The sequence below is a fragment of the Armigeres subalbatus genome, chromosome 1, assembly GCF_024139115.2.
Source record: "Armigeres subalbatus isolate Guangzhou_Male chromosome 1, GZ_Asu_2, whole genome shotgun sequence".
Taxonomy (NCBI): Eukaryota; Metazoa; Arthropoda; class Insecta; order Diptera; family Culicidae; genus Armigeres; species Armigeres subalbatus.
In genome coordinates this window covers 241,753,599-241,897,777 of record NC_085139.1, presented here as the reverse complement: position 1 = coordinate 241,897,777, position 144,179 = coordinate 241,753,599, and the positions used below count along the sequence as shown (strand labels likewise).

At 42.3% G+C, this 144,179-nt stretch overlaps 2 protein-coding genes and 1 long non-coding RNA gene across 5 annotated transcripts; all 3 read right to left on the bottom strand.

Annotated features, from left to right (window-relative positions):
• Window positions 1-26,263: 26,263 nt before the first annotated feature.
• On the bottom strand, window positions 26,264-62,857 carry LOC134212131 (cytochrome P450 4c3-like). The gene is made up of 3 exons (XM_062689720.1): window positions 62,438-62,857; window positions 28,204-28,669; window positions 26,264-28,127 (listed from the first exon to the last, which is right to left on the bottom strand). The coding sequence occupies exons 1-3, from the start codon at window positions 62,715-62,717 to the stop codon at window positions 27,236-27,238; spliced, it is 1,638 nt and encodes a 545-aa protein (XP_062545704.1). The 5' UTR covers window positions 62,718-62,857; the 3' UTR covers window positions 26,264-27,235.
• Window positions 44,176-44,964, bottom strand: LOC134212128 (uncharacterized). Its single transcript, XR_009979196.1, has 3 exons — window positions 44,716-44,964; window positions 44,378-44,657; window positions 44,176-44,271 (listed from the first exon to the last, which is right to left on the bottom strand). It is a non-coding gene; the product is annotated as an uncharacterized LOC134212128 (long non-coding RNA).
• A 2,372-nt stretch (window positions 62,858-65,229) lies between the features above and the next one.
• LOC134212120 (cytochrome P450 4c3-like) lies at window positions 65,230-141,414 on the bottom strand. Of its 3 annotated transcripts, none has more exons than XM_062689689.1 (5): window positions 141,295-141,414; window positions 75,703-75,818; window positions 66,505-66,784; window positions 66,377-66,446; window positions 65,230-66,308 (listed from the first exon to the last, which is right to left on the bottom strand). In XM_062689689.1, the coding sequence occupies exons 2-5, from the start codon at window positions 75,784-75,786 to the stop codon at window positions 65,366-65,368; spliced, it is 1,377 nt and encodes a 458-aa protein (XP_062545673.1). In that variant the 5' UTR covers window positions 75,787-75,818; window positions 141,295-141,414; the 3' UTR covers window positions 65,230-65,365. The 3 variants fall into 3 exon arrangements, with proteins under 3 accessions (XP_062545673.1, XP_062545682.1, XP_062545661.1); XM_062689698.1 differs by lacking the exon at window positions 141,295-141,414 and adding an exon at window positions 131,227-131,245; XM_062689677.1 differs by lacking the exon at window positions 141,295-141,414 and adding an exon at window positions 89,078-89,696.
• Window positions 141,415-144,179: the final 2,765 nt, after the last annotated feature.

Here is a 144,179-nt window from a genome sequence, read left to right as displayed (position 1 = left end):
TGTCAGCCTACTGAGATTGAATTTCAAATTTCTTCTCATTAGCTTTTTAGTATGCTGGCATTTCAAATGCCTACTACTACTTTATCCCCCACACAGAGAACGTTTAATAAAGTTTCTTCCATGTTCGACTTCAACTTGACGCGGAATGCTTTGCTCTTCGTCGTAGATTTTCTGAATTTTTTCATCGATTGATTTTTTATTCGACTCATCTACAGTCTGTTCGTAGATAACATCGGACACACGTCGGTATCGCCAGTTCGTCTCTTATTGTTGACGAAATACTAAACCTATCAAGTATTAGTCGTTGGTTTCGGGGCCAGAATTTCTCTATGCCAGCAGAATAAACTGTGCAATGAGCCAAAAAGAAGATACAGACAGAAGTTATGAGGAGCTGCGGGAGGCGTACATATCTGTACAGCCAACTAGTCGAACGAAACGACGAAACCGTAGTTAACGAGCTACGGCAGACATTTCACGTACCGCGACTGCGAGTAGAGGTTCGTTTAATCCGGGAACGCTGCATGTGGTGTCGCGTATACAAGGCCGCACCAATTACACCGAAAATAGGACCTCTTCTAGCGATAAGAATGGAACCATGTGTTCACCCGTTTACCAACGTGGGCATAGACCTGTTCAGTCTATATTTGGTGAAAGTGGGAAGACAAGTTTGACCCCAAATCAATTTTTCTTGATGATCTCGGACAGTGTTCGAAAGCCGTAGAAGTTTCCAATAGTTGCGGGTATGGCGTTATAAAACAGTTGGAATATGGTGAAACACACGCTAGACAATTTCTGGCGCCTGTGGGTCGTAGAAGACCTGCCAACTATCTTCAGACGGACCAAGTGGTTCAGAGAAATATCATCGATTAATGTAGGAGTGTTCGTGGCCGACGAAAACGTGAGGAATCGGTGGTTAAGAGGGCGAATGGTCTAAACGTTTCTCGGAAAAGATGGAGTAACACGCCGTGTGGAAGTGCAGACATTAACTAGCGTTTTGAAGAGACCTGCTACGGACGGACGTGCTAGGACCTGTTGACGTTCAAGCAGAGTTTGATACGACTCAGGGAAGAGGATGATCACCGCAACAGCCCTGCGTATCAGCTATCCCCACTCCAATCCAACCTTGCCAATCTAACGAAGAATAGATCTGAATTATTTTGAGTGAGTGAATTGGGAACTATATTTGGAAGGTAAAGTGAACTAAAACTAAGTATAAATAATTATAAAGATCTATTTATCTAGATGACAGTATAAAAAAATAAGTCTACTCTCTGTTGCATTCGGATAAAGCATGAATTGACTAGTTAAATCACCTTCACTTGTAATGAAAATAAAACTTATGTTTATAGCTTTAAGCTGATAACTACATCATCAAGCGAGTTTTCGGCTAGAAGACCTCCGGAATACTTCCACGCAACACTTATACAGAATTGTTCTGATTCGTCCAGAAGTCCTTCCTACAATGACAAGAAGGATGTTGTCGGTGTAGACACACAGATAGACGTTTAGGGTGAGACGGTATAATGCGCCCCACCTGGCCAAAACGCCCCCCTTCGATTTCTAGAAAACTATAACTAATTTAGGGTCAAAATCAGTTGGAACCTATATGGAAGCCCATATACAGATGTGCTCGACTTGCGGTTAGCGGCAGTATAGGTATTTGTAAACCCATTATACTATGTGAATGTGGAAGTATTTTTATATTACACAATAAAAATAATAGCAAAATACAAAATTTACAGTTTTGATGTAACTTTTCATGCTTGTTTGCTCAACATTCTGGAGCGACTCTATCATACTGTCCACAAAACTTGCACAAAAACACTCAGTTGGGCAACAAAATAACTTTTCTCAGTGGTTAATATGATATAAAATTGCTTCCATCTTCAAAAATGTAACGATTTTCGAAAACATGTTTCACTGGCCAAAACGCCCCAGTCAGTGTAGGCAGGACGATATGCCCTTACCAACTGGACACAAGCGCAGCGAGCCTGCAGCAGTTGCTTCCAAATTGTATGGAAAATATTGAAATGTAATTCACACCTGCTTAAATGGACCTATGTTTGGTATTTAATATCAAGCGCATAAGGATTTGTAACCTTTTTATTATGGGATTGATAAGATACTAATGAAGGGATATGAAACGTCTTTGGCTAAGGTGGGGCGTATTGCCCAGGTACTTGATGAAATCCATTTTTTGTTGAAGCGACTTTTCAAAAAAGCTTTATTACGTGTTATCTGTAATATTTTTATATGACTACTCAGGGACAATGCATTTGCGACTTCCTGGACTACCAAATAACACAAAGTTTGCATAAATTGCGTTGAACAGTAAAAAGTTATCAAGGAGTTGTCTTAGAGGGGGCATATTATGCCGTCTTACCCTACCTCTAAACAGCCAAAAACCTCGTTCTTTGGAATAAGAAATAGGGTTACTGCTAAAACCGACCCAAGGGGGACTCCTGTTTCTTCAGCGAATTCGCCGGATGTGGTGCCTCCGATTAGCACTCGGAAGGTTTATCCGGTGAGTAGGTTTTTACTGAAGGTAGGTATGTTACCCGTGAAGCCTTATTCCTAAAACTTACTGAGGACCATGGGTGTCCAGGTCCCATTAAACGCTCTAGCGATGTCTAATGAGACCAAGCTAACATGCATGCCATCGTTGTAAGCTCTTTGGAAGCACGTTGCTCAGGTTAGCAAAGTACGTGCTGGTGCCACACCCTGGACGGAAAGCGTGCTATTGAAAACTAAACCTTCCATCGGCTTTCAGCTTCTAACGAAGCCGACGGTTGACCATTCACTCCACGGTCTTAAAGGCGCAGAAGGTGAAGGAAATCAGTCTGTATTTGGTGGGATCCCGACCCGCCACACTGTTTTTCCGAATGGGGACCACGAAAATTTTCGTTTACTCGTCAGGGAACGTGCGGTTTTCCCCGATATCGTTGACGAGCTTGAGACGATGGTCCTTAGTGAACCGTTTAAGCATGGGTCAGGATGAGTTCACGTTGTAGTTGAGTGGGGTTTGAGATAGTGCGGTTACCTAGATCAAGGTGGATAGGAACAACCTTTGATCTGTCACTTATTGCGTTTACCCGCCTCCACAGTTCGGCGGAGGTCTACGATGGGTTAATGCTATCGACGAATTCTTACCACTGAACTTCGCCTTCCTGATGATAATTTTGCGTTTTTTCAATTTCTTCCTCCACTGGATGCCGAGGTCGCCCGGTCGTTCCGGTTTTTGTCTTGACGTCTGGTGCCTTTATGTACCTTCTGCTTCTTCTTTACCCTCTGTTCTCTGTTCGCTTTCTGGTAATTAAGATATTGCTGTTTTTTCTGTTCCTTTGGTTCCTTGTGTTCCTTCTGTTGCTTTTGTTTTTTTGGTCCCTCTGTTCTATTTGTTTATTTTTTTGCTTTCTGTTGGTTTTGTTCTTTAAGTTTCTTATAACTTGTTTTTTTTGTTCTTCTGTCTGTTCCTTTTGCTCCTTCTATTCCCACCATTTCTTCTGTTCCTGAATCAATATCAGTACTTTCTGCTCCTTTTGTTCCTTCTGATTCTTCTGTTCCCTCTTTACCTTGTGTTCCTCCTCTTTTTTCTGTTCCTTCGTTACTTTTGTCTCACTTTTCCTCCTGTTCATTTTGTCCCATCTGTGCCTTCTCTAACTTTTGTTCCTTTTCCATCTGCTCTATCTGTTCCTTCGCTTTCTTCTGATTCACCTGTCATAAGACGAGTTTATACAATCCCATTGAATTCCACCACTTAACCATTAAGTGGTGGAATTCAATGGGATTGTATAAACTCGTCTTATGACAGGTGAAAACATTCCACTAAAAAGCTCAAAATAATTTTCTTATTTCTTCTGATTGTTTTGTTTTTTTTTGTTTCTTTTGTTTCGAGGATGGGTCGTTTGGCCGAAACTCATTTGGCCGAATGCCACTAAGCCGAACAAACCATTAGGCGGAAACCCATCTGGCCAAAAGTTATTTGGCCGAACAGGTCATTTGACGTATCACTTCTTACTTTTCACAGTAAGAAGTGAGATATGAGGAGTGAGAAGTGAGAAGTGAGACGTCTCACTTTTGACAGTGAGTAGTGAGAAATTAGGAGTGAAAAGTGAGACGTCTCTTGTCCCTTCTGATCCTCCTAATACTTATATTTTCTTGTTCTGTCTGCTTTTTGTTTCACAATTTCGACCCGATTTTGTCAGCCCAAAAAAAAATGGAAATTTCAGTCGCCCATTCTATTTTTGTAAATAATACCGCAAACAACAATGATTTTCATGGAATAACTTTAACCGCTTGTGGTTTATTATGAAGCATTTCTTAGTATCTGTCAAGAAATTTGTAAGCCATTTTGACAAGGTATTATAGGTTCCGTGAACATATTTTACCTTCTCGAAGCACAAACTGATTCATATTTGTGACTAGCTTTATGTACCCGGCCTTGCTCGGAATTGCCAGTTTGGTTTTCAGTTTTTTTTTTCACAATCAGAAAAAGATAAAACCAATTGGTCAACAGGGTAATTGTGTTAACTTATTGATACTTCAAGATTTGATGAAAGATTGATGAAAATAAGGCTTTTGGAAACATTGACTGATCTTGAAGAAGGGATCGTTGTTTTGAATAGCCTTATTCCGGGCAAACGTCAATTGCTAAAGAAGGAAAAACATCCACCGATGCTTTATTCATTCATTATTTATATTTTTAAAGAAGGGATCACACCCACCATTGCCAGATTACGGCAGTGCCCTCCATAACCAGCACAGTGTATGGAGGGCTGCGGGACAAAAGATCAACAGGATAAAACGTCGAATGAACAAATTTTAAAATTCTTCTACTTGATCGAAACAAAATAATGAATGATATGTTAAGAATATGCTTCTGACCGAAAATATAGAGTCTAAAGGTTCTGAAACCACCATTTGAGAGGCATGGAGGCTTTTTTCGAAAAAGTCAGGTTGCTTTATTGCACAAGGATTGTTAGCCTCCTTCTACGCTTCTCAGATGCCTTCTTACAAGCTGCTTGGAAGCCTCTTTTTAAGAATTTTCTTTTCAAAAGGCTCGGAACCTACCCTTTCAGAGGCTTGGGAGCCTCTTTTCAAGTGTCTCGGAACTCTCCTTTCGAGAGGCTCGGAGGACTTTTTTCAAGAGGTTCGAAAACAACCGTCAAAGAGGCACGGAAACCTCGTTTCAAGAGGCCCGGAAGCATCGTTTGAAGAAACCCTGAAGCATCCTTTGAAGAGACCTTGAACCACACATGTTGTAGAGAAGTTATTTACTAACTCATAAACAACCAAATTTGGTCACATTTAAGTTGTTGCAACTAAATCAGTGTGAGTTGTTTCAAGAAGCCCAGAAGCCACCTTTCAAGAGGCCCAGAAGCCTCCTTTCAAGAGGCACAGAAGCTTCCTTTCAAGAGGCCCGGAAGCCTCTTTTAAAGAGGCCTGGAAGCCTCCGTACAATGCATCGTACAATGTCAAAAAACCTCGAATGAACTAAATAAGAGGGATTTTAATTTAAGTCGTTTTCTAAACAAAGTCCAAAGTCCCTCCCAGCCTCTCTATAATAGCACAGACAAACAGACGTAACAGCTTGAACATTTTTCTGAAAAATCCATCGCTTAACTCCTCTACCACCACCTTGCGAGCATGTTACACAAAACAATGTTTCGTATGACATCGTCACCAGAATGCGCTGGAGTGAAATGTCACACTCGAAGGATTACGACGCTAGTGGCTCTAGTTGTGAAACGCGCAATCAAGCAAATTCAAATTGATCGTTGAAGTCATGGTCGATAGTAATTTTTTTTGTGTTACGTCTGTTTGTCTGTGATAATAGTTTCCTTTGGGTAGAGAATACCTGTTTACAAATTTGGTTTGAATTGACCCATGCGATAAAAAGGAATACTAAGGCTGTGAACCATTCCACCGATTCGTTTAAGTTTTAGTTAAAATTTGACAGTTCGATGGTTATTTCGCCGTGGTTAAAAATAACCCTGCTCCAGAGCATGGTTAGATTTGACGATTCTATAGTTAAACTTTGTTCGCGAGAAAATTGGCGCCAAATTCATTTCGTTCCGAATAACTATCAATCTGTCAAAACTCAAATGGGTCGGCTTCGGAGTAAAATTTTAACCACGATGGGAAAATAACCATCGAAGTGTCAAATTTTAACTAAAAGTTAAACGAATCGGTGGAATGGTTCACAGCCTAAACTGTTCGTTTAATAAATATCCTCTCTCATTCAGCTATGACACTCCTACCCAGTCTGATATAGTTCTTCTTAAATAGAGAATACGGGTTCAAAATTTGGTGGACATCGGTAAATGGGTTCAAAAGTTATGCTGAATTGATCGATAACTAAACAATACCCCTCTCTCACACCTACCCCCTTTTTAAATGACCTACCCACATTCACTAAAATTGTTTCCTTAGGACAGACAATATTTGATACGGTTCAAATCAATCATTGGATTCAAGTCTTACATTGAGTTGATCGATTGCTGAATAATACTGCTCCCCCCATACCCTCCCTTTTTCAAAGAGCATCCCTAACCTAACTATCGTCGTCTCCTTAATATCAAGAATGTGTGTTCCAAACTTGGTTGAAAACGGCCAAGGGGTTCAAAAGCTACACTGAATTGATCAATAACTTTGCAATACCCCTACCCCACCACCCTCCCCCTTGTCCAAAGAGTATGCTTAACTACTCTATAATCGTCTCCTAAAGATAAAGAATGTGTGTTCCAAATTTGATTGAAATCGATCAAGGGGTTTAAAATGTACACTGAGTTGATCAATAACTAAGCAATACCCTCCCAACACCACCCTCCCCCTTTTGCCAAAATAAATCTCTAACCCCCTATCATCGTCTTCTTAAGATTAAGAATGTGTGTTCCAAATTTGGTTGAAATCGGCCAAGGGGTTCAAAAGGTACACTGCGTTGATCAATAACTAAGCAATACCCCTCCCCCCATACCCTCCCCCTTTCCAAAAGAGCATCCCTAAGCCTCCTATCGTCATCTCCTAAAGATTAAGAATGTGTGTTCCAAATTTGGTTGAAATCGGTCAATGGGTTCAGAAGTTATGCTGGAACATACATACAAACATACAAACATTGAGTTTTATATATATGGATATGAATTTATGAATTAAAGAAACATTTTTTCATTTCATTTGTCACATTTAATATTTTATTTCCCCTAAAGTCACCAGGGGGTGATAAAATCGGGATATTACTGTATATGAGATACGGACCTAAAAACTAATGAGATTTAAAGCCACCAAAAAAGTTGTCTGGAATTTTCGTTATACCGAGACTCTAAAAAAATAGGTTTCCCAGCTTTTTGAAAGGAGGCTTCCCAGCCTCTTGGAAAAAGGCTTCCGAATCTCTTGAACGGAGGCTTTCAACCATCTTGAGAGGAGGATTCCTAACCTCTTGAAATGAGTCTTCAAGCATTGCGAAAGAAAGCTCTCAAGTCTCTTGAAAAGAGGCTTCCGGGCCTCTTGAAAGGAGGCTTCCGGGCCTCTTGAAAGGAGGCTTCTAAGCCTTTTGAAAGGGGACTTCCGGGCCTCTTGAAAGGAGGCTCCCGGGCCTCATGAAAGCAGGCTTCCGGGTCTCTTGAAAAGAGGTTTCTGGGCCTCTTGAAAAGTGACTTCAAGGCCTCTTGAAAGGAGGCTTCCGGTCTTCATGCAAGCAGACTTCCGAGCCTCTTGAAAGGAAGCATCCGGGCCTTATGATAGGAGGCTTCCGGGCCTCTTGAAAGGAGGCTTCCGGGCCTCTTGAAAGGGGGCTTCCGGGCCTCTTGAAAGGAGACTTCCGGGCTTCTTGAAAGGAGGCTTTCGGGCCTTTTGAAAGGAGGCTTCCGAGCCTCTTGAAAGGAGCCTCGATTTTTCGTCATCGGCCTTTACCAGGCGCCTGTGTTAGTCCAAAGGTTCCGGTTAGGGTATAACTTCCGATCCAATGGTGTGTCGGCTTGGTGGTATTGGTGGTGTTCGTGGTGTTTAAGTTTTGTGACACGTGTTGGAGGCTATTGGTTGAGGTAGAACCGCCACTCTTGGAACTAAGCGGCTGGGATTTTGAAATGTTTTTGGGATTAACGGCGAGATCTGGAGTTAAAAACATCAAATCAAGATTATTTTAAAAATAGATCCAGAGCTGCAGATTTCCCACAGGAATCGAGCTCTGTACTTGGTTTTGATGAACACTTTTATTTTATAATAACGGTCTTCCGGCGCACCGTGATTTGACTTGTCCGATATGCATATGCATGTTTTCTCAGTCCTGGAAGTGATTAGGGTCGCCAGCTGTCCATTCGACGCTCATGTCATGAACATGAAAGACCCATTAACGCTTTTGGCGTTAAAATAGAATTTTCCTCTTCCACAGATTTTTTTAGGTCGTGAAGGCAGTCAATGGCCAATTTTTAATTTAAAGCCCACTTTCTTGAGGATAGAATCTTGATGGCTGAAAACTGAAAATCGCTTTTCTACAGGATCCCCTGAGGCAGCCTGAACTTTCCGGAACCAATGACGCCAATGGCACTACCGTCAATGATACTTTTGCTGCTCATAATTTGATTCCTGATGGAAAATCTCAAAGGTCATAGATTCACGTTATGATACAAAACCATGGACAAGAGTCGGAGTATTAAAAAATGGCAGTGAGTATTGAGTTGTGAGATGTGTACAGTAACATGTGAGTGGACAGTGATAAATGAGAAGTGAGTTATGAAAAGTGTGAAGTGATATTTGAGAAGTGAGAAGTAGGATGTGACTAGTGCGATAAATAGAAACAAGAAGTGAGAGATGATAATTGGAAGGTAAGAAGCGCGATTTTGAGAAGTGAGTGGAGAGATATAAGACAGAAAGAAGAAGGAAGATAGAAATAAGTAAAAAATAAAAAAAGAAGCAAAAAGAAAGAATCTCGTTTCTTACTTCTCGTTCCTCGGTCCTCACGTCTCACTTCTTACTACTCTCTTATTACTAGTAACTTTTCACATCTCAATTCTCACTTCTTATTTCTCACTTCTCACTACTTACTTCACATTTCGCACATCTCACATCCCACTACTCACTTCTCACTTCCGAACTTCTTACTTCTGATTATTCATTTATCACTTCTCATTTTGCACATCTCCTTTCTCACTTCTCATTTTTCATTTTTCACCTCCCAACTAACATTTTTGGTGCTAAAAGCTTCAACTTCTAGCCTTTGGCTGTATAATATTTGAATAAAAGCAGCCAATGCTGAATAAAAGAAAAGCCTCCACAAATAATCCCTTAAACTTCAACTCGACTATTACCCAAATACCTATCAGCTAGTCAGTGTGCCGAATATATTCAATCTTTTATCGTTTATGCAGCTTTCATATAGTCATAAAACAGCTCTGTCTGAATTAGCAACAAAGCTTATCGGTTAAGAGCTCATGTATGTAACTGAGTTGCTTGTTAGCAACTTCCCATATTACGGTGAGTAGCATTCACAATGAAAACGTTTTTGCTGTTGTTATAGCACTAACAATATAGCGTAATGGCGCTATAAATGAACTAACGAAGCTTTTAGGCAACTTCTGTACCTTTGAAAATTACACAACGTTTAAGTAAACCTATTACTGCTTCTTTTAATAGCATATCAGTATGGAACGTCAAAACCGCTATGTTTACATTTGATTTTGTTGCCGGAGCTGTGTATGAGCTATTGATTTCTGTAATGCAGCTACAAAGATATTCACCTGCTCTTATAGCAACTGACAAAGCGCTGTCATTAATGCTAGCAGATAGCGTAAGAAAACAAGCCATTTAGAAGCGATATTTCTGTTGACGGCTACTGTTAAACGATTAGCAGCAAAGTAGCATCTATACAGGTCGAGAAAATGTTGCCTAAAAACAATTTCAGGGATTGATGATAGATAAAAGTTAGCCAACAGAACATGCTGATAGATGTTTGAATAATGGTTGAAATAATGCTGAAAGCATAATTTTTAAGCTTATGTGCTGAAAGCAGCATGTAGGCCTCTTTCTAACGTTTATACAGCATGAATCTGAAAATAGCGTTAGTAAAACAACCTATAGGGTATGCGAAGAAGCACATCCATAATTTTCTTTGTTATTTACATATGTCAAAGTGACGGTGATGACAGAGCAGCGGCCATTGAATCAGGAGATCAGGAGTTCGAATCTAGGTAGCAACAAAATTGATATTTGAGTTTTCACAAAAAAAAAACATTGAATAAACATTGAATTTACTCTCCTCTCAAATAATATTTAATCAAATTGAATTCAGTGGCTGTATAAAACTTATTTAACAGATTCAAAAAATCTGAATAAGCGCCATTGAAGCGAATTATATTACTAAATGGTTTAGTAAAGATTGAGAAAAAACTGTGTAACATGCTGTAAAGTAGTTGTGCAGACACGTCAAAAACAGCTGAATAGATTCGCCAGATTTGCTGGTAAAAGCATTGAATAGAAGTTCTTGATCATATGTATAGCACACATATTCAGCTTGAAGCCGTATAGACGAGTTGAAATAACATTTACATTGACATTAAATGTTAGTTGGGCTGTAACTTCTCATTTATAACTAATAACACCTCTGACTTCTTATTTCTCATTTATCACTTTTCATTTCTAACTTTTCTTTTCCCACTACTCTCACTACTACTACTTAGGATTTTTCTTATAACTTCTCACTTCTCAATAATTATTTCTCACTACACACTTCTCACTTCTTATTTTGCACTTCTCACTTCTCAATACTCACTTCAAATTTCTCACTTTTTATTTTTAACGTTACACTTCTCGCTTCCCACTATTCATTTCTCTCTTTGCACACTTCACTTCTCACTTCTCATCTTCCACTTCTCACTTATATATTCTTATTTCTCACTTCTGATTTCTTATTTCTCACTTATCCTTTTACACTTCTAACTTCTAATCTTTCAGTCCTCGATACTACTTCGCACTTCAAATTTCTCACTTATTACTTCTCATTTTTCATTTCTCACTTCTTACTTCTCACTTTTTACTTCGAATGTCACACTTCTCACTTTTAACTTTTCACTTCTCACTATGCACATCTCACTTATCACTTCGCAATTCTTATTTTTCACTTCGCACTTCACATATTTCACTTTTCACTCCTTACTTATAACTTCTTATATCTCATTTCTGACGTTTCATTTTTCACTTTCAACTTTTCTAACTTTTCACTTCTTACTTTCCTCTTCTCACTTTTCACTCTTTACTTCTTACTTTTCACTTCTCACTACTCACACCGCACTTTGGATTTCTCACTTCTATTTTCTCGCAACTACCCACATTCTCACTTCTTACTTCGCACTTCTCACTACTCATTTCTCACTTCTTTCTTCGAACTTTTCACTTCTCACTTCTTATTTCTCACTTCTAAGGGGTCGTACACTAATTACGTAAGCACTTATGGTGGGAGGGGGGCCTTATGGGAACAATCTTACATGGGGGGAGGGGGGTTCGAAAAACCCGGAAAATTAGTGTACGACCCCTAACTTCTTATTTCTCTTTTCTCACTTCTAATTTCTCACTTTGGTTACCACTTTTCACATCCAGCTTCTTACTATATCGTGCATCCTAACTGTTTCTGACAACATCGAAATATCGTGAAAATGCGTTGGAAAATAACTTCGACATAGAGTACATCAAGTAAGGTAGTTATCGACTTACGGAGGGAACGCAGTATGCTAGATTCAAGGGACTTTGAATTTCATCGAGTAAGGGAAAATATCGAGTTACAGAACATCGAGCTAGGGGGAGTTTACTGTATTTACATCATACATCATTATATTAGTCAACTCAAGAAAAGCATTAGTGAAAAAATAAAAAAGAGCCAATATTCAACCTATCCGAAAAATATAAGCGCCATGCTTTCAGCTAATCCGTATTATCTCCGTTATACGGCCTAAACATGCATTTGTAACAGTTGTAAAACTGGACCAATTTTTTCATCGAATGCTGACAGGACGGAACTGGTTGATACTTCACGGAATTTTGGCAATTTGATTTTTTTTTTCAATTTTGCCTCTTTTTATCATTTTATCCATCTCTAATCTAACAATCTTGAGTATAACCATGACGATTTCATCAGCATTGCAGTCGGATTTTTTTTTAATATGGAGTTTGGTATTGGTTGAAATTTCTTTCGAAATTCCAAGGTATAGACCTTTAGGACATACGACGTTTGTTAGATATGACCTCCCAAACTACATCAAATATAGATCCTTCCAAGTCAAAAGATGAAGGTATTGCCTTTGAAACAGATATATGAATTTCATTGAGAAACGTTGTACATAAAAGAGTAATGGAAATCATCATTTCAACCATTGCTTAGTTCTTTTTCACTCAAAATTTGCACAAGTATCGAGAAAATCATTTTGGCCTTTTAGTGGAATGTCTTCACCTGACATTGTCCATTTAATTCCACCATATTGTAGTTTTTACATACACTGGATTTTGTTTTTACGCGATTTACATTTTCTCAATTTTCCACTCATCCTAAATGTTTAACGTATCTTAATTATCATGTGATTTTTCTTTGATTTATTCTGGATTTTTTGAAACATGTTGCGAAGAGTTTGGTGGCAAATTGAAGTCACACGATCAAAAATACGAGCGAAAAAAAATCGTGTAAAGACAAAATCCTGTGTATACGTATTTCGATCTCAACTGTAAGGCTGTCTTCAATGTCTCGCACATGACTCGACTCAAGTACGAGACACTGAAGATGGCCTTACAGTTGAGTTCAAAAAACGTATCTGTAATGATTATGACGTGGTGGAATTAAATGAAATAGTATTAAACTCGTCTTGTGACAGCAATTAGTATCGAGTCGATTCATAATCCGAACTTCATTTCAACCATATTTATCCTACCACTAAACAAAGTACAGGTTCACGAAGTTACTGTAAAAGATATATTTTATGGGATAGTCTGTTATACCTTCATGCCATGTATGTTAAATGCTTCATAGATAAGCCGGACACAAATATTACCTCCCCGCAGATCAACCAATAAGGAACTCATCAACCCTTTTGTTGATTAATTACTTTGGATGCAGAATCCCTTGATTACCATCGTTCCATCCCACGATGCACTCCCCTTCATTACCGCCCTGAGTGTCTTTATTAGCCTCGAGAAGCGTCAATCGCTTAAAATGTCTCATTTTTTATAAACCGCACCCGTCGTCGCGACGTGATGGGAAAAACGACTACACGCCAAGATAATGTTACAAGGCGTTTCCAGCTAGCACCTTTCATGTGGTGTCAAAAGCCAACAACCACCATCGCCCAAGCGGATGGACTGATGACGTCCGGTGACCTAAGCCGTACCGTCATATCAGTCATTCGAGTGGAGCACTGAGGGAAGTCAAGATCAAGTGCAACGCGCGCGTACCATTACTTCGGTGCAGTGAAAGCCATCTCGCCACCAGCTTGATGTGTTGTGACTTGTGGCTTACCCACGATTCCCATCAATGCGAATCAGCGCGCGCGCATAAAGTACCAGCGCAGAATGCCCGCCGGACTCTGTTCTCGCCGGTAATGTCGATTTATAATTACATACCCCATCGAGCCTGTTTCGCCCCACCAGAGCAATCAACAGACCCAGAATTTAGCAGGACAGAACCTACCGGTTATGTCTTCCTCTTCTGAAGGAATTCGAGACTGGTATGCACTTAATTCTGTTGTGGTTCGTCACACAAAATTCGAAAGGGAGGGCCCATATCAAGGCCGGTGAACCTTCTCCGACCGGCGGGAAGCTGGGTGATGATTGAGCAAATGTGAAGAGTAAGAGGTTCGGATATCGCAAATGAAGAAAAACAAACACGCTACTGGAAGTGACTCGATGGGATGGAGTTGCAATGGAAATAAGATCGAAGGCTGAACTGGAACGGATGTACAGAATGGAAGACGGCGATGGCATTTGATAACGTTTTATGGAAATTGGTGTTGCAGTTAGCCGTTTAAAATTCATTAATTAGTTATCGGGAGATTCTTCAACATTAAGACACACTTCAACAAAAAATTGTGTTTAATTTATTTCGAACCTGTTTACTTACGTGATGGGGGACATCTTGTTTGTAAATGCTTTAGTTGGATGTAATAACTTGGGCAATCGTTTTTCTTGCTATAGTTTATTCTATTCAGAAAAGGCCTATTTTCTGCCGGATCCGATTCCTCGACAAGTTTCAAGGTTTAGAGCGTCTATGAGTACAACTATATGTACAAGATCTTCTTGGAGCTCTGGTCCATATATTTTATTTATATGCATTCAACTCATTTATCCATTGACGTCACGAGCGTATCGACTGATTTTCAATATTAATTTCACAAATTTGGTAGATGTTTGTAGTAGCAGGGCAGCAGGGACTATGTCCAAGGGCTTGACGATCCCTCCCCAGGCCATCTGCGAGTTGTGGGGCTTGCCTAGGATGTGGTGGGGTTTGACAGTGGGCCCTGTTAAATTCTCATAAAAAGCTGCATGTATCCGCAAGTAGGCCCCACCAAAGCGACCGTGTGCCGCTCAAAGCGCACAAGCCCAAGTCCTGGCGTTAGGTGGGACGCTAAACAGCCATGACACGACGGCCCTCCGACGAGACAGGAGGTTTGCGCAGGCACATTAAGACGCCTGGAAAACCAATAATTACAAACAATATAAGAGATAATGGTCATCGGACCGGACCGGATTTTCGGATAGTCTGCACACCGTATCGAATGACAACGGCCAACGATGCATAAACTTCGCAGCCTCCCGCGGAATGGTAGTCCGAAGCACCTTCTTTCCCCGCAAAAATATCCACAAGGAAACATGGAGATCACCTAACCAAGAAACGGAAAAACAAATCGACCACGTTCTAATCGACGGTAAATTCTTCTCCGACATCACGAACGTCCGCACTTACCGCAGTGCGAATATTGAGTCCGACCACTACCCTGCCGTAATCTGGAAAAGTGACGTAACAGCCATTTTACAACATGCATGTTTTCCATTTTTCTGTTAAAAAGCTCGATGAGTAGTACTCGTTAACACCATTTTTGGAAAATGGCGTATACGTCACTTTTTCAGATTACGGCAGTACCTCCTTGCAGTATGCCTGCGCTCAAAACTATCGACGGTGTACATCACGCGTCGAAGTCGGACGCCGGCTTAACATTGAGCGACTACAAGACGGTATACTAACCCAAGATAACGTGCAGCAGCGGGATGTGGCACCTCCAACGGAAGAAAAGCTAGGCGCAGCGTCTCTTGAAGATGGCTGGAGAGATATTCGATCCGCCATTGGTAGCACCACAACCGCTGCACTTGGCACGGTGCCCCCGGATTAGAGAAACGACTGGTATGACGGCGAATGTGAGAAGTTAGTAGAAGAGAAGAATGCAGCATGGGCGAGATTGCTGCAACACCGCAGAGCGAACGAGGCACGATATAAACGGTCGCGAAATAGACAAAACTCGATTTTCCGGAGGAATAAGCGCCAGCAGGGAGATCCAGACCGTGAAAAGATGGAGCAACTGTACCGCGCTAATAACACACGAAAGTTCTATGAGAAGTTAAACCGTTCACGTAAGGGCCACGTGCCACAACCTGATATGTGTGAGGACATAAACGGGAACCTTCTTACGAACGAGCGTGAGGTGATCCTAAGGTGGCGGCAGCACACCGAAGAACACCTGAATGGCGATGTGGCAGACGAAGATGGCGGTATGGTATGGACCTGGGGAACGCGCGCGGGACATAATTTTACCGAATTCAGATCTCCAGGAAATTCAGGAGGAGATTGGCCGGCTGAAGAACAACAAAGCTCATGGGGTTGACCAACTACCAGGAGAGCTATTTAAACACGGTAGCGAGGCACTGGCTAGAACGCTGCACTGGGTCATTACCAAGATTTGGAAGGAGGAAGTTTTGCCGCAGGAGTGGATGGAAGGTGTCGTGTGTCCCATCTACAAAACGGGCGATAAGCTGGATTGTAGCAACTATCGCACAATCACATTGCTGATCGCCGCCAACAAGGTACTCTGCCAAATTTTATTCCGTCGACTAGCACCAATTGCAATGGAGTTCGCGGGGCAGTACCAGGCGGGTTTTATGGGCGAACGCTCCACCATCGGACTAGGTTTACGCCATTAGCCAAGTACTGCAGAAATGCCGCGAATACAACGTGCCCACACATCATCTTTATATCGACTTCAAAGCCGCATATGATACAATCGATCGGGACCAGCTATGGCAGCTAATGCACGAATACGAATTTCCGGATAAACTGACACGGTTGATCAAAGCGTCGATGAATTGGGTGATGTGCGTAGTTCGTGTTTCAGGGGTATTCTCGAGTCCCTTTAAAATGCGCAGAGGGTTACGGCAAGGTGATGGTCTTTTGTCTCTGCTATTCAACATCGCTTTGGAAGGGGTAATACGAAGGGCAGGGATTAACGCGAGTGGTACGATTTGATACGCCGATGACATTGATATCATGGCACGTAACTTTTAGAGGATGGAGGAAGCCTACATCAGACTGAAAAGCAAAGATAAACGGATTGGACCAGTCATCAGCACGTCGAAGACGAAGTTCATGATAGGAAGAGGCTCAATAGAGGACAATGTAAGCGAGTTTCTATCGGTGGTGACGAAATCGAGATAGTTGAAGAATTCGTGTACTTGGGCTCACTGGTAACCGCCGATAACGATACCAGCAGAGAAATTCGGAGACGCATAGTGGCTGGAAATCGAACGTACTTTGGACTCCGCAAGACGCTCCGATCGAATAGAGTTCGCCGCCGTATCAAACTGACAATCTACAAAACGCTCATTAGACCGATAGTCCTCTACGGACACGAGACCTGGACGATGCTCGTGGAGGACCAACGTGCACTTGGAGTTTTCGAAAGGAAAGTGCTGCGTACCATCTACATATGGTGGGGTGCAGATGGCGGACGGTACGTGGAGGAGGCGAATGAACCACGAGTTGCAACAGCTGTTGGAAAAACCATCCATCGCTCACACCGCGAAAATTGGACGACTGAGGTGGGTCGGGCACGTAGCCAGAATGTCGGACAAAGTCGGAGAAAGTAACCCGGTGAAAATGGTTCTCGACAAAGATCCGATGGGCACAAGAAGGCGAGGTGCGCAGCGGGCAAGGTGGATCGAGGATTCATTTATTTCATTTATTTAGTTTACATCTAATCAGATAACACTGAATCAACAATTTGATGCCACAATACACGGTTTGGGGCCGCATCTTTCCATCCTCGATTGCGCACCACGCACGCCAAGTCGTTTTGCACCTGGTCTGTCCACCTCGCTTGATGCGTTCCACGCCGTCCCGTACCTGCCGGATAGGAAGCGAACACCATCTTTGCAGGGTTGCTGTCCGGCATTCTTGCAACATGCCCTGCCCATCGTTCCCTTCCGGCTTAAGCTACCTTCTGGATACTGGGTTCGCCGTAGAGCTGTGCAGGCTCGGAAGCTTCCTTTCAAGAGGCTCGGAAGCCTCCTTTCAAGAGGCTCGGAAGCCTCCTTTCAAGAGGCTCGGAAGCCTCCTTTCAAGAGGCTCGGAAGCCTCCTTTCAAGAGGCTCGGAAGCCTCCTTTCAAGAGGCTCAGGCCTCCTTTCAAGAGAGCTCAGAGCCTCTCCTTTCAAGAGGCTCTCAAGCCTCCTTTCAAGAGCTCGGAAGCCTCCTTTCAAGAGGCTCAGAAGCCTCCTTTCAAGAGGCTCCAGAAGCCTCCTTTCAACAGGCTCAGGAAGCCTCCTTTCAAGAGGCTCAGAAGCCTCCTTTCAAGAGGCCTCAGAGCCTCCTTTCAAGAGGCCTCAAGCCTCCTTTCAAGAGGCTCAGAGCCTCCTTTCAAGAGGCTCAAGCCTCCTTTCAAGAGGCTCAGAAGCCTCCTTTCAAGAGCTCCCTCAAGCCTCCTTTCAAGAGGCTCCAGCCTCCTTTCAAGAGGCCTCAGAGCCTCCTTTCAAGAGGCTCAAGCCTCCTTTCAAGAGGCTCAGAGCCTCCTTTCAAGAGGCTCAGAGCCTCCTTTCAAGAGGCTCAGAAGCCTCCTTTCAAGAGGCTCAGGCCTCCTTTCAAGAGCTCAGAAGCCTCCTTTCAAGAGGCTCAGGCCTCCTTTCAAGAGGCTCAGAGCCTCCTTTCAAGAGGCTCAGAAGCCTCCTTTCAAGAGGCTCAGAGCCTCCTTTCAAGAGGCTCAGAAGCCTCCTTTCAAGAGGCCTGGAAGCCTCCTTTCAAGAGGCCTCAGAAGCCTCCTTTCAAGAGGCTCAGAAGCCTCCTTTCAAGAGGCTCAGAAGCCTCCTTTCAAGAGGCCTGGAAGCCTCCTTTCAAGAGGCTCAGAGCCTCCTTTCAAGAGCTCAGAAGCCTCCTTTCAAGAGGCTCAGAAGCCTCCTTTCAAGAGGCTCAAGCCTCCTTTCAAGAGCTCAGAAGCCTCCTTTCCAAGAGGCTCAGAGCCTCCTTTCAAGAGGCTCAGGAAGCCTCCTTTCAAGAGAGCTCCAGGAAGCCTCCTTTCAAGAGGCTCAGGCCTCCTTTCAAGAGGCTCAGAAGCCTCCTTTCAAGAGGCTCAGAAGCCTCCTTTCAAGAGGCTCAGGCCTCCTTTCAAGAGGCTCAGAGCCTCCTTTCAAGAGGCTCAAGCCTCCTTTCAAGAGGCTCAGAGCCTCCTTTCAAGAGGCTCAGGCCTCCTTTCAAGAAGGCTCAGAGCCTCCTTTCAAGAGAGCTCAGAGCCTCCTTTCAAGAGGCTCAGGAAGCCTCCTTTCAAGAGGCTCAGGCCTCCTTTCAAGAGGCTCAGAAGCCTCCTTTCAAGAGGCTCTGGAAGCCTCCTTTCAAGAGGCTCAGAAGCCTCCTTTCAAGAGGCTCAGAGCCTCCTTTCAAGAGGCTCAGAAGCCTCCTTTCAAGAGCTCCAGAGCCTCCTTTCAAGAGGCTCAGAGCCTCCTTTCAAGAGGCTCAGGCCTCCTTTCAAGAGGCTCAGGAAGCCTCCTTTCAAGAGGCTCAGAAGCCTCCTTTCAAGAGGCTCCAGAGCCTCCTTTCAAGAGGCTCAGAGCCTCCTTTCAAGAGGCTCAGGAAGCCTCCTTTCAAGAGGCTCAGAAGCCTCCTTTCAAGAGGCTCAGGAAGCCTCCTTTCAAGAGGCTCTCAGAGCCTCCTTTCAAGAGGCTCAGAAGCCTCCTTTCAAGAGGCTCAGAGCCTCCTTTCAAGAGGCTCAGAAGCCTCCTTTCAAGAGGCTCAGGCCTCCTTTCAAGAGGCTCAGGAAGCCTCCTTTCAAGAGGCTCAGAAGCCTCCTTTCAAGAGGCTCAGGCCTCCTTTCAAGAGGCTCAGGAAGCCTCCTTTCAAGAGGCTCAGAAGCCTCCTTTCAAGAGGCTCAGAAGCCTCCCTTTCAAGAGGCTCAGAGCCTCCTTTCAAGAGGCCTGGAAGCCTCCTTTCAAGAGGCTCAGAGCCTCCTTTCAAGAGCTCAGAAGCCTCCTTTCAAGAGGCTCAGGCCTCCTTTCCAAGAGGCCTCAGAAGCCTCCTTTCAAGAGGCTCAGAGCCTCCTTTCAAGAGGCTCAGGCCCTCCTTTCAAGAGGCTCAGAAGCCTCCTTTCAAGAGGCTCAGAAGCCTCCTTTCAAGAGGCTCAGAAGCCTCCTTTCAAGAGGCTCAGAGCCTCCTTTCAAGAGGCTCCAGAAGCCTCCTTTCCAAGAAGGCTCAGAAGCCTCCTTTCAAGAGGCCTCAGAGCCTCCTTTCAAGAGGCTCAGGCCTCCTTTCAAGAGGCCTGGAAGCCTCCTTTCAAGAGGCTCAAGCCTCCTTTCAAGAGGCTCAGAAGCCTCCTTTCAAGAGGCTCAGAGCCTCCTTTCAAGAGGCTCAGAGCCTCCTTTCAAGAGGCTCAGAGCCTCCTTTCAAGAGGCTCAAGCCTCCTTTCAAGAGGCTCAGAGCCTCCTTTCAAGAGGCTCAGAAGCCTCCTTTCAAGAGGCTCCAGAAGCCTCCTTTCAAGAGGCTCAGAAGCCTCCTTTCAAGAGGCTCAGGCCTCCTTTCAAGAGGCTCAGGAAGCCTCCTTTCAAGAGGCTCAGGCCTCCTTTCAAGAGGCTCAGGCCTCCTTTCAAGAGGCCTCAGAGCCTCCTTTCAAGAGGCCTCAAGCCTCCTTTCAAGAGGCTCAGAAGCCTCCTTTCAAGAGGCTCAGAAGCCTCCTTTCAAGAGGCTCAGAAGCCTCCTTTCAAGAGGCTCAGGCCTCCTTTCAAGAGGCTCAGAAGCCTCCTTTCAAGAGGCTCAGAGCCTCCTTTCAAGAGGCTCAGAAGCCTCCTTTCAAGAGGCTCAGAAGCCTCCTTTCAAGAGGCTCAGGCCTCCTTTCAAGAGGCTCAGAGCCTCCTTTCAAGAGGCTCAGGCCTCCTTTCAAGAGGCTCAGAGCCTCCTTTCAAGAGGCTCAGGCCTCCTTTCAAGAGGCTCAGAAGCCTCCTTTCAAGAGGCTCAGAGCCTCCTTCAAGAGGCTCAAGCCTCCTTTCAAGAGGCTCAGAAGCCTCCTTTCAAGAGGCTCAGAAGCCTCCTTTCAAGAGGCTCAGGCCTCCTTTCAAAGAGGCTCAGAGCCTCCTTTCAAGAGGCTCAAGCCTCCTTTCAAGAGGCTCAGAAGCCTCCTTTCAAGAGGCTCAGAAGCCTCCTTTCAAGAGGCTCAGGAAGCCTCCTTTCAAGAGGCTCAGAAGCCTCCTTTCAAGAGGCTCAGGCCTCCTTTCAAGAGGCTCAGAGCCTCCTTTCAAGAGGCTCAGGCCTCCTTTCAAGAGGCTCAGAAGCCTCCTTTCAAGAGGCTCAGAAGCCTCCTTTCAAGAGGCTCAGAAGCCTCCTTTCAAGAGCTCAGAGCCTCCTTTCAAGAGGCTCAGGCCTCCTTTCAAGAGGCTCAGAAGCCTCCTTTCAAGAGCTCAGAGCCTCCTTTCAAGAGGCTCGAGCCTCCTTTCAAGAGGCCTCAGAGCCTCCTTTCAAGAGGCTCAGAGCCTCCTTTCAAGAGGCCTGGAAGCCTCCTTTCAAGAGGCTCAGGAAGCCTCCTTTCAAGAGGCCTGGAAGCCTCCTTTCAAGAGGCTCAGAAGCCTCCTTTCAAGAGGCTCAGAAGCCTCCTTTCAAGAGGCCTCAAAGCCTCCTTTCAAGAGGCCTCAGCCTCCTTTCAAGAGGCTCAGAAGCCTCCTTTCAAGAGGCTCAGAAGCCTCCTTTCAAGAGGCTCAGAAGCCTCCTTTCAAGAGGCTCAGGAAGCCTCCTTTCAAGAGGCTCAGAGCCTCCTTTCAAGAGGCTCAGAAGCCTCCTTTCAAGAGGCTCAGAGCCTCCTTTCAAGAGGCCTGGAAGCCTCCTTTCAAGAGGCTCAGAAGCCTCCTTTCAAGAGGCCTCAAGCCTCCTTTCAAGAGGCTCAGGAAGCCTCCTTTCAAGAGGCTCAGAGCCTCCTTTCAAGAGGCTCAAGCCTCCTTTCAAGAGGCTCAGAAGCCTCCTTTCAAGAGGCTCAGAGCCTCCCTTTCAAGAGGCTCAAGCCTCCTTTCAAGAGGCCTCAGAAGCCTCCTTTCAAGAGGCTCAGAGCCTCCTTTCAAGAGGCTCAGAGCCTCCTTTCAAGAGGCTCAGAAGCCTCCTTTCAAGAGGCTCAGAAGCCTCCTTTCAAGAGGCTCAGAAGCCTCCTTTCAAGAGGCTCAGGCCTCCTTTCAAGAGGCTCAGAGCCTCCTTTCAAGAGGCTCAGGAAGCCTCCTTTCAAGAGGCTCAGGCCTCCTTTCAAGAGGCTCAGGCCTCCTTTCAAGAGGCCTGGAAGCCTCCTTTCAAGAGGCTCAGGCCTCCTTTCAAGAGGCTCAGGAAGCCTCCTTTCAAGAGGCTCAGAAGCCTCCTTTCAAGAGGCTCAGAGCCTCCTTTCAAGAGGCTCAGAGCCTCCTTTCAAGAGGCCTGGAAGCCTCCTTTCAAGAGGCTCTCAGGCCTCCTTTCAAGAGGCTCAGAAGCCTCCTTTCAAGAGGCCTCAGAGCCTCCTTTCAAGAGGCTCAGGCCTCCTTTCAAGAGGCTCAGGAAGCCTCCTTTCAAGAGGCTCAGAGCCTCCTTTCAAGAGGCCTGGAAGCCTCCTTTCAAGAGGCTCAGAAGCCTCCTTTCAAGAGGCTCAAGCCTCCTTTCAAGAGGCCTCAAGCCTCCTTTCAAGAGGCCTCAAGCCTCCTTTCAAGAGGCTCAGAAGCCTCCTTTCAAGAGGCTCAGAAGCCTCCTTTCAAGAGGCTCAGGCCTCCTTTCAAGAGGCCTCAGAAGCCTCCTTTCAAGAGGCTCAGGCCTCCTTTCAAGAGGCTCAGAGCCTCCTTTCAAGAGGCTCAGAAGCCTCCTTTCAAGAGGCCTGGAAGCCTCCTTTCAAGAGGCTCAGGAAGCCTCCTTTCAAGAGGCTCAGGAAGCCTCCTTTCAAGAGGCTCAGGCCTCCTTTCAAGAGGCTCAGGAAGCCTCCTTTCAAGAGGCCTCAAGCCTCCTTTCAAGAGGCTCAGAAGCCTCCTTTCAAGAGGCTCAGAAGCCTCCTTTCAAGAGGCCTGGAAGCCTCCTTTCAAGAGGCTCAGGAAGCCTCCTTTCAAGAGGCTCAGAGCCTCCTTTCAAGAGGCTCAGAGCCTCCTTTCAAGAGGCTCAGAAGCCTCCTTTCAAGAGGCTCAGGCCTCCTTTCAAGAGGCTCTGGAAGCCTCCTTTCAAGAGGCTCAGAGAAGCCTCCTTTCAAGAGCTCAGAGCCTCCTTTCAAGAGGCTCAGAAGCCTCCTTTCAAGAGCTCAGAAGCCTCCTTTCAAGAGGCTCAGAGCCTCCTTTCAAGAGGCTCAGGAAGCCTCCTTTCAAGAGGCTCAGGCCTCCTTTCAAGAGCTCAGAGCCTCCTTTCAAGAGGCTCAAGCCTCCCTTTCAAGAGGCTCAGAGCCTCCTTTCAAGAGGCTCAGAAGCCTCCTTTCAAGAGCTCAGGCCTCCTTTCAAGGAGCTCAGAGCCTCCTTTCAAAAGAGGCTCAGAGCCTCCTTTCAAGAGAGCTCAAGCCTCCTTTCAAGAGGCTCAGAAGCCTCCTTTCAAGAGAGCTCAGAGCCTCCTTTCCAAGAGGCTCAGAAGCCTCCTTTCAAGAGGCTCAGAAGCCTCCTTTCAAGAGGCTCAGAAGCCTCCTTTCAAGAGGCTCAGAAGCCTCCTTTCAAGAGGCCTCAAGCCTCCTTTCAAGAGGCCTCAAGCCTCCTTTCAAGAGGCCTCAAGCCTCCTTTCAAGAGAGCTCAGAAGCCTCCTTTCAAGAGGCTCAAGCCTCCTTTCAAGAGGCTCAGAAGCCTCCTTTCAAGAAAACTCAAGCCTCCTTTCAAGCTCAGAAGCCTCCTTTCAAGAGGCTCAAGCCTCCTTTCAAGAGGCTCGGAAGCCTCCTTTCAAGAGGCTCGGAAGCCTCCTTTCAAGAGGCTCGGAAGCCTCCTTTCAAGAGGCTCGGAAGTCTCCTTTCAAGAGGCTCGGAAGCCTCCTTTCAAGAGGCTCGGAAGTCGTTTTGCACCTGGTCTGTCCACCTCGCTCGATGCGTTCCACGCCGTCCCGTACCTGCCGGATAGGAAGCGAACACCATCTTTTCAGGGTTGCTGTCCGGCTTTCTTGCATCATGCCCTGTCCATCATTCCCTTCCGGCTTAAGCTACCTTCTGGATACTGGGTTCGCCGTAGAGCTTGCAGGCTCGGAAGCCTCCTTTCAAGAGGCTTGGAAGCCTCCTTTCAAGAGGCTTGGAAGCCTCCTTTCAAGAGGCTTGGAAGCCTCCTTTCAAGAGGCTCGGAAGCCTCCTTTCAAGAGGCTCGGAAGCCTCCTTTCAAGAGGCTCGGAAGCCTCCTTTCAAGAGGCTCAAGCCTCCTTTCAAGAGGCCTCAGGCCTCCTTTCAAGAGGCTCAGAAGCCTCCTTTCAAGAGGCCTGGAAGCCTCCTTTCAAGAGGCTCAGAGCCTCCTTTCAAGAGGCTCAAGCCTCCTTTCAAGAGGCTCAGGCCTCCTTTCAAGAGGCTCAGAAGCCTCCTTTCAAGAGGCTCAGAAGCCTCCTTTCAAGAGGCTCAGGAAGCCTCCTTTCAAGAGGCTCAAGCCTCCTTTCAAGAGGCTCAAGCCTCCTTTCAAGAGGCCTGGAAGCCTCCTTTCAAGAGGCCTGGAAGCCTCCTTTCAAGAGGCTCAGCCTCCTTTCAAGAGGCCTCAGAGCCTCCTTTCAAGAGGCTCAGAAGCCTCCTTTCAAGAGCTCAGGAAGCCTCCTTTCAAGAGGCTCAAGCCTCCTTTCAAGAGGCTCAGAGCCTCCTTTCAAGAGGCTCAAGCCTCCTTTCAAGAGGCTCGGAAGCCTCCTTTCAAGAGGCTCGGAAGCCTCCTTTCAAGAGGCTCGGAAGTCTCCTTTCAAGAGGCTCGGAAGCCTCCTTTCAAGAGGCTCGGAAGTCGTTTTGCACCTGGTCTGTCCACCTCGCTCGATGCGTTCCACGCCGTCCCGTACCTGCCGGATAGGAAGCGAACACCATCTTTGCAGGGTTGCTGTCCGGCATTCTTGCAACATGCCCTGCCCATCGTTCCCTTCCGGCTTAAGCTACCTTCTGGATACTGGGTTCGCCGTAGAGCTGTGCAGGCTCGGAAGCTTCCTTTCAAGAGGCTCGGAAGCCTCCTTTCAAGAGGCTCGGAAGCCTCCTTTCAAGAGGCTCGGAAGCCTCCTTTTAAGAGGCTCGGAAGCCTCCTTTCAAGAGGCTCAGAGCCTCCTTTCAAGAGGCTCAGGAAGCCTCCTTTCAGAGGCTCAGGCCTCCTTTCAAAGAGCTCAGGCCTCCTTTCAGAGGCTCAAGCCTCCTTTCAAGAGGCTCAAGCCTCCTCCAAGAGGCTCAGAGCCTCCTTCCAAGAGGCTCAGAAGCCTCCTTTCAAGAGGCTCAGAAGCCTCCTTTCAAGAGAGCTCAGAGCCTCCTTTCAAGAGGCCTGGAAGCCTCCTTTCAAGAGCTCAGAGCCTCCTTTCAAGAGAGCTCAGAAGCCTCCTTTCAAGAGCTCAGAAGCCTCCTTTCAAGAGGCTCAGAGCCTCCTTTCAAGAGGCCTCAAGCCTCCTTTCAAGAGGCTCAGGCCTCCTTTCAAGAGGCCTCAGAAGCCTCCTTTCAAGAGGCTCAGAAGCCTCCTTTCAAGAGGCTCAGAAGCCTCCTTTCAAGAGGCTCAGAAGCCTCCTTTCAAGAGCTCCAGAAGCCTCCTTTCAAGAGGCTCAGGCCTCCTTTCAAGAGGCTCAGAGCCTCCTTTCAAGAGGCTCAAGCCTCCTTTCAAGAGGCCTCAAGCCTCCTTTCAAGAGGCTCAGAAGCCTCCTTTCAAGAGGCCTGGAAGCCTCCTTTCAAGAGGCTCTGGAAGCCTCCTTTCAAGAGGCTCAAGCCTCCTTTCAAGAGGCTCAGAAGCCTCCTTTGAAGAGGCTCAGAGCCTCCTTTCAAGAGGCTCAAGCCTCCTTTCAAGAGGCTCAGAAGCCTCCTTTCAAGAGGCCTCAGCCTCCTTTCAAGAGGCTCAGAAGCCTCCTTTCAAGAGGCTCAGAACCCTCCTTTCAAGAGGCTCCAGAACCCTCCTTTCAAGAGGCTCAGAAGCCTCCTTTCAAGAGGCTCAGAGCCTCCTTTCAAGAGGCTCAGAAGCCTCCTTTCAAGAGGCTCAGAGCCTCCTTTCAAGAGGCCTCAAGCCTCCTTTCAAGAGGCTCAGAAGCCTCCTTTCAAGAGGCTCAGAAGCCTCCTTTCAAGAGGCTCAAGCCTCCTTTCAAGAGGCTCGGAAGCCTCCTTTCAAGAGGCTCGGAAGCCTCAACAATTCTAGCTTCGGATCTTGTGTCCAGAATTGATGGATGGCATAATCCATCTCGGCGGTCGGTTGCATAAAGCTCATATTCCTATTGATAAGAAGCACCTGGTCGTACTTCTAGCCGAACATTGCCTCATCTTACTCTTTGCGAATCTTGCAAAAATAGATCGGAGTTTTATCTAAGTTACTATTACCGTCATTTCCAATATGCGTAGCCAGTTGTTATAGTAAGCTTGCCGATGTTCAAAGTCGATGATGTTGGGTCGAATGATAACGTTTGTTTTTCATTTCGTATCAAACTACTTTTCGGTACGAACAATGAAGATTTTCCGAAAGAAATTTCTCAGAATTTCATAGAGAAATTAGATAGAATTTCCCTATAGACTGCATAACAATTTCTGAAAGAGATTCAGTTGAATTTCTGTGTTTCAAACCAGCAAAATAGACAAATTGGATACTGGAATCTGGATGAAGTGAAGTACACAAAAGAAGACATCTGGTCGAAATTTCGGATTGGCACATTGAATATATACAAGTTTGCTATTAAGTTATTATAATATTTTTTCCGTTTATTGAGTTTAGTACAGCTACAATACTTTTTGATTATCCATTAGAAACATGAAACCCCTCAGCAAAATTGTTACGCAAATATTTGCGCTTACATTTTTTTTTTTAAATATTTTAATATATTTGATCGATTGATTGTCTTTATCAACGAGTCTGGGACTGGTTCATCTCGTACGTTTAATATACTCAATTAATTAGTTGGCCTTCAGATTTCATTTTATTATTTCATCCATATTATTAAGAAATCATTTAATGCCACCCACTTTTAAGGCTCCCCAAGACCTAAGCGATTTCATCGCCGCGACGGCGACAACTAGTCGCCGCGATTCTATCGTCGGGTCGCTGCAGGCAATGTTCTATTTACGCTACCATACCAACCGATACCAAGCGATAGAATCGCGTCGCGACTGTCGCATCGCGTGTGTTTGGGGGAACCTTTACGGTGGTTGGCATTGCATTTCTGAGGCCTGGAAACACAACGAGGAAGCTTAGTCTTGGTTCGCCCTCTCCTTTACCTAATTAATTTGATCCGTCATTCAAAACTGGACTTCCGAGTTCAACTTACCCGGTAACGTGGTTTAGTTTCGATCGTCCATTCGCGTCCGGGAACGGTCCACCTGCTGAAACCTATTCAAGCGAAACAAATGCAACTTCACAGCTTCGCGTGAATCTTCCTATCAGTTGTTATCATCAACCAGTTTAGCGCGTTGTCGATAAGATTTATTTCCTTCCTGCATGTATCGGCGAGGTGAGACTTCAGTGTGCGGTTTGATGCCGGTAGTAGTACGATGGAATTTACAGACGCTAAATGTCAATCCAAACATCGAAAAAATACGGCACAATCTTGAACTTGACTTGGCACCTCGGTCACCAGAAAACACAACAGTCCCATCGGAGTTATTGGACGGAAATTAGCGCGGAACGATTCACACGGATGAGCTTAGTTTTAATCGAGCCGATAGTCACTGTCTTTGAGAAATGCTAATTCTTAGGCCGTCTTTCGTCTTCAGCACCAGTTCACCGTACAAGGTTAGATTCTCCCGTCGATCAAGCGATTCGATGCGATACTTCCGCAGTAATGCCACCGCCACAGCCTTCACCTCAAGCAGACCAAACTTCTGCCCGATGCAGTTCCGCGGACCGGCACTGAACGGAATGTAGGCGTACTGGTGACGTTGCTGGGAATTTTCCGGCAGGAAGCGATCCGGATCGAACTTGTCTGGATTTGGGAAAAATCTACCGTCTCGGTGCAGCTGGTAGACTACGATAACGGCGTTGGTTCCGGCGGGGATTGTGTAGTTTCCAACGGAAACAGATTCAGTCAGTTTACGTGCTATGATCGGAATGCTGGGAAACAGTCGGAGAGCTTCTTTGATGCAGCATTCGAGATATTTCATCTCGTTCAGTTCGATCATCGTTGGCGATCGCTCGCAGTCGTGTTCCATGATGGAGTCAATTTCCTCGAAGGCTCGATCCTGTATGAGAGGATTCGATCCGAGGAGGTGGAGAAACCAGCCGATTGCGGTTGCCGTAGTATCGTGACCTCCCAGAATGAACGTATCCACTTCGTCGCGGATGTCACGATCGCTGAGCGGTTGCCCATCTTGTGTTGCTTCGAGTAATAAATCAAGGAATGCTAACTGTCGTTTTTGCCCAACTTCTGATGTATTGTCAACTTGTTTGTTGGCCATAGAGGCTGCTCTCTGCAACCTCCTCTTTTTTATAACACTGTCGGAGAACTCATGCAGTATTTTCAAACATTCAACCTGGCGTTTGAAGTATTCTGTACGCTTGTAGATGAAGTCTGGATGCAGCCAGATTTTCTGCAAGCGCTCCAACATGATATGTCCGATTCTAAAATAGTAAATATTAGTAGAGGTAAATATTCAAGAATTTGAAACATGTAGAGACAACCTTTCACAAAACTTACTCTTCGTGCGCCTTGACGTATTCCGACCCGAACTGCTCTTGAGCATAAATGGGGCATCCCATTGCAGTTTCGCATAAAATATCCAGTGAGCACAGCGTGGCATATCTGGTACAATCGAATCCGTTCTCGTTTCTCAGCTCTTTCCCCATCACGCGCACCATTGTTTGCGCTTGCCGGTTAAACACCTCCAAGAAGTCCGATAGCATCTTATAGTTGAACGTTGGATTGAGAGCCTTTCGACGTTTGTGCCACCGAGAGCCAGGACAGGTGAGCAATCCGTCGCCAAGCCACGGCCGTAGAAACTCGTAGTCTCGTCCCTTTTCGACGTTGATGCTGCCAGCAAGGATGCGTTCAACAGCCTCGGCTTTCGAGATCAGTACGTACGGCATCCGGCCGTTCCATATGCGGCACATGCCCTGCTTGCGACCGTAGATTTTGCGTGCTGTGAGCATTCGGTTGAACATGTCTGTGTTTTTTGTGGAACAGAATGAAAATTTGTTAATAGAGTTAGGTTTTCTAAGATTTTCACAAAACTGCAAGATTAATATAATAAATTTCTAGCCTAAAACACGTGTGATGCTCAACTGATACCCGGGAAAAAGTCATGCACAGAAGAGCAAAACATGATATGGACTTATGGGGCTGATTTATTGATACTGGACTTGATTGATATAAGAGATAAAAGAACAAGCAACAATATCGCAAATTTGCACCGAAATATCATTTGAATAAAAAATTTCTGATTTTGTTCTTTTATTTTTCATTCTCTTCTAATTACTCATGAATGAGCTTTGTTCATAGGAGGTTGTTTCATATGACAGTGTGTAGATAGTAGGGAATAGAGATCCGTATTGCTGTTGTCATAAAAATTGACTTTAACTGAATCTGTGTATTTGCTTACCTACACACACAATATACGGGGAAGGGCCGTATAACTGCATACCGTTCGGCCGAAAGTCATTCGGCCGAAGGCCACCAAGTCGAAAGTTGTTTTGTCGAATATGCCTTTTGCCCGAACAGTCATTTGGCCGAAATTGAACATTTGGCTGAATAGGTCATTTGAAAAGTGAGAAATGAGGTGTGAAAAATAAGACGTATCACTTCTCTCTACTCATTTCTCACTTCTCACTGTGAAAAGTGAATAGTACGAAGTGAAAAGTGAGACGTCTCTCTACTCATTTCTCACTTATCATTTTTCACAGTGACAAGTGAGAAATGAACAGTGAGAAGTGTGACGTTGCTCAATGCTCACTGTAAAAAGTTAGAAGTGAGAAGTAAGCAGTGAGCCTTCTCACTTTTTTTCACAGTGAGAGTCCCTCCTTAGCCGTGCGGTAAGACGCGCTGCTGCCAGATTGGCTTTATATTTCACCCGCAGTGAATTCCGCGCACCCAAGCGCGCGCTTCATTCCCTACGGACGAAAGATTCCTGGCAGTCGCCAACCGGCCAGACGCGGATGATCCGTCACCATATCGGTCCGAGGAGACCGGGGACCGCTAAGTGGACGGAGTCTACCAGCCGGTCCGTCAAGCTACCGGCAATCTAGTGACCCCGTCGGCAAACCGACATCGCGATTCACCGACACGCTTCATTGAGAAGCAATCGCCAAGCGTTGCCCTTGCAGGGGAGCATCGACCCCGCCCAACGGTCATCGACTGTAAGCCCCATCGATACGGTGAGTTTCCCATCTTTTTTTGTACGGAGTGCGGCGTCCAAGGAGGGCGCCGCGGAGGCATCTTTTTTTTTTGTGCCAGTCTTAGACTGAAGAGCCATCTAATGTGCTAATAGATGCCGAAGCAATTTTCACGAGTCGCAATCCGCTGACGACCGCTTAGGTCCGCCATCACGACCCGTGAAACATGCGTGCGTGAGCCATTTTCGCCCCCACATAAATTCCCACCAAATACCCGGAGCGCAGAATGACGAGAAACTGAACTTACGATAATCCGTGAAGTCACGTTAAAATATAAAGCACAGAGCACATGAGAGTGAGAATAGAGTAGAAATAGACAGGAAAGAGAAAACCGCACACAAGCTAGGGAGTAAGAAGTTATAAACGAACACAAACACTAAAACGAACAGAACACAAACTCCGAGCAAACATGTGTCCCTGTTAGTATTAAGGCAATAAGTATGTTTCAGTTGTTAGTAAATAAAATGTTTCAATGTGTCTCCCTAGCCAATTAGTTAATTGATTGTGTTTAACGTTACAACGTGATATTGTTTGTTAGTTTCGAGTCCCGTCCTCTTTGCGAGTTTGACTGTGGTCTATTATGTTGCTCCCAACTCATTGATGGTTGTTGGTGAGAGGAGAGAGTCCGCTGATCATGAGAGCGGCACTAAAGCTTAGAGTACATTAGGTTCTGGTGGGCTCTCACCGATTATTTGAGTGTATGATGCGGCTGTAAACTATGGATGTGAAGATAGGGTGGACCCAATTTGGCACTTATCGTTGTTGCTGGCTAGACCGATACATAAATCCTTATCGGAAAAATTTAAATGGACTTGGGAGAGTGTCATCCGGGCAAATTAAATTGGGCCGTGGTCTCCCTTGTGAAGTGGCGCTTAAGCCACGTGGTTTTGATACGGATCGCTCAGTGCCGGCTACAGCGTGAAGTGAGTACACACTCAGTTTTTATTTCTGCAGTTCGGAAAAAATCCGCACAGCCGTGTGCCCAGCAAAATAAAAACTGATATTACGGCAAAAAAGACGTTTTTTAGCTGTTTTCGGCAAATTATTTGCTCTTGCCTCTTGCGCTTTTTGTGTCACAAAGGAGTTCCAAGTACGACGCGTTGTGCATAAGTCAGACCTTTAGTAAGTCACATCACAGTTGTTGTTACTCACTGAGAAACAAGAGGTGTTGCTTGGGTAGGTCGAAAGTCATTTGGCCTAAAAAAGCTCTTTTGGCCGAAAGCGTCGTTTGGCCAAAAGGGTCATTTGGTTGAAATTGTCATTAGGCTGGAAGGGTCGTTTGACCAAATGGGTCGTTTGGCCGAATAGGCCATTTAGCCGAATGGGTCATCTTGGCGAAAGGGTCATTTGGTCGAAAGGTTCATTAGGCAGAAAGTGCCATTTAGCTGAAAGGGTCGTTTGTCCGAAAGGGTCATTAGGCCGAAATGGTCATATGGTTCCTTATTTCTCACTTCTCACTGTGAAAAGTGAGTAGTGCGAAGTGGTTAGTGAGACGTCTTACTACTTATTTCGCGCTTCTCACTTTTTACAGTGAGAAGAAAGACGTCTCTTCTCACTCCTAATTTCTCACATTTAGTCAAATGACCTATTCGGCCAAATGTCTTATTCGGCCAAATGACCTATTCGGCCAAATGACCTATTCGGCCAAATGGCCCTTTCGGTCAAACGACCCTTTCGGCCTAATGACCCTTTCGGCCAAATGACCCTTTCGGCCAAATGATCCTTTCGGCCTAATGACCCTTTCGACCAAATGACACGTTCGGCCTAATGACACTTTCGGTCAAATGACCCTTTCGGCCAGATGACCCATTCGGCCAAACGACCCTTTCGGCCGAACGACCCCTTCGGCCAAAAAAACCCTTTCGGCCAAATAACCCTTTCGGTTAAATGATCCTTTCGGCCAAATGACCTATTTGGCCAAACGACGCTTTCGGCCAAACGATCCTTTCGGCCAAATGACCCATTTGGCCAAATGACCTGTCCGGCCTATTGACCCTTTCGGCTAAATGACCCTTTCGGTCAAATGACCCATTCGGCCAAACAACCCTTTCGGCCAGATAGGTTTCGGCCTAGTGCATTCGGCCAAATGGCTTTCAGCCGAATGGGTTTCGGCCAAGTGACCATTCCCCTCTCGATATTGCCACTCCATATCTAGATAAGGAGAGGGCGAGGAATGGAAATTGGTACTCGACCGAAAAAAATTAGTTGCTATAAAAAACGACAATAAAACAAATGTTATTTCTAATTGTTGATGTTTTTGTTATTGCGCGAAGGTCACTATTTGCGTTGCATAAGATTAGCGGGAGAGTGAAATAGACAACTAGTGGCACGCAGCGCTGATCTGCGCCACCTTAGTAAAGTCTAGCTCATTGGTCTAGTAGCCTTAAAATTTAAATATATTGACATAAAGAGAATGAATCCTGAACAAAATATTATTATAGAACACATCGAGATAGGAAGATATCGAGATAAGAAGCTTATCGAGATGTCGAGATGTAGAAAGCAAAAGTGTATGTAGTTTGAAGGACCGAGAAAACCAGGTTAGGGACAAAAGGTCGAAATGATAAAAGGTCGAAGGACAATACGTCGAAAGACAAAAGGGCGAATGGATAAATGGTCGGAAAGGACAAAACGCCGAACGGGACAAAAGGTCGAAAGGACAAAACGTCGAACGATACAAAAGGTCGAAAGAAACAACATCAAATACACGGTATTTGGTATTTCCAATGAACGCGTCTGCGTGGCTGCGGCGAAGTGTCATTTAGAAAATCTAGATATCCATCTATTATTTGCACTCATTGAATGATTTTATTTAATTGTTAAAAACAGTGAAAAATAAAAGAGCTATTTGTTTGCCAACTGTGTAGGACATTTCTGTCTCGCGCAATACAAGTTTTATTCATTTCTTGAATCAACAATCTTTTTTTATCTCTAAAAAAACCATCCAGATATTCATGATATTGTTTCTTCTTTGAAAATTGCTCATTCTTCAACTTTGATTAATAGATGCATGTGTTATGTCTGCTTGTAGTTAAATGCATTTCACAAATTCCTTTGGAATTCACTCAACTTGTAATCAACTTATTCTTGATCGACCTTTTGTCCTCTTCGACCTTTTGTCCTCTTCGACCTTTTGTCCCTTTCGACCTTTTGTCCTTTTCGACCTTCTGTGTCTTTCGACCTTTTGTCCTTTCGACCTTCTGACCCTTTCGACGTTTTGTCCTTCCGACCTTTTGTCCCTTCGACCTTTTGTATTTCGACCTTTTGTCCTTTGGACCTTTTGTCTTTCGACCTTTTGTCATAGAAACGAGAAAACCGTCGACATGATCGACAAATCGAGATGACTGTAATATTATATTAGAAACTGGCTTAGGACCAGTACTGGAAAATGTCGTGATCGTCATAAGACAGAGAGCTAAGCGCCTTCTTCCATTTCAGGCGACCAAATGAAAGAATCGAGTGTTCTTTGATAAATTTCGCATGAAAGGAAGTCGTGCTTTATTTTAAAATTAACATTTTAATTAACAAATCAATTTTATAGATATATGCGAAGTGACTAGTCGATAAATTATTCATATTCTCTTAATTCACCAAGTTGAAAATGGTAATAAAACAAAGGTAAAGCAGATATTGCCGACTCTCATGCCCTGTCATGGATCAATATTTTTTGAGATTTTTGTAGCATGCCATTCATCCTTCACGTTTCTAAAGATATTGAAAGGAGCAGATATGTAAAAATCGCGTGACATCTTTTATTGAAAATGAGAAATTGCAGTACTGCTTAGGGGTAGTTCACTAATTACGTAAGCACTTATGGGGGTCTGGGTCTGTTATTTTCTTACGCTCCATATAAATAAAAATTGATTTATATGGGAAAAATCTTACATGGGGGGAGGGGGGGCTGAAAAGCCCATAAAAATTGCTTACGTAATTAGTGTAGTTATGTAGTTATAATTAGACAAAAATTTAGTTTGTGGCTTTGGCATATAATTTTGGCAAATAGGCAAGCATTTAAACGGATTAACACGAGTGGTACAATTTTCAATAAGTCCGTCCAGCTATTTTTCTTCGCCGACGACATAGATATTATGGCACGTAACTTTGAGAAGATGGAGGAAGCCTACATCAGACTGAAGAGGGAAGCTAACCGGATCAACAGGCTCACTGGTGACTGCCGAAAATGATACCAGCAGAGAAATTCGGAGACGCATGGTGGCTGGAGATCGTACGTACTTTGGACTCCGCAAGACGCTCCAATCGAATAGATTAGAAATAGCTGCCGTAGCAAATCGACAATCTACAAAACGCTCATTAGACCGGTAGTCCTCTACGGACACGAGATCTGGACGATGTTCGTGGAGAACCAACGCGCACTTGGAGTTTTCGAAAGGAAAGTGCTGCGTACCATCTATGGTGGGGTGCAGATGGCGGACGGTACGTGGAGGAGGCGAATGAACCACGAGTTGCATGAGCTTCTGGGAGAACTATTCATCGTTCAAACCGCGAAAATCGGACGACTGCGGTAGGCCGGGCTCGTAGCCAGAATGTCGGACAGTAACCCGGGTAAAATAGTTCTCGACAACGATCCGACGAGCACAAGAAGGCGAGGTGCGCAGCGGGCATTGATCAGATTGAAGATGATTTGCAGACCATCCGTAGACTGTGTAGTTGGCGACGTGTAGCCATGGACCGACGTGTAGCCGAATGGAGAAGACTCTTATATACCGCACAGGCTACTTCGGCTTTAGTCTGAATGAATAATAATAATAATAATTAAAGGCTTTAAACACAAACAACATCGATAGGTGTGGCTATCACTTTTGATCAAATCTATGATAAGTTTGTGCTAAAATAAAATAGCAAATCATTCCGCGTGGTATCTATTTCAGCGTGTGCTTAATATGTTCACAAATACACGCTTTTTAGAAGTAGGTAATATTATTTTCCGAATTCATTTTCTTCAATTTATATAAATATTTAATATATTCGCTCTTCTTGGTGATGATGACGTGTATGAAGCGGTTATCAGAAAATCAATTATTTTACCTTTCATTCGAAAACCTATTCCCGAGCCCGTCCCCTGCATCATGCGAATAGCTTCAACATGCTTGCCAGCAAGTATTCAGAGGGTAAAATTATTGTAACAGATTGCAACAAACGTTTTGTCGCTTTTTGACCGTTGACTACCATCCCCTATGGATTTTACTTTGTTGAATTGGAAACGAGCCTAGTTTGTTGCGTGCAAGCTTGTGCGTTACATCTTTCTTTCCTAATAGGGTAAGAAGGGTATTTGAGGCCACTCACATTAATTATTTGAAACACTTTACGCATTATTGCATTTGATCATAATTTGTAGAGCTAACTTGTATTTAAAATTACTTAATTTTATTAATTAATTTGCCATAACTGACGTCTTTTGCACTTTTTTTTTGTGGTTATTTGGAAGTCAATTGATTAACCATAGTTAAGATGTGTCACATTTGGTACATTTGTTTCTTCTTCTTCTCCTTCAATGGCTCCTAGGATAGGATGTGACAACTCAATTGCCTTGTTGTTTTTAGTCGGTTGCTTTGACGAGGTTGTCGCCAGTGCAGCCAAAGTAATTTGGTACAAAATCATAAAAATATCATGAATCAAAACTTGATGTTTCTCTTTCTGTTCCAACCATTATTTTTGTAAGAGAAGCAAAAGACTAACAGAGAGATGTTTTCGCTAATGTAAATATGACTTTGAGTTTGAAAATGACATAAAGATAAATCGTAATGCTTAAAATCAACAGTTTTAAAGCTTTAAGCCTAGTATGCAGATCTCAAGGAAAACGCTCAAGGAAAATTTGATCTAATTACCAAAGTAATTTTCACATATGCAACCGAAAAAGTAGGCGAAAAACATGTTTTGTGATCATTCGTAATTCATTTGGCAAAACGTCATAGTGCAGGTGAGTTTTATTGACCTGGAGATTTTTTTAAATCATCTGTTGTTGCTTTTACTTCTAGATGGATTTTACCGGCAATGTTGCTGATGGTTTCTGGAAATTCGAACGTGAATGTTCGTTCGGGATGCGCTATACTTGCATTGATTCCGCATTAGTACCACCAGGATCCACAATAGCCGCAAATGACCATCCTGGGGGCCTAGTACTACCGGTACTATTCATGTAGTTTGGAATCTTTTTAGGAGCAGAGTGTATCGGATGTAATCTAAAAGCTATAAATCTTTATAAATAAATGGTTTCTCATGGCTTCCATCGGTATCTAGAAAGAAACTTATACAAACTTTGCTGTATACACAAATCGAGATTAGAGCTGAGCTATGCTCCGATTGAAATATAATTGGCGACGGTGTGATAGACAATTTTCAATTGGCGGCGGCGTCACACCATTAAAAATCGGCAGCGGAGGTGCAGCGTCGAGGATCGGTGAAAGCTAGTAGAGCGAATTTTGAATATTGTCGATTGCTTCTCGCGAAGGGGCAGTTTTCAAATCAATGATTTGTCAACTAAAGTCTCCAACCGTTTTGAGTATGAAATGGTACCAATAGTGAAGTTATTGATATTACCATAAAAGGCAATGATTTGAAAAAAATGATAAAATATCAAAATGCACACTTCTCAGTTAGTTTATCGGAAATCACCATATACTCTTTTGCAAACTTCACCATGAATTATCCAATACTTTACTCATGGAATTTCAACTAGGAAACTCCGAACAGATTTCTTCAGCAATTCACCGAATATTTTGCCAGGGATTCCTAAGAAATTATATTAGAATTTTCCTCGAAGTTTGAAAATTGCTGCAGAAATTCCTCCAGAAAAACAATTGAAAATCTCAACCGTCTAAGACGAGTTAAGTACTCTCCATTTAATTCCACCAATTATTTTCGATATCTTTGCAGATACGTATTTCGACCACAACTGTGTGGTCGTCTTCAGTGTCTCGTACTTGACTGGACTTACGAAACACGCATCTGCAAAGATATCGAAAATAATTGGTGGAATTAAATGGAGAGTACTTAACTCGTCTTAGACGGTTGAATACATTCCACTAAAAGAGCTTTATATATTTTTCTGAATTGAAAATCTTTTGGTCATCAAGATAATTTCAAAATATTTAATCCCTCTTCTAGGATTTTTTTCGGAATTTTATCCAAGAATTCCTCCGAAATAGTTTTATAAAATTCCAGGAAACAATTCGTAGGTTCCCCCATGATCGCTCCGAAAGTTCCTTAGAGAGTTCCCCCATGAGCTCTATTGAAAATTCACCCAGAAAATTCCCTGATAAATTTCTTAGCAACTTCAGTAGTTCCTCAGGAAAATTCTACAAAAGTTCTTTCGAGAATTCCACCAAGAAACTCCAAAACCAGAATTCCTCAGAAGATACTAGGGATTGTCCCAGAAATGTCATGTAGAATACCGTCGGATGTCTCCCGGGTAGTTTTTATGAAGTAGTCCTGTGCGTTGATAGTCTGCGTAAGCATATTACGCATTAAAAATTCTCCGGGAGCTCTCCCAAAAAATCATCCAGGAATTACTTCATAAGATCCTACATGAAATTTTCTGAAATTTATTATTAAATATCAATAATTATAATAAGTTCAATATATAATCAAAGGATAATATAAGTAATCACTCCGGAAGTTTTATCAGGAATTGCTTCAGAAGTTTCTTTCGGCATTCCTCCGGAAGTTCTATCAGGAATTCGTCCAGAAGTTCAATCAGTAATTCATCCGGAAGCAAATTATGGAAATCCTCCGAAAGTTCTTTCAAGAATGTCTACGAAAATTCCTTCGAAAATTCCTCCAGAAGTTCCTTTAGGAATTCCTCCAGAAGATCTATCAGAGCTACCTCCGGAAGTTCTTTGAGAGATTTCTCCGAAAGCTCCCGAAGATATTCCTCCGAAAGTTCATTCAGGAATTCCACCAATAATTCTCCCATAAATTCTACCATGAGTTCCATCAGGTATTTCTCTGAAAGTTCCTTCAACAATACCTACGGAAGTACAGGAATACTTCTGGAAGTTCCACCGGAAATTCTATGGAAGTTCCTTAAGATATTCCTCCTGAATTCTATGAATTTTCTATCACGAATTCCCCCGGAAGTTGCCTAAGAAATTCCTACAGAAGCTGCTTCAAGAATTCCTGTAGAAGTTCCTTCGGGAATTCCAACGAAAGTTGCTTCAGGAATTCCCCGGCAGTTGCTTCATGAATTCCTCAAGAAGTTCCTTCAGGAATTTATCTGAAAATTCCAGCAACAATACCTATGGAAGTACTTACAGGAATTCCTTCGGAAATTATTTCAGAAACTCGTTGGCAGTTCCTGCAAAAAACCTCCAGAAGTTCTTCCAGGAATTCCTCTACCACGAATTCCTCCGGAAATTGCCTAAAAAAATCCGGAAGTTCTTTAGGGATTCCATCAATAGTTCCGCCTTGAAATTCTCCACAAATTTCTTCAGCTTTGCCTCTGGAAGTTCCTTCAACAATACCTACGCCAGTTCTTACAGGAATTTATCCGGAAATTCATTCATAAATTTCTAAGGAAGCTCCTTCGGAAGTTCTTCCAGGAACTCCTCCGGAAATAGCTTCAAGGATTCCTCCAGAAGTTGCCTAAGAAATTCTTCCGGAGGTTCTTCCAGGAATTCCATCAATAGTTCCTCCATGAATTTCTCCATAAGTTCCTTCAGCAATTTCTCTGGAAGTTCCTTCAACAATACCTACGGAAGTTCTAACAGGAATTTCTCCGCAAGCTCCACCAGAAATTCTTTCAGAAATTCCTAGGGAAGCTCCTTCAGAATTTCCTCCTGTAGTTCTTCTAGGAATTTCTCTGGAAGTTCCTTCAGAAATTCCTGCAGAAACTCCTTCAGGAATTCCTACGGAAGTTGCTTCTGAAATTTCCCCGGCAGTTCCTTCAGAAATTCCTTGGAAAATTCCCCCAGTAATTTTTCTTGAAGCTCCTCCAGAAGTTCATCCAAGGTTTTCTCCAGGAAATCCTCAGCAAGTTTCTCCAGGAATGTCTTGTGAAGTCCCTGCAGGAATTCCTTCAGATTTTTTTTTAATAACTTCAGAAATTTCTTCGGTTTGGCTTCCTTCAGGAATGCTTCCGGCAGCTCCCTGGGGAATTCCCTAGAAGTGTCTGCAGGAGTTTCTCCCGTAGATAGACTAGGAATTCTTTTCGAAGTTCTTGCAGGATTCTACAGCTGCCTTGAAAGCAAAGGCGTAGGATTACCAATCCAAAGTTGAAAAGCAGGCCAAGTTCCAGTTTGAATGTAGTGCCATTGAAGAAGAAGACAGGAATTCTACCTTAAACTCCTTCAGGAATTCCTCTGAAATTTGCTCAAGGAATTGCTCGGGAAGTTTCTTCAAGTGATCTATGGGAAGTTTTTTCTGGAATTTGTATGGAAATTCCTTCCGGAATTCTCCCAGAAGTTCCTTTAGGAATTCCTCCGAAGTTCCATGAGGAACTTATTCGATGGGTGTATGGGAATTCTTTCGGAAAATCTCTCTTGAATACCTCGGGAAATACCTCCGTGATAATCAGCAGGAATTCTACCAGAAATTTTTCCAGGAATTCCAGAAGTTTCACTAAGAGCCCAACAAACAATTTTGGCTGAATAAGCTGGTTTACTAGCTGAAGAAAGATATTTTTGGTTGAATAAGTGCTCTATTAGCTTCCGATGTTTGCTGGGAGTTCCTCGAGAAGTTCATCCAGGAATTCTTCCGGATGTTACTCTAAGAGTTCCTAAGGAAGAACCTGCAGCAATTCATTCAGGAATTTCTTATGAAGTTCCTGCAATAAATCCTTCAAGAACTTCCCAAGCAATTCGTGGAGCCGATTTTCAAGTAGTTCCTGGAGGAGCAATTCTTGGAGAAACATCTGGGGAAATTCCTGGAAGAATTTAAGTAGACTCTTCCGGGGGTTCGTGGAGCAGCTTACGGAAGACCTTCTGGAGGAACTTTCCGAGGCATTTTTGGAGGAATTTCCCAGGAAGAACTCCAGGTAGAGTTTAAAGAAAAAATCATACAGGTACTTACGGATGAATTTCTCGAGGAATTCCAGAGAGATACTTTTTGAAGAAATTCTCCATGGAACTTTGGAGGAATTCCTAAAACGATTTCTGGAAGAATTCCTGAAAGAACTTCTCAAAGAACATTTGAAGGAACTTCCTGAGCAAATTCTGGAGCAACTTTCCGAGGATTTCTTCGAGGATCTCCCAGAAGAATTCCTGTAAGAGCTTCCCAATTAACTTCTGGTCTATCTCCGGGAGGAACTCCTGCAGAAACTTCTGCTCGAACTTCTAGGGAATGCCTGAGTGAACTTACGGTAGCATTAATAAAGGACCTACTGAAGGAATTCAGAAATTTAGGGAGGAACTTCCGGAAGAGCTTCCAGAGGAGAGACTTCCGGAGGAACTCCTGTAGGAACTTACAGAGGAATTCCTGGAAAAACTTTGGGAGGAACTTCCGGAGGAATTCGTGGAGGAACTTCCGGAAGAATTCCTGGAGGAACTTCCGGAGGAATTCCTGGAGGAACTTCCAGAGGAATTCCTGGAGGAACTTCCGGAGGAATTCCTGGAGGAACTTCCGGAGGAATTCCTGGAGGAACTTCCGGAGGAATTCCTGGAGGAACTTCCGGAGGAATTCCTGGAGGAACTTCCGGAGGAATTCCTGGAGGAACTTCCGGAGGAATTCCTGGAGGAACTTCTGAAGGAATTGCTGGAGGAACTTCCGGAGGAATTCCTGGAGGAACTTCCGGAGGAATTCCTGGAGGAACTTCCGGAGGAATTCCTGGAGGAACTTCCGGAGGAATTCCTGGAGGAACTTCCGGAGGAATTCCTGGAGGAACTTCCGGAGGAATTCCTGGAGGAACTTCCGGAGGAATTCCTGGAGGAACTTCCGGAGGAATTCCTGGAGGAACTTCCGGAGGAATTCCTGGAGGAACTTCCGGAGGAATTCCTGGAGGAACTTCCGGAGGAATTCCTGGAGGAACCTCCGGAGGAATTCCTGGAGGAACTTCCGGAGGAATTCCTGGAGGAACTTCCGGTGGAATTCATAATGGAATTTACGAGAAAAATCCTGCATGTTCTAACGGATGAGTATCTCGAGGACTTCTTGAGAGATCTTCTGAAAATAATTACTGATCAACTTACTAGAAAAGTTCTCCTAGTACTTCAGGAAAAATTTCTCAAGGAACTTCCCAAAGAACACTTGAAGGAACTTCCAGTGCAAATCCTAAAATTACTTTCCAAGGATTTCTTGAAGATCTTCCAGAAGAGTTCCTGTAATAACTTTCGAAAAAAACTGGTCTATCTGCGGGAAAAACCCCTTAAGTAATTTCTGGGGCATTTCTGATGGAACTTCCGGGAGCATTAATGAAGGAACTCCAGAAGGAATTTCTGACGAAACTTATGGAAGATTTCTTGAAGAAACTTCCGGAAGATTTCTTGAAGCAACTTAAGGAATTTATGGAGGAACTATTGAAGGAACTTCCTGAGGAATTCCGGGTGATTTTCTAAAAACAAGTAAAATGCTTCCCAATGACAACTTGAAGGAACTTCCCGAGCAACTGCTGGAGAAACTTTCAGAGGAATTTCAGAAGGATGCTCAGGAAGAATCCCTTAGAAATGATGGAGGAATTCAATCGGAGGTATTCTTGAGGGAACTTTACAAGACATTGTTGGAACAATTCCTAGAAAAACTTTACAGAGAATTACTGGAGAAACCCTTGCGAAAACTTTTGGAGGAATCCTAGAGGGAGCTTCCCGAAAAATTGCAGGAGGAACTTACATACGAATTCCTAAAGAAATTTCTGGAAGGCACTTCCGGAGGCATTCCAGCAAAAATCTCCGGAGGAATTTCTTGAAGGAACTTCTTGAAGAATTCTTGAAGGAACGGTGGAACTCTTGTAGGAACTTCCAGAGGAATTCTTGAAGAAATTTCCGAAAGGAAAATTCGGTGGAATTCGTGAAGGAACTTCTGATAGAACTTCCGGAGGAATTCCTGAAGTATTCCTGATAGAAACTTCCGGAGGAATTCCTGAAGGAACTTCCGCGAAAAATACTGAAGGAACTTCCGGAGGAATTACTGGCAAACCTTCTGGAGGAATTCCTGATGGAACTTCCGGAGGGATGCCTGAAGGAACTTCCGGAGGAATTCGTGTACGAACTACCGGAGGAATTCCTGATATAATTGCCTTCCGGAAGAATTCTTCTAAGAACTACCGGAAAAATTAGTGAAGAACTTCCGAAGGAATTCCTGAAAGAACTTCCGGGGGAAATCTTGAAAGAACTTATGGAGAAAATCTTGAAGGAACTTCCAGAGCAATTCCTTAAGGAACTTCCAGAGAAATTCTTTAAGAAATTTCCGGAAGAATTCCTGAAGGAACTTTTGGTGGAATTCCTGGAGGAACTCCTGATAAAAATTTCGGAAGAAATTCTGAAGGAACCTCTGGAGGTATTTCTGATAGAAACTTCCTCAAAACATTACTGAAAGAACTTTCAAAGGTATTCCTACAGGAACTACCGGAAAAATTCTTGAAAAAACTTCTGAAGGAATGGCTGAAGGAACTTCCGGAGCAATTCCTGAGGGAAATTTTGAAGGAATTAATTAAAGTTTCATAAAATTCCTGAAGGAACTTCTGCATTCCGGAGAAATTTCTGAAAAAACTTCCGAAGGAATTTCTGAAGGAACTGAGGAATTAGTGAAGACCTTCGTGAAGAACTTCCGGAGGAATTCGTGAAGGAACTTCCGGAGAAATTTGCGAAGGAACTTCCGGAGCAATTCATGTAAAAACTTCCAGAGGAATTCAGAAGGATTCTCCCAAAAAATTGCTTGAGGATCTTTCATAGGAATTCGTGAAGGAACTTCTGGAAAGGACTTCCTTAGGCATTCCATCAGAAATTTCCGGAGGAATCCCTGAAGGAACTTCTTGAGAAATTTTTGAAAGAACTTATGGAGGAATTCTTGAAGGAATATTCCGAGGAATTCCTGAAGGAACTTTCGGTGGAACTCCTGGAGGAGAACCTGATAGAAATTCCGGAGGAAATCCTGAAGGAAATTCTGGAGGTGTTCCTGATGGAAACTTTTGGACTAATTCCTGAAGGAACTTCCGCAAACAATACTGAAGGAACTTTCGGAGGAATTCCTGTAGGAACTTCCGGAAGAATTCCTAGAAAAACTTCTGGAGAAATTCATTATGGATTTTCCGGATGAATGCCTGAGGGACCTTCCGGAGGAATTCGTGTAAGAACTACCCGAAGAATTCCTAAAGAAATTTCCGGAGGAATACCTGAAGGATCTTCCGAATGACCTCCTATTCCTGAAGAAACTTTCAGAAAAATTCCTGAAGGATCTTCCGGAAGAATTTTTGTAAGAACTTCCGGAAGAATTAGTGAAGAACTTCCAGAGGAATTTCAGAAGAATTTCTGAAAGAATTTCTGGAGAATTTCCTGACGGAACTTTCGAGGAATTCCTGAAGAAACTTCCAGAAGAATTCCTGAAGGAATTTCCGGAGAAAATCCTGACTGCAGGAGGAATTCCTGTCAGAACTTTCGAAGAAATTCTTGTAAGAACTTGAGGAGGAATTTCTGGAGGAATGCCTGTAGGAACTTCCGGAGAAATTTCTGAATGAACTTCCGGAGGAATTTCTGAATGAACTTCCTTATGAATTTCTGAAAAAGCTTCTGAAAGGAGCTTCCGGAGAAAATACTCCAAAAACCTCCAGAAATTTCCACTAAATTAACTTCGAGAATTCTTTCACAAATTTCCTCGGAAATTTCTTCAAAAATTCTTTCGGATATTCGTTTTGATTTTCCTCATACATTTTCTCAAGGTTATCTCTAGAAACTGATACGGCAAATTTTTTTTCAGGACGAATTCACGATGGTGTGTATGTTGGAATATCAAAAGAAGTTATAGAAACAAGAACGGATGGCTAAGAGTTTGATAAAATAAACTGATAATATCTGTTGAAAAACAGCTGAGATCATTCGAAAATTTAGTAGTTACGGTTTTCTAAACCAATGAACCATAGTGTTAATAACAAAAATTATAGTTCATTTATTTAATATCAAGAATCATGAAAGATGTGTGACAAATCAATTTGACGAAGTACTAAAAAACCTACTGTATGTATACCCCTTTGTTTAATAACCTTAATCCCATGAACATATATTGACTTATAAACAAACTTACATACACTTGAGCCACTAGCAAGAACTTAAAAAGCATGTAGAAATGAGGCATTATTAATTTATTCAAAAAAATATTCTATTTTTTATGTGCCTACATTCGATGAAAATGCTCCGATCTATTCTCTACTCAAGCATAGCAAGTTACTTTACGTTGGGCCAATAGCACGAATATGGATTTCTAACGAATACAATGCCTAAAAGGAAAACTCCATTAATATTCCAAACGGTATTTGATGAGTGTTTCGTTTTTATTTGTATTAATATTTATTATTTCTACTTGTTATACTTGAAACAAAATACCTAGATCACATTGAATGGTTCTTAGCTTCCTGCCAAGTAGTCAATCCTGACGGGAACTAGTCGATTCCTAGCAGGGAGGGACTGGAACAATCGCATTAGAAGCTCCGGTACGTGCAATTGCAAATCCCTCATCTTCATCGAATCGAAAGCACATTTGCCGATGTACTGAAGGAATGCGGATTCAACAAGGTATCGCTGCCGGATGTGTGTTGGAGGCAAACATTGGGACGAGCGCGTAAAGGTAATCGTACCATTTATTAGAACTGCGACAACACACGAGCTGGAAACAATTTTCATTAGTTATAACCTATATGCAGAGATACTATGGAAGCACTGACAATGATAACTTATTATATACGCAGCTCAAAACGCGAGTAAGGCAGCTGCTCGAGCTATGCCATCAAAAGCATCATGATCAGAACGTTTAACTAGGCCAGCGGAGTTCAAGCCGACTGTTGGAAAGCTCAACTCTCTTTGATAGACAAATGAGAACGCCCTAATTCACTTTGTCGCTTCAAGAACATGGCCATTTGCAGCAGCTACTTCCATCATGGCCTTCCGTTTCGCTACACTTGAAGCTCACCACAGTCGGACCTGAAACAAATTGCAAACAAAAAACAAACAGAATGTAGAAAACCTAACTAAACGTCATTTTACTTGCGGAATAATGCATCAGTGCATTATTCCGCAAGGAAAGACGTCAGTCTGTGTTTTCTTTACTTCAATACGCCTACTATTAGCTAATCATTCGTTTTCCTTGGCAGCTCCGTACTGCTCAAGAAATGTCAGCAGCAGATTCATTCCTTGACCGCTACTTGCCCTATCTTTTTGTACAGTACTTTAGAAGTCCATACCACCCTTTACAACCCTTGAGAATAAGTAATATGGCGTTTGCAAATCAATATTTTTTTATTTTTTACCAAAAAACTGAAGTTCAAACATTTACGTATTTTGCATGATATCAACTTTATAAACCTGCAACACGGCCAAACTAACAACATGCTGCCCTACGAAAAACGCGCCGTCACCAATCGAAGTAATCGATTGTAATTTTCAACCAATCAGCAACCGGTATGATTGTGACAGCAAATCGGTACATTTTTTACTGACTACTTGGCACATCCTTAGCTCAGCCATCAAACTACGTGTATTAACATTGCAGCGGAGTTATGTCTTAGCTCATTTGACAGGAGCGATCGCCCGCAAAAGCGAATAACCGTTAAAAAGTGTGAGACAATCAGAGAGCGCCAATGACACGTCGGTTCGTCGGTGCTAGTATACTATTAGCATTTCCTCAGTTGTTAATTGAAAGCTTTTCGTTGCCCGTCAGATTTGTGACATAAAAAGAAGTGAACAAAAGGGAGGGAATGTGCATGGGAGAACAAATGGGAAAGTTCGGAAAAGGTCTCTTGAAGAGGGCATACAGCGCATAAGCGTACAAGACCTTATAGCTCCTTACCACAACGGGTTATGAACAACAAGATACCCTGAAGGTTCAGGGTAGGTGGAGTCAATTTCACTAAGTGTTTACTATAGATAGTGGAATATATAGATGAGCGAAGATAAATCCTCTGTCTCCAAACGAACTGTCAAACGTGTCTCCAAACGAGCATGACGTCCCGATTTCAATGGAAATATTCAGGGCTGTGACGTCATATGCGCGTGTGCACGGTCAAAAAAATCGACTCAGCCATGCTTTTGCTCATCTATAGATTCTACTATCTATAGTGTTTACCAAATATTTAAGAACACAATCGCGCATAGACTAGGCAGTTACTTATCAGATGATAAGAAGTTCCATGATCGGATTGACAACTATTACAAACAGATAATTCAACGCGTAATCTGCAATGTGATAGTTCAGTGACCTGTCAAGGCCTTGAATAGGACACTGCAACTCTGTTTAGACATATTAGCTAAATAGCTTGCTACTACCAGAGATGGCTCCCGGATGTACAATTTTGTTTGATGACATGAATCCAGACTACTCCAATGCCATTTGTGCTAAGTGACATCCCAAGAGTTGATCAAAAGCTTCACCCAACACTTGGATATTGGAATAGCTGGCTCAGGACCAATAAAGTCATGTGATGCTCCATTACGAGCTAACTCATCAGCCAATTCGTTTCCAGCTATGGAAGTTCCTCAATTTGAGTTCGACATGCGATTACTAACTTCGACCTTGAGTTGGCCGAGGCGAGAGCTTTAACAGCTGCTTGGCTATCCGAACAGAAGTATAAGTTTACGATGACGACGTGGGAGGCTATTTACCTACGAATGCGTCCTCCGAACAAGAGCTCACCGAGAATCTCATCTCTTCTGGTCAATGGTAGATCTGGCATTTGTAAGTAACGTCAATGAAACTGAAGTAGTTGAAGCGCCATCCACGATGTTGAGACCAGACCTCCATCATAAACCGTTTGTTATACGTTTAGACATACAGCGTACTTTGAATCGTTCTCGAAGTATCACCTCCAATCAAGAATTAGATTTCATTGACGCTGTAAAGTCGGAGTTTGCCTCACTCGATTTGCAAAATCGTTGGTGGAACCGATGTGAATATGGCTATCTCAGCGTTCTACAGTACTGTTTATGATACGGTCAGAAGGCATACTACTATCCGTAGATGTTCCACGCGTCGGACATTCAAGCAACCTTGGTGGAACGCAGACTTACAACACATGCGTAACGTTCTCCGCAAGGCACGACGACGGTATTTCAAAAACCGGAATTTTGAGAATAGAACGTTTCTTCAACGCATCGAAGCAGAGTATGGCGAATTTGTTAACACTACTTTCCGTAACTACATTTTTCGTGTCCAAGAGGAAGTTAAGTCGAACCCATCATCGTTTTGGCGGTTCATTAACAGCAGGAAGAACTCACAGCAGGTTCCTTCGGAAATGTCATTTGGCGACGTTACTTCCAGCGGCACCTCTGAAGCAGCTGAACTTTTTGCCAGTTTCTTCAAATCTGTGCCACATCTCCTCCAACCTCAGCCCGCGCTATAGAATCTCTGCAATCGTACAACGTCAATCTCCAACGCACGATATTCTCTACTGCAGAAATAGCAAGCGCCTTGAGCTCTATTGATCCATCAAAGTTCCCTGGTCCAGATAAACTGTCGCCAAGCTTTATTCATAACTGCTCCCTTCGATGTGCTGGGAATTCCAGTTTGTCTTCTGTTCAACTTGCTATAACGCAGGGCATCTTCCCAGATGCATGGAAGCTATCCGCAGGTACTCCAATACACAAAACGGCTAGGATTCATAAAGTTGAAAATTACCGTCCCTTATCAATATTATGCTGTCTGGCGAAGACGTTCGAGCTCCTTATCCATGAAAGGCTGTATCCGGCTGCCGTCCCTATCATTTCTGAATATCAGCATGGATTCGTAAAAAACGTTCAACAGTGACGAATCTCATGACATACACCAGCATGTTGAACTCAAGCCTAGAAAAACGATGTCAAGTGGACAGAATCTACATAGATTTTTCGAAAGCATTCGATATAGTACCGCACACTTTGTTGCTTAGGAAGCTTGACCGCCTTGGATTTCCTGATTGGATTATCGACTGGCTCTGTTCATACTTGACTGGAAGATCCGCCTTTGTCAAACTAGGTGTTGAAAAGTCAGACACATTCATGACGCCATCTAGAGTACCGCAAGGGTGCGACCACCTTGGTGCGACCGACTTCGTTCCCACCGCCTGATGTACGCTGACGATCTAAAATTTTTTTGGATAGTATCTTTGCTTGTCGACTGCTCTGCTCTACAGCATGATCTCGATACCATAGCCCATTGATGTGTGCTGAATGGCATGGATTTGAATTCAAAAAGTGCAAAATCATCAGTTTCAACAAATCAAGGACGCAAATCGATTTCAACTACTCATCAGATGGAATTTTACTGGATCGCGTCTCTTCCATCAATGATCTTGGCGTAACAATGGACACACAACTCAATTTCAGCGAGCATATATCTTTGACCACCGTCAAAGCTTTTGCAGTGCTCACTTTCATTCGTCGCAACGGCGCGTATGCTTTAAAAAGTTTGTACAACTGTCTTGTTCGCAGCGTACTTGAATATGCCGTACCAGTTTGGGCATCGTTCCATGAAGTGCAGTCAGCCCGTATCGAACGAGTTCAACGTAGTTTTGTCCGGTTCGCCCTCAGGAGGTTGCCCTGGACCAATCATTTGCGATTACCGCAGTACGAGGATCGTTGTCAACTAATACACTTGGAACTGCCAATGACGTGTATATTTGCAGAGGATGTTCGCCTTTGACCTGCTAAGCCGCCGGCTGGACTGTGAGGAGCTACTACAAAATTTGTGTCCCAATTAACCATACATAAGTGGTCCCAATTAACCATAAGTGGTGTAGAACTACGGTTTACAGGATTCTCTTCCATAAAACCGAGTTCCCATAATCGGTAAGTACTAGAAAATGCTCCTTGATTGAGATGTATGTGTAGTGGGGCCACGTCGAAGAGAACTTCGAAAACAGCCGTGGCAGTTGAAGAGAGTGTATCAGTCATTACCATTAGGCACGTCCTTTGAAGATGGTCTAATTTAGACTGAATTGTTCTCACTTCCCCTTTTGCCACCACACAAGACACTCATAAGCCAAAATTGGTCGCACAACTGTTGTGTAAATCCATTTGATATATTTGGGTTTAAGACCCCAAGTTTTACCGAAGGTTCGTCAGCATTGGCCGAAAGCCATACACGCCTGATTCTGAACTCAATGTTAGCAGGAAAGCTTTGAATCTAAAATTAGACCAAACCCACTATCAATAGTCAGATAGTCGTCGGCAAATCCATAGGTAGGAAAACCGTCATTATTGAGTAATCTCAGTAGCGTATCTGCAACGAGATTCCCCCTTAGAGGCATCCGCATACACTTAATTTCCTAATCGCAGCTTGACGTCATGTCTAATAGAGATATCGGTTTTTAAGCATCTGGTGAAATGCACTCTCAACATCCAAACGCCATCACGAATGTGATGATCGATAATACGTTCTAAGCATTTCATAAGAAATGAGGTTAGACTGATTGGTCTAAAACTCTTTGCTTATTCATACGAAGCACGTCCTCCTTTTGGGATAAACTTTACAGTGACATCCGCCAGTATATGGGAATATATCCAGTAGCAAAACTGCATACTAAAAGCTTTTTCAAAACATGTTTGATATGCTCAAAACCTCTCTGAAGTAGAACAGGATACGTCCCAGCCTCTCCTTGAGATTTGTATCGATTCAGTACTTATGATTCTACGTGCTTGAGCCCAAGACCCATAGTTACATGAAAAGACATCAGGAACATCTGAAGATGTTATAAAGACACATCCAGGGAAGTACGTATCAAATAAGTGCTCAAACGTTAATAAGTTCAGAAGAAGTGTAGTCGCTATTTGCCTTGGGAATTTTGGCAACTTGGAAATCCTTGGATATCACAATAATTTTATTTAATCGATCGGCGTTACTCAAATTGGAAACATTTGCACAAAGCTTATTCCAGCCGGATCGCTCAGCAGACTGTAGAGTTTTCTTGTAAGCTTTTCGAGTTTCTTGGTTCTGCAATGCAGGCCTCAGCACGAACGAATCGTTCTTATTTTGAGAACCTTTCAAATTGCACAAAGGCCGTTACAAATATTTAAATTAAATTATGTTCTACTGGTAAAGGTCAATAATGAAAAATAAATATTAAAATGGAAAAAAGCAATACAACTCCTAGGATTTGTTAAATAATATTCTGAAACTCCTCAAAATTGTTCGATTTTTTTTTGTTGCCAAGCTTGGAACCACCGACTGTCGGAGGTGATATTCGGCTATTTACCCCATTTAGTGGCTTCGTTGGCAACATCCGAACGGGATGGCAACCCGAGCAAAGGCAGATAACTGAAATGATATCAAACTGATAACACGATTAGTTATCCTTATTATCATTTTGATATTTAGTTATCAATCATGTGATTAACTGATAACTGAATAATAACAAATTTTATTATCAATACAAATTTTCTTCTAAATTTCGCGTCGTTCAGAAATGGGGCTAAGCATTCTACCCTTGCCAACATACTACTTCTGTTAAATGTAGCCGGCCTATGCTATGAATATTGTGACAAGAACTGTTTCCAAACACTGAACTGAAATTTTCGTCTAAGCAGAGAGTGATTTTCCCCGTTACCCTCGATATCTATTGTTTTGTTTATTACTCTGTCAACAAAGGAATTTACACAAGAGTTGAAATTTTCTTATTTGTTTTATGCTATGCTTATTAACTTTACTTTCATTTCAGGTGTCGTTGAATAATGAAATATGTATCTGAGAACCAATCAAGCGTTGTAGTTTATTAAGTACTTAAAATGGCCTTGCAGCTCCCGGAATATATGATCCAAGGGCATGTGCTCATTCAGGAACGGTGAATAATCTTGACTAACCGCCAAGCTAACCGCAACATAATTCATCTTGGGATCCACAGTGCTTATATATATTGAGAAGCGGAAATTTTAACTGGAAATGTCGGATAATCAAGAAATTGCAACGATCTGGTCTGTTGTGGAGAAAACAATCATGCTCGCACTTTAGTCGATCTAGCAATGGGCTCAACTATTGACAGTTTAAACCTAGGTTTGGACGCAAAAGACAAACCAAAGCTAGATCATCTGAAGCCAAACCTTCAAAAGTCGATGTTGAAAGGACGGTCGACGCATGGGAATATTGAGATGTGAAATAGAAAATCCTTTGGAAGGTGTTTTGTCACAGTAACCCAAAAAATATGTTTTAACTAGTCGACCCGGCAAACGTGGCAGACATTGTAGGTTAAAATGCACGTTGTGGACTCTGTACCCATACGAATCCTAATTTTAGTTTTCCACAATTTATTCAACCTTGCTCGTGATTTTCGCATGAGCAAATATCATATAAACCCGCCGGAAACGATAAAAACATATCTGCAGAAGGAATTAAGTCATAGAACATTGACTGAACTGATAGATTTGAATTTATATAAATAAAAACTACTTGAGGTTGATTTGACTAGCGAGAGGATTCACTCATGGCCGGATTGAGGAAGAGGTGAGAGGGGGGCTTTGAGTCATGGCCCCGGGCCCTCACATAACCGTATGTACCAAAATCAACCTTTTTCGTACATTTAGGGGCTCCCGAAAACTGTCGACCCGTACGATAAACCGTATTTATTCTAATTGATTGCTGGTTCGCTATTTTGAATTTAATTCGGTTATCATTTTTGTTATATTGACTGGTAATTCAACCAAAATGATAACAATTCTAGTTATCAATATAACTGGATAATAAAGTTTATTATTAATAAGTTATTCTGTTCCCAACTCTGTACAGCTGACTGTTATTTACGTAAAATGGTCATATGGCATCATGATTTGATTATAAATAGTTTTCAGTAAATGCAAGATTGTAGAAAGCGTATCGCTCTTCTCTTCTGCTCCTCAAGAAAGCGTAATTGGGTGAGTACCTAGAGACGACGCCGTGCAATCACTCGATTCGAGTTCGAATCCCAGTGCATGGCAACATTTTTCTCAATGCGTAACGAAGTCGGCAAAGAAGATTCAACTATTTTGGTCGATAAAACAGTGATGGCTGATAATTAAATAATAACTAAATCAGTTATTTGAGTAAATATCATGTATAACAAAATGTGTTATCAATTTGGTATCAGTGATAACTTAATTTGTTTTCATGTAGTTATTTCACGAATAAAATTCTGGTATCATTTTTGTTATGTTGGCTGTTAAGTCAGCCAAAATGATAACAAGTTCAGTTATCAATATGTCCGATAACCGGATAACAGAATTTGTTATCAATTAGTTATTTATTTGTGCTCGGGAACCAACGCCACTCATCAACTTGTGTTAGCTCGTGGATTGCCGCCAGCATGAAGTCAACGAATTGACGGTATTGTAGGCGTAGCACCAAGTTAGAATTCGGAAGTCTGGACTTCCGAACCGAACTTTCTTCCGAAGTTTTATTTGTCAAACTAATTGATGCGTTGTTTAGCGCATCTTTAGGCGAATCCAGCGCACTACTTCCGAAGTTGGGAAAGTTGCCTGTATCTGGAGAAAAATCCAACTTCGGTATAAAAAGCGGTATAAATTTATTCCGGATACACAATACTTGCTAGGGTCCGATCGCAACGACAAAAGTTACGTGCAAGAATCACTTCAAAATACTTTGCAATTGATTAGATGTGTGTGATCCTCCATTACGGATTTCGACAACTTTGCACCAGGAACAGCTGATGACAATTTTTACCTAGGAATGGACAAGAGTTTCAAACGAGCTATCTTCGTTTTCGTCGACACCAGAAAGCAACAAACTCTCGTTTTTGCACGATTCTGAAATACGCGACCGCCACAAAGGCTTCTTCAGAAGCGTCGACGAAAATGTGTAGTTCCACTGAGCGGTAATCGTGGTATGTCAAAGAGTTCTATCTTCTCCAATGATTTGATCCATCGGACGCACTATTCGACAAGTTCATCTGGAATACGAACGTCCCAGCCTACTCCTGAACGCCAAATGTGCTGCGCGAGCAATTTACCGTAAACAACCAAAATATCCAAATGGGGTCGAAGATACTTCTTGGGTGTGTTACAACCAGAGCTTCAAATATTCATCTTCATGAAGCAACTTCGGTCCGAATTTTGACAAACCCTCCCATAAATATTCAGAACATAGAATGACATACCTAGTCAGACGACCACTCCACCACCCTACTTTCATCGCCTATCTCTCCAATGGGAAAAAATTGTGGCTAACATCTCTGGGGTTAGCATTCCACGTCTAGAGATGTCGTAAAATCCCGATTAATCGATTAGTAACTAATCGATTACTCTCGATTCCTGTCGATTATTGAATCGATTGATCGTTGGATAATAATCGATTCAAAATTAATCGATTATTACAACGATGAATCGATTAATCGAAGTAATCAATTAATTTGCGACATCCTTATGATGTCGTAAAATCCTGATTAATCGATTAGTAACAAGTCGATTACTCTCGATCTCTCTCGATTATTGAATCGATTAATCGTTAGGTAATGATCGATTCAAAATTAATCGATTATTACAACGATTAATCGATTAATCGAAGTAATCGATTAATTTACGACATCTCTATCCACGTCGAGCATCCGTGCGAGACAGACGATAGTCCGCGTACGGTCCGTTCCTTTTTCAGGTTTTCCTTACGATTTAAGGTTTTTACCGAAAATCAGAGGAAAGGTTCCTTATTAGCGTGAATTTGAAAGTTATTCCGTTAGTGCGAAAATCAGCGTGATTTATTAGTGAATATTTTCGGCGTCCATCGTCACGCGCGAAAAAACATAATCGTCCCATGCCGATAGTCCCTTGTGGTGGTGAGCTCCGTTCGTCATCTAACACCATCATCAACCATCGAACACAACAATCGCCGCCGTACCATCGCCCCCCGCGGCTTGTACCATCCAGCTGCTGTGCGAGATCGAAGAGTGGCACAACACACACGCGACGGACGGTCCGGTGTGCGCTGCAGAAACAGAGTCTGGTGAAGCAGCATCCAGAGAGTTAAGTACACTCATCCTTCCATTCTCGTTGTTTCCCCCATCCTCCCAGTTTTATTTGATTAGTTTTTTTTTAATTCTTTTTCACTCGCCTCCCCCCGTGTCTCCAAACATTACCTTCGTGTGTGTGTTTTTTTTCTGTCCCTGTGATTAGGGATCCTATAATGAGAGATATGCAAATACTTTTCCAGACGATTTAGCAACGCTGTTACTTTTGTTAGCAAACGCTTCCAGCACTTGCCGCAGCGCAAAATGTTGAAGCTTGTATATGACTCTGTATTTGATAACAATTTGGAATATGTTTGTCTGTCCACTAACAGTGTTTAAGTAAGCATTATCTCTAAAATAAAAGTGCAATACAAATAGGCGAAACAAGATACATAAAATAGTATACTTCTACTCGCGAAAGTAAAACAAATTGTTTATTCGATGAAATTTTTCTTAAAATCTATCTCAATACCTCTCAACCTCGTCTCAATCTGCAACAATAACAACGTTCATTTGGCTCACGTTTTGACAGTTCTCAATGCTCGATTGGCTTACAATGGCCGCTTTCGCATATCTCTCATTATAGGATCCCTACCTGTGATAAGTGTCTAGTTTAGAATTGTGCGTGCCTCGCTGCAGCGGCACACCCCGTGTCCGCAATGCACGAAGGCGATGATGGCGGGGGTACTTCGTATTCCCTGTCTGATGCTTCATTGCATTCTGGTGCACCGATAAAAAACTTAATGGACACTAGCAACTCAGATGTTTCCCCCACGAACCCCCGCCACAAGACCTACCCTCCCGACGCTAGTGGGCCTTACGCTGTTTTCTTCCGACCCAAAGGCAAACGGTTAAATATCAGTCAGATTAGCAAAGATCTGGAAAAGCGTTTTTCGTCTGTCACAACCATTGACATGGTTGGGTCTAGTAAGTTGCGCGTCACTTGTACTGATCGCAAACAGGCCAACGAGATTGCTTCCTTTGAGCTTTTCACTCTTGAATACAAGGTCTATCTCCCGTCAGCAGTGTGTCAAATCGCGGGAGTGATCACGGAGGGACCATGACATGCGAGAGTTTGAAACAAGGCTCTGGCCGTTTCAAAAATGCTTCGCTGCCTTCTGTTGAGATTCTGGACTGCAAGCAAATGCATTCAGTATCGCAGGAGGGGGAGAAGCGAGTTTATTCGCCTTCAGACTCCTTCTGTGTGACATTCTCCGGGTCCGCACTGCCTGACTATGTGGTGATTGGCAAACTTCGTTTACCTGTTCGGCTGTATGTACCGAAGGTGATGAATTGTGTTAATTGCAAGCAGCTGGGCCACACCGCTCAGTACTGCTGCAATAAACATCGCTGTGCATCGTGCGGAGAGAAGCATGTGGATGGCGCGTGCAAGACGGCGCCGAAATGTGTTTATTGCAACGAAGGCCCACCACATGCTCTCGAAGCCTGCCCGACGTACATACAGATGCGAATTCACCAGAAACGGTCTCTTCAGCAGCGTTCTCGTCGAAGCTACGCCGAGATGCTGAGAAAGGCCGCTTCATCGGTTGTTTCTGACACCATCTATTCGTCTCTTCCTCTGGACGATCAAGGCAGCTCTGACTCTGAAGTTGGAAATGGGATTCCCTTTGTTTTCAAAGGCTCAACGAGGAAACGAGTAAAACAAAGCCAGCGACCCTCGAAAAGCCTAGAAAACAGCCCCAAAGTGAGCCCCATTCCAACATGGTCAATTCCAAAGCAGGTGGAACTCAAAAACGTTCAACTTTTGTGATTCCACATCGGGATGAACGAGAGTTTCCACCGCTTCCGGGGACATCTAAAATCCCAGATGCCCCATTTGTTTCGATTTCTCAGCCAGAAGGAGAGCATAGAGAGCGAACGGAAGAACATCTGAGCGCTCCAATGTTCACGCTTTCTGGCATCGTGGAGCTCATTCTCAACTTCTTTGATGCTTCCGACCCCGTGAAGAAGATGGTGAAAGCAGTTCTTCCTATTTTGACTCCTCTCCTGAAGCAGCTGGCTTCAAAAATGCCCCTCCTCGAGTCATTCGTATCCTTCGATGACTAACTTAGTCAATGAGGGTAAGATGATTTCGATTTTACAGTGGAACTGTCGAAGTATTCTTCCGAAATTAGATATTTTTAAATTTTTAGTTAATAAATTACAATGCGTTTTGCTTTATGTGAAACGTGGCTAACACCAGATGCAAACCTTCACTTTCCTGATTTTAACATCATCCGCCGTGATCGGGCAAATGGACATGGAGGGGTGTTGTTAGGGATCAAAAACTACACTCCTTCTATAGAGTCGATCTTGCCCCGATGTCAGGCACCGAATCTGTCGCATGTCAGGTGACTATCCGAGGAATAGACCTCAGTATCGCCTCGATATATCTTCCTCCAAACACCGCGATATCTCGTAGAGATCTCTCGCACATCTGCTCGGTTATGCCCGAGCCACGGTTGCTCTTGGGAGATTTTAACTCCCACGGAACAGGCTGGGGGGAACTGTACGACGACAACCGTTCAACAATGATATACGACCTCTGCGACGACTTCAATATGTCAATTTTGAATACAGGAGAAGTTACACGAGTGGCACCTCCAGCAAGAGATAGCCGTCTAGATCTTTCCATTTGTTCGAGCTCATTATCGTTGGACTGTACTTGGAAGGTGGTCCAAGATCCCCATGGTAGTGATCATTTGCCGATCGAAGTTTTAATTTCCAATGGACATTATCAATCTGCCCTCTCATATGACCTCACAAGGCACATCGATTGGGGAAAATATGCAGAAGCCATCATCGATGGCATACAGTCGATAAAGGCTCTTCCCCCACGAGAAGAGTACCAGTTTCTAACTCAGTTGGTTCTTGACAGCGCTCTCCATGCACAACGCCGGCCGGTGCCAGGAGCTTCGGTTCGTAGGAAACCACATAGTCCGTGGTGGGATAGCGAGTGCACACGACTCTATCGTGAGAAATCCTCTGCGTTTAAAGATTTCCGGAAAAACGGGTCGATTCTTCTTCACAAACGGTACGTCGCGCTTGAAGTCCAGTTCAAGAAGCTGGTGAAAGTGAAGAAACGCGGATATTGGCGCACTTTCGTTGAAGGCTTGTCGCGGGAGACTTCAATTAAAACTCTTTGGACCGTCGGAAGGAGAATGCGCAACGCGTCGTCCTTTAACGAAGATCGTGAAACCTCGCCGCGGTGGATACTCGACTTCGCAAAGAAAGTTTGTCCGGACTCGGTACCAGTGGAGCAAGTGTCACGTGATACTTTTGCTAACAGGGATGATATGGATCGCCCGGTTTCGATGATCGAATTCTCGCTTGCTTCCTTTCATGTAACAATTCAGCTCCAGGGATAGATAGAATCAGGTTCAATTTGCTCAAAAACCTCCCAGACGTCGCGAAGAGGCGCTTATTGAATTTGTTCAATCAATTCATGGAGTCTAACATTGTTCCGGATGATTGGAGGCAAGTGAGGGTGATTGCCATCCAAAAGCCCGGAAAACCTACGTCGGATTGTCATTCATATCGTCCTATCGCGATGCTGTCGTGTATTCGGAAGCTTATGGAAGATGATTCTCTTCCGGCTAGACAAATGGGTTGAATCGAATGGTTTGTTGTCAGATACGCAATTTGGTTTTCGTAGGGAAAGGGAACGAACGACTGTCTTGCGTTGCTTTCTTCAGAAATTCAGTTAACTTTCGCTAAAAAGAGCAAATGGGCTCAGTGTTTTTGGACATTAAGGGGCTTTTGATTCAGTTTGCGTCGATATCTTATCTGACAAACTCCACTCGTGTGGTTTTCACCAATTTTGAACAACTATTTGTACAATTTGTTGTCAGAGAAGCGTATGAGTTTTTCTCATGGTGACCTGGCAACTTCAAGAATTAGCTACATGGGTCTCCCCAGGGCTCATGTTTGAGTCCCTTCTTTACAATTTTACGTAAGAGATATTGATGAATGTCTCATGCCAAATTGCTCGTTAAGGCAGCTTGCAGATGATTGTGTTGTATCCGTTTCCGGGTCCAACAGCGGTTGATCTGCAAGGACCACTGCAAGATACTTTCGACAATTTGTCTACTTGGGCTTTAAAGCTGGGTATCGAATTCTCTCCGGAGAAAACTGAGATGGTTGTCTTTTCAAAAAAACATAATCCGGCACAGTTCCCTCTGATGGGTAAGAAAATCACTCACAGCATGTCTTCTAAATACCTCGGGGTCTGGTTCGACTCGAAAAGCACCTTCGGGAAGCACATTATGTATCTGACACAAAAATGCCAGAAACGGATCAACTTCATGCGATCAATAACCGGAACATGGTGGGGAGCGCATCCCGAAGATCTTACGACGTTGTATGGAACAACCATTTTGTCGGTCCTCGAATACGGTAGTTTCTGCTTCCAGTCCGCGGTTAAAACCCACTTGCTGAAGCTTCAAGGGTTTCAGCCCCGCTGTCTCCGTATCGCGTTAGATTGTATGATTTCGACACATACTATGAGTTTAGAAGTACTTGCGGGAGTACTTCCTTTGACAGATCGTTTCGCGGAATTATCGTTACGGTTCCTCCTCCGTTGTGAGGTTCTCAATCCATTGGTCATTAACAACTTCGAGAAGCTGCTTGAACAAAATTCTCAATCTCGATTCATGAGTATTTACCACTGGTATATGACGCTAGAGGTAAGCCCATCTTCGGTTGACACCAATCGTGCTAACTTCTTAGACTCCTACAGTTCCTCTGTATCATTTGATCTGTCCATGAAACAGGAGGTTCATGGAATACCAGACTTCCTTCGTGCGGAGGTAATACCTCCATTATTTGCAAGCAAATACGGGCACGCCAGCCAGGAGAGAAGCTTTTTCACAGATGGGTCCAAATCGAATGACTCCACTGGTTTCGGTGTTTTTAACGTTTTCCATAGCGCCTATTTTAAGCTCAAAGAGCCTTGTTCCGTGTATACTGCTGAGCTAGCAGCTATACACTATTCACTCCAACAAATCGCATCCTCACCTCCTCACCACTTTTTCATCTTCACCGACAGTCTAAGTTCCTTGGATGCTGTTCGGTCAATGAAACTCAGTTAGGCACTCAGCGTATCTCCTGAATGGGATACGGAAAGCTTTGAGTGCTTTATCAAAACGGTCTTACACAATCACCATGGCCTGGGTCCCTTCTCATTGCTCGATTCCGGGCAATGAGAAAGCGGACACTTTGGCTAAGGTGGGCGCTATGGAAGGTGATATTTATGATCGACAAATCACCTTTGATGAATTTTTCTCATTAGTTCGTCAGGAAACCTTGATCAGCTGGCAACAAAAATGGACAAATGGGGAGATGGGTAGATGGTTGTTTTCAATTCGTCAACAGGTATCGAGGCGACCATGGTTCAAAAAATTGAATTTGGGACGAGATTTCATTCGAACCATGTGTCGTCTAATGTCCAATCACTACTCTTTAAATGCACATCTTTTTCGAGTGGGGCTCTCAGAAGGCAATCTCTGTGTTTGCGGCGCGGATTACCAAGACATTGACCATGTCGTGTGGGCGTGCGAGGAGCATCGTGGCCCCAGATCTGCGCTAACTGAATATCTGCGGGTCCGAGGAAAGCAGCCGAGGTCTATTAGGGAAGTGTTGGCGGATCTTGATCTCGAATACATGTCCCTTGTCCACCATTTTCTGAAAGTGGCTGATGTTAGACTGTAATCGTCGACCACCCATCCCTTTCGTTGTCGTAGTCCTTTAAGAATGTCTTCCTCTTGTTGTCTACCGTTAAATCCCACTCGTATGTCTTCCTCTCGCTGCTGTCTTCCAAAAAATGTTTATCTCGTTACAGATGTGAAACATCGCCAATGATATCAACTGAATATCAACATCATATGTAATTAATTTAAGCACCCTAAATTCCCTTCCTTTCCTTCAATATTATTGTAATCCCTAACCTCGACCAAACCGCGAGTCTTACGGTTCCCCAAAGTTAACATTAGTGTATAAGAATCATAATAAACTGTATTTAAAAACATGATTCCGGCTCCGTAACGCTTCACGGCAAATGAGCCTTCCAAATAAATGATAGATAAAAAAAAAATCTCTGGGGTTAGCGCGCGGTGGGCCCCACTGACAATTCAAAATTAGTAAACAAAAACATCATTTCAGGACCAATTTTCTGTGATGGAGTAATTGTTGTTAAGTGATTGGAATCATTGGAATGAACTTATTACTATTGTCGTTATGTACCACGTATTCCGTGCCGTGAAAAATTTGTTCGGTTTTCAATTTAATTGTTATAAGACCATCATTCAACACAACACGGTTAGTACGGTGCAAAACAAATTTGAATATTTGGTAACAATATTTTATCCGAAAATAACGCCCACAGCAAAATGATAACGTGAATTTTATGCCGGAGCCAGAAGCATAGCTGTGTGTCATCCGGCTGCACTCCACCACCTCATTCATTCGACTGTCACTGAGTGTGCTTATCATGTGCAGAAAAACCCAACTTAATTCACCGAGTAGTGATACTGCCTTTCTCTTATTTAGTCAAGACAACAACCTCATATAGCGCTTGTATGGCTCAGTTCGATGTATTATTTTCTTTATAACTTTTAAACGCAAAGGTCGATATTTATCAAATTCAATAGTGATCAACTAGGTTTTGCCCTCTGTCGAATAAAACTTGTTGAGAGAAAATCGGTTAAGTATTACAGTATGAAAAGTTGCCTAATGTTTTTCTTTGCTTTTGTGCACACATACGCACACATACATACATACATACACACGGACAGACAGACATTTTCTCAGTTCGTTGAGCTGAGTCGATTGGTATATAACGCTATGGGTCTCCCATCTATAAAAAGTTCGTTTTTGTAGTGAAATTATAGCCTTTCGGTACAACTTTGTTGTACGAGAAAGGCAAAAACATAATTAGCATTGTTTATGTTGATGTTTACCGCTGAAAGTGCCTCGCGGATGAAAATCGGATTCAGTCCTGTGTGATAAATCACTTTACTCATTTGAAACGTGTTCAGATTTCAGATGATTTATCAATTTGTAAAATGTGCATAAATATTCAACGACTAATATTCACCCGAATAATGACAGTCTAGAGCAAGATGAATACACCACTAGGTGTTCCAATCTGCCAAATTAACGATTCAGCTATCTTCAATTTTAATATGGGAGAGCCAGCCGGTTTGTTTTCGTTTGCATTGAAAAAGAATTTTTCTACCCCGCCTCTTCTCTTCCACAAACTAAGCACATTGCAACACCTAGCTGTGTATTCATCTTGGTCCAGAGCCGACTATGAATGTGTCTGGTAGACTTCACCAAAAATTTTCGGTTATTTTACACTCTGGTTTCAACGTTTAACGACAGGTACATATTCTTGCAGCTCAGATTTCGATGCTAATCGACGTTCAAGGCAGCGAAATCACTTTCCAACCATTATTGGTCGGCTGGGAATCGAACCCATGACCATCCGCTAATAAGGCGGACGTGTGACCAACTACGCCACGAAACCTCCCCCCCCCAGGCGAAGCCCGCTTAATATTCATAATTCCCAATAAATGCAGCATGCACGATTACAACTAGGATAAACCGGTAGAGTGTCATACAAGCCTGCTACTAATAATAAAACACATTGCTAAGCTTGTTGCCAAATTTATATCAAACCACTTTAGTGAATAACTGGTTGACCCGGCAGACGTAGCCCTGCATAGTAGGCGAGAATACGCGTTGTGAACAGTCGTGCATAATTCCCATACGAATCTTTATTTTAGTTGTATTTTATAATTTTGTGCAAGATTTTGTCTATTTTATTTTTAAATGAGAAAACATCCTTAAGCCCGGCGGAGGTTACAACGAACAGATTTATCTTAGGAATGAAAAAAATCCATCAAGTCGTGAGCCGTTATCCAGGTGGGTGGCACGCCGCCATGTTTTTGCAGCCAACATCTCAGTGTAAAATTCATGATAGTATGTGTTTTGTTTACAAGCATTCACTCATTAGGATGCAGAACTGTCAGTGGGATACGGTCGCGTAATGTTGGCTGCAAAACAAACCTATTGTGTGAGATAGGCATGCCACCGGGCAGCCGTTATCAAGTTATGTGGATACAAACACAGACCAATTCATTTTTATAGATACAGAAGATTGCATTCAAACAGTCATATTATTATTTCGTCTAATGTTCTTGAGCACTTCTTGTATTATAAATTTCGACAGAATAAATGTTTTGTTACCGCTCAATCTAATTTAAAAACAAACAAAGCACATCAATTCACACAAGCTCCTGCTTGAGTCACTTCCATACAGTCGGTCACACCCATTCGCTAATATCCGAAATCCACAAAGAATCAATCTTGCTTCAATTTGGAAATTTTTGTCACGTCCACTACTTGTGCCGCAACATAGGCACAATATTCCCGGGAGGTCCATTCCGAAATCCTATCACGATCACACACGCGCCCCCGCACCGCGCACACTAACCTTCTCGATCGGTTGCCATCAGCAGCGAATTGCCCAGCAGGGGAACGCACTGCGGCCCCGGCAACTGGTTCAGGTAATGTTTGACACTTTTCTTCCGCGAACCATCACTGGTCCGCGACCAAGTCTTCAAAAATAGTTGACCACTACCGTTGCTATTATGGAAGAAAAACCACGCAAGGGTCACCACGCAAAGCAGCACCGTCACCGACAGCGGGAATTCCCTGACCGCGTGCATCAGCTGAGACGCGATCGTTATGATCAGTAGCAACGGCTCTTTCATTGCGCAAGACGACCCAAAGCGCGCGCTCGACAACGACAACGACGATAATCGACTCTGTTTCCGATGGAGTGATTGGCGAGGATCTTGGTCCCAGCACTTGTGTTCCCGACCGATCTATTCCGCAAACTGAAGGAAGCCTTCTGCAAGGAATGGATATTAAAAGAATTTGCGTTTTAGCTTCTGTAGAAGGGAGTGAGGTACGACGCATAGGAGGAGATCGGAAGAGTGTGCGGTTATGGGCTGGGCACCTTACTTACCAGAAAGCGAGCACTGAGAGCTGTTTGTTTAATGTTTTTAAAGATGCAGATCTCTGGTTGTAGTTCAGATAATAGTCCATGTTGGGGTTAATCTCCTTGTTGTGTGTGAGCACATGTGACGCACATTGAGATAAATTTAAATCCAGCTGTCCAAAAGTATGTCTCTATCAATTATTTTGATCAAACCAGTTGTAAATTAAAGACCAAAAATTAATTAAAGGAAAATCTATCTATCAATAGACTCGATTCGGTGTTTCTTGAAACAATGGGCATTGCTACTAGCACGATAAATTCTTGTAATTCAAAAAAGTAATTAATTCCAATATTTCTCAAATCCAATCCAAATCCAATCCAAATCCAATCCAAATCCAATCAAAATCCAATCCAAATCCAATCCAAATCCAATCCAAATCAATCAAATCAATCAAATCAATCCAAATCAATCCAAATCCAATCCAAATCAATCCAAATCAATCCAAATCAATCCAAATCAATCCAAATCCAATCCAAATCAATCCAAATCAATCCAAATCAATCCAAATCAATCCAAATCAATCCAAATCAATCCAAATCAATCAAATCAATCCAAATCAATCCAAATCAATCCAAATCAATCAATCCAAATCAATCCAAATCAATCCAAATCAATCCAAATCAATCCAAATCAATCCAAATCAATGCAAATCAATCCAAATCAATCCAAATCAATCCAAATCAATCTAAATCAATCCAAATCAATCCAAATCAATCCAAATCAATCCAAACCCACTCCAAATCAATCCAAATCCAATCCAAATCCAATCCAAATCCAATCCAAATCCAATCCAATCAAATGTTTCTGGTTTTGGCCAATGAACAACCACCATGCCTCAATGTGCGCAGCTTCAAGTGTGGACCAGACAATTTTGTGCAAAGAGAAGATCATGTTGCCGAGTACTGAGCAATGAGTAAATTGTGTGTGGTGATGACGGTGTAGGGTGCGAAATGTTTGATTGCCGATTCGATTTGCAGTGTGCTAATTGAGCCGTTGTAAATCTCTGTCCTTTGGTTGACTTCCTCTGTTTAGTCGGTAACTGTAAGTCTGTTTTATGATTCAGTAGAGTATTCCCTTTGTTGTCTAAGCAAAGCTGGGTTATTGTGTCGGTCCATCAAACCCTTGATTTGTTATTTTTACAATTCCGATTAGAAATATGCCCGGAAGAGGTGCTTTTGATTGAGAATCTCGTTTTTCGGTGGATGAGCAAAACTTTCTTTTATAGTTTCATGAACGGATTCAAAACCTTTTTTCTAACTCTCACACTTTAGAAGTTTAGCTCAAAAATATGAAGTCAGCATTGGTTTATTGGTTCAAGGAATAACAACCAATTTTTTTTTTCAATTTGGTTTGTTGGAAAATTCCATTTTCCCAGGATAGTACTCCATCGCAGTCGGTTGTCGGATATTTCAGATCTACTTACTGACCCATATTTTCTTTTACTATTTACCATTCAAGATGCATTCACCAAGGCTGTGAAATCAGCGATCTTTCGTTCAAAAATTGAGGACTGAAGTTTTCGGAGCAGCCCTGAGAACAGATTATGCCGGTAAGCGCGGATGTTCAGACAGTTCCATGTGCTCTGAGAATTAATGTTCGTCGTGATGTCTAGGGCTGCAGCACCAAGGGCAATCCCATCTCTTTACCACCAAGTGCATGGATTGGCTAGGAAGAGAATGTTTTAACGAAAGAGCAATGCCAAGTTCGGCATGTTGGGGGATTTCGGGTCGTTATTTAACATTCTTATTGCAGTAAGAGTTGCTGATCTAGTTTTGAGCATGTCGCACTCAGCTCGGTGAAGTTAGATGAGGAATCTGTCAAGACGGTCAAGAACCAGGGACAGACAAACATTTGTTGAACTACACTCAAAAGGTGACATCAAATTCAACATCATTGTGGACAATTCATCACGAGTTTGGAGACGTCAATAAACAAGACCATACGTAAATGGAAAGCAGCCAACAAAGGCTCTCAATATTAGCATTTTAGCAACATTGAACAATTCGGCCAATATTACGATTTAAAGCTGATAACCATCCTTATAACCAGGAATAATGCACATTGATGATGGAACGTGTTTGCGATTATCTTTCAATTCATTAGAATCAAAACTGTGCGGGTCATTCCAGCTTAATTATTTCTTGAGTGCGTTACACCTGCTGTTCGTACTGTAATTGACCACAATAAAGGAAATAACTCTTTGTACACTTTTATTGGTGAATATAAAACGCATTTTTATTATTATTTAAGTCGACATTGATTGATTTGTGCATTGCCAAGGATGAACCGGACAATCGTTTCTGTTGTACGACGGGGAACCCCTTCGGACGTCATTAAAGCTATTAGGTCTTAACATTTTATTTTATGTTGCCCTTAGTCTCCCCTCTTCTGCTTACTTTAATCTTGAGCCCGTCGCGGGGTCGCAGCACGAGATCACCTAACAGTTTGACATCTTCCCGGCGCTCCACGGCTTCGATGCGATAATTACGAAGCACCGTCGACAGAACCATCTTCTCTTCCAGAATTGCAAACTTCTGGCCAATGCAGTTTCTCGGACCGGCACTGAACGGAATATAAGCGTACGGATGCCGGCCAATGCAGTTTTCCGGTCGAAAGTTTTCCGGATTGTACTTGTCCGGATTGGGAAACACTGTTGGGTCTCGATGCAGTTGGTACACCACGATCAATGTCGTCGTTCCCGACGGGATGATGTAATCCTCCACCTGGACGTCCTCGGTCAGTCGACGAGCGATCAACGGAATACTTGGGTACAGCCGAAGCCCTTCCTTGATGCAGCACTCGAGATACTTCATTTCGTTAAGTTCCTGCATGGTGGGTTTGCGTTCGCGGTCACCGTCCATGATGTGGTCGATTTCATCGATGACTCGATCCTGGATGCTGTGGTCCGATCCCAGCAGAAGAAGAATCCAAGCCATGGCGGCAGCCGTCGTGTCGTGACCTCCTATGACGAACGTGTCGACCTCCTCCCGGACGTCTAAATCTGTCAGCCCGTTTCCATCCAGGGAACCCTCAATCAGGAGATCCAGGAAAGCCAATTGTTTTTTGCGGCAGCAACCAGCTGGTTCCTCCGCAACGTTGTTGTTGTTAAGGTCGATCGTTTCTTCCACGTGACGTCGCTTAGCCAGAATCTCAGCCTTTCGCTCTCGAACCACTCGATCGGAGAAGTTGTGTAACACCTGAAGGCAGTCCTGGTGCCTTTGGTAGTCTTCGGTTTGCTTGAAGATGAAGTCCGGCCGTAGCCAAACTTTCTGCACTCGATTGCGGATGATTTTACCAATTCTGAAAGCAAAAACAAAACGGTCAAACAGATTTCAACATAACAACACGATAACCTGATCAAGGATTACTGTTTGTGAGCTCGGACGTATTCTGAGTCGGAGTTCATCTGCGCGTTCACTGGACATCCCATAGCGGTTTCTGTAATTAATCAAAAAAAAATTAACTCCTATCATCCGCACAAACTGAATCAACAAACCGCAAAAAATGTCCAATGCACACAATGTGGTCAAGGGTACGATGTCGAACCCATCGCCATTCTCCAGCTGCTCCGCGAGCTTTTCGTTCATGATTAGCGCTTGCTTGTGGAAAATGTTGACAAACTCGGAAAGGATTTTGAAATGGAATGCCGGCGTCAAGGTCTTCCGCCGCGGGTGCCAAATGCTGGCGCGGGATGTGAGCAAACCGTTGCCCAACCAAGGCTTCATGAAATCGTAATCGACGCTTTTCTCCACCAGCTTCGGGTTGCTGAGTATGGGCTGTGAAGTGGAAAAGGAAGAGAGAATATGAGTTCCGAACGTTGCAAAATGCATTGAAAGGTCATCTCAAAGAATAGGTCATTTGACCGAATAGACCATTTGACCGAATAGGCCATTTGACTGGATACGAATAGGCCATTTAACCGAACAAACCATTTTACCGAATAGGCCGTTTGACCAAATAGGCGATTTGACCGAACAGTCCATTTGACCGAATGAACCATTTGACCGAAAACGAATAGGCCATTTGACGTAATAGGGCGTTTGACCAAATAGACCATTTGACCGAATAGGTAATTTGACCGAATAGACCATTTGACTGAATGGGCCATTTGGCCGAATAGGACGATTGATCGAATAGGTAATTTTACCGAATAGTCCAGTTTACTGAATAGGCCATTTAACCGAATGGGCCCATTTGACCGAATAGATCATTTAACCGGTTTGGCCATTTGTAGACTTGTGCGCCACCGCGCCACGCCGCCGTCAAAAATGAATCGGCGTACCACTGCATGACAATTTTACACGCCGCCGAATATTTTTTGGCACGCCGATGGCTATTGGAGGACTATTAAGCCAATTACGTACATTTTTTGAGCATTTTTATATTTTTAGTCAAGTTCATATTACATTTATCTTCTTTCAAGTATGCAGAAATTATTAGATTGCGACCTTCTCACAACTGTTACTAGTACAAGCTGATTTTGCTGTACAAGTATGGGGCAAATATAAAAATATTTTTTCTAAGGCTGCGTCCTGATCGCCCGAATTTAATTCGAATTGAATTTAAAAGTGACACTTGAACAGTTCCCGAAATACGTTGCACACATAACAAAATTACTTATCTGGGAATTGACGACTGAAGTTTTGCTATGAAGATTGAATTTCTTTCGGGAGTCATTAAGACTGCTATCGCCGAAAGAAATTCAATCTTCATAACAAAATTACTTTTGACCAAAATACAATTGTTTGTGACAGATCGGTCTTATTGAAAAGCACTTGCGATTCTTATGATCGGGTGATTTTTGATTTTCGAACTATCATTTTCAAGTTTAATTTGATTTGAAATCAGGAAATGAGACGCAGCCCAAGAAATCCATATGTTTTGAAACTCCTATAAGAATTTCTTTGTTCATTATTTCAGAATTCCATTGAATATTTACATTTAATTTAATTTGGAAACTTGAAAAGTTTTTTTATTTCCTATAAACATTCTTTGAAATTACTTCAACTTGAATTTCTCTTGGAATTTCTTTAGGAATTCTTTTAGTAACTTTTCAAGAATATCTTCTGGAAGCCAATCGAGATTTTTTTTGTGATCTATAGAGAGATTTAAAAATGGGTTCTTGGAGCAATATCCGCGGAAACTCTTGAAGGAACTCGAGGAAGAGCAGGCAGGAGGGAATTCCCGGGGGTAGGGTGGAGTTGGGTTAGAAATGTTAAGTGTGATTCGGGAGAAGTTCATTGGATACTTCTAAAGAGTTCTCCAAGTAATTTATGGAGAGTTCTTGGAATAATTTTCAGAAGAGCTTCAGAAAAAAAATCTTTGAAGAAAAACTGGATGACATTCTAGGGGACCATCCATAAAAATCTAAATAATACGCAGATAGGTTTCTGGAGGAATTCACGGGAAGAATTCTTGGAGCACCTTTCCGAGGAATTTCTGGAGAAGCTTTTCGAAGAACTCCTGGAGGAACGTCGTAACTAATTTCTGGTGGAACCTTCGAAAAAATGTATGGAAGAACTTTCGGCGGAATTCCTAGACGAAGTTCTAAAGTTCTATTCCTGGAAGAACTTCAGGAGAGATGCTTGCAAGAAATTGAGGAGAATTTATTGGAGGAACTTCCGCAGAAATACCTGGAGAACCTTCAAGAGCAGCTTTTGAAGGAATTGCTGGAAAACCGTTCAGAGGAATTCCTGGAGGAACTTTTGGAGGATTGCCTGCAAGAATTTGCAGAGTGATTTTTGGAGAAACCCAAGTAACCAAAAGTTCCTTTAGGAGCACGTTTTCCGGTTAATCAGCTTCACTGAGCTGCTTATGCAAAAAACGTACTCTTAAAGGAAATTTTGGTTACTTGGGAGCTTCCGAAGAAATTGCTTTAGAAACTTCCTTTTGAATTCCTGAAGGAATTTCGATAGAACTCCTCACCTAATTCCTTTTGGAAATTCAGAGAAACTCCTGAAGGAACTTCCGGGGCGATTTCTGGAGGAATTTCCGAAGGAATTCTTGGAGAAACTCAGAAGGAATTCCTGGAGAAGCTTCCGAAGGAATTCCTGGAGGACCGTCTGAAGAAATTCCCAGAGGAACTTCCGAGGGAATTCCTCGAGGAGCTTTCAAGGGAATTCCTGGAGGAACTTCTAAAAGAATTGCTGGAGGAACTTCCGAAAGAATTCCTGAAGGAACTTCCGAAAGAATTCCTGGAGGAACATCCGAAGGAATTCCTGGAGGAACTTCCAAAAGAATTCCTGGATGAACTTCCGGAGGAATTCCTGGAGGAACTTCCGAAGCGATTCCTGGAGGAACTTCCAGAGTGATTCCTGGAGGAACTCCCGAAGGAATTTCTGAAGGGACTTCCAACGGAATTTCTGGAGGAACTTCCAAAGGAACTCCTGGAGGAACTTCCGAAGGAATTTCTGGAAGAACTTCCGAAGGATATCCTGGAGGAACTTTCTAAGGAATTCCTGGAGGAACTTCCGAAGGAATTCCTGGAGAAACTTCAAAAAGAATTGCTGGAGGAACTTCCGAAGGAATTCCTGGAGGAGCTTCCGAAGGAAATCCTGGAGGAACTTCTTAAAGAATTGCTGGAGAATCTTCCGAAGGAAATCCTGGAGAAATTTCCGAAGGAACTTTCGAAAGAATTCCTAGAGGAACATCCGAAGGAATTCCTGAAGGAATTTTCGATGGAAATTCCTGAAGAAATTTCCGGAGGAATTCCTGGAGGAACTTCTGAAGGAAATCCTGGAGGAACTTCCGATGGATTTCCTGGAGGAACTTCCGATGGAATTCCTGAGGGATTTTCCGAAGGAATTCCTGGAGGAACTTCCAAAAAGAATTCCTGAAGGAACTTCGAAAGGAATTCCTGGAGGAGCTTATGAAGGAATTCCTGGAAGAGCATCCAGAGGAATTCCTGGAGAAGCTTCAAGACGAAATCTTGGAGGAGCTACCAGAGGAATTCCTGGAGGAGTTTCTGGAGGAATTCCTGGAGGAACTTTCGAAGAATTTCCTGGAGGAACTTCTAAAAGAATTGCTGTAGGAACTTCCAAAAGAACTCCTGGAGGAACTTCCGAAAGAATTCCTGGAGGAGCATCCGAAGGAATTCCTGAAGGAACTTCCAAAGGAATTTCTGGATGAACTTCCGAAGGAATTCCAGAGTGATTCCTGGAGGAACTTCCGAAGGAATTTCTGGAGGAACTTCCGGAAAAAAATATCGAGGAACTTCCAAAGAAACTCCTGGAGGAACTTCCGGAGGAACTTCCGAAGGATATCCTGGAGTAACTTCTGAAGGAATTCTTGGAAGAACTTCTGGAGGAACTTCCGAAAGAATTCCTGGATAAACTTCCGAAGGAGTTCCTGGAGGATTTTCAGGAGGAATTCCTGGAAGAACTTCCGAAGAAATTTTTGGAAGGACTTCAGAAGAAATTTCTGGAGGCGCTTCCGAAGGAATTCCTGGAGTAGCGAAGGAATTCCAGAGTGATTCCTGGAGGAACTTCCGAAGGAATTTCTGGAGGAACTTCCGGAAAAAAATATCGAGGAACTTCCAAAGAAACTCCTGGAGGAACTTCCGGAGGAACTTCCGAAGGATATCCTGGAGTAACTTCTGAAGGAATTCTTGGAAGAACTTCTGGAGGAACTTCCGAAAGAATTCCTGGATAAACTTCCGAAGGAGTTCCTGGAGGATTTTCAGGAGGAATTCCTGGAAGAACTTCCGAAGAAATTTCTGGAAGGACTTCAGAAGGAATTTCTGGAGGCGCTTCCGAAGGAATTCCTGGAGTAGCTTCAGGACGAAATCTTGTAGGAGCTACCAGAGGAATTCATGAAGGAGTTTCTGGAGGAGGAGGAACTTCTGAAGAATTTCCTGGAGGAGCTTCTAAAAGAACTGCTGAAGGAACTTCCGAAAGAATTCCTGGAGGAACTTCCGAAAGAATTCCTGGAGGAGCATCCGAAGGAATTCCTGAAGGAACTTCCAAAGGAATTCCTGGATGAACTTCCTAAGGAATTCCAGAGTGATTCTCGGAGAAACTTACGAAGGAATTTCTGGAGGAACTACCGAAGGAATTTCTGGAGGAACTTCCGAAAAAATTTCTCGAGGAACTTCAAAAGAAACTTCTGGAGGAACGTTCGAAGGAGTTCCTGGAGGAACTTCCGAAGGATATCCTGGAAGAACTTTCGAAGGAATTCCTGGAGGAACTTCTGAAGGAATTCTTGGAAGAACTTCTGGAGGAACTCTTGGAGGAACTTCTGAAAGAATTCCTGGAGAAACTTCCGAAGGAGTTTCTGGAGGATTTTCAGGAAGAATTCCTGGAAGAGCTTCCGAAGAAATTTTTGGAAGGACTTCAGAAGGAATTTCTGGAGGCGCTTTCGAAGGTATTTCTGGAGGAGCTTTCGAAGGAATTCCTGGAAGAACTTCAAAAAGAATTGCTGGAGGAACTTCTAAAAGAAATGCTGGAGAATCTTCCGAAGGAATTACTGGAGAAATTTCCGAAAGAACTCCTAGAGGAACTTCCGAAAGAATTTCTGAAGGAACTTTCGATGGAAATTCCTGAAGAAACTTCCGATGGAATTCCTGGAGGAACTTCCGAAGGAATTTCTGGAGGAACTTCCGAAGGAATTCATAGAAGAACTTCCGAAGGAACTTCGAAAAGAATTCCTGAAGGAACTTCGAAAGGAATTCCTGGAGGAGCTTATGAAGGAATTCTTGGAGGAACTTTCAGAGTTTCCGGACGAAATCTTGGAGGAGCTTCCAGAGGAGTTATTGGAGGAGTTTCCGGAGTAATTCCTGGATGAAGCTCTGGGGAAATTCCTGCAGGAACTTCCGAATGATTTCCATGAGGAATTTCCGAAGAAATTCCTGGAGGAACTTGCAGAGAGATTTCTGGAAGAACCTCCAGAGTAGTTCCTGGAGACACTTCCGGAGGAATTCCTGAAGGAACTTTCGGAGCGATTCCTGGAGGAATCTCCGGAGAAATTCCAGGAGGTACTTCAGGAGGAATTCTTAAAGGACCTCCGAAGGAATTCCTGGATGAACTTCCGAAGGAATTACTGCAGGAACTCCCGAAGGAGCTTTTGGAGGACATTTCGAAGGAATTTCTGGAGAAACTTCAAAAATAAATGCTGGAGGAACTTCCGAAGGAATTCCTGGAGGAACTTCTAAAAGGAATGCTGGAGGAACTTCCGAAGGAATTCCTGGAAAAACTTCCGAAGGAATTCCTGGAGGAACTTCCCAAGGAACTTCTGGAGTAACTTTCAGAGGATTTTCCGGAGGAACTTCGAAAAGAATTCCTGGAGGAACTTCCGAATGAATGCCTGTAGGAGCTTCCGGAGGAATTCCTGGAGGAGCTTCTGGAGGAATTTCTGGAGGTAGTTCTGGAGGAATTCTTGAAGGAACTTTCGATTGAATTCTTGGAGGAACTTCCGGAAGAATTTTTGGAGGATCTTCCGAAAGAATTCCTGGAGGAACTTTCAGAGGAATTTCTGGAAGAACTTCTAGAGGAATTCCTGGAGGAACTTTCAGAGGAATTTCTGGAGGAACTGTCAGAGGAATGCCAGGAGGACCTATCCAAGGAATTCCCGTAGGATCATCTTGGGGATTTCCTGGAAGAACTTCCAGAGGAATTCCTGGAGAAACTTCCAGAAATATCTGGAGGACTGTCCTGAGGAATTTCTTGAAGAACTTCCAACGAACCAGCGGAAGAACTTCCTAAGGAATTCGTTAAGGAAGTTACGAAGATACGGAAAACTTTTGACGCTTGAAATTGGTTCACGCCGACTCACGCCACCGCCGCCGATAATCAACGACGTGACGCTGCCGCATGGCTAAAAACTATCTGTCACGCCGCCGCCGATAAAATTTCAATCGGCACCCAAGTCTAGCCATTTGACCGAATACGAATAGGCCGTTTGACCGAATAGGCCATTTGACCAAATAGGCCGTTTGACCGAATCGACCATTTCACCGAATGGGTCGTTTTACCTAATAGGCCATTTAATCTAAATAGCCATTTCACTGAATAGGTCATTTGACCAAATAGACCATTTGACCGAATAGGACATTTGACCGAATAGGTAATTTGACCGAATGTGCCATTTGACCGAATAGGCTTGCATATTACCGCAATAATGTTTACCCTGTGAATCAATAACGTCGAAACTTAGGTATAGTAAAATTCAAGAAACAACTGGGCTCTGGTGAAATTTTCAGCAAAATCGGTTCACGGGCAACCGAGATCTAGAGCTTCAAAGTTGACCAATTTGTATGGAAAACGGCAAGTGGGCACTATATTATGCCTACCAATGTAGGTCATTTAATCGAATAGGCCATTTATCCGTAATTTGACCGGATGGGTCGTTTGACCGAATGCATCCAGGTTTTTTTTTCATGCGGTGGGAATTATTTAGTTTCTCGGTTAACCTGAACATTTACAGCTTTTTAAATACCACCTGAATTTTCTTTAATTTTTTGTGAATTGTTTCGTGGGGTTAACTCCTTGTTTTATTGACGCTGAAGTTCTTAGTCGACTTATACCAACCCGTATAAAGCCCCTGGGTGTAGGCCATTTGACAGAATACGTCATCTAACCGAATAGATCATCTGACCAAATTGGTCGTCTGACCGAATAGGCTATCTGTCCCAACAGGTCATGCAATCGAATAAGTTAAATAAGGTTGAATAGGTAATTTGACTCTGTGACGTCTAACTGAGCAGGTTAGTTGATGGAATAGGTCAACTGATCGAATAGTTGAGCAAAAATACTGTATGTCAGATTAGTTTCTGTGAAAAATTAGAAAACTCTGTTCCGGACAACCGGTTCTTTTGGGAGTTTTGTATTTTCAGGCGAATGATATTCTAGCGAGAGTGAGTGATGTAATGGAATCGATCTTTAGGTTAATTAGCCAAATAAGTCAAATGATCGAAAAGGTCAATTGATCTAATAAATCATTTTTTGATAAATGACGTAGAATTCTTCGGAATTTCCTACATTCCTAAATAACCTACATTCTTCGGAAAAATAACCTACATTCTTCGAAATTTCCACAAAATATTAAAAGAAATTTTTTCCAGAAACTCTTTAGACGAGTTAATACAATCCCATTGAATTCCACCACTTAATTGTATCTTGACAGATACGTATTTCGACCTCAACAGTAAGGCCGTCTTCAGTGTCTCGTACTTGACTCGACTTAGTCGACTTAAGTCGAGTCAAGTACGAGACACTGAAGACGGCCTTACTGTTGAGGTCGAAATACGTATCTGTCAAGATACAATTAAGTGGTGGAATTCAATGGGATTGTATTAACTCGTCTTATGACAAGTGAAGACATTCCACTAAAAAGCTCAAAATAATTTTCTTATCAACTCTTTAGAATTTTTACGGGAAATACTTTGGAGTATCCAACCCCGGTGTTGTGCTGAATCATTATCAAATGATAATGATTGCAATTTTCATGCGAAAACTTTTCACATGAAAACAGTAGGCGAGTATTGCAGTTCCAGAGAAAGCTTTCCCTTTCCCGGTTCAATTTATAGACTACCGTAGCTGTCACTTCATACATTTTCTCTGTCGTTTCGCATGGCATTCTTCGATGACAACGCCAAATATTTGGTTTTTGTTTCAGTGTTTCAAAGATTTTCAAGCCTGCGGAAGAATTTTGACAACTGCGGAAGAACTTTACGGAATCCGCAAAATGGAAAAAAATCAAAAGATCCGCAATACTCAAACGATAATGAACACAGAATTTTCATTCAAATATTAATCTTTACTAATATCAGCTAATTGTCAACAGTCCCGTTATATCTTCTATTTGGCGTTATGGTTTCGTAGTAGTAAGGAAAAGGAGTTCAAAATGTAACGTTAAATGCTTTCAATCAAGATACGATTTTCAAATGATTCTTAATCGCTGGGGAGTTTTAATCACTTGATAATTTAAAAGTAAGATCGCGGGTAAGTTTTGATCATCCACGATTTTTTGAAAATTTGATTTTTTGGCCAACCCTCCGAATTTCAACGAGAAATTTATGGAAGTTTTCACGGAAAACTCTTCGAAATTTCTATGGAAAACTCTTTAAATGTTCAAACCGAACTATTCAACATTTACATATGAAATCCCTCGGAGCTCCACCAAAAAACTATTTTCAATTCCAACGTTACGTTCTTTTGTGTATATATTACGGAAAATTCTATGGAAATGCAAATTGCAAATTTTTATGAATTTCCTCTGGAATTTCCATAAAATTTTTGAATCGTAAATTTGTTTTAAATGGCCAAGGGAATTTATGTGAAATTTGCTTTGTTCTACCATAGATATAATACTATTATATAATGGTACTACTGCAAACAATAAGTCAGTTTTTCTTGAACTTGGGTCAGCATACCTGACCTGGGTGTACGAGAAGAGCAAAACAAAAACAAAACTCGCCGAGTTGATTGACCTTACTGGTTTCGATATGATGCGTTGGGCGTCATAAAAAAGCAATCCCCCCTTACCCTGCTGGTGCGAAGATACGTACGAAAGCGAATCGATGAAACCCATCGCAAAGCATTATCGCTTGCATGCACAGCGCTTTATCTTATTGTCGCATTCGCATTGGCAACCCAAGTAGGATTTGGCACCCAAAAGTGATGCCCACTTCAACTATTCCCACGGCTAGTTTTATGTTAGTAAAGTAGGTGGAGGGGGTCCCATATCATCATCAACTCACCTCGACGGCACTGGCTTTCGATATCATCACGTAGGGGATGGGCCCGTTCCAGGCTCGGCTCATTCCGATCCGACGTCCGTACATCTTCTGCGCCGTAACAACTCGATCAAGGAAATCTGCAAATGAAACATCGATAAATTAAGACCATTATTACAACAGAGGCTCGGTGTTTGAGCCAAGATGCTGCTTCAGTGTATCGACAAGTTCTATAATAAATGGTTGGTTAATGAAACCTGCTAATGTGGTTTTAAAATGTAACTCTTAATACGTACAGGATACAGTACAGAATACCGTCTAAGGTAGATTTAGATTCAGATCGAAGTAGTGAACAAGGGAAGTGCGCGCAAAGGTATGTGTACAAATATGAGAACTGAGAACTGCAAAAAATTGGCCTGACCTTCAAAAACTAGTGAAAACCAGATATTTTGCACGACCAGATGGCCGGAAATTTTTCAATGTTTTGTGAATCTGTGATTCATGAACACCGGAATTGATATTTTTTAGGCCAATTTTTGCTACATTTATATGAGTTCCCCGAGTCAACAATAACGAAATTCATAAATAAATTATTATTTCGACAAATAGTGCAAAATAAAAAGCGGTTATCATCCACTGGCTGATTTTGAAATGAAGGTCTTTATTCATCATCTACAACGCAGCATAAAATTTGCACCGATGAATTAGCACAGAATGGAATACGCGGGCTTAACCTTAGACATAATATTCAACCTATGTCAACAAATGTTTCAGACCGGTTTTCATGCTAAAAACACTAAACAGTTGCCATAATTTTATTAGCCACTTAAGTGTTATGATTAAACAACTAGCGCAGTTTAATTAGATCATATAAGAAACATTCCCATTGGATACCTACTCATCCATACCTATCAAGAAGCTTGAGGTGTCTTGGGCGATCAAAGCTCGGAAAGAAACAAGCTGTTGATCTGATCTTTCGGCTCATCCGAAACACGTCCAAATTGAAGGGTCATCGCATAACCGCGAAATGTGCCCGCAATCAGTGACACCAAACTGTCCGATCAACCAACCGTAAGAAAATTGCGAATAGATTCATTAGCTGAAGTTTTCTCCGCTCGCGGCTTCATACGAAAACGGTAGCATTCATTACGGTGATCGCATAACGATGAAAATATGTTGCAATATCTAGTTGATAAGCTTTTCTTCCAAGAGTGGCAGGGTTTCTGAAGCATTACGAATATAACGGTGGATAACCATCGGTAACCTGAGTAGAAATTTCATTAAAACCCATTGAAAACGCTGTTTGTCAAACGGAATATGCCACAGGGTGCGGAGGGGAGGTATTTCTCTGAAAATATTGTTGAAGCTTGAGATCATTCGAAGTTTAGCATAAAGCGCACACCTGATTAAAGCTTGTTTATGCTGCCATTATCAATTAGATAATGGAATTTCAAGCAAACTCCTGGATTTTATAATCCAGGGCGTATTTAGTTGCAGTATTTAGAAACATATAAAAACCCCAGATTAATCCACCTAGCAGTGATGATGCCTTCTCATAATAGGAAATAGGAAGTGAAAAGTGATAATTGAAAAGTGAAATGAGAGAAATGAGAAGTGTGAAGTGAGAAGTTGGAAATGAGAAATTTGAGAAGTGAGAACTGTAAAGTGAGAAGTGGAAAGTGAGAAGTGAAAAATAAGAAGTGACAAATTCGAAGTATAAGTATGAAGTAAGAAGTGAAAAATGAAACATGAGATAAGAAAAGCAAAAAGGGAAAAGTAAATTGTGAAAAGTTAGAAGTGAGAAGTAAGAAGTATGAAGTAAGAATTGAGAAGGGAGAAGTAAAAAGTGAGAAGTGAGAAGTAAGAATTGAGAAGTGAAAAGTGAGATGTGAGAAGTTAGAAGTCAAAATCTGAGAAGTGAGAACTGTGGAGTGAGGAGTGAGAAGTGAGAAGTGGGAAGTGAGATTTAAGAAGTTAAAGATAAGAAGTGAGAAGTGACAAGTTTGAAGTGAGAATTGTGAAGTGACCTGTGAGAAATGAAATGTGAGATAAGAAAAGCAAAAATTGAAAAGTAAATTGTGAAAAGTGAGAAGAAAAAAGTGTGAAATGAGAAGTTAGAATTGAGAAGTGAAAAGTGCGAGGTCAGGAGTTAGAAGTAACAAGTTTGAGAAGTGAGGAGTGAAAAGTGAGAAGTAAGAATCGAGAAGTGAAAAGTGAGAAGTGAGAAATGCAGAGTGAGAAGGGAGAAGTGAGGAGCGAAAAGTGCGACGTGAAATGAGAAGTACAAAGTGAGTAGTGAGAAGTGAAGCGAGAACTGAGAAGTAAGAGGACCAAGTAGTGAGTTTTGAAAAGTGAGGTGAAAATAGGATTTTTTAACCTATTCTTTATTTTTTCTCATCATTCCATCTCCTACCTTCCTGCTTTCCTTGAGAAAATAGAAGTGAAACATTTGAGAAGTAAAGCTGCAAAGTGAGAAGTGATTGATCCCGAAAATTTCATCACTTACTTTTCACTATTCATTTTGAACATTTAACTCCTCACTTCACTCATTAAGGAAATTGAACGGCATTCGACCAAATGGCGTTCTGTCAAATGACCCTAAACCATATGTTTCGTCCAGGGTGGGACGACCCTACGTTGTGTTAACTTCTTTTGGATTCTCCGGGCGACGATGATGAAGGCAAACTACTGATGAACGGTTTACTATTGATTTATTACCTCCGAGAGGCAGCGTGCCAGCTCGGAGGTTACGATAACGAATACTGTACAGAACATACCGTTCGTGATCTAACATACTGCCCCCCAAAAACGAATGTTTTTTAATTCCTCTTTGTGGCGGGCCCATCTGCTGTTGTTCGTTCGATGCAGCTCCTGCTAGTGCGATGAAATGGTTTACATGGGAGAGCTTCGTTTCGTTGCTGCAGGGCAGGTGCCGGAATGCTGGTGGATGTGATGACCGGTGATTGACTTACGGAGCAGTTGAATGAGTTGATTCGAGTGGTGATACGGCGGCTACGGCCAACGGAATTGGACGACGTGGTCCACGAAAATGGCGCTACGGCCGGAAAGGTTGACGCGGATGGTCCAAAATGGCGCTACGGCCGGAAGGTGACGCGGATGGTCCAAAATGGCACTACGGCCGGAAGGTTGACGCTGACGGTCCAAAGGGCTCTACGGCCGGAAGGTGACGCGGGTGGTCCAAAGGGCGCTACGGCCGGAGATGACGCGGATGGTCCAAAATGGCGCTACGGCCGGAAGGTGACGCGGATGGTCCAAAATGGCACTACGGCCGGAAGGTGACGCGGGTGGTCCAAAATGGCGCTACGGCCGGAAGGTGACGCTGACGATCCAAATGGCGCTACGGCCAGGAAAGTTGACGCTGCGGTCCGCAAATAGCCCTGTGGCTGACATGGTGGCAGTATCGTGATGTTTTTCTCTCCGTCGAATCAAAGTGCGCACTGGCGGGAAGGCAACAGTCCAATTCGATCGCTGCGAGTCCAAATTGCGAAGCGATGATTGAACTGATCGGTTGATGCTTTCTGTCCGACGGGTTGTAGTGCAGTCCACCAGCGGTTGCTTCTATAGTCGTCCAGGAATCCTCCAAGTACCATCCTGGTCACGGCACCAATGTTTCGTCCAGGGTGGGACGACCCTACGTTGTGTTAACTTCTTTTGGATTCTCCGGGCGACGATGATGAAGGCAAACTACTGATGAACGGTTTACTATTGATTTATTACCTCCGAGAGGCAGCGTGCCTGCTCGGAGGTTACGATAACGTATAAGGGTATGCGATAACACACTTTTTCCTAACGAAACGAAACGAAACGAAACGAAATTTAAAATGTCTATGTTGATTCGGATCGAAACGAAACGAAATAAAGATTTCTTTCGATATTTCGAAACGATACGAAATCAAGGTTCATTTAATTCAAAAAATTTCGAAACGAAACGAAATTTTAATTTTTTTCGCGGACTTTTAATTAAATTGTTTTTACATTATGTAGGTACGCAATTCTGATTTCACTTTTTCGAAGCCGAATAACTGTTTTGCGACCAAAAGAATCACAATAACAGAAAAGGAAATCTGTGACAAATCGCCACATTCTCGCCGCATATACCATTGGCGATAAGACAATACCCCAGCATTTGTGCCGCTTTCAAAGAAATTCATCGTGGAGCGTGTGTTCCCGAATCTGATCAATTTTATATCAGTTTTATATCAGTAAGTACATAAAAATAAAGAAATTGTGGGATTTTTCATATACGGATTCAAATTTCGTTTAAAACCTTAGTTCACTTAAGAATTATGTAATTATGCTAAAGCATACTTTATATTGTCTTGTCAGCGTGGACTAAGTACTGACTTAGTCAAAATTAGAAAATGAATGCTTAGATTTATTGTTTTATTTAGTGGGATACTCAATTATGTATCCACATCTGCCAGGCGTAAACGCAGATAGAGAATTAATAATACTAGACCAACATTTGAAAGAGCGTATCAGCCAAAATGTATTCCTTCTTATTCTTCGTCTACATATATAGCATACATTTTCTCACTAGAAGAATCCTGTGCACCTTTCTAAAATGTACGAAGATATGTATTTCCGATTGAATTTAACAGACACATAGTCTTATATACAATCAGCTCGACAAACTGAGCTATTGTCTGTGTGTTCTTGACATATGAGAACAGCTGTTATGGTCAGTATAAGCTGAAAGCAATCTTAAGTAATTTTAATGATCTTTCAAACCGTTCTGAATTTTATTTTTGCAAATTCCATGCGAAGATCTAGAAATGCCCACAAATCTTCAATGTTCCTTACATACAGCGCCGTAGCGTGCGGTTGGCCAGGCTGGCCTCCGCCAAGGCCGCCAGTCTTTAGGGGGCGCCGAAATCAAGGATTACACTATAAGCAAAAGACAAATTTATTTAGTTTAGGGTTGGTACAATGGTAGAGATATGTCTTATGACAAGTAAGAGATATGTGGAATAATCTAGAGCAAACCAAAAATATTGCCTTTTTCCACATCAACATGTTATAGGATTTGTTTTAGTTTTGACTGCTAATCCGATTTCTCCTGGACTTCCGAAACCAATTACAAGAGGTCAGTAGAAAAAAGAGAAAAACAAAAATATAATATTTAACAAGTCATTTGACAATCATGGATTTTGATTATCAACATTGTGTGAATCGGATTATTTAAAATTTTAGTTATTACATATTAGGGTCATCGAGGGATTTCCGGAGCCATAATGTTTGATAGCAGTGACTATTCGCGAAATGTAGAACTTATTGAAGCAGTGCAGCATACATTTAAGCGTTTTTGTATAGAAAATTCTATTACCCTTATGAACCATATCAGAGAAGAATAAGTCGCGTGCAGATCACATCATTAACTCGGTGCGTCCTTGATGTGTCTACGCTTCATCGATTTGTACATGGATCTATTCACTGCAGCATTACTAGTGACCTCCAGTTTTGGTTTTCCTACGCATGGTCTACGTCAGTTGGATCTATTCTACATCCGTAGATCTAAGAAAAACCTGGGAAAAGCTGCACCTCTTTCTCGTTTATGCAAGACTTACAACGAGGGCTACAACGAAGTGGACATTAATGGATAATGGAGCTTTCGCAATTCAAAAGGATTATCCGAAACTAGCAGCTTTGCTAAGCTTTAAAACTTTATTGTATTGTGGTCCGATTATTGGGTAACCCTGTAGGACACTGTACAATATATGAGAAAAATAAATAACTTAATTAACTAAACAAAGAACAATTCACACTCAAATTCATTGGTTTGAATTTATTCAGCTTTTTTAAGTGAACATCCTTAAAAGGTTACATTCATAATAAACCGATTGACAAAATTTAGAAGTGCCTTTAGTTCTTATATCCGGAAGTAGTGGTATGGATTTTTGTGTAATTTATAGTTCAGGTAAATTTCTCGGTTTTTGTTTTTTTTCTCATTTCTTCTTATTATAATCAAATGTATATTGGTCCTGAGGTGGACGGCAATTCCGACCATTGAACAACCCACTGTATAGTTCAATATTATCAACACAAATTTGTGCAAGAAGTGACTTCAAACTATCTACAGACACAATCCTGAGTTAAATTTTCGATGATCCAAGCAGATCCGTTGGCGAATTCGACCACCAACCAATCTACACACCGTACAGTTATTTTTTATTTAATTTGTCCTAACTGGGTTCAGTGGTCCAAAGGTACATTTTACTTGATCCAAATAGGTTCAATGGCAACTCCCGGCCACCAACAAACCAACTCCAAAATATGGTTTTCCCTGATTCGACTAGATCTGGTAGAAACTCTGACCTTCAACCATCTCACCCCAGAGTGAAATTTTATTAACTACGTTAGGTCCAGAAGTGGTTTCAAAACATCGTCAGACCCACTCCAGAATCGGATTTTCCTTGACGCGAATAGGTCCGAAAACGATTCCGATAATCGACCGACGCATTTCAGAGCTGGATTTTATTGACCAAACTAGACCCATCAGTGCGTAGGCTCTGAAAAAACCTTAACATTATTAATGAACTTCCAGCACGGCTCTACAAGGTCGCTTAAATAACTTGTGAAAAAATAAAAAAAGTATCACCAAATGGAAACAAATCTTAGATGGACATTCTGCAATTCAACTTCAGGAACAAAAGTTCTTGTTCTCTTCAAAGTATTGAATAATGTTTAAAGCATCTTTAAACCACTAACCTTCTAATTTTACTGTTCATGCATTTCAAATTGTCAAATTGTTGTTAAATTTTCCCATTTTTATAATCAAAAGAGGGGCGCCAAATCATGGTTTCGCTAAGGGCGCTAGCAGGCCACGCTACGGCTCTACTTACATGCAATTAGTCAAAGAAGAGCTTCCCGAGCAAAGTGTGAAAACATGATGAGAGCATATAGAAAACACATTTTGATTTTGACATCAAATTGAAATCATAATTTGTTTTCAAATATGAATCATCATGATTGATTACATATTTTGATCTCATTTTGCTGTTGATTTCTAAATTGTATGATCTGACATCAAACTGTGTACTTATTTTGTTATCAGAACCAATATCAAATTTAGTTTCTGCTCTCATCGATAGCAGGAATAGTTTTCGATTTGATGTCACAGTAAGATTTTTCTGCTATACAAATTGTTATTTTAACCGTTAAAACGACCAAAAAGATATCAAATTAAGTAATCATATTCGGCGATTTCACAACATCAAAACGAGTTATCGTTTTGCTCTCAAGCTTTGCTCGGGTTATTAGCTTGATTAACTGTACACATCGTAGTTGCTAATCATGATTGGCCGAGAAACAGCAAATATGCACAGCTCACACATTAAATAATTTGCTTGGGATACAAAAAAGCTATTCTTATTGTATACTTGCTTCGGTGTTTCCAATTAATGATAAATAATGATGCTGGTCACGTGCTTATAGTCAATTTAGGATTAGGAGAGGAAAATTAGTTTAACACTCATTGTTATAAAAGACCAAGGAATGCTCTGCATCTCCGTGAGCGCTACGGGAAAGGTATCGTTGGTTAGTTGAGAAGGTAATTCTTGTGAAACCCCTTGGTGAGCGACAAAATATGTATTACGAAGTTATTTTGAAAACAAGAAGACGAAAACTGTGTTTCAATCAATCCAACGCAAGATCAATGTGTTTCGTTTAATAATCTTCTACAACACGATCGATCCTGTACTAAAATTTTGTGCTCTTCGATGCAGACATTTGTTTTATTACTTTACGTTCTCCCACACTAGTTGGCGTGATCAGCATCAACGCGATCGATTTCACACTGGTTGAACAAATTTCTGCTACGCGAGGTAGATTTTTTTCACTTCGCGTTCTCCTGAAAGATATTTTAGTTATCAGATAAAGATTGTCGCTGTCGTCGCTGTCCGGAACATCTTTTGCTGGCGAGGATACGGGATCTAGTTGTCAATGAAGGCAAAACACATGCGATTTGACAGTTAGGTACCACACATGTTTCGGACAGCAGAACAAAGGGAACCGAAGCGACAATCTTTATCTGGTAATTAAAATATCTTTTGTTCTCCCGGACTAGCTGCCGTCCCATGACCAGCATCCACCTGATCGTTACCGCATTCATGTAGAAGAAAACTAAATACGAATTTGTCGACTAAGAATGAGTTTATGTATTAAGCCTTAATAGGAATATTGTATAACCTAAAGTTTTGAAAACAACTTTACGATTATGTTCAGCGGCGCAGCCAAAATTTTTGATAATATAAAGTATGGTTTAAGTTTGAATTTGTTTCGAAATTCCGTGGAATTCCGTTAAATTTCGTTATAGGCTAGTTTTTTCAAGCGAATTTTTTGTAATTTTACGAAACGAAACGAAATCAAAAATCAGATTTCGCCATGCTCAAATTCCGCGAAATTCCGCGGAATTTCGTTTCAAACCACCGAAAACGAAATTTTTCGAAATACCGCATATGCTTAATCTACACAACAGTACCGGATTGATTTAATTTAAAACTACAATAACAAATATCACAAAATTCCTGAAAAAAAGATTTTCAACGCAAATTTTAATAAACAGACAGTTTCGTTTCTCCTTTCTGCTTGTTCATTCCGCCCAGTCCCACCCACTCACGTGGTTTTGACAGTTGAAGTACAGTTGTATTGGTGAACCCGGTCTGAAACCGTGAAACAACACAGTGCGAACCCGACAGTTTCGGGGTTGGAACTATTGCGAACCTAGTTCCAACCTGAGCGAATAAAAAAAAACACTTTGACAGCACTTAGGTTGGAACTGGTTCTAATTCTCGTTCGATTGCAATTATTGAATTTTTAAAATCCATAATGCTTGTTAAATGAGTGCCAGACACAGATCGTATGGAGTAAGTAGAAATATTTATGAAAAAATTGGCTAATAGCTGAAAAGCATGTGCAAAATCCTCAAAACAATGGGAAGTAAAAATACATATAATATGACAAATATTCGAATCATTCTCGAATACTCGATGCTATGTGAAAGTAAATAAAGTTTTAGGCCATATGTAACCATAAAACAGTAGATTACTTGAAAAAATTTGAATTATTCAATAAACGAAGTGTATTTATTATTATCGGAACGGTCTATAGGTTCAGGTTTCCCTTAATACAGGTTGCCATACAAAAGCCATGCTCATACTTGTACATTTTATTTCATTAAACGGATTAGGTGAGAATTGCATAAAAAGTTCAGTCTCAAGAGGAATCATTGCACAGAAGTACCATGTGTCTCCATATGCTGTTATGCTTATATGCGGTGAACAGTTTTCAACATCGCTACCTACCGTTTCCCCTTGGAGGCTCATTTTTGCCTGAAAAACACTTATGAAAACATACAGATATCGTAATAACTTAGATTATCGTATTAACTAAGTATTTTAACTTATGTATATGCAATCATGCAAACATAAAAATGACTTCAACGCCATTTAAGCGACGAACCTTCTCCTATTTTGTGACCAAATAATCTCGGAAATTACCCAATCGATAAACTAACGCCGGCTACCAGTCGATTCTAGAGAACGAAAACGGCAAATGCAACACATAGGCTTCGTGAATACAAATTGAAATCCGCCAAACGTATCATACAATTAAGAGGCTCCAGGCCGAACAGTTAACAAATAGAAACTCAATTGTGAACATCGTACCTGATGCTATATCTGAAAGTTTCTTCACGTCTCAAGAAAGTTTCTTCAATTACAACGTAATAACAACAACAGCAGTCACGAAACGTAAGTTCGACCGTTTACTTTCGACTTCCGCCCAGCATTACAACTCCAGTAGAATTGCTCCCAATGCGAAGGCAATCCACAATGCAACGTCCAAAACACTCCCACCGGAGGTCGAGATCATTCTTAGCCTTGGTCCAAAGTTTGCTCTACCGTACATGTCACTGAAGGAGATACCATTCAGCCACATCATAGCAGATGTCGAAAATGTTCTGATTTCGTTGAATGACAATGAGGTCCGAGATAGAACTCGTTGTTCAGTTGTGAATACCATTCAAAATTTCATTCATGGCTTCGACGACAAACAACAGGACATGTTATCCCGCTCTATAACACATGCTTGCAAGGTGACACAAAGCTTCATAAAAATGAACTCTGATGTGATTATCGTCGAATCGGATAAAGGGAAACAAACAGTGGTGATGTATGCGAAGGAGTATGACAGAAAGATGCAAGAGATGTTAGCTGACCAACATACCTACGAAGTCGTCAGAAAAAACCCGACATCTGGATACATCGTTTTGAGACTTAAGAATCTTTCGCTGATCGATGCCAGAACAGCATTCCAGCTGAAAACTAGCACAGCACAATGTCCTCGGATTTATGGATTACCCAAAGTGCATAAACCCGAAATACCGCTGAGACCAGTGGTATCCAACATAGGAGCACCAACCTACATGCTTTCCAAATACATAGGAGGGATAATACGTGACTCAATGAACAGCAACTATAATATCAAGGATTCTTTCTCCTTCTGTCACTATATAAACTCGGTTCGTTTACCAGAGAATCATATTATGGTATCCTTTGATGTAACGTCTTTGTTCACGTGCATCCCCCGAGATCTGGTTCCTGGAATAATCATTCAAAGATGGCACGATATCAAAGAAAAAACAAACATAAACCTCGATCTGTTTCTAGAGATAGTGAACTTCTGTCTGGGGTGTAATTACTTTTCATATAAGGGAAAGTATTACAAACAGATTTTCGGCACTGCAATGGGCAGTCCTCTCTCCCCCGCGATTGCAGATCTGGTGATGGAAGCACTTCTGGACAATGTAGTTAGCAAAGTTGATTTTCCTATACCAGTGTTAAAGAAGTACGTTGATGATTTAATACTTGCGTTACCGCCCGACAAAGTGGTAGAAGTCTTGGAAATTTTCAACAGTTTCAACAGTAACATACAGTTTACGTATGAAATGGAGCAGAATGGAAAAATACCTTTTCTGGATATGGTACTTGTACGACGAACGGACCAAACAATACGAACGGAATGGTACAGCAAACCTATGGCCTCGGGTCGTCTATTAGATTTCTGGTCAGGCCACCCTTTGCACTTGAAGATTAATACTGTTGTGAATTTCATACAGCGCGTTCGAGTTTTCTCCACAAATAACTCTGAGGAATCAATCAACAAAATCGAAAAACAAACATCACCATAGAGAATGTAATTTCACCCAGCTACAAACCGATGCTATATGTGGAAGAGCTCAGACAACGTTTGAGGAAATCCCTCGGTGATGCTTTACCCAATGTCGTACTTGCTCCACGATACGGAAACACCACCAAAAAGATCTTCTCAAACTTTAAAGACACCATTCCTCCTGATATGCGAAGCAATGTTATCTATCGCATACCATGCAATGCGTACTGTGGAGCAAGCTATGTCGGGTTGACAACAACCTTACTGAAGCAAAGGCTGAACAACCATCGTTCAACAATAAATCAACTTGATAAACTCCGCAACAACAACCATGATTCATCGACGACGTACGAGCTCGAAAGATTGAAGGAGAAGACGGCCCTTTTGAAGCACAGCATAGAAGAAGATCACCATTTCGACCTGGAAAAAACAACAATTTTAGATCATCACAGAAGGCAATCTGCCTTACCCGTTCTGGAAGTTTGTAGCATTATTAACACTCCGAATACAGTGAATAAGAGATCTGATGTTGACAATCTCAGTTCTATGTATGTAGGGCGTAGGCATATTACACACTCTTTAAAACAAAAATCAAAACCCGACAAACACACATGTTAACCATTAACCATAAAACCAATAATCAACACACATGTAAACAAATAGCCATGAAAAAGCAATCATTGTACCCACAGCGATCCACACCTCATCCACAATATTTCCACCACAGCTAGTGATACAAACTGACCCTTGACCGAAAAGTGAGAGATAATAACCGAATTCAGATAATAGCCTTGATTAATGTTTTATGTTCAGAAGTAATCCTATTTTATACTTGCTTAATATGAACTGCTTATTGAAATTAGTTTATACTTTTGTAGGGGTTTGCACCAACTTTTTCAGAATTTTAGACGGATTATGTTCATACAGAGCTTTCCAAACGATAACAGCTATACATTTCTAAATCCCTGAAGAAGATGTAATATAACATCGAAACGTCGGTAAATGGATAATAAGTAGTTGTTTAACTGCATAGAGACTGCGAAGCCGAGAAAAAAATCCCTGTGATTTATTTATCGTAGTCATTATTTTCAAAGGTGAAGTCTGCTTTCTTTTAACCAAGTGATAAAGTATCAATAACAAAACACAATTACCCTGTTGACCTACCCTGTTGTAATGGAATCAAAATATCAATTCAAAGACGTTAGATTTTAATACAATGATTTCAAAAAGTTTCTCAAATTTGTATAGGGGAAATGACGGCTCATTCACGAGAAAGGCTCCATCACCGCTAGGTGGATTAATCTGAGTTTTGAAGTTTAAATTAGAATAAAATTAACTCAAAGCGATAGTGTTGTTCAGCCATCGCAGACTCGAACAATATTGTGAAAATAAAAAAAAATGATGAGAATTTTTATAAAACGTTTTTACACTCAACTAACGGATCCGGATTACAAATCTTAATACAGTTTAATTTTGACATAGAGGAAATGACGACTTTGGCAGGTTTTGTTCTATTATTGTCAGGGGGGTTTTCTGTAAACAATTATTCTCAAATTTGGCCTAAACATTCTTTGCATATCAAAAAATATTGTAGCAGGATTTCATAAAATTTGGTCAGAAAAAACCCCCCTGACAATAAAAAAACAAAACCTGCCAAAGTCGTCATTTCCTCTATGCCAAAATTAAACTATATTAAAATTTGCAATCCGGACCCGCTAGTTGAGTGTAAAAACGTTTTATAAAAATTTTCCCCTTTTTTGTTTATTTTCACAATATTGTTCGAGTCATCAAAGGCCGAACAACACTATCGTTTTGAGCTCATTTTATTCTAATTTAAACTTTGAAACCCAGTTTAATCCACCTCGCGGTGATAGAGCTTTTCTCGTGTCTTATAAAAATAGTATTTTGGCCATAACTTTTAAGCCCATAGTCCGTTATGGCCAATTTTCAATACGAAACAATGCGACAGGATTCTGCGTCGAATGCAACTTGTTGCGATCGGTTAAGGATAAGTGCCAAAAAATGAGTGAGTTTTTTTTGGCGAGTTTTGCGCACAGGCATACACATACATACACACACACAGACATCACCTCAATTCGTCGAATATATGCTATCGAATATATAACACTATGGGTGTCCGGGCCTTCTATAAAAAGTTTGTTTTTAGAGCGAAAAGGTCTCCACTGAAATTGATAAACAAGAAACATACCATCCTTACAACCCAGCGTGACGTGCAATCCATTTCCTATGATGGGTAGCGTAAATGGTCCTGGAAGCCTGTTGATGTGGTAAACCAGCCGTGCCCGTTTCCTCTTGTAGGTGAATGTTGCACTGAAGATAATCACCAATATTACAATCGTAACCGGCGATAGAACGTTGAATACACTTGCTACTGCTGCTGCCACATTGTAATTCTTCTGATACGCATCCATCGTAAGTGAGTTTATTTTATCTAACTGTGCCACTTCATGCATCTAATTCATGTATCACTCATAACTGTGCCTGTTGTCACTTTCTTCAATTATTTTTTTTATATTTTCACTAGTTGAATTATTTTCGTTCGTAATAATTTTATTTCAGTTATCACATCTTCTATTTTGTCACAGGTCGCTCCCCTTTCGGCCACACGCTTCGCCGATTGTTACGCGCACGCGGCAATGTTCGGATCGGAACTGAACGTTAGAAGCTGGCGCACGCGGCTAGGAAAGCCTCCAAACGGTGATCTTCTCGGATCTCTGACGACGCGGTACCTGCGTTTGGACCTGCAAGGCTCCCCCCATCCGTCCGTTGGGCGTTAGTCACGGCAACTTGATGCGGTGGTGATTGGACCGCGTCCGACCAAATTTTTTGTCAATGGATGCCAGGCATGGCGAACTTTTGCGCGGGGTAGAGAGCCGGCTGGCGGAATGATTAAAAGCAGCTCCAGTTTGGGCGAACTGTGTCAGGAGGTGATTGTTTTGGTACGAATTGACGTAGTACTTTACGGTCATGAGTAAATGAATTGGGATTGGAACGCTCTAATGAGGTTTTATGGCGAGAAAATGGCAATCTAAGGTGACAGAAAGTCGATGCACACAAACAATGCTATCTTGTGTACAAAAGGGAAATCGATCTTGATTAGAAAATTCATTGACATCGTGTTGATTTATCTGATGACATTCGCGCTATTAATAACAACATCAACAGCGTTCGCTACTACATTTTCCTGCTGTTAATTAGGTTATTATTTTACTATTAGCAACCATGTTTCCAAACATGTTGCTGCTTGGTAAATCTGGTATTTGTTTCTTATGCAAAATTGAAAAATTAACTGGAGACTACTAACAAACTTCTTACAACTCTACAATGAAAACAAGCAACTTTTTGAAAATCCCATGATAAATGAGATTTGTAATATGATTTGAATAATTCTCATTAATGGAGTCAAATTTGCGAAAACATGTTTTGCAAAATAAAAGTCGTCAAAGGTTTGTTTCCCAACCACCTCGGTTTCTGTCTGCGAAATCCTAATTGACTACGTTTAATAGGATGGTAATTTGACCAAATGCCTATGAGATAAATTTGCATTCTTATCTCTATCAAAGCCCACAAAAGTCACGCGAGGCCCATCGTTTGGATCTCTGCCATTTCATTACGTCGTCGCGTCGGTAGTCGATTCAATAAATCGTTCCACTGGCCCATCTCCGCCTTGTCTGCCATTGGATAGCTCTCACCCGAAGATGTTTGGACCCTATCATCACGTGTGTTGTTACGCGACCGTAGTTTAGCGCAGTTGACAAGAAACCGACACGGTGAAGGCCAAACATTGCACAGATTGGGCTTGGTCAGGGTTATCCGCTGCTGCTGCTGCTGCCGAAATGCGATGCAGAACCGTCTTCGAATGCGGCCCAACCGGTAGCCGTAACACGACGTAAATCTATGACGCATGATTGGAATCGTTAAAATGTGTCTTTGTCGGTCAATTGTCATCGACGTCTATCGATTTGGCTAAAAAGCATTCATAGTCGGTTAGTTCGAAACGCTTGTTCCCATAGTTGCATCACTGTAGTCAGGCAGATAGAATGATGAGATGGACTCCGGCTGTCTTTTGTGGAATTCGAAACAACATAAATTCAAGGAAAAAGTGTCAGAAAAATCTATGGATCGGATCCGCTTATTTCATCCGCCTGACTATAGCAAACAAATGGTGCTCTAGCTCTAGATTATCCCTTCTGGCGGTATATCCAAAGCAAACGGCTTTCACAGAATGTTTTCAAACTCCACGCGCCGACCCGACAGGGGAAGGTTCTCCAAACTGCAGCAATGCAGCGCAGCGTGTTGGAGCGAGTCCGCTCGCACGTTTCCTAGACCATTCGGAAATTAATTTTTCAACCAATTCATGCCGATTTGGTTCACTTCACGGCATCGGGCGCAAGGTCTCTTTTCAGTATTTATTTATGTTTAATGTAGGCCGTTTTCCATTAGATAGTGATTGACGTCTTCGCAGCGGAAGAAACTGACGCTGCGTTTGTTTCGAAGGGTTTCAATGCGGTTTCACTTTGCGCATATTAAGAATTGATTTGGTGTCGATGGTCAGGTTATGCTTCAGATAGTCTATAAATAGACCAATGCATTTCTTTCGAGTTTTTGTATTAAACGTATCACGAGAGAGTTATTGTTATTGTTTGGGGCTATGCTTTTTATTTAATGTACTAGCTGTACGTTCCCGGCCTTGTTTGATTTTACAAATCAATTTTTTCTCTTTGATTTCGCTCACACCAATTGGTCAACGGAATCGGTCCGGTAAAATGTGACAAAAAAAAACAGATTAATACACCTAGCGGCGATGATGCCTTTTTCGTGCATCGTAAAATGTATTGAAAAAAATCACATAAGGAAGGTCAAAAAAGCACTGTAGGGGAATAGATCGCATTGTTTTTATAATTTTGCATGTTTTTGCATTAATCACTATGCATTGCCATCATTGAGCTTGAGCTTGATGACCGCACAATGGATTTATGATAGGTGGATGAGCTAAGTAGTTGCATAGATCGGGATTCACATTGGTAAGTGATGCGATCCATGCAACCTTTAAAAGATATTAGTGTGTACGTCGTCATTGAAAATAACGAACTATTCAAAAAATTCTTAAATACAAAATAGAGAAGCCTTTCTCGTTTTGCCTTTCTCGTACAACAAAGTTGTACCGAAAGGCTATCATTTCACTCCAAAATCGAACTTTTTATAGAAGTCTCGGAGACCCATGATGTTATATACCAATCGACTCAGCTTGTCGAACTGAACAAATGCCTGTCTGTCCGTGTGTATGTGTGTGTGTACACGAAAACCGAAAAACAGTAACCACTTTTTCATATAGTAATTCTTAACCGATTTTCTCGCAACAAGTTGCATTCGACAGGGAACAAAGCTTTGTTGATCACTATTGAATTTGATAACGATCGACCATTGCGTTTAAAAGTTATTAAGAAAATGGAATCGAACTATATAAGCGCCATATAAGGTTGGTGTCTTGGCTAAATGCGAGAAAGGCAGTATCACCACTCGGTGAATCAAGAAGCTTTTTTTGACGTAGAACTACGTCTGTCTTTTCTATATTGGGGTACACTTTACGATTGCAAAAAATTGAAAATCGTCACGAAAATATGATAGACTTTGATCGTTAATATCTCAGCCGTTTCTCGAAGGATTTTCAATTTTCTTGGACCATTCGATCAAGGAAGAGCCAACGCTTCATACCCGATGTACACTGAAGTCGTTTGTTACGCGGTTATTTTTACAGGAATGGTTTTTTATGCGATTTTTTTTTCACGCGAATTTCTGGATTTCCTCGGTTCCTTCAGACATACTTTGGGATTTACGCGGTTTTTTACGTTGTTTTAATTTACGCGGCCCATATCTTCCGCGAAAAAACCGACTCTAGTGTGTTACAATATCTATGTAAGATAATATTTACTATTTAAAACTTGCTAACAGTTTAACATTTGGTTTCGGTGAATCAGTCAATCTCGTAAGTGCATCGCAAGCTTCTTCTTCCATAGCACTACGCTCCAACTAGAACTTGGCCTGCTTTTCAACTTAGTAATTTATTAGCATTTCTTTAGTTATTCATTGAATGATTTTTTAAGTCCGCCATTGCAGGGCTTTTAGCTGGTGCAGTTAGTGTATGCTAACTTAAGGTCACTCCTGACGGAATCCAATATTAAAAGTGCTCGCGTTTTCGGGGGCACACCACTCGATACGGAAGCAACGCACAACTGTCATTCTTATTATTTCACGCATGCTGCGACGCAGCAAAGCTAAATTAACAAAAATGACAGTTGTGCGCCGCCTCTGAATCGAGTGGTGTGCCCCCGAAAACGCGAGCACTTTTAATCTTGGATTCCGTCAGGAGTGACCTTAAACGTGCGTTTTCCTTGGGGGCGTTTGACGGTAGCTTCTTGCTTACGTCTGTTGATGCCAGTAGAGGGGCTCGGAATCTTCTTCGCTGCTGCAGTGAATGCGTTCTGGTAAACTTTCTTTGGCTCGTTTCTGCCCCATCTTTCGCAATGGGTTTTTCTGTAATGAGCCACCAGGGGTTTAGACTGACTTAGCGACGGGTGGTAAGTCTCTATAGCATGGTTTCCCAAACTGTGGGTCCCGACCCCCAGGGGGGTCGCGAGCGGATTGTTGGTGGGTCGCGTAGAATATTAATTGCTGCTCGAAAGCCGAACCTTTTGATCATTTTTTTTCAAGAACATAATTTCAAGTTCAAACCGCATTTCATTTTATATATTCATCACATGCTATTTTAGAAAACATTTATGCCTAAAAGCTGTCCCCTTAATGAAGTAAAATAAAAACGCTTACATTTTGACAAACAATATCATGTTTCTCATTTTTTACATTTGTACATGTAAGGTAACGTGAATATTTTTATGTGCAAGAAGCCGAAACAGATGACATTCAGATTCAATTAATGCCTTATACTACTTGGTAAAATGCATTTTCTCATAGGTGGGTCGCGAGACATATAGAATTTTGCTAGGTAGGTCACATACCCAAAAGTTTGGGAAGCTCTGCTCTATAGCATCGGTGATGGTTGCAGCTGTACACTATCAGCCAGGCTTGTGCTTTTCAAATTGTGTAATCGATTATCATTTAAATCTAGACCAACATTTGAAAAGGGCGTGACAGCAAAAATTCATTCCTTCTGATTCTTTGTCCATATATATAGCTATATATGCAGACGAAGAAAAAGGAGGAATAAATTTTGGCTGTTACGCCCTTTTCAAATGTTGGTCTAGAAATGTAAACCTAATTAATACCAATTCAATACGCGAGGAGAAGTGGATGAACGCTGTCATCAGAGGAAAAGTAGAAGCACTGAAATTTAACACGGCAAGGTATAGCCAATGGAATTGAAAATAATTTTAAAAATTACAAACAGAGACTTTTTTGAAAATGATTTATCAGGCGGGATTAGACATTTCTTCTTCTTCTTCTTATTGGCATTACATCCCCACACTGGGACAGAGCCGCCTCGCAGCTTAGTGTTCATTAAGCACTTCCACAGTTATTAACTGCGAGGTTTCTAAGCCAGGTTACCATTTTTGCATTCGTATATCATGAGGCTAACACGATGATACTTTTATGCCCAGGGAAGTCGAGACAATTTCCAATCCGAAAATTGCCTAGACCGGCACCGGGAATCGAACCCAGCCACCCTCAGCATGGTCTTGCTTTGTAGCCACGCGTCTTACCGCACGGCTAAAGAGGGATTAGAAATTTAATAAACATTAAAAGTAGTACCATTTCCGTAATCATTTCAAGAAAGAACTTCATTATCATTAACAATCAAATTAATATATGTATGATGTAGAAAATCAAAATTCTAATCTCATGCTATAAATTATTTGTAAATAAATATTATTTTTTAATTTTGAAAATAATTTTGAGAGCTGCATCCAATACCTCGCTGTGACATTTTTTTCATGATTCTACTTCTCTTTTGATGACAGAATTCATTCTTCTCCTAGCGTATGTCAACAATGAAGTTCAATCGGATGTTTGGCATTGTTACCAATGCTTTTAATCGAGATACAATTATCGAACGATTCTTACTCTCTAGCGAGTTTTTATCAATTGGTAATTTGGATATGTGAACGCTTGAGAGTGTTGTTCATGCTCGATTATTTGTAATTTTTATTTTTATCTTCATTTTCAAATGTTAGCCCAAAAATTATATACATCACCAGTTATGCTCACTCAATCTCAGGAGCATAGGATAAACAACGAAAGCAGATTCAGGCTGGGCTTAAAAACGCTTGCTTTGGTCTCATTGCACAGAATAGCCGAAAACCTGTATATTACATACAGCTACGTAGTTCAACGTCACCTTAACGTACAACCCGATTGGGCTGAACCTTTAAGTTTTTTGTTTTACTTTAATTACGAAAAGAAAAAATGCAATGTGTATGATACGAATATAGAAAGTTTACAGATGTTGTGGAAAGCCGTAAATAAGTTGAAGCTTGTCTTTTACAAAGAAAGTGGCTCCAAAACTTCTGGTTCCCCGGTGTAGTGCTTGGCTTTCTCAGACATTAGCCGGCCCTACTATGAATTTAACTAGTTATCATGAAATTTTCAAACAAATAGCCTGGAAATAGTTAAAATGAAAGACCTAGTATTGTATTCACTTCAAAATGTTTATATTTAAGATAAATCTTTATTTATTAAATATTCCAAATAAGCAATTACAGCACAAATGGAGCCACTTACATCATTTATAGTGACATGGACCATAACTACATAATCTAAAAAAATATATTTGAAGAGATTTCGGTGCTTTAATTCATTTATTCAGAAAATAATAGATGAGTATTCTTTTGTACAGTCGAAATAGCAATGGTGAAAAGCTGGATACATTGTGCAACTCTAAAGACTTTGAAGGCGGGATTACTTTAAGGAAACAGGATATATTCCTAAGTCTCAATTCGATCTACCCCGTACCATTGACGGTTCCGTTGCTATGATGGCTCCCCCAAACACACGCGAGGCGAACGCCACTTGATTGTCTATTGCGGCCACGCCGGCTGTTTCCTCTGCGAACCTACGATCCGGACCCGCCAAGAAGAACCTTGGCGAGTAGAAAGCCCTCGTTCTCGAGTTTTATAACTACGGCCACGCCAGCAGTTTTCTCCACGAAGCCACGATCCGGTCCCGTCGACAGCAAACCCGTTGAGAAGAAGAAGCCTCGGTACCGCCGAAAGCCATCCCGAGAAGCAGAATCGTTGGCAAATTGCAGAACCCTCGTCCTCGTGCTTGTCCAACTGCGGCCCCGACGGCCGACGGTTGTTCTCGCCACGAAGCAACGATCGGGTTCCGCCGAGAAGAAGCCTCGACAAGTAGCAAAGCCCTCGTCATCGTGTTCAACCTTTCGGCCACGTTGGCTGTTCACTTCGCGAAGCCAGAATCCAGCATCGCCGGTAGCCAAACCAACGAGAAGAAGCCGCCTTGAAGACCCGCCGAGAAGAAGCCTCGACAAGTAGCAAAGCCCTCGTCATCGTGTTCAACCTTTCGGCCACGTTGGCTGTTCACTTCGCGAAGCCGAAATCTGGCGTTGACGGCAGCCCAACCAACGAGAAGAAGCCGCCGCCTCGAAGAATCGCAAATCTACCGTCCTTGTGGTAAGCACCTACGGTCCCGCCGGCTGTCCACTTCGTGAAGCCGCCTACGGTCCCGCCTGCAAACCAACCGGCTCGTCGAACCCCACCCAGGGACGGGAATGGTTGACATTTATTTTTACCATTCATGCTTCCATGCAAAAAAAATAAAAACAAAACCACGGCAGCCGCAGCAGCAGTCACGCCAAGCAGATGACAGTCAGCACATGCTTTTTCCTATTGTCTCTCCCCACGATTAATGTTTTCGTACAGTAATTTCACAACGTATAACCGTTTTTGGGTAGGGGGTCCCGTAGCGTAGTTGGCTACACGTTCGCCTTATAAGCGAATGGTAATGGGTTCGATTCCCAGCCCCCCACCAAACCCTCGTCAGTCGCCGGATCCGCAGCCCATACGGTGGTGTTTGGGGTACGCGCCTTACCTTCACGCAGTGTTGGGAAATGAGTGAGCATGGTTCGTTCCATCCTCACTCACTCACTCATATGAGTTGAACCAGTTCTACTCACGCGTGAGTACTCACAGGTATGGTGAGCACTCACGCGTGAGTAAACTCACGCATGAGTGAGTAAAACTACTCATTCGATTTTTTTGGTGAGTAAGTGAGGAAATAGGTATATTAAAAAATATACTGTAAGGTTCTTCTTTCTTATTGGCATTACATCCCTACACTGGGACAGAGCCGCCTCGCAGCTTAGTGTTCATTAAGCACTTCCACAGTTATTAACTGCGAGGATTCTTAGCCAAGATACCATTTTTGCATTCGTATATCATGAGGCTAACACGATGATACTTTTATGCCCAGGGAAGTCGAGACAATTTCCAATCCGAAAATTGCCTAGACCGGCACCGGGAATCGAACCCAGCCACCCTCAGCATGGTCTTGCTTTGTAGCCTGCGCGTCTTACCGCACGGCTAAGGAGGGCCCATACTGTAAGGTAAGGTAACAATAATTGAAAATGCGAATTTCCTAAGTCAATTGAAGATCATGAAATATACGTGTACAGGTTTGTGTTGAGGTGCGTGTTTGTGTTTAGGTGTGTGCTTGAGTTTAGTTGCGTGTTTATGTTTTGGGTGCGTGTTTGTGTTTAGTTGCGTGTTTGTATTTTGGTGCGTGTTTGTGTTTTGGGTGCGTGTTTCTATTTAGGCGCGTGTTTGTATTTAGATGCGTGTTTGTGTTTATATGCGTGTTCATGTTTTGGGTGCGTGTTTGTGTTTAGATGCGTGTTTGTGTTTAGTTGCGTGTTTGTATTTAGGTGCGTGTTTGTGTTTAGTTGTGTGTTTATGTTTTGGGTGCGTGTTTGGGCTTAGGTGCCTGTTTGTGTTCAGGTGCGTGTTTGTATTTTGGTGCGTGTTTGTATTTAGGTGCGTGCTTGTCTTTAGTTGCGTTTGTGTTTAGTTGTGTGTTTATGTTTTGGGTGCGTGTTTGTGTTTAGGTGCGTGTTCATGTTTTGGGTGCGTGTTTATGTTTTGAGTGCGCGTTTGTGTTTAGTTGCGTGTTTGTATTTTGGTGCGTGTTTGTGTTTATGTTTTGGGTGTGTGTTTGTGTTGAGTTGTGTGTTTATGTTTTAGGTGCGTGTTTGTGTTTAGTTGCGTGTTTGTATTTTGGTGCGTGTTTGTGTTTTGGGTGCGTGTTTCTATTTAGGCGCGTGTTTGTATTTAGATGCGTGTTTGTGTTTATATGCGTGTTCATGTTTTGGGTGCGTGCTTGTGTTTAGATGCGTGTTTGTATTTAGGTGCGTGTTTGTGTTTAGTTGCGTGTTTGTATTTAGGTGCGTGTTTGTGTTTAGCTGTGTGTTTGTGTTTAGTTGTGTGTTTATGTTTTGGGTGCGTGTTTGTGTTTAGGTGCGTATTTGTATTTTTGTGCGTGCTTGTCTTTAGTTGCGTGTTTGTGTTTAGTTGTGTGTTTATGTTTTGGGTGCGTGTTTGAGTTTTGGGTGCGTGTTTGTGTTTAGGTGCGTGCTTGTGTTTAGTTGCGTGTTTATGTTTTGGGTGCGCGTTTGTGTTTAGTTGCGTGTTTGTATTTTGGTGCGTGTTTGTGTTTATGTTTTGGGTGTGTGTTTGTGTTGAGTTGTGTGTTTATGTTTTGGGTGCGTGTTTGTGTTTAGTTGCGTGTTTATGTTTAGTTGCGTGTTTGTATTTTGGTGCGTGTTTGTGTTTAGTTGCGTGTTTGAGTTTTGGGTGCGTGTTTGTGTTCATTTGCGTGTTTGTGTTTAGTTAGGTGTTCATGTTTTTGGTGCGTGTTTGTGTTTAGTTGTGTGTTTGTATTTTGGTGTGTGTTTGTGTTTGGGGTGCGTACGACTACGAACATAAAAATAGCTAGAAGGGACATGCGTTATAGTCAAAGCCTTCAATATTATTTAAATTTTCCAATAAATTTCTGTACCACCAGACGTGGTTCGATCATTTAAATCAAGCACAGACAAACAGACATAACACTCGACAAATTTACATCGTTCACTGATTTACTGGTCAATTCAAATAATCATTAGTTGACCAATCGATCACTAGTGGCGTGTGCATCGAATTTACTCTATTTTGACGTTTGCTCACTACCGCTACCTAGTTCGTGATTAGCCCAGCTAGCTGAAGTCAACAGATGTCGTTAGTGTTTGAACGACGATGGATTTGATGAATGAATGTTCAATGTATTATGTTTTTTTGTCTGTGGTTCAAGTTTTACTCATTTTTTCAGAAGCCGAGTTTTAAAATGTGATTGTATAGCCAATTGTTTTTACTCTAAAATGTTTTATATCAAGTATTTTATTAAATAAATAGTCATTATAAATGAGTCAAATTTGAACTAAATGATTGTATCATGCCGTAAGCATATTATTATTTTATACCTGTTCGTGCAGTGCAGCATGAGAACTAAAGATGCCGGCTTTTAATGTTTAGCACTTTTACAAAAAAAGACCAAAATCATTTTCGAAGCTGGCTAAATTTAACAGTATGGAGCGTCCACACATTACGTAAAGCTTAAGGGGGGAAGGGGGTTGGTCGAAGTGTGACGATCCATACAAAATTTTCAGATGTTTCATACAAAAAGTGTGACATAGGGGAAGGGGGGGGTTGAAAATGCCCAATTTATCCATTACGTAATTAATGGATCTTTCCTTTAATGTGTTAATTCAAATAATATGAGCCTTGTATATTCTCTAGTTTTGTCAATGTATTTTCGTATAAAGATATGTATATGTATTTCGACTCTTAATTGATCATTTCTACAGTATTTTTCGAATAGTAGAAAATCGTTAATTTATTATTTTTACGGTATAGGGCAGCGGTTCTCAACCTTTTCTCTGAGAGGTACCCCTTCGAACTTTTGCATTCTTTGAGGTACCCCCTCTCAATAAGTTTAACTTATAAGATATAAGAAAAACGGACCTGAAACTTTCCAATTCTAATTAAGTTTATACATCAAGCTTCCTACAATAAAGAGGAAATTTCGGAAATTTCGGAGGCTTCCGGGCCTCTTGAAAGGAGGCTTCCGAGCCTCTTGAAAGGAGGCTTCCGAGCCTCTTGAAAGGAGGCTTCCGAGCCTCTTGAAAGGAGGCTTCCGAGCCTCTTGAAAGGAGGCTTCCGAGCCTCTTGAAAGGAGGCTTCCGAGCCTCTTGAAAGGAGGCTTCCGAGCCTCTTGAAACTAGGCTTCCGAGCCTCTTGAAAGGAGGCTTCCGAGGCTTCCAAAGCTCTTACAACGAAGCTACTGAGCTTTTCGTTGCTTTCATGTCTCCAAAATATAGACTTCCGAACCTTAAAATTCAAAATTTCAGTACAGAAGCATATTCTTACCGTATTATTCATCATTTTGTCCCGATCAGGTAGATTACATTGAAAATTATCAATTGATTCGACGTCTTGCCCTTTTGATCTTTTGTCCCATACAATGTGCCATCCCTTCATACACTATGCTTATAAAAACTGTATCAATAAGTTTTTATTGAAACTGTTCTACATCCGCCATTACGCCTTTGTGTCCGAGGTACCCCTGGGACCAACGAAGGTACCCCCAGGGGTACATGTACGCCAGGTTGAGAACCGCTGGTATAGGGGTTTAAAAATATGGCTAAAAGTAAATATAATAAATAAAGATAATACTTCAAACCACCTTATTTAATGAATAAAATTGTTATAAACAACAAATAAATGCTTTTATTTAGTAATTTCATTCTTAATACCATGCTCCTATATCAATAACATTCGCATCAATTTATGAATTCATGGAGCGGTAACCTCGTATAATATTTTTTATATATTCATTCAGGTTTGTTACGACGGGACCTTGAAATATTTTCCATGCCGGCCAAAACCAGATCCGCGTCATGAACTTAAATCCGCACGACCTTGAACTGAATTAGTGTCAAATACACGTGAGATGTCATTTTTTATCACTAGAATTATGACTATTTTCACTTGAAGTGCGTTATATAAAAAAACGATTTTAGGCTGTGAACCATTCCACCGATTCGTTTAACTTTTAGTTAAAATTTGACACTTCGATGGTTATTTTCCCATCGTGGTTAAAATTTTACTCCGAAGCCGACCCATTTGAGTTTTGATAGATTGATAGTTATTCGGAACGAAATGGATTTGGCGCCAATTTTCTTGCGAACAAAGTTTAACTATCGAACTGTCAAATCTAACCATGCTCCGGAGCAGGGCTATTTCTAACCACGGCGAAATAACCATCGAACTGTCAAATTTTAACTAAAAGTTGAACGAATCGGTGGAATGGTTCACAGCCTTAATACCATCAGATATGTATAGTAGATTAACACTTAACTTCGTGAATCTCTCCACATTACGCAACGGACAGCATCTTGCGTCTCAAAAGGCCCAAAAGCGAAAGTCAAGGGGTGCATTAAGGCTCCCCCAGACCTAAGCGATTTCGGGGCAGCAGGGACAGCAGGAACAGCATGATGTCCAAGGGCTTGACGACCCCTCCCCAGCTGTCTGCGAGTCAGGGAGAACTGCCTAGGGCGTGGTGGGATTTAGCAGTGGGCTCTGCTAAAATCCCTCCCAAAAAACCACAAGTGCCCGTAAGCGGACTCTATCAAAGCGACTGTGTGCCGCACATGCTGAGGCAGGAGTCGAGGTATCCCATCGACACCTCGAGGAATTGCAGTGGAGTGTTAGAGTGAGCACCCGAAAAGGGTCACATGGAGCGAATGGTCTTTGGAGAAGCTGCTTCGGCGGCAGGGTAGCAGTGGGTTGTACCCACACACCTACAGTTGTGCACATGTGGTGCATGGGGAGTGTCCCTGCTTCGGCAGGGTAGCGTATGGTCTGCTTCGGCAGTGGTGTGATTGATCTGCTCGTGCTGAGGCAGAGTGTCGTAGCGCAATATCTGTAGGCCCAGGCAGTTACCGCTATTGACACCTCGAGGCATGGCAGCGGAGCGTCCGGGAGAGCATCCAAGTAAGACTCAAATGGAGTGAATGGGGTGCGAGCACCCAAGTCAGTCTCGCGTGGGACGAGTGCCTGTGTGAGCGATAATGAGTGAGTACGCTTAGAAGTAGTACTGCGAGGTAGTTCCTGGGGGAAACGATGGTGGAGCCCAAGGGAGTTTAGTCGGTATTACCGGTATGGTCGAGTCCGACACTCCAGTACACTTCCGTGTGGTAGTTTGGCAACTACAATGCACGTGTACTGGGTTAGTGTGTAAATGCATTCTCCCTTGTAAAAAAAAAAAAAAAAAAAGACCTAAGCGATTTCATCGCCGCGACGGCGACAACTAGTCGCCACGATTCTATCGTTTGGTCGCTGCAGGCAATGTTCTATTTTCGCTTCCATACCAACGGCGACAGAATCGCTGTCGCCAAGCGACTGTCGCATCGCGTGTGTTTGGGGAGCCTTTAATCGAAAAATTACACAAATTTAACAGTTGTCAACTATTTGAATTACATTTTCAAAACTTTATTTCCAAACTCAGCAATCAAAACACGATTTCTAGCATATTAGAATTACCACTCCTCGAATTCGTTCCTTGCACCCAAATTAGTAACAAAAAATTTTTGAGATTTTTCAGCAGTGCTCAAAACGACACATATTAACCCAAAATTGTTCAATTTGCAAATGTTATTGATATAAGAGCCTACCTATCTACCTACCTACCTACAACTACCTTATTTCGACATGATCTGTTGCATATTACATCGTACGTTGAGACACCTCTCGGAATGTCTCTTTACTACTTTGCTTACCTTTTGTGACACCATAGCGCCATAATGGAATATATTGGTAATTTAGTATTCTTGATACCATTCTAATTTGCCGCTCTATGCATACTTGTACCAAAATGAAGTGGAATGAATCTGAACAAATCGCCATTAGTATGACAACCCTTCGCTTTGAAGATTCATTTCATTTATTTAGTTAACATCTAAACAGATAACACTGAATCAACAATTTGACGCCACAATGCACGGTTCGAGGCCGCATCTCTCCATCCTCGGATACGCCCCACGCTCGCCAAGTCGCTTTGAAGATATGGTGACTGTTTTGCACGTTCTTTATATTATTGTTATTACATTTTTTAGTTAAAATTTAATGCTTAAGCCATATTTTCCCCTACAACAATAAATTATGGAATTTGTCTAGATTATGAATTGAAAGACAAACTTGCATAGAGTTTAAGCAATATAATAAACATTCAAGCGCACGTGCATAAACACATACGCGCCCAAACAAACACACACACGGCACACACAAATACACACGCGCGCAAACACAAACATACCCAAACACGAACACACATAAACACACGCGCGCACACTCAAACACACCCACACACAAACACACGCAAACTCAAACCTACGCACACACGCACAAACAAGCACACGCATATGCACAAAAACCCGCGCACACAACCATCATCTATATTCGTCAATTGGTATTAACCACAATGAGTCTCGAGGCCTTCTATTAAAAATCGTCTTTGAAGTGAATATATCGCTGTACGAAAAAGGCAAATATATATAAACATTGATTTCATACGTAAATTATATCTCAACATTAACTTCAACACATTTATTCTCACTTATTTTAGATCCAAAATTTTATTTATTTAATTTTCACCCGAAGCTAAAGCCGCGCCATATGCGCAAAATCCGCGCAGTCGTAACAATCCTGCACTACATTTCGAAATTTATTATTATGCGATTACTTAATTAACATGTTGATAGTAATTCGCAATATATTAGCAACTTCTTATTCGTATAATTTGACAAATTCTTTAGCTTTTTTCATAAATTCATGCCACAATTTTTTACGTACTGCTTGACAACTACCAGAATTGACCAAAACTTGACATCAACATTGTGGAAGAAACAAAAACTAATCTTATTGGATTACTCATATGAGCAAAAATTCCTCACTCGTGAGTGAGCAAAACCACGTTTGCTCAGTTGTGAGTACTCACAGATCGTGAGTAACTCACGCGTGAGTACTCACGGAAAAAATGAGGAATGAGTGAGGAATTTTACTCATATGAGTGAGTTTCAACACTGCCTTCACGGCTGCCTGATGACAACTAACAACTTGTGCTTCTCAGAGGCATTCCTCCAACGTTACCCGGATTAAATGGCAACCGAACAAAGCAACGATCATTGGATACACGACATGGACAAACGGACACAATGGACTCACGACAAGATGAACTGGCAACGACAACAATAACGAATAATGGATATCTAAAAATAGATTCTGTGTGGATTCTGTACAGCAGAATACCATAGTAGATCACGGCACAGTAGCGGTTAAGAACACAGAGTGCCTACCAAATAAATATACGAATAAAATAAAACGTTTTTGGGTGGAAAAATTCATTTCCTTACTCCTTGTTAATTTTAGAGATAAGAACGAATAAATCAGTACCTACGGATAGCACTCCTTCTAGGCTTTGCGCCACAGGTAATTAAACTCGATTCTGTGCTGTTTGCGCTGCGCACGAGCCGAAACAAAAAATCTCATGCAAATGCTGACCGCACGCCGGCACGACTCTAACGTAGCAGCAAACAAACAGTTTGCTTCATCGGCAAAAAAAAATGTCACGATGTCGCGTACATTTTTTTTGCAAACTGTTTCGGCTTGTTTGGTGCATGAAATTTGACTGGATAAAATGTGAATATTCACATAATCAGAGTGTTTTAACGTACATTTCCCAACACTGACCCCACCACCCTTGCCTTCGTGCCCAACTAGCAGCCCAGTCGGCTATCGGCGGTAATGAAAAGTCGTCTAAGGTACGTCACCCGCGCGCATGTTGCCAATGGCCCCCACGTTTTATTCGGCCGCATCCATTCCTTATCCCTGTTTACTAAGCCACTCCTGGCACTATGAATGAAAAAATAAATTATATAAAAATGTATTTGAACAGTAAATTTCTTTCATACGCTATCCCTATGTATGTAAGTGCGTCGTTGTCTTGTCCTCTTTCTGCTATTCCCTCGTGAGTTCCTTCAGCAGGTAAGGCAACCCTGAGAACCCTAATGGTGAGCTAGTTCGGGACGTGTGGACGTCCAGTGCATAGACGGCGGACGTCACTAGCAGTTACAAGTGAAAAAATGAAAAACTTGGTTGGATTTTCAATAGCAGACAATGGGACCGCATCGGATGCAACTTGTTGCGAGTAAATCGGGTAATGATAAGTTCCAAAAAGTGTGTCTATAAACTTTGTACACATACACACACAGACACATACAGGGCTGCGATATGGTGAGTTGACATCTGGAAAGGAACGATTTACACAGTTCTGGTCCTCACAAGTTCCAATCTAACGCTTCCACGGGTCTTCCGATGACAATCGACCGCCAGCCAAGGGTTTTGTACTTAGCTGGTAGTGCAGCCTGGACACTGTTGTCCTTCTGACATCTGCTAGGGTGAGGGGTGCGACCAAGGGGACCATCGTCCCTACCCAAGTAGCACAGATTGTCACAATTGAATTACGGTGATCGATATGCGACAAAATTATATGTGAAATTTTAATAACTGTAACTGTTTTTGTAACACTAGTGCAACCAAAAAAGCGCAAATAATTGAGCTACTATGTAACTAACTATACGGTCTCACATTAAGTTGCACTGTAATCAATCCGTAACATTTCCATGTTACAGTAACTGAAACATTCTGGTCTTGATTGCCACTTTGTAACTATTTAGTGACTTCTACTTGTCAACATTTTATTTGTTGTCATGAAACTTTGTTATGTATTTAATAAGAAAATAAAACAAATCTGGTCACAATGTCACTGAAATTGAATGTCAGTAATCAGAAAGTTGAAGACATGAATCTAAAATAACAAATGGTAAATGTTTATATGCGAAGTGATATTTTTATGTGATATTAGCAGAGATTAATGTGCGGATTGGAATTTTTGGTGAAACCTATCATTTTAGCTAGCTAAAAACCTCGCGCCCTCGGTTAAACCAACTTTTAGGTTTTATCATTTATAGTAACATGAATGCATTTTTGTGCTTAAATAAGTATCAATAACAGTAAAGAAAAAAAAATGTCTCCATTATTAAATCTCTAAATCTCGAATTTGAAATTAAAAGTAGATTCATAGAAACAGCCGTTTTCTTATTTATTATATCAAAACATATTATATAGGCATATTTCCGAGCATATTTCATCAAACGACCGCATACATGATAGTTCAAAAGATTTGATAACTTATGTAATTTTTCATTGTACTGATCTTTGGATTTGGATAATGCTTCTGCCTTACGTGAAAGTTCGTGTATGGTTCAATCGTTTCTTGCTAATTTGCATCTCTATATTTTTTACTTTTCATAATGTCAATTCCAAAACATGACCCTTATGGAAGCCGTAGATTTATCAACATCTTTCAAAAGCAGTTGTTCAACGAACACTTCATAGTTAGATAATTATTAATTTTTAAATGACATAATTTTAGCATCACTTATGCACACCTTTGGGTTTCGTTTTCCTTTATAAATAGGAATGGAATTTTTTTCCACTGGTAATATCATAGGAAGATCGATACAAAAATTCTGCCGGATAAGTATTTTCCCACATTTTATAAAACAAGCACTTTGGTCGAAAAGGAGCATCTAATCATTAATGCACTGTTGTTGTTCTTGGTTCAAAAAGTTATGGAAAAAACAGCTATGTGAAAAAAACTATACAAATTTCCGAGATATTATTTTTCAAAGAAGCAAAAGTCGACTTTTCTCGGAAAGGTATTAGGCAGTAGATAGACTTTAACTTGAGGTAACTGTAACTGTATTGAGTTAACACTCAAGTACGTTCGACCTACCTTATTTTATAAAACTAATGCCTGTTAAGACAAATCATAGTTTTGTCAAATTGCTGTGCACTAAACAATATTAAACTAGACGATAATTTTTAGTACTGTAAACGATAATACCGAAATTCGTTTTTCTAAGTGCACATGAAATTTTTCAGTATACAACGATTTCCGATATGGACAAAATCATTTCACATGCAGTGTTGATCATATAAATAGGGCTATACAAATCCGTTACATACGGGTTACAAGTAACCTATCATTTTTACAAATCATAAACAAGTTACATTGCAACTAGTACGCCTGCGAAGATTAGTTACTAGTAACAATATTTTTTTGCAACACTGATGTGACTCAGCTCAACATTGAATTTAGTTACATTGTAATTTGCTTCCATAGCTATTGATGTTGCAGGGTAACTTGCTTCGTTTGACGTTTGGCAACTTTTGGAATAATTCACATTGTGTTTTATTTTAATTATTAAATTCATGTCCAAATTAGTGAATATACAAAAAAGTATGCATGTGCAGTATCTCTGCATCAAGATTATAATTCGGCACCAGCCATCAATGGTTTTAGGAATTCAAATCAGGATGGAGGCTCCCCCACTATATATCATGATATTATTGTGTTGTTTTTGTTGCTTGGCATCTACTATTCAGATAGTCTTTCGGTAACTAATTAAAAACTTTATTGTGACTTGAGTGTTTATGACAGTTCATTGTTATGGTTACAATTCAATTACCCTGTAACTGCTTAAAAACTGATAACACATTTAGTTTCAAGATGACTGAAATACCCAAATGCAATCAACCGTGACTTGGAAGGTTTCAAGCATCCTAAATCCAACCATTATGTAACCTTTCATTTATTTTTTATATTTAAGAGTTGTTACAAGTGCTACTTGGGTAACACATAAATCCAAGGCGTTAAGCGACCCGTGCCAAAGGGATGCATGGCCAGGGGGGTGAAATAATGAGCTAGGCCTTTAACCGCCCAAATAGCACACGCAACATCTTCCAGCACCTTGTTTCTATTCAGTTTCATTAAAGGCATTGGAAAAACATCAAAGCACGAAAAAGTTGCATCAAGATGTCAAAAACGTTCGAGTTGTGATCAATGTTTCATTAACATTGTAATGCAGTGCGTGTTTGACATTTGGAAACAAACAACCAAAGAATACTGCACTTTATGTTGCAAACACGAAACAAAATCATCAAGATGCATATTTTTCACCGTGTAACTTCAATGCGTCTTTCAAAATTTATTCGTTTGTTTAAATTAAGTTGCAGATAAGTTGAGTGTGTCTTCATGTTTAATTTAGCATCCCTCAACGTTTTGACAACTCACAATTTTTTCCGGTGATGGTGCAATCAAGTAACAGAAAAACCGAATACAAAACTTCATAATCGTATGGTTTTTATGGTGAGTCAACATGCAGTCCCTTCGAAGTGTTGGATGGTGCTGTGGTAGAGTGAAGGACTGTCAATCACAATATCCATAAATCGAATCCAGTTTTATATTTTTATTTTATTTTTTTCCGCTGTAGTATTTTGCAACATTATTGCAATTTCACTGATATCGAAGGATGTTTCCGTAGGCTCCACCTCTTGCGCTTTTTAGATTGCAAGAGAGCTATATTTGATGGCACATACGCAAAGATTGTTTCTTTCCGAATAGTTGCAACACAGTGGAATGTTCAGTAGTGAAACAAGTTGTGTTGCTTGGGCGAGTCTGTGGGGTACCTGGGCACCCTCCACAGTAATTGTCCCTTACCGCGTCATGCTGGGCTCTGGCGTGGTGGACCTCTTTTTCCGAGCAACTCGTGGGATCAAAATGGAAAAACAATTCTTCAATTAGTGGTAGTAGTGTAGGCGACAACCCCTTCGCAAGAGGTGGGTTGTTCAGGTCTCCGCCTAGGAGGTCAGAGGCAATAGTCGGCAGCTCGATGCGCAGCGCCAGCGTGGGTCACTTAACCTTCTCCCCGGCTACGCCGGTAGTGATTATGGACGGCCCACGGCTTGTGAGGGCGATGAACCGCAAAAGCGATGGGCTTTCGGCGACGGAACACCTGGACGCCATAATCCACTTTGCGTCATCGAAGCATAATATCAGCAAGGACCTCAAGGGGAGCTTGCTGAAAGTTCGAAAGTCGATGTTGGACGCCAAGCTGGAGAAGGCGGTCGGGACGGCCAAGTGCGAACCCGTGAAATCTGTGGAGTCGAGGTCTACCCAGACTGAGGCCCAAGGATTCACGGGCTCGAGCTAGGTCGAATCGACCGAGGGCATGCCAGCGAAGACTGTGGTGCCAAAGTCTACCCAGACTGAGCTGGGAAGCTGAACCCCGGCCAGGTACCTCCAAAACTAAGGGAAGGATAAACCTGGAAAGGTCCGTCCACCCAGGAAAGACAATGGTAAGGGGTTACGGCAGGCTGAGAGCTCTCAGCCGCCCAGACCAGGGAAATAGAGGGGGAGGACGCATCCTGGATCCTGGTCAAGAACAAGAGGAAACCGAAGAGGTCAAGGGCGGAAAAGAAGGCCCAGGCGAATTAGGGTAGTAAGAAGTCTAGGGTAGGCACCAATTGCTCCAGGGGCGATGCCCTAGTCATCAGGACGAACGAGGCTAAGTATTCGGACTTCTTGAAGGCGATGAGGAGTGACGTCAAGCTCGGTGAACTCGGCACCGCCGTACGTCGAATAAAACGTACCCGGACGGGTGAGATGATCCTCGAGCTTGCAAAAGGGCGCCGCCTACAAGAAGTTGGCGGAGAAAGTCCTAGGCGAGACGGTCAAGGTGAGGGCACTCACGACGGAGGTGAATCTAAGGGTCAAAGACCTGAACGAGATCATCGAAGAGCTCGTCACCGCACTGCGGCGACAGTGTGAAGTGGAGACGCCCACCGCAGCCGTTTGGCTGCGGAAAGGTCCGGCAGGGACACAGGTAGCATTGGTTCGGCTATCTGCAGCAGACGCCTCCAAGGTCAAGTTAGCCCGAGCAGCACACATGTTGTACATAGATCACAGTAGCTTATGTGTGACCCGATTAAGTCACAATTAGGTTGCTGTAACCAGTTTCATTAGACTTGTGCTGCTTAGGAGGGAGCGCCAAGGTGCGATGGTCGGTGTGCCCTGTGGCAATATACGAGCAACCCAGAGTTTGCTTCTGGTGTGCCTGGAACCGGGGCGCAAGCAATGGGACTGCAAAGGCCCTGACAGAAGCAAGCTCTGTCGACGCTGCGGATTGGAGGGACATAAGGCACAATGCTGCACGAACTCTCCCAATCGTTTGATTTGTTCCAGCAAAGCTGTGAACATCAAGCACTCCATAGGGGGTTCGAAGTGCCCGGCATTTAAGCGTGCTGCAAAATCACAGTGCAGGTAATGCAGCTGAATCTGAACAACTGTGATGCAGCCCAGCAACTGCTGTGTCAGACAGTTGCTAAATGAGGGACGGATATTGCCATCATAGCCGATTCTTACCGGGTACCTGCCAGGAACGGTAATTGGGTCACCGATTGGTCTAAAATGGCGGCGATATGGACAACGGGGAAATACCCAGTCCAAGAGTTGATGTCTTCGACACATTCGTCATTGCCAAAGTCAACGGGGTCTTCTTCTGCAGCTGCTATGTGCCTCCTCGATGGTCGATCGAGCAGTTCGGTCGTATGCTGGATTGTTTGACGGCTAACTTGATGGGGTGTAGGCCGGTGGTATTAGCGGGGGACTTCAACGCTTGGGCCGTGGAATGGGGGCAGATCCTGCTGGAATCATTGGCCATGTTGGATGTGGATTTGGTCAATGTCGGTACCAAAAGTACCTACAATTGGAACGGCGCCGCGTTGATTATCGACGTTACGTTCTGGATCCCTGGCCAAAGGAGTAGTTCGAACTGGAGGATAGATGATGGCCACACTCACAGCGACCACCTGGTGGTTTGCTACAATATCGACTGTACGACCAGCATTCAGCGGACGGAAGAAGGGGCGAGGCCTAGCCCTCGTATGTGGAAGACATCGTACTTCGACGACGAGGTATTTAAGGAAGCGCTCCGCCGCGACCACAATACTCTCGGTCTGAGCGGCGAGCAGCTGGTAACAGTACTCTCGCGTGCATGTGATGCCACCATGCCCAGGAAAGACCACCCTAGGAATGGGAGGCCACCGGCTTACTGGTGGACTCAAGCAATTGCTAACCTGCGCCGCGCCTGCCTACGGGCAGGAGGATCATCGCGGGGCTCTTCCCACGTCGTGACCCAAGTCCCTGGCTTCACTTTGTAGAGCTGCCAGGAGCCAGGGTGGCCGACGAGGGAAGCACAACCGTGGCGGAACTTGCGGGGATTTCACAGTCCCTTACTGTAGGTAAGGCGCCAGGACCGGATGGTATTCCGAACCTGGCCATCAAAACGGCCATTGCTGAGGCTCCCGAGATGTTCAGATCTGTCATGCAGAGATGCCTGGACGAGGGAGTCGAGGGAGTGCGTTGACATAACATCAGGGGTTCCGCAAGGTTCCATACTGGGTCCGGTGTTATGGAACGTCATGTACGACGGTGTCTTGAGGTTGAAGTTCCCGGTGGGCGTGGTAATCGTCGGCTTCGCTGTCGATATTACGCTGGAGGTCTACGGCGAATCAATCGAAGTGTCTGAGTGGTCTGCAGCCCACCCTATCGCAATTGTGGAGGAGTGGATGAGTTCCAGGAAGTTAGAACTGGCTCACCACAAGACTGAGGCGGTTGTTGTTAACAACCGAAAGTCGGAGCAGCAAGCGGTGATAAGGGCAGGCAACTGCACGGTCACCTCTGAACGCTCCATCAAACTCTTGGGGGTAATGATCGACTATAAGCTCAACTTTGGTAGCCACGACAATTACGTCTGCAAGCGTGCCTCCACAGCTATAGTGGCATTGTCCCGGATGATGTCCAATAGCTCTGCGGTTTATGCCAGCAAGCGGAAGCTTCTGGCTAGTGTCGCTCTGTCCATACTGTATGGAGGGAGAGGGGCAGCTTGGGACACGGCCCTGCGTATTAACTGCTACAGAACGAAGTTAGAAGGTACGTATAGGCTCATGTGCCTAAGAGTTGCGAGCGCGTACCGTACCGTGTCGCACGATGCGCTTTGCGTTATCACCGGGACGATGGGCTTGGCGGCAATGGAAACGGTTTAGCGGGTCGGGGATGTAGTCTTGCCTCCCTCGTTTGCTGTTGGAGGTGGTCCCTAACCCCGCACTTCCTGGACGTCCAACCCAGGAAGTCTGTTGAGCAGATTCCCCCTCCATTGCTTAGAAAAAAGAAAAAAAATCCGTAAAGCAGTATCGACGGTGGATGCCATTCGAACAGTGCTCGAGAGTTAGAATAACTTTTAATTAGTTTTATTTTTTTGTATTACATAAGACACCGGATGAACTTCTGGAAGTGCCTTTTCCATGTACGTCCAGCACTAGGGGTCCCCCTTGCTGAATATTTACCTAATGAACATATTGTTTTGAAAAAGCTTTTTAAGACATCATTTATTAGGATAGACAATTACCACAGATAACAGATATTGAGGCTGGCATCCGATACGTGTGTAAACATCCGCAACCGTTAATTCAAATGTATTTTAAATTGGGACCGCGTTTGGCAATCGCAAATATCATTGTTATTGAAAACGCAGCCCGAATGCGGCTTTCAAATGCATTGGCTGCGTTCGACGGTTGTTAATCAGCTGCGTCCGTATGTACTGCCGCAATCAGTTGCGTAGATGGCAGTAGTGGGCCAACGTTTATCAATTCAAAAGTTTACACAGGATTTTCCAGAAAATTTGTTCTAGCCTAAATATCTGTTATCTGTGCTATTACAATGTTTAATCTTTTACTCCTTCAAGCTAAGGGTCATATACGTATATGTAGATACAAATAACAGAGCATAACACTTAAAGCCATCTTCAAGATTAATTTGCTGGTGCTGGCATCAATATTGTCCATGTTTAATGCTTGCACACTATCGATACATAGAGTCTGCAGTGAAATTAGACAACACAGTTTCGTGGCGTCGATTTTGGATGAAAATCAATTGTGTGCCTGTGATTTACCTGATGAAGATCATTAACCATCTTTGATTTCAACCCCAAATTTGATATGTTATGGATTTCTGATAAGGGTCTTACTGCAATAATCGATTTTGCAGCGATTAATGATAAAGAAAGTCATTGTGTCAGGTCTGTTGGTCTGTGCTTCAAGTAGGGGAACTGTTCCGATTTCCATCTCACTGAACATATATTCATCTCATCGCGAAACAAAAAAGAAATACGGCACCAATTTCGTCGCTTCCTTTCACTAACATGCGTGCTCACTAGGGTGGCTCAAAAAACACTTTTCCAATTTTTTTTATGGGCCGCCCTTTTATTCGGTTGTATTTGATGCCATGATGCTCTGGACAAAATTTCAGCCAAATCGGTCAACGTTTGGGCGGTGCTAAACTCGTTGGAAGTTTATATGCAAAAATGTATGCAGAAATACCCAAAAACAGAGATTTGCAATTGGACGATCAAGAACCATGATACTCATTCACTTCTTGTAGAATTAAATACATAATGTTACGCTGAAAACCGCGAGAAGATTAGAGTTTATTAGACAAAGCATTTTACTGGAGTGTTGTATTGGTGAATTTATTTCTTTTCAAAGGTAAAAGAAACGAAATTTGCTCAAACCCTACTTCAGAGATATGCTAATAACTTAGCCGGGCAAACTTTAATCTTCTCGCGGTTTTCTGCATAACAATCTATATTAAATTCTTCAAGATATGAATGAGTATCATAGTTCGTTATCGTAAGTTGTGCCGTCCAACTGCAATTTCCTGTTTTTGGATGTTTCTGCATACATTTTTGCATATAAACTTCCAACGAGTTTAGCACCGCCCAAACGTTGACCGATTCGGCTGAAATTTTGTCCAGAGCATCAAGGCATCAAATAGAACCGAGTAAGAGGGCGGCCCATCGAAAAAATAGAAAAAAGTTTTTCCCATACTAATTTAAGCACTGCTCACTACTGAAAAAAAAAAACACAAAAATAATAAACAAACCAATATCGGAGCTATGAGATTAAGCTCAGAAGCAGTAACCCTATTTAGTGTAGTCCTCCGTGTTCAGTATCCTTCTCCACTGGACTCGATCCTGGGCCAATCGCTTCCAGTCGCCTTGAAATTGAGCGCTCTCAGGTCCTCTTCAACTGCAGAAAGCCATCGTGTACGCCTTCCACGAATAATATGATGCTAATTTTCTCATAATAGTGACTCCAATCTACTTTTCGTTGGATTTACATGGAATAATATGCATAAAGTACTTCATTGATCAAAAATACTAACTCAAGCAAAGCCAATCGAGGTTTTATATTACTGTTATGTAAGTTCTGTGATTTTCAAAAGATGAATTGAGCGTTAGCTGTCCCATATCTGTGGGGGCGATAACAATTGACGATTGAAAATGACAATAAAACAACAGTTCTTTCAGCTATGAACCGACACCGGATCCAAGTTGTAAAGTTCTGTCAATGATTATACAACGCTCTAGAAGAAGACCCATCCCATCAAAAAATCTCACAACACTCATCCCGAATGAATCTCAATCGCATTACAAACAGTTAAATCTTTACCTTCCAAATTAGGCAAAGTGTTTGTAAAAACAATCAACTTCGGTTCATATCCTGCTGCATGGTGCCGATTGTAGCAAGGGTGGAAGTGCACGGATTATGTGTTATCCGTTTTGTCGGCGACCAGAGTGGTATGGTGGCACACGGCAGCGGCGCCGTTGAATGGTGTCACTCCCGTGTCGGTCACGTGCCGCCTGATTCGGAAGCAATGAAAAAATAACATTTAACTAAATACTGCCGAGAACTGACTGGCTGCCGGTTCACTCCCAAGGACGACCGCATGGGATCCTTGAGGGAAGCGCCCAATTTGACGGCTTTTTGGTTACGTTCGTCCCCTTTCGTGTCGCTGGATATTGGATTTTCGCGTGACACAAGTAGGCGAGTGATTTTCGTTTGTGCGCGGTACAGGGGAAGGGTGTGCGTCTCTGTTTCATGCCAATATTGCTTAGTGAGATGAATGAAGAACGGCCGACGTCGACGACGTGACGTTGACATGGTTGATTCGGTTGGGCGGTTTCCGGAAAGTGGGTAAACGCAGGAAGGTGAACGGGAAATGGGATTATGGATTGTTTTGATTATGAATTTCGATCTTGGGATGAGAGGAACGAAATCGTTTGAAGGTGATGAAGAGAAAGGCGGTGAACATTATATTCTGCGGGGTTCAATTGGGTTTTTAATGTTGAGCTACTATATATATTTTTTCACATTCGTGGACCTTAAATTTAAGGTCTGAAATCAATCTTATTTTTTATTTTTCAAACTTGACTGTTTGGCAGTTAGCTTACTTGGCATCTTGGCTCATAGTAAAGACAAGGGGATTGTATTACACGAAATTATTAAGTTTTTCGAATTCGATTTAAAATAGGGGCAAGGGCCCTATGGCAGAATACTGTTTGGCCGAATGCCACTTGGCCGAACCCGTTCGTGAGTTAAGTTGCTTCGATTGAAATGCAATCTCATTTTTATGTATTTATAGCTGTGAATTGCAAACTGCACTGCATGACACGTTGTAGATGTTGTTCTAATTGAGTTTAAGTTTCTGGTGGTTTTACATTACCATCGACCTCCGTTGCAACTCTATCAGTTCTGATAAACTAACGATCGCTAATTATTGTTTCGAGAAGGAAAATTTGTAAATTGTAACGCATTCAAACGTGAAAAGTTCAATTTGGTTTGATATTTGGACTGTGGCTGCCATTGTGTAACGTAAAGACAATGAATAAAACCAGTGTTTGTGAGAAATGTTCTCTGAGTGTCGATCCTGTAAGTGATCTCTTCACCGTTTGTGAAGGAGATCGCGCGGGTTTTTTTTTCATGCGGGATGTGTGTCACTGAGCGAAGGCGGCTAAACGTTATCTGGATGTGTGATGTGTGCATGAACAACTTTCGGAGAAAGAGAGACTCTATGTATCACGAGCCTGCGAAATAGAACACGATAAATAAGAAATCGGTAGAAGAAGAAGTTCTGTTCCTGAAATCAACAGTAGCTGGAATCGTTGAAACATTAGCGAAGATCACACCCGACATTTATCTGGACGAACCATCACTGCTACATTCGACTCCTATTCCTATTTCCCGTATACGGTATACATACCTTTCAACCTTTCTCAAATCTACATTTCGTCGGTACTTCTTTCCAGGCCTTCTTCATGGGGGAGAAGAAACTTTCCAGAGGCTGAGTGAAATGCGTAGAGTTCGGATGTAGCGAGACTAATATAATACCATGATTTTTGCAGAACAGTATCAAATGAAGCGTGGGAAGTGTGACCATCCAGTAACAGCAATATTGGACATCTTTTATTTTGTATAACGGTCCAAGAGTGGAACACTTTCGAAATATAATCGAAAAGTGAAACTTTCCAACTCCTTGACCACTTTGTACCACATCGGATGGTAAACGGTATTTGTATGGAAATAATATTAACGGCGGCCCAAGATTTCCATCTGCAGATGGTGTCATAAGTACGGTATAGTTTTTACGTTCACTATTTGCAGATAGAAGACGCGCGGCGGCTACAAAGCAAGACCATGCTTGGATTCGATTCCCGGTGCTGGTCTACGTAGTTTTCGGATTGGAAATTGCCTCGACTTCCCTGTACATAAATATATCATCGTGTTAGCCTCATGATATACAAATGCAGAAATGGTAACTTGGCTTAGAAACCTCGCAGTTAATAACTGTGGAAGTGCTTAATGAACACTAAGCTGCGAGGAGGTTCTGTCCCAGTGTGGGGATGTAATGCCAATAAGAAGAAGAAGAAGAAGAAGAAGAAGAAGAAGAAGAAGATTTGCAGATATAGATTGAACATTTTTTGATTCCACGTCGAGCATCCGAGCGAGACGGTTGTAAGTCCGCGTACGGTCTGCTTCTCTTTTGGTTTTTTTTTCCTGAAGTACAGGTAGAGGTTTTTTTTCCGAAAGTGTTTTGAAGCATAGTGCTTGAGTGGAAGTGGTGCTTAGCTGAAGCGGTTAAGTAGCCATTTCGTTGCTTTTGCAAGACAACGCAAAGTTTTGCGTTGTTTTTGTTTTGTTTTATGAACGAATATTACCATCACAATTCATAATTAGTTATCCATCATTGAGCTCCATTGAAAAATTTAGCAAAATCCCTTCATATTCACTCAAATTTAACGATTTGCTATTCTTCCACCACATCCGTAAGATTGTAGTTTAATCCATTAAGAAAAACAAACAACCATGCGTTCACCATCATTTTACATGCAATTGAGTCATTTTAGACCACCATTCGGGCGTTTTGCCCCAGGCCTATTTTTAAAACATTTTTTAAATACGTTAGAAAGTCATGAAAACCTTATTGTTTTGAATAGGAGATCATTGTGAATTGTAGCTGGGTTTGTAAATTTTGCACCTATACGTTGAAATAGTTGGGTATTTTTGTTTATATGGGCGAAAACATCGAAAAAGCTTAAGGGGTGCATTTTGGACCGTTCTCCCCTACTTCGTATTCCATGTCAAATGTTTCGTTGCATTCGGGTGTTCCAAACCAAAACAAAATGGACACCAGCAACACTAAAATTTCCTCTACGAGCCCCCGTCCCAAGGTCTACCCTCACGACTCTAGTGGGCCGTATGTTGTTTTCTTTCGACCCAAAGGCAAACGTTTGAATATCAATCAGATCAGCAAAGATCTGGAAAAGCGATTTTCGTCTGTCATGACCATTGACATGGTTGGGTCCAGTAAACTCCGTGTCACGGTCAGTGATCGCAAACAGGCCAACGAGATTGCCACCTGTGAGCTTTTCACTCTCGAATATAAGGTGTATTTACCGTCAGCAGTGTGTGAGATCGCGGGGGTGGTGACGGAGGGAAGTATGACATGCGACGATTTGAAACAAGGTTTCAGTCGTTTCAAGAACGTTTCTTTGCCTCCTGTTGCAATACTGGATTGCAAACAAATGTATTCGGTGTCACAGGAGGGAGAGAAGCGGATTTATTTCCCGTCTGACTCTTTCTGCGTTACCTTTTCCGGGTCTACACTGCCTGACTACGTAGTTTTTTTTTCTTCCTAAACAATGGAGGGGGAATCTGCTCAACAGACATCCTGGGTTGACCAGGAAGTGCTGGGTTAGGGGCCACCTCCAATGAGGGAGGCAGGACTGCATCCCCGACCAGCTAAACCGTTTCCATTGCCGCCAAGCCCATCGTCCCTTCGGTACAACCAGAAAGTAATGCTTCAAAGGGGGGCCAGTGCATGACGCACCCTCGAGGATAGCTGCGTGTCCTTGCAGCATCGAACATCGTGACTCGCTTCTTTAGAAGAACTCCCTGGTATCGTGCCCGCGCATTGCCGGCTTTCCAGGTGGCCTTCCCACGCCCGATGTCCTCGGAAGGTGGGAAGGTCGACTTCGCGCCTGCTTCCCTCTGCACGACTGGTATCAAGAATGATGATGCCGCGTGCACCCCAAATTGACCTTTCTGCGATAGGGCCTATTCGCCAGCACACAGAGGGACTTGCCGACGCGGTGCCTACGCCTGCCCCAGCCTTGACGAGGACCCCTTTCCGTCCTCGGGCTCGGAACCCGCCCGGTTGACCGACGCCGCGAAAGCGACGATACCATGTTGTTCTTCACGCGGGCACTTGTTCGATAAAAGGATCGAGTTCGACCACAGGGCACCGGTATGACCCATGAAGCCGACTCCGAACCCTTGGACCACCTCTTATTTGCGCCTGAACTAGCCATTCCTCGAGTCCACGCGCCACCTTCTGTGTAGCTCCGAGACGATTTGGACGATAGCCGATAAAACGGCGTTCCAGCCAACTTCATCTTTACACATCCTCCGGACTAGGTTGTCCGGGGTAGTGTCCAGACCACATGTGGCAAGCATGTGGTCGCGCATTGTGCGAAAACGCGGGCACACGAACAACACGTGTTCCGCCGTTTCCTCTAAACCTACGCACACTGGACACTCGGGCGAGGCCGAGTGTCCGAACCGGTGTAGGTACTGTCTGAAGCAACCATGGCCTGTAAGGTCCTGGGTCAGGTGGAAATTGATTTCCCCATGGCGCCTCTTGACCCACGTACCTATCTCCGGTATCAACCTATGTGTCCATCTACCCTTAGTGGAACTGTCCCACGCACGCTGCCATTTGACCATTGAGGCCAACCTGACAGTCCTACGGATGCCTCTCGTGCCGCGCATTTCGAAGCACTCTATGTCTTCACCGATAACGATGTCAATAGGCATCATACCGGTGATGACGCAAAGTGCATCGTGCGACACGGTACGGTACGCGCTCGCAACTCTTAGGCACATGAGCCTATACGTACTTTCTAACTTCGTTCTGTAGCAGTTAATACGCAGGGCCGTGCCCCAAGCTGACCCCCATACCTCAGTATGGACAGAGCAACGCTAGCCCGAAGCTTGCGCTTGCTGGCATAAACCGCAGAGCTATTGGACATTATCCGGGACAATGCCGCTATAGCTGTGGAGGCACGCTTGCAGGCGTAATTGACGTGGCTACCAAAGGTGAGCTTATCGTCGATCATTACCCCCAAGAGTTTGATGGAGCGTTCAGAGGTGACCGTGCAGTTGCCTGCCCTTATCACCGCTTGTTGCTCCGACTTTCGGTTGTTAACAACAACCACTTCAGTCTTGTGGTGAGCCAGTTCTAACTTCCTGGAACTCATCCACTCCTCCACAATTGCGATCGAGTGGGCTGCAGTCAACTCCACCTCTTCGATCGATTCGCCGTAGACCTCCAGCGTAATATCGTCAGCGAAGCCGACGATTGCCACGCCCACCGGGAACTTCAACCTCAAGACACCGTCGTACATGACGTTCCATAACACCGGGCCCAGTATGGAACCTTGCGGAACCCCTGAGATTATGTCAACGCACTTCCGACCCGCCTCCGTGTCGTATACCAGTACTCGATTCTGGAAGTAGCTTCCGAGAATCTTGTACAGGTACTCGGGAATTCCAAGATGCAGGAGCGCATCTGCAATAGCTGCCCAACTGGCACTATTGAGAGCATTCCTCACGTCGAGAGTCACTACTGCACAATAGCGAACTCCCCTCCTCTTACGCTGGATAGCTATCTCCGCGGATTTGGTAACCGACAAGATAGCGTTTACGGTCGACTTACCCTTTCGGAAGCCAAACTGGTTGCTCGATAGACCATCCGCACCCTCCGTGCGTATCAACAACCTGTTGAGGATGATCTTCTCGAGCACCTTCCCCGCCGTATGAAGCAGGCATATTGGTCTATATGCCGACGGATCCCCCGGTGGTTTTCCCGCTTTTGGCAATAGGACCAAGCTCTGCCTTTTCCATGCTTCAGGAAAGACTCCCTCGTCCAGGCATCTCTGCATAACAGATCTGAACATCTCGGGAGCCTCGGCAATGGCCGCTTCGATGGCCAGGTTCGGAATACCATCCGGTCCTGGCGCCTTACCTACACTAAGGGACTGTGCAATCCCCGCAAGTTCCGCCACCGTTACTCTTCCCTCGTCGGCCACCCTGGCCCGTGGCAGCTCCACAAAGGGAGGCCAGGCACTTGGGTCGTGTCGTGGGAAGAGCCCGCGATGATCCTCTCCAGCATCTCTGGAGACCGCTCTATAGGGCCATCGCCACACGTGTCTTGGCCATTACGACCCTATAGGCGTCACCCCATGGATTCGCGTTGGCACTTTGAAACAGACCCTCGAAGCAGGCTTTTTTGCTTGATCTAATCTCAGTCTTCAGAGCGGCTCTAGCAGCCACGAACGCCACCCGTCGTTCAACACGCTCCTCTTCTGTGCGTGCTCGCTGCATCCACCTCCTTGCCCGTAGGCAGGCGCGGCGCAGGTTCGCAATTGCTTGAGTCCACCAGTAAGCCGGTGGTCTCCCATTCCTAGGGTGGACTTTCCTAGGCATGGTGGCATCGCATGCACGCGAGAGTACTGTTACTAGCTGCTCGCCGCTCAGACCGAGAGTATTGTGCTCGCGGCGGAGCGCTTCCTTAAACACCTCGTCGTCGAAGTATGATGTCTTCCACATACGAGGACTAGGCCTCGCCCAATCCGCAGCGTCGACAGAGCTTGCTTCTGTCAGGGCCTTTGCAGTCCCATTGCTTGTGCCCCGGTTCCAGGCACTTGAAGCAAACTTCGGGTTGCTCATATGAAACGAATGCTCCGGTACGTAACCAGCAGCAGCTTATGCGCCACCCACCGAACGGTGAGACTGCTGAGGCTGTCAGTGGCCCGGCAAAGGCTCTTTTCTAGGGCGGATTGAATTTTATCCCTCAAACACCAAATCCCACTAAGCTGACCACACGCAGACACAAAGAATACCAACTTAAACTATTTAAATTCAAAACCCAATTCCAAATACTAATTCTAATTCATCAAATCAATCAACTTTAGACCCAAGGAGATATCTGGTATAAATTCCTTTTAAATTCAAATCGCTAAGTCGTCAACCTTCATACAGGTGTAGGCCTATTGGTTTTCAACTCCTGTTTATTCATCGACCAATTATTCAGTACAGAGGCCTAACGATCTGAAAGTGACGTCACTAAATATCTAGTCCTAGCTTTTGGAATCTTAATAGCTAATTAATTTAAAACTATTTACAATTGAAAGATCTGACCTTATTCCGTTGAATTTCACTCCGCATGCATCGACGATTCGGCAAATCATAAAATCCGTTACCATCCCTCGACGAAAGGCTTGGGGGTCACCTACATCCAGGCGCGCACGTATGCTCTAATGCTTAGCGCCAAAGCTTCAACTCCAGATAGAACGTCTCGTAAAGCTACCGACGATCACCTGCATACAGCGTTGACGATGATGATTGCTCACTCACACAACGATTCTTGCTTCGCTTCGGTGTTCTCGGAAGCTTTGTGAGAGATTCGTGCGATGACTTACGTATCGTCGATAAATTGCAGGAGCTTTCACGTGGCGAGTCGTGTAGCGTAGGGTATACGAGAGAGGAAGCTTTTAAGGTGATAGGCGATGCGGCACTAGGGTGACTCGGTCCAACTAGGGTGACTCCGGACCAAATTGTTCACCGCCAAATCGACCCCACACAAGCACCCGCGATGACCAGCGGGTTTCACCTTATAGTAACAGGAATGTTTTTCACCTGTTAAGGTGGTGCACAAAAACTTATTTTTATAGAAACTTAACTCTGGAAAAACTTTCGTTTCTTACAATCCGAATCTAATAGAGATATACTTTGTTTTTACAATTTTAAAGATTTCACAAAATGGTTTCTAAAATCTTTTGCTTGTCTTTAGCAGACTAATCACACCGAACTATGCAGGCTGACGAATCGCACGAGAATCCAATTAACCCACTATCGGAATTTGCATATTAGGTTCTGCTGATTCGTATCTGTATTATACGTTCGCAGTAAAGCCCACCCCCATCTCCTTCTGCCTTATGTCAATCATATCTAAGCATCCCGCTTCATCCTTAGTTTCTTTTCTATTTTGAGTGCGGGTATAAAAATCTGTAAAGCCTTGAACTTCGTTTAAAAAGGTAAAGTTGCTCTGCTCTGTGGTTGGCTGAATGAGATCCGTGGAGATTCTCGTGAGTTCCCGGAGACAATCTTAAAGCTTAGCTTCGAAAAGCTTCAGTTGCCTCAACTAATTCAGGGAGATAGCGCGTAAGCTGATGATAGAGTGAAAGCTTCATTTTGTTGGAATTATGTTACACTGTTAATCTAGTTGATGGCTTTATGAAATTTATTGCCAAAATATTTGTTACATATATGCCCACAGGGCATACCGACCACCCCACCTTGACGCTCCTTAACTTGACTACCCTGGAGACGTCCGCTGCAGGTAGCCGAACCAATGCTACCTGCGTCCCTGCCGGACCTTTCCGTAGCCGAACGGCTGCGGTGGACGCCTCCACTTCGCACTGTCGCCGCAGTGCCGTGACGAGCTCTTCGACTTCGGTGATCTCGTCCAGGTTTTTAACCCTTAGATTCACCTCCGTCGTGAGTGCCCTCACCTTGACCGTCTCGCCTAGGACTTCCTCCGCCAACTTCTTGTAGGCGGCGCCCTTTTGCGAGACGCCCCGCTTTAGCTCGAGGATCATCTCGCCCGTCCGGGTACGTCTTATTCGCTTGACGTCACTCTTCATCGCCTTCAAGACGTCCGAGTACTTAGATGACTAGGGCATCGCTCCTGGAGCGATTGGCGCCTACCCTAGACTTCTTGCTACCCTCATTCGCCTGGGCCTTCTTTTCGTCCCTTGACGTCTTCGGTTTCCTCTTGTTCTTGACCAGGGTCCAGGAGGCGTCATCCCCCTCTATTTCCCTGGTCTGGGGCGGCTGAGAGCTCTCAGCCTGCCGTAACCCCTCACCACCGTCTTTCCTGGGTGGACGGACCTTTCCAGGTCCTTCCTCCCCCGGTTTTGGAGGTACCTGGCCGGGGTTCAGCTTCCCAGCCCCACTACCCTTGTTCGGGGTAGTAACCCTCCGCGTTTTGGAGCGGAACACTTGAGCCTCAGTCTGGGTAGACTTTGGCACCACCGTCTTCGCTGGCATGCCCTCGGTCGATTCGGCCTTGCCTGAGTCCGCGAATCCTTGGGCCTCAGTCTGGGTAGACCTTGACTCCACGGATTTCACGGGTTTACACTTGGCTGTCCCGACCACCCTCTCCAGCTTGGCGTCCAGCATCGACTTTCGAAGTTTCAGCAAGCTCCTCTTGAGGTCATTACTGATATTATGCTTCGATGACGCAAATGACCGGCGTAGCCTGGGAGATGGTTAAGTGACCCACGCTGGCGCTGCGCACCGAGCTGCCGACTATTGCTTCTGGCCTCCTAGGCGGAGACCTGAACAACCCACCTCTTGCGAAGGGGTTGTCGCCTACACTACTACCACTAATTGAAGAATTGACTTGTTTTTCCATTTTGGTCCCACGAGTTGCTCGGGAAAAGAGGCCCACCACGCCAGAGCCCAGCATGACGCGGTAAGGGACAATTACTGTGGAGGGTGCCCAGGTACCCCACAGGCTCCGTTAAAGGCCTAGCTCATTATTTCACCCCCCTGGCCGTGCATCCCCTCGGCACGGGTCGCACAACGACTTGGGATTAGGGGTTAGGGACGATGGTCCCCTTGGTCGCACCCACTCACTCTAGCTGATGTCAGAATGACAACATTGCCCAGGCTGCACTACCAGCTAAGTACAAAACCCTTAGCTGGCGGTCGATTGTCATCGGAAGACCCGTGGAAGCGTGAGATTGGAACTTGTGAGGACCAGAGCTGTGTAGGTCGCTCCTTCCCAGATGTCAACTCACCATTTCGCAGCCCATGTGTGTATGTGTGTGTATGTGTGTGCACAAAAGCTAAGAAAAACATTAGACAACTTTTCATATAGTAATCCTTAACCGATTTCCTCGCAACAAGTTTTATTCGACAGGGGGCAAAGGCTAGTTGATCACTATTGAATTTTAAAACGATCGACCGTTGCGTTTAAAAGTTATAAAGAAAATGGTACATCGAACCATATTCACCATATAAGGTTGGTGTCTTGGCTAAATGCGAGAAAAGCAGTATCACTACTCGGTGAATTAAGTTGTTTTTTTTACTACATTGATGCATTTATTGTGTATTCTGATTGATGTATCATTTGTATATTTTTATTCATGTTTGTATAATAATTAGGTTTTCGGAACATTTTTACCCTTATAGTCATTGAGACATTAGATGTCAGATTACGATTATCATTGCATAAATAAATAAATAAATAAATTAGCGAAGATTACACCCGAAATTTATCCGAACGAACCATCACTGCTACATTCGACTCCTATTCCTATTTCCCGTATACCTTTCAACGTTGCCGATGGTAAAGTGCCTGGAACAAATAATGATGAAATGTTGCGAACGATGGACGACAACGAATTTGCACTGTTTTTAACAAATATCGACGCCACCGAGCGGGATATGATTGACTGCGGTAGATTTGTGTCCAGTAAGATAGATTTGATAAGCTGTTTGATAAGTCTACAAAACCAGTTACTTAAAAACATAAATGGAAGCTTATTGGCTTATACCTTTACTATGCTTATGAGCATGTACAACTGAGTTATGAGTTTCACCAAAATTGGAGTTAATGACGTAGTCGTTTGCACGCTTTTTCCATCAGTTCTGCGATTATGAATAAATTAGCTTAGTTAGTTTGATAAAGTTAATGTTAATACCTTACTCGGAATATTCTTCAACTCGTGACGCAATTCCAGAACCAGACGACGGTATAGGTTGAGTAACAATCTTCTAAGTGTTCGAGAGGGAATCCGGTAGACCGATAGTTTATATATGATGTCATATGTTTGATTTTCACAATCCACAATTTGTAAGTCAGACAGAATGACTAATGGTGTTATCTGATGAACTGAGATTGAATTCAGGGGAGCACGGTGTTGCTTTGGCAATGATTCGTAGTCGATAGCTGAGGTATCTGACCCAACACTTTTTCCAAAAGTGGTGCGAAGTCAGCTCGACTAATAATTGCACCAAGTTTCTCAAATCTCCATTTCTTCGGTACTTCTTTCCATGCCTTCTTCATGGGGGAGAAGAAACTTTCCAGAGGCTGAGTGAAATGCGTAGAGTTCGGATGTAGCGAAAGTAATATAATACCATGATTTTTGCAGAATATATAGAACAGTATCAAATGAAGCGTGGGAAGTGTGACCATCCAGTAACAGCAATATTGGAAATCTTTTATTTTGTATAACGGTCCAAGGGTGGAACACTTTCGAAATATAATCGAAAAGTGAAACAGAGTTCATCCATCCAGATTCGGTCTTCCCAACTCCTTAACCACTTTGTACCACATCGGATGGTAAACGGTATTTGTATGGAAATAATATTAACGGCGGCCCAAGATTTCCATCTGCAGATGCTGTCATAAGTACGGTATAGTTTTTACGTTCACTATTTGCAGATATAAGACGCGCGGCGGCTATAAAGCAAGACCATGCTGAGGGCGGCTGGGTTCGATTCCCGGTGCCGGTCTAGGCAATTTTCGATTTGGAAACTGTTTCGACTTCCCTAGGCGTAAAAGTATCATCGTGTTAGCCATATACGAATCCAGAAATGGTAACTTGGCTTAGAAACCTCGCAGTTAATAACTGTTTTAGTGCTGAGTAAACACTAAGCTGCGAGGTCCCAGTGTGGGGATGCAATGCCAGTAAGAAGAAGAAGAAGAAGAAGAAGAAGAAAAAGAAGAAGAAGAAGAAGAAGAAGAAGAAGAAGAAGAAGAAGAAGAAGATTTGCAGATACAGATTGAACATTTTTCAAACCTTTCGAAGCTAGAACTCACTGCTTCTTAGGAATCAATGGAAATGCATTTTCCTCCATATTTAAAACCCTCTGTGGATCATCCAAGATATAAAAATTATCTTGTTTTTCAAGATATTCCGTTATTCCATTAAACCCCCGTTACGCTGGGCTGACACCTTTGCGTGGTGTGTTATTTAATAGGCTTATGCGCCATTAGGCATAACGGAGCCGAGTTTCTTTGAAATTTTTGTTTACAATTTCATATTAAATAATTACAACACTTTATCACTTTTCCCAGAGCTATTGTCGGAAATACCAATAGACTGGACACTCTGCTCCACGCAAACTTTCTTGTTTAGGTTTGCTATTCGCTTTGATAGCCGCCCTTTGTTTGTCGCTTCGATGAAATCAGATTCTGTCGTTGAGCTTGATGCTGATGCTTTATCGTCATCATCGTCGTCGTTGGTATTGTCTGCATTAGCAAGCGCGCCTTTGCTCGTTGTCGGGAGTCCATTACTCGAATCAGAGGAAGATAGTGCTGTGCGATTGCTTTCAATCGGGGGGAAATCTGCGTCAGAGAATGGTTTTTCGCTTGATGGTGAGGGGGCTGTTTGTGGTGTTGCAGTTTCGATCCTATTCGGTACGGTAATTTCCTTACATTTTTGCTGTAGATGTACTGGTCTAGAACACTGTCTACAAGTTTTCGAGTGATTCGGATGAGTCACCAAGCATACGTCTGTTCTGAATGTGATGAAAGACGTTATAGGCTGTTTGAGCCTCATTTGCAGCACTCGTACACCATTTGGAACGCCGGGGAAGTAGTGCTTCCAACGTACACTTTGGATTGAAATCACATCACCAAACTGTCTAATAAATTCGCCAATAGACGCGTGTGGTGTGGAAGGAGGGAGATCGTGCACCCGGACGGTTACTGCCTCACTATCCACATACACGGGAATCTTGAAACGCTTCTCATTACAAATAAAAACTCGCTTTATGTTATGCGCTTTTTCGTAGCGTTGCGCAGTACCATTGTCCACCATTTCAATAAATACACAATTGCGCGTATTGTGGAGATGAATACTTTTTACGTCTGTGAGATTCAAAATTTATTTCGCTCTCCAGAAATTTATGCACTTTGCCAACGTCAGGCCGTACTGGAAGAACACTAAAGTCCACCACCAATGTATTTACCCGAATACTCATTTTCTACGATATGAAGCACGGTAGCAAAATAACTATACGTCTTATTAGTACGAGCGACGGCTAAAAACTGAACTACGTGGTACTTATGAGGGTGTCGCTGAGTCGGGGGCCTCTCGTTAAGTAAGTACTACATCAACACTTCCTTCCCCTCCCAAGTTACGGTGAAGATGGGCGTGGCCAGGAGTAGTCATCCTCATGCTTTTGTGATTTTTATCATAGATTGAAATCATGGACCAGACCCACCTTGATTTTTGATAGCAATCTGGATAAGGATTTCAAAAGAAAAACATGAGTATCACTAATGTCCAATCTACGAAGTACACCGTAACTATGCTATGCTATATTCCGTTATTCCATTAAACCATTTCCTCACGTAACAACACGACACAGCTCTGGATGACGCTTCATGGAACGGGCAAACAAACCATCCTTGTGAATTTTCAAATAAGTACCATATTTTATTTATTTGTTATAGATGCACAAACCTCGTGATGGTATTCTATTTTTGAAAACAGCTTCTTTTCCAATTCTCTTAGCGATTTACGCCACATGAACGATTGCCTTTTTTTCATCGATGGGATGACCGGCTTTGGCCTAATCAATTATGAAGTTTACGATACGGGTTTCATCTTCTTCCAATAAAGCCTTTTGAGCTCCAAGAAGTTGATGCTTATATCCTTCAATCGGTCTTCGAGAGTACTTTTTGGTATCTTAAAGCGTTTAGCAGCCACATGGAGAGGGACGCCTCCATTTACCATTAAAACAGTTTTCTGGACATTATCTCTAAAATATTTAGTTTCAGCTCGTTCAATGTTCTAAGATCTCCAAATTATCCTGGAGTTTGTATCGAATGGTCTGCCGAATCAACCAAGGCTTTCATGATGTTCCCAGCCACGGTGTCAACCCAATTATGCCCTCCGAGTATTTTTCTTTTACTTGCGCCTCAAATCCAGATATGTGAGATGTAGTGAGATCTCCGAATCGTCCCGGAGTTTGAATCAAATGGTCTGCCGAATCAACCAAGGCTTCCATGATGACCCCAGCCATGGTAATAATCCACTTATGTCCTCCGAGTATTTGTCTTTCGCTTGTGTGTCAAATGGAGGCATATGAGATGTTCTACGATCTCCAAATTGTCCTAGAGTTTGAATCAAATGTTCTACCGAATCAAACAAGGCTTTCACGATGTCCCCAGCCACGGTGTCAACCAAATAGAAATAAAAGACCAAAACTTTCATACTGCAAGGAATTCTTGGATGAATTGGATTGGATTCATTGTTCAACACTTATCAAATTCATTCCTATGGATCACAATAAGCATACACCAGTTTTGGATTTGAGACGTAAGTAAAAGACAAATAATCGGAGGACATCATAGTTGATACCTCGGCTGGGGCCACCATGGAAGCGTTGGTTGATTCATTAGACCATTTGATTAAAATTCCAAGAGAATTTGGAGATCTTACAACACCTCATATGTCTTGTTTTGAGTCGCAAGTGAAAGACAAATCCTCTAAGGACTTAATTGGGTTGATACCACGGCTTGTCCCCATCATGAAGGCTTTGGTTGATTCGGTAGATCATTTGATTTAAACTCCAGGACAATTTGCAAACCTTATAAAATTTCATATGACTGGATTTGCAATTTGGAGATCTTTCAACATCTCATATGCCTGTATTTGAGACGTAAGTGAAAGACTAATACTCAGAAGACAAAATTGGGTTGGCACCGCGGCTGGGGACATCGTGAAGCCTTGGTTGATTCGGTAGACCATTTGATTCAAACTCCAGGACAATTTGCAAACCTTATAAAATTTCATATGACTGGATTTGGAGAGAGCTTACAATACCTCACGTAAGACGCAAGTGAATGTATTTAAAAGTATCCAACGATCAATAAATTAAGTGAAATACTAGAATATTTTTGTAAAAACTCTTTTTACGTCACATTCGGTTTACGCCCCCTTAATAAATGACGTAAAAAGAGAGTTGAAGGTATCTTCATTTTTCTGCTATTTAGGGCAATTTGGACAAATACCGTTCGGCCTAATAGTTGGAATGTGCTTATGAGTACCGAAGATATTTTTTTTGCTTTATTATCGTATAGAACTGAGTAAGCAGTGAGAAGGAAGGAAAAAATAACTAGGAGGAAAGAAGAAGGATGAAAAAAGAAGGAAGATGGATGAAGAAAGAAGGAAGAAAAAAAGGAATAAGAGAGAAGAAGAATGAAAACGGAAGAAGGAAGAAGGGTTAAAAAAGAAGAAAGAATGATGAATAAAGAAGGAATAAGGAAGAAGAAAGGAGGAAGAAGGAATAAGGAAGAAGAAAGAAGGAAGAATGAAGAGGGAAGAAGGAAGAGGGAAGAAGGAAGAGGGAAGAAGAAAGAAGGAAGAAGGAAGAAGGAAGAAGGAAGAAGGAAGAAGGAAGAAGGAAGAAGGAAGAAGGAAGAAGGAAGAAGGAAGAAGGAAGAAGAAAGAAGAAAGAAGGAAAAAGGATGAAGGAAGAAGGAAGAAGGAAGAAGGAAGAAGGAAGAAGGAAGAAGGAAGAAGGAAGAAGGAAGAAGGAAGAAGGAAGAAGGAAGGAAAAAGAAGGAGAAGGAAGAAGGAATAAGGAAAAAGGAAGAAGGAAGAAGGAAGAGGGAAAAAGAAAGAGGGAAGAGGGAAGAGGGAATGAATGAAAAAGGAAAAAAAAGAAGGAAGAAACAAGAATGAAAAAAAAAAGAAATAAGAAGGAAGAAGTAAGATGGTAGAATAAAGAAAGAAGACCGAAGAAGAAAGAAGAAAGAAGAAAGAAGAAAAAAGAAATAAAAAAGAATAAAGAAGAAAGAAGAAAGAAGAAAGAATAAAGAAGAAAAAAGAAAGTATGAAGTAGGAAGAAGGAAGAAACAAGAACGAAGAAGAAGAAAATAAGAACGAAGAAGGATGAAGAAAGAAGAAAACAGAGAGAAGGAAGAAGAAAGAAGAAATAAGAAAGAAGAAAGAAGAAAGAAGAAAAACGAAAGGACGAAAGAAGAAAGTAGAAAGACGAAAGAGGAAAGAAGAAAGAAGAAAGAAGAAAGAAAAAAAGAATAAAGAAGAAAAAATGGAGAAGAAAGGAGAAAAAAAAAGAAGAAACAAGAAAGAAGAAAAAAGAAAGAAGAAAGTATAAAGAATAAAGAAGAAGAAAAGAAAGAATGAAGTAGGAAGAAGGAAGAAACAAGAACGAAGAAGAAGAAAATAAGAACGAAGAAGGATGAAGAAAGAAGAAAACAGAGAGAAGGAAAAAGGGAGAATAAAAAAGAAGGAAGTAAGAACGAAGAAGGATGAAGAAAGAATAAAAAGGAATGGAGGAAGAAGGAAGAAGGAAGGAGGAAGATAGAAGAAGAAAGAAAGAAGTAGGACGGCGAAAGAAGTAGGGACGAGGAATGATGATGGACGATGGAAGAATGAAGAAAAAGAAGGAAGAAGGAAGAAAGAAGCCAGAAGAAAAAAAAAGAAAGAAGAAAGATTAAGGAAGAAAGAAGATAGAAGAAAGGAAAAAGAAGATAGAAAAAATAAGAAGAGTGAATAAAGAAGAAAGAAGCCAGAAGAACGAAGAAGAAGAAAAAAGAAGAAAAAATTAAGAAGTCAGAAGAGAGAAGAGGAAGAAAGAATAGAGAAGAAAGAAGATAGAAAAAAGAAGAAATAATAAGAAAGAAGAAAGAGAAAGATGAAATAATAAAGATGAAAGAAGAAAGCAGTTAGAAGGAAGAAGGAAGGGGAACAAGGGAGAAGGAATAAAGCTGAAGGAAAAGAATGAAGGTAGAATGTAGGAGTAGGAGCGAATAATGATGAAGAAAAAAAAAGGAAGAAGAAGGAACTTACTTCTTAATTCTTACCTGCTACTACTCACTCCTCACTTCTCATTTCTCACTTTTCACTTCTCATTTCACAGTCATCACGCAGTGTCTCTATGGGGAAATATTATTTTTCAAAAATCAGTATCTCTGAAACACCCACCACGCAATCCTCTTTCATATTCTGGGTAAAATAAAATGTTCTATCGAGGGATCTAGAACAATTTTTATTTTTCTCACTCTTTTCGGTACAAACTCCATAGAAATTTCGCATGATAGCCGATTTAAGCTCCCCAAAAATGTATGGAAAATGACCCCCGATAGAACATTTTTAAAATGCACCTACGTGAAAGAGGGAAACCTATACTTTCGTGTAGTGGATATAGGTGGTGTTATAGAGATACTGATTTTTTGAAAATAAGCCTCTTCGGATGGAGACACCTTGTATCACAACTTACTTCTCATTTTTCACTTTTCACTACTCGTAATCTGAGGTAAATATTATTCAACTACATATTCGGCTACATGGCATTCGGCCTAATGGTGTACGGCCAAATGGCTTGACACCTGAACGAACCTGATCCTTTAACCTTGTTGAAGTTCGATAGCAATTGGGATGGAGCAGTATATCAGGTCCGACATCATCTCATTATAGGTGAAATTCAGCCTTTAATCCACAGAAACTAGCTCTTCTTAAGCCTTGGGCGACTTGCATGCACTTTTCTTTCCACTTAGCAAAACCGGACTCACGATTATTTAAACACGCTAGTTACATTAACTCATAATTTATTGACGACGACAACGGTTTTTATCTTGCACACTTACATATATATTTGTACTTAAAAAACTAGACAAGTTAAAATTGTGCGTAGGCTTGCTGCCCAAGTGTTCGCGGTGGCTACTAGAATTCGACTGGTTTTCGAACATCCTTCAGTTTGGAGGTCAAGGTTCGGCATGTGAAGAGCCGAGAAATGCTGAGCGAGGGAGTCACTCTCTATCGTCGATATCAGTCCGATTACCTATCCATCCAGTAGCCGGTGCCTATGTAATATATGCGTGGATGGTTATGATGTTCTACGGATGGCGATTCGTAGAATATTCGTGGACCGGCTGAAGATCGATTGTTGTTGGGCAGATAGTGGTGTATATCATCACTGATCATCACTGATATCATCACTGCAGAAACCTTGCAAAGTTGAATCCAGGGATGTAGTCTGGGTGGGAAGACTTAGTTTGTTGCAAACAACACCTTTTCTGGAGTTCTTAGGATGCCGGAAGGTTTGTGGAATGAAATTCTTCAACTGTTCTTCGATAGGCGTCAATTCTGAAATATTTTTTTCATAATTGATTTTTTCTATCACGTTTCCGAATCTTCACCATATTATTTTCGGTACCGAGTGAGAACAAATAAACTTAGATTTGATTGGTCATAAATATAATCTACAGCAGCTTGCAAGATTTTGAGATCAGTGGGGCGCAGAACATCCCATCTCACATCTCCACAAAATCAGCGGCAATCAATCCCCAGCTTCAAAGCGTAGAAAGTAAAGAATAATCACCCTCATTCTTGTTTACGTTCGTATCGGATACGTTAGAACGTATCAACAGTTCGCATTCTCGTTTCCGTTCGAACCAATTCTAACCATTCGTTTTTTCGAACATCATTCGTTCGACTTATTCCCGTTTTCGTTCGAATTTACATTTTTGACTACTTTCAATTCGATGCTTTGACCTCGCGAATTGATACGAAACGATTCATTACGATTCTGTTTCAACATTTTCATGTCGGTTGAAATGGTTCAAATGGATGTTCCTGGTGACGAAATTTTGTACATCTTAAGTAAATAAAACATGTTTTTCATTTATCATAAAATTTCACTACCTGATTGCAACTTTACAGATACACATTATGACCTCAACAATAAGGGCGTTTTCAGAGTCATTTTGAGTGAATTTGAGTGATGCGTTTGAAATTTTAGAATGATTTTTTTATGAACTTTTGAATGCTGCATAAATGAATTGAAATTTTGAATGCAATGAATTTGTAAAGCTGCATAAATGATTAAACATTAAAATCTTTAGAAATTCCCGAGCGAATTTCTAAAGTAATACTTTAGCGATTTTCTCAGGAATTCCTAGAGTAACTTCTGGAGGAATTCCCGGAAGAACTTCCGACAAAATTCCTTGATAAACTTCCGGGGAAATTCTGTACGACCTTCCGGAAAAATTTCAGAAGAATCTTCCAAATAAGTTTCTGGAGGAACATTAAGAGAAATGGATGGAAGAATTCCTGAAGGAACTTCCGGAAAAAATCCTGGTGGAATTTCCGAAGAAATCCCTCGAGGAATTTCGGGAGAAACTTCCGAAAGAATTCCTAAAAGATCTTCAAAAGGAATTCTTGGAAGAGCTACCGGAGGAATTTCGGTGGTGGAACTTCCGGGAATTCCTCGAAGAACTTCCGGAAGAATTCCCTTACGAAATTCCTGGAGGAACTCCCGGGTGAATTCCTGGAGGCACTTCTGATGGAACTCCTGGAGGATCTACCGATGGAATTCCTGGAGGATTGTACGATGAAATTCCTGAAGAAACTTCCGATGGAATTTCTAGTGTGACTTCCAGAGGAATTGATGGAAAAACTCTTGGACGGATTCCTGGAGGAGTTTCAATGGAAGTTTCTTGAGGAACTTCCGGAGGTATTCTTGGATGATTTTTTGGAAGAATTCCTGGAATTCTTCCGGTAATTCCTCAAGCATTTCCTCTAAGAACTCCTCCAGGAATTCTTTCGGAGTTTCTTCAAAGAATTCCCCCGAGAATTATTTCAGTAATTCCTCCTAAAATTTCTTCAGGAATTCGTCCTTAAGTTTCTCAAGCGATTCGTACTTGAGTTAGTACTGGAATTTATCCTGAAGTTCCTTCAGGAAATCTTACTAGAGTTCCTCCTGGAAGCAAATAGAAATCTTTATTAAGTGATTTATAATTTTTTTAGAACTTTATTAAAGTGATTCTTTAATATAGTTTTAAGTTCATCACTAACTAATGCAGGAAGTTCCTTCAGGAATTTCTCCGGAAGTTTTTCTTTTTTCTTCAGGAATTTCCCACGGAAGTTCCTTTACTAATTCCTCCGGAAGTTCCTTCAATAATGTCTTTAGAAGTTCCTTCAGCATTTCCTCCGGAAGTTGTCAAAAAATTCCTACAAAAGTTCCTCAAGGAATTCCTTTAGTAGTTTCTAAAGGAATTCCTCCAGAAGTTGCTCCGGATGTTCCTTCAGGAATTCTTCCGTATGTTACTTCAGGAACTTCTCAGGATGTTCCTTCAGGAATTGTTCCGGACGTTCCTTAAAAAAATGCTCCGAAGGTGCATTCAGGAATTCATCCGGAAGTTCTTTGAAATATTCCCTCGAAAGCTCTTTCAGAATATCCTTCAGGAATTTCTCCAGAAATTCCTCCGGAAGTTCCTCAAGCAATTCCCCCGGATGTTCCTCAAGGAATTCCTCCGGAAGTTCCTCAAAGAATTCCTCCGAAAGTTTTTCAAGGAATGCCTCCGGAAGTTCCTCAAGAAATTCCTCCAGAAGTTCCTTAAGGAATTGCTCCGAAAGTCTCCTCAGGATTTTTTCCGGAAGTACCCTCCGGAATTCCTTCGGAAGTTCTTCCAAGAATTTTTCGGCAAATTCCTTCACAAGTCCCAACAGAAATTTCTACAGGAATTACCCCAGAAGTTCCTCAAGAAAATCTTCAGGGAATTCCTCCGCAAAGTCTTCCAGGAATTTCTTCGGAAGTTCCTCCATGAATTTCTTCGGAAGTTCCTCAAGGAATTCTTCCGGAAGCTCTTCAAGGAGTTCGTCCTGAAGTTCCTTCCGGATTTCCTCCGAAAGTTCTTTAAAAAACTCCCCCAAATATCCCTCCAGGAATTCCTGCGAAAGTTCTTTAAAATTATCCTGAAAGCTCTTTCTCCAAGAAATTCTTCCGGAAGTTCCATAAGAAATTTCTCCGGAAGTTCCTTAAAGAATTCCTCCGGAAGTTCATCAAGAAATTCCCCCGGAAGTTCCTCCATTAATTTCCCTGGAAGTTGCTATAGGAATTCATCCAGGGATTTCACCGCAAGTTACTCCAGGAAATTTCTCTACGAGTTCCTCCAGTAATTCTTCTTAGAGTTTCAGCAAGACATTATAGAGAATTGCGTCTGGAGTTCATCCGAGAACTTTTCTTGAAGTTGATCAGGGATTTTCTATGGGAATTTTTGGAAGTCTTTAAAAAAATCCTTGGGAATTCAACTGGAGTTTCCCCTGGGTTTTCCACAGAAATTTCTACTGGAGTTCCTACTAATGTTTCTCCAGGAATTTCTACTGGAGTTTTCTTAGGAATGTCTACTTGCGTTTCTCCAGGAATCGCTATTGGAGTTCCACCAGGCTTTTCTCATGGAGTTCCTCCAAAAGTTTCTTCAGAGGTTCCTCCAGGAGTTTCTTTTGTGGTTCCTCCTGGAGTTCCTTCAAATTTCTCCAGGAATTCCATCAGAAGTTCCACCACAAATTTCTCTAGGAGTTCCTGTAGGAGCTTTACCAGAAATTTCTCCTCGAGTTTCTGCAAGAATTTCAACTGGAGTTTCTCCTAGGGTTTCCTCAGGAATTTCTTCTGGAGTTTCTCCAGGAATTCCTACTGGAGTTCCTCCAATAATTCCTTATGAAATTTCTCCCGAAGTTCATCCAGAATATTCTCCTAGAGTTTCTTCAGGAATTTCTACTGGAATTCCTCCTAGAGTTTAACCAAGCTTTCCTCCAGATGTTCCTCCAAGAGTTCCACCAGAAGTTTCTCCAGGGGTTCCCCCAGAAGCTCCTCCAGGAGTTCTTCCAGAAATTCCTCATGGAGTTGCTCCCGAAATTCCTGCTGTAGTTCCTCCAATAATGCCTCTTGGAGTTTCTCCAATAATTCTTCCAGAAGTTCCTCCAGAATTCTTCCAGAAAATACTCCTGAAGTTTCGCAGATATTTCTCATGAAGTTACTGTAGGAGTTCCTCGAGAATTTCAGCTGAAGTTTTTTCCAGAAATTTCTACTGGAGCTTCTCTTGGGGTTTCTCTAGGAATTCCTACTGGAGTTTGTCCAGGAATTTCTACTAGTGTTCCTCCAGGAATTCCTAGTGGGGATCCTCCAGCAATTCTTTATGAAGTTTCTCCAGGAATTCCTTCTGAAGTGTTCCAGGAATTCCTCTCAAAACTCCTTTAGAAATTTATCCTTGAGTTCCTGTAGAAGTTCCTCCAAGAATTTCTGCTGGAGTTTCTTCAGGAATTGCTCCTGGAGTCGTCTAGAAATTTCTTTTGAAGTTTCTTCCTGGAGAATTTCTGACGGAACCTCAGGAGAAATTCCTGAAGGAACTCCAGAAGGAATTCTTGGGGGAATCCAACGAAAAAAAAATTTGAGGAAGTTTAAAAAAATGAAATATCAGAAAACTAAAAAAAAAAATCACAAGGAAATTCATAATAAATTTCAAGTTAGAAGCATAATGCAGAAGAATTTCGCGGTTTTCCGTAGATGTTTGAAGAATTTCCCATGAAAATTTTTATAAGAATTGTCTATGGAAATTAAGATGATTTCTCTAGACATTAATTTTCGTTATAATTCTGAAGAATTTTCTGTGGAAATTTAGAAGAATTCCATTGGATATTTGCCAAGGAATTGTTAAAGAACAATTTTATGAGGAAATTTTGAACAATTTGCTGGGAAAACTAAGAGAATTTGAAAGAATTTACAGAGGAAATCTTGAAGACTTTTCGCTGAACTTCCAAGAACTTCTGAGGAATTTCTTCAAGAAATTCTGTAAAATATCGCGAGAGTATTTCGAATGTTTTTCCGATGAAGAATCCGAATGGCTTACACAACCTCACTTGATCAGTACAGTTGCTGATGAAGAATGTGTACAGCCTCCAGACATTCTAAATACTCACGCTCCTCTAATGTGGACGTGTACTATACAAATGTGGAAGTATTGGCTTGAGAAAATGGATTGCGAGTGATTTGACTATGCGTCCAATTTGGAAATCTCGAGCTCGTTCAGTAGCCGCTAGGTTGCGAAGGCCGACGGAGGTCCTTCGTAGCTTAGTTGGTTAAAGCACCAGTCTAGCGTACTGTAGGGTAATGGGTTCGAGTCCCATCGAAGGGAAAGTGGTTACCTCCAATACATTTTCCAAATTAATATCTTCCACACAACGTACATATTCACATATGAGTTTTCATAACATTGTAAATTAACGTCAAAGTCGGGTGATTTAATCCCCGGAAATAGGCAATTAACTTTGATTGAACTGATTTATTTGTAATCAGCTCGGAAATCGTCTTTAGAAATTCTTTGTTCCACACAGAACTAACATGCAAATCAAACGAAACGAATCCCAGCGACGGACAGCAATAAAACGGGAATACCGTTTTCGACGTCATTCGAATCGGTATGTTCGTTCGAATGTCAGATACGGACGTAAACAAAAATAAGGCTGAATACAAAAGGTAGCATGATTTTTAAAAACATCGTTTGTTCAAAAAAAGAAGTAATGAAAGAGAATCTCTCATTTGGATACTAGACGTTTTCAAATTTTATGCTAAAAATTACCTTTACCTTAATCAAATGGCACATAACATAAGTGGATCTTAGAACAAAATCCAATCCAAAAGTTGACCCCCTTTTGATGAGTCAAAACTGTTATAATTGGGAACGGGAACATCGTTCTGTCATTTTCAAGTGTAAACAAATAGCATATGATCAGAAAATTATAACACTTTTTTCCAAGACTACAAAGAGCCAGATCTGTAGCCAAAGTATAATGATATTTATTTTTCTATCATCAATTTTTTACATTATTTTTAAAAATGACGGATTGCATCCAAAAGAAGGTCTCTCCTATGCTGTTACTAATTTGATTTATTTGTAGGGTAAACCTCTATTTTCAGGCGATTTTTGATGAATTGTTCGTGTTTTATCCATTTTAACTTATTTATCATACGAAAATAAAATTCCTCTAAAATTGATTATATTTTCGAGTCAGCATGGTAAAAATCTAGATTTTATTCAACATGTGTTGAAAAGTATATTCCTTAGAACTGTTCTACATTGGGAACGAATCTTTATATACGCAGTCTTCGGTTTTTTCGAAAGGATGGCGAGGGATACACCAATGTTTGTCTACGATGCGCAACAATCACAAAATAGTTATAGGGTAAAGTGCCCAATAGTGGACCCCCAACCAATAGTGGACCCTCCAGCCATTTTTGCATTATTACAGCACAACGTAAATATTTTGCTATGAAATTACATCGGGAGAACCTACCTTACAGTTCTATGATTTGATTAAATGCATTGGAAATGCTATGGTAAGTAAAATAAGATGATTTTTAACAATTCTATAAAAAATAAGCACGAGAGTGTCCATTATAGGAATATTTTGAGGGATCCATAATAGTGAAGAAGAACGTCCCGAAACGGAACATAAAAATCAAATGAAGTGTCGACTATGGGGAAGCAATTTCTTATTATAGATCCCCAGGGGATCTACTATAGGGCGAATCCAGTCAGACTTTAAAATGTTAATTTCAACGAATAACGTCTATTTGCGTGTTTCATGTATGTATCGTGAAGAGGAGAGAGGCAGAGCTTGATATTAGATATCACGCAGAATTAATATTTTAAAAATTTGCACTCCTTATGCCAGGAAAAGCAAAATTTCGCTACTAGGGGGTCCACTATTGGGCATTTTACCCTAAATTATCAATCGTACGAAAGCAAACTCGTTTATCATAATTAGGCTTTCTGCGAGCGTGTACGCACACGCACATTTCACTCACACTTTTACTCAGTTTGTTTGCAACCACGAACCGTGCGTTCGTGTTGGTGAGAAATGTCGGCAAGACCCTAATGCAGGAGAGCATCGCAACTGTGAGGTGATTCCAATTTGGACATCATATTAAATGAAAATGTGATGATTCAACATTGAAATCAAGATAATCTTTATCATGCCATGAGGCACGTAATTTGAATAAGTTATTGTACGATGTACGATATTAATGTCATCTCTTTTCTTGGCATTCTTTTCATTATTAGAACATTGGTTTTGGGTTGATAGTATTCCGAATACTCTCTACCAAAAGTAGAGCAATTTCAACGACATGTAGAAAGGAAACAGAAAACACCAAAACTGTGCATTGAACATTTAACTGAGGCTAAATCCAGGTGAGGCATCACCTTTTTAAAAATCGATATTTCTTCAAAATAATCCGATAAATAAAACTCTACTTGTTGTTATTGATAATTTAAGTAAACATAGTGTAGAAGACTTTTGAAAGACAAAAAGTCGGTTACATACACAGAAAAAATAAAGAACCTAAAAAAAAAGTTTAAAGAACTCAACTTTGAGTACGAAGTTCAAATTTTTAACTCAATATTAGGTAGTTTTCTCACTCCCTCTCATGAATGATATCATAAACAAAGAGAGCTGCATCGACCCAACGTATGCTGTTCCGTGGAAGAAGCCAAATTTGAGTTGTTTTCACCATAGTCTCGAGTGAGTGAAAATAACATAAATTTGAGTTGGTGAAACTTCATAGTGGGTGAAAATTCAACACGGGAGTAAAGGCAAAGTACTCACCGGATTTTTTCGTATTTTACTTATTTTTGGCTTCTTCCACGCAAGGGCGGATTTGAGTGAAAGGAACCGTAAAGTGAGTTGTTTCGCGGTTCCGTGTACGTGTTAGAAAAAACTAAAATTCGGGTGCGATTCCACACCACTGGGAGAGACGGCACTCATGGGAAATGTTTGAGAAATGCGGATAATAAATATGCTCATAGCAATGAATGAGCATTTGATACGGTTTTCGAATAAAAACATAATATTTCAACCAAACACCAAACAAATTCATTGTTAAGAGCCCGTGCGTGGCATACGAATGGATTTTGTTCGAGTTTGTCGAATCAATATCAATAATTAAATCAGTTACATACCCTAAACTCCTTTATTTTCTACTTTAATATTGTTTACCCCAATCTCCAATTAATTATAAAAAAACAATTTCAGCTCCTAAACACCCAACGCCACTAGGAAAAATCTTTTGCATAATTCCAACGCGAATCGTATTCAGATATACAATATAAGTCGCGTGACCCCTTGTTAGATCAAATACTGTTATACTATCTTCTGACGTTTCGATGTTCCGTATAACAAATAAAAAGTGTTATAAGGGTACAACTTTTGCTACCCGAGTTACACATATGTTATGTGCAAATGGTTGAATCACATTCTATCCATTTTTTCTAAAAACCCTACGATATGCCGGTGATGCATCCAACAAACTTTCAACTGATGTTACTACCAGATAGATCGCAATTCATTCTTCCAGTTTTCAGATTTGAAATTGGTTGACCAAAATAGTTTGAATTGAGAGCACAAACCAAGTAACATTTTTAGTTTTATAACGCTCTTGAAGACCATTATTTACTCTACAAGAGTACCATAAAACCATTATAAAACCAAAATGTTACTGGGGAATGGCCATTCCAAAAATTAGGCCAGAATCAATAACCCCCATCTGAAAGAAATTCTAGATTTGAAAGAATGCATAAAAGTAACATCTGAATCTGTGGTACCAGACCTAAAATATGAACTACAAGAAAATTCGATTTGAAATAATTATGCAGGTCGACACTAGGATTGTACGAATACCAAGGATAGTAATTGAACTTTTATTGCTCGTAACACATATTTCCATATCAGATACTTTAAAGACGATTAACCAAACAATGTTTTCAATGTTTATGCTATCATGTTTCGTTCAGCTTTGACTTTTACTGTTGCTTCAAGGTTTGTCACAGAAATAAAAAGCCTATTTGCTCAACATTGGCACGATTTTCCAAACAAAAACAAACATACGCAAGAGACCGTTAATTACGTTTCGCATAGATTTTAAAATAGAATTGCAACTGTCTTGTAGTGAGTAGTTCCCCATGCAACCTGTCTCGTGTGCGTTACGTTGATTGATGACGATGTCTCAACGGAAGCAGTTGATTAACTAGCTTTTATCTATCGGTTTTCATTTTACGATTCGCTTCGAAGTTTTTCTTTGTGAATGGTGACCTTACCTGCGAATGAGCGATCCACCGCCAGTCGTTTCAGTTATCGCCGGTTCGGTTTTCGAAAACTTCATTGCTTGCACCTTCGAATGACACATTTCCTTGTTCTCTTAACCTCGAGTTCTCGGATACTGCCAATTAATCAACGTACGCAACATCACTTACAGCTGCCACCAATGCACAATCACCAGCAATTATCATCTGGCTACTCACTTCGCACCATCGAGGTAGCAATTTTAATTTTATTCAAAATTATTGGCACAACATTAGTACCGACAGTACAAATGGTTTGCAAAACAGAATCTTGAAAATTTATTGTTGCATACCGTGGTGGTTCCTCCCTTGACCGGGTCTCGTCCTTTTCCGTTGGTGCGTATCCTTTTTCGTTGGAAGCAGGCAAACACCCTGAGCCGGAACACGAACAGTCCCCTCATGTCCCAACAAAGGGCTGCTGCATGTGCAAATGTCAAACGACATTCGATCTATCTGTTCCGAACCGACCCGACCCTGCGGCCTGCGCCAGCGCGCACCGTTCTGGGAGGTGTAAACCTCTCTGTAAAATATTCCCAATCTGCTAATCTGTTCTATTGAGATGGAATGACATTAATGGGCGAATTTAGGCTACCTTCAGAACATAAAATAGGAATACGCACCACTGCGACGCAGCGAGAGATGCAGAGAGGGGTTCCTCGTTTGCATTCGATAAAGGACCGAATGCAAACGATGATAATTTGCCTAAAGTCAATTTGTAGTCCCTCTGATGCTCTTCTGCTCGCCCGCAAACATTATTCGACGCCACTAATCTTAACAAATGTGGGGTAATTATAATTGCTTTCGCTGTGCGTTGTTGCTGGTCGGAAAAAGGGGTCAGCATTCATTCGGTGAGTCAAGTTTTAAACCATATTGTAGCGATGGATGTAATTTGTCTCCCGGACACAGAACCAGAAAACCGCCCATTGACAGCTGGTTGCATTTTAAATTGTATCAACCGGCAGCACTCTCCGCTGGGCCATCAATCCCACCAGCAATCAGAAACAGCTGATGAAAGCTCGAGCAACCGCAGTGTGAATTTATGGATTTTGAATAACAAATTGTAGTGACGGTGTAGTGTTGGACATTGCCTTTTTTTTTTTTTTTTTTTTACAAGGGAGAGTGCATTTACACACTAACCCAGTACACGTGCATTGTAGTTGCCAAACTACCACACGGAAGTGTACTGGAGTGTCGGACTCGACCGTACCGGTAATACCGACTAAACTCCCTTGGCTCCACCATCGTTTCCCCAGGAACTACCTCGCAGTACTACTTCTGGGGGACGGCAGTACTAAGCGTACTCGCTCATTATCGCTCACACAGGCACTCGTCCCACGCGAGACTGACTTGGGTGCTCGCACACCATTCACTCCATTTGAGTCTTACTTGGATGCTCTCCCGGACGCTCCGCTGCCATGCCTCGAGGTGTCAATAGCGGTAACTGCCTGGGCCTACAGATATTGCGCTACGACACTCCTGCCTCAGCACGAGCAGATCAATCACACCACTGCCGAAGCAGACCACACGCTACCCTGCCGAAGCAGGGACACTCCCCATGCACCACATGTGCACAACTGTAGGTGTGTGGGTACAACCCACTGCTACCCTGCCGCCGAAGCAGCTTCTCCAAAGACCATTCGCTCCATGTGACCCTTTTTCAGGTGCTCACTCTAACACTCCACTGCAATGCCTCGAGGTGTCGATAGCGGTAGCAACGCTACGACACTCTTACCTTAGCATGTGCAGTCCATACTCAGACTTCTGCTGCGCTTCGAGGCTGCCATAGCGGCGGCGACTCGCTATGACACTCCTGCCTCAGCACAAACAGATCACTCACTCCCTGCCGAAGCAGCTCACGCACTACCCTACCGAAGTAGGGACACTCCACATGCCAGTTGGCACTCCCTCCCTGGGCTTGTGCTTTTGAAGCGGCACACAGTCGCTTTGATAGAGTCCGCTTACGGGCACTTGTGGTTTTTGGGAGGGATTTTAGCAGAGCCCACTGCTAAATCCCACCACGCCCTAGGCAGTTCTCCCTGACTCGCAGACAGCTGGGGAGGGGTCGTCAAGCCCTTGGACATCATGCTGTCCCTGCTGCCCCATGAACATTGCCTTGGAATGTTTGGAATGCTTTTGAACTGATAAACGGCGAAATACGTAGATTGTATGACATCTAATAAAATTGGGGTGAATAAATCCTCGTTAAACCTAACATTATATATGAGTAAGAAGAAATTGTGATGATTGTGTTGCTTTTTTTAAAATTCAAGCAATTTTTATTTTTATTTGGAATTCGAGAAAAAAAAAAGTTTATGGTTTTTCCAGGATTCATATCCGAAAAACCGTTTGATGCTACCAAACAGCTTGGCGCTTAAGTTGAGCGACTTTAGTTTGTCCACAAAAAGGGCTTTAAAATCATCGTGGACCTTTTCTAACCAAACTGTACTTATCCAATAAAAAAATAATCAATCCGTCATATTGGAAGCTCATCTATTCGCAGTTTTGCAATTTCACGCACCCAAAACTCTGCCAAACGACGCGTGAAGCGTGCGCCTGTTGTTGCGTGTGGTCTCACTCCCCCTTGTAATGCACCTACCAACAGGATAACCGATGACACCAGACGGAAACTGTCACATCTTATTAGCCCATCCGGGAGCAGACCGATTACCGGCGTCTCACGTTCTATTTGCACAGGTCACGTGCCCATGTTGGTTCGCGTCAGCAATCGCATCGGCGGTCGTCGTCACTTTGTTCCCTTTCTCTCACTCAGTTGATGGCATACCAAACCAATCTGAAACGCCGCGCGGCCGCGCAGCGCAGCGACAGTGAGGAAATTGTTTGAACTATGTACCAACGACCAA

What these genes read in the sequence shown, in the direction of transcription:
- LOC134212131 (XM_062689720.1), bottom strand. Translation starts at nt 62,717, where the DNA reads ATGAAAGAGCCGTTGCTACTGATCATAACGATCGCGTCTCAGCTGATG. An exon ending in GATGGCAACCGATCGAGAAG is followed by an intron (nt 28,670 to 62,437) that starts GTTAGTGTGCGC and finishes CAAAAAACACAG; the next exon opens with ACATGTTCAACCGAATGCTC. An exon ending in TACGTCAAGGCGCACGAAGA is followed by an intron (nt 28,128 to 28,203) that starts GTAAGTTTTGTG and finishes TTACTATTTTAG; the next exon opens with AATCGGACATATCATGTTGG.
- LOC134212120 (XM_062689677.1), bottom strand. Translation starts at nt 89,342, where the DNA reads ATGCATGAAGTGGCACAGTTAGATAAAATAAACTCACTTACGATGGAT. An exon ending in CACGCTGGGTTGTAAGGATG is followed by an intron (nt 75,819 to 89,077) that starts GTATGTTTCTTG and finishes TTTCATTTGCAG; the next exon opens with ATTTCCTTGATCGAGTTGTT. An exon ending in TACGTCCGAGCTCACAAACA is followed by an intron (nt 66,309 to 66,376) that starts GTAATCCTTGAT and finishes TTTTGCTTTCAG; the next exon opens with AATTGGTAAAATCATCCGCA.